The sequence below is a fragment of the Nelumbo nucifera genome, chromosome 2 (genome assembly GCF_055504915.1).
Source record: "Nelumbo nucifera cultivar China Antique chromosome 2, China Antique-T2T, whole genome shotgun sequence".
Classification (NCBI taxonomy): domain Eukaryota; kingdom Viridiplantae; phylum Streptophyta; class Magnoliopsida; order Proteales; family Nelumbonaceae; genus Nelumbo; species Nelumbo nucifera.
The window spans coordinates 64845967-64990145 of NC_142650.1; the positions used below are offsets into that span (position 1 = coordinate 64845967).

The window sequence follows — 144179 nt, forward strand, 5'->3', positions numbered from 1 at the left end:
CAATTTTTACTCTTGTGCATTCTTTCCAATAATAAAAATTCTAGAATGGACAAAAATGTGTAAAAATGGGTATAACTAGAAAAGCTTTTGCATTTGGTTGCATGGAGAAAAAAAATAAATGATAATTTAAAGGAAGCAATTATCACCTATTTAAAACTAAATAAAAGGAAATCAGTTTACTCAATTGAGAAGGCAGTTGTGCAAATGAATAAAAGAGCTTGGAACTTTCAAATAGAAATAAAATTTAAAAATTGCAAAATAAAAAATGAAATTAATAACACGAAGTACAATTTGTCTAACAACTTCATCAAATTGATAATAATATATCCAATAAAGATAATATACTAAGAAAGTCGTAAAATATATATAAAAAAAAAGCATCATAAAATCATGCCCCACATTGCTAATTTTCATTCTTCAAAGAATCTCTATGCTAGCAGTCTCCTAGGTCTCAAAAACCGTCAATATGGATTTTTACGAGTTCAGCTTCCGTCAGGGCAAAAGAGCAGCCTTTACAGCTTTACATTGAGAATATCTCATACTTATATGTTTTATTTCATGGAAAGATATTCCCAATGCAAGGTTACAAATGGTGGTTGGAACAGTGTGGGCATGGGCTTGCCATGAGGGAAGCCGATCTCAATTTTTACTGCCTAATGGCCAACATGGCCAATAGCCAATGTCCTTCGCCAACAAATACAATTTATACAAAAATACAAAAACTTTTGAATGTGAAAACTCTGCACTTGGTGGTTGAGCTAGGGTCATCTTTTTTATTTTATTTTGGGTAGCTCTTTGCAATCTATGCATTCCAAAGATGTAAAGAATTAATTAATATTATTTTGAATATAAAGAATTAACATAAAAATATATGCATATCATATGCAAAATATAATTGTATATTTTGAATATGTGTATATAATTAATATTATAATTAGTAGGATATTCTATCGGTGGGGGCAGGTTCAGGGCAGGGCACCCCTCTCAAATCCCCAAATTTTTCTTGTCCCAAGGAAGTCAGCTAAAAATATGTCAAATTTTAGAGTTATTTTAGAAATATGGTTATGAGAATTTAGAAGTATTTTTGAAATGGGATTTTAGGAATTTGGGGGAAGTTTAAAGGTATTTTAAAAATTAATATTAAACATAGGGATATTTTAATAATTTACCATCAAATTTAAAATAGGTTTGGGAAATTATATGCAAACATCATCCCTTCAACCCTTCCCTGTCCTTATTTGTGATTGGGAAAACCCAATTAAAGTTTTGTGGGGCCTCGATTTCATGGAAAAATTGCCATCCTTACCTAATTGTACCTCTACTTATATTAATTTATGATTTCTTCCAAAGAAATAAGTTACTTTTAATCCCTTTTATTAGCACATTAAACATCAGGTTTTCATGGGCCCCGCTAGCTAATAAACGAAACCTAACTTGCCTTCCCATCTCAAATAGAAGAGTAATAAGTACAAGCATGGTTTTTAAACCGTCATTGATCCAGACAATTAGACCGTTCAGCCTAGGAATTGTTTAGACAATCAGTTTCGTTTTACCCCAAATCTGGTCTCTGGTAAAAAATCGTTGAATCGATCAATAACCCATTGACCTGGGTGATCAAACCATCGATCCGTTCAATGGTTTTTGGCCGTTTTTTTTTATTTTTTTTTTAAAACAAACCATCCATTCGGACCAATCGATCAAACCATCGACCTAAAAACCAGTGACCAGAACGATTGGGTTCCAGGCCGTTTTTTAAAACATTGAGTAAAAGACTTTCAATACCTCGCATGGGTCATCGTTGTGGGTCCGATTTCTATAGTAAAATGGATAAAAATCTAATTTAATCTCCTAAATCAAATAAAAACTCAACCCATATTTATCACTTAAATAATGGGTCCCGCACAAAATTGACAGGAGTAGACAAGTAGAAGTAGTTGCGCCTAATGGTACGGGGTGGTCAACTAGTCATTATCTAGCTTAGTTAAATTAAAAGGGAAAATATGTGATAGGGAAAATATATGATAGGGAAAGAGTTTTGACCCAGTGAGTCAATCGGGTCAACCGCCATGGTTATGGAGCGATAACACTTTATTATTGGTAACGTGGTCTGTGCATTATTTTTGTCGCTGGAAGTAGCCTCAAACCGGTCCCTGTTAAGCTTTAGTTTTATTGTTCTAATTGATTGATCGTTGCACTCGTACAAGTTAGAGTTAGACTATACTACGACAAAATTTGCCTTTCTCAGACCTCTTTATTGCTACCTAAGATATAGATGCTTTTGCACCGGCATTTGTATCAGGACTTAGACTTGGTAACGTTTACTACACGGTTTTGTTTTGGAACGCAGAGCTTCCTGGCATTTGCCCTTTGTTTAAGAACGAAAAGGACCCTTTCTAACTGATGTACTCGTTCTATCAGTAATACATAAAATAGGGGTGCAACTTGGGTGGTTCGGATTAGGCTTTTCCGCTTTTGTCAATATTTGAATGGATTCAATCATGGTTTTTAAAATTGGACTGTACCAGAAAACCGGGAATCAGTCAGGTGATCGGTTCTATTTTATTCCAGAATTATTATTTCGTTAAAAACCGTTGATTTGATCAGCAAATCATTGACTCAGGCGGGAATCAGTCTGGTGAACTGTCCAACGGTTTTGACCTTTTTTATTTTTTTATTTATTTTTTATTTTTTATTTTTATCAGAACAGGCCATCTGTTTGGTTCAACCTAGAAACTGGACCCCTAACTGATTCGTTGTCCAGTTCAGTTTTAAAAACCTTGAACCCAACTGCACAACTTGAGCCTGAAACAGTGTAAAATGATAATTCAAGACGCTGAGCCCAAGGTCAAGCTCAACCTGTCCAATTCAGGCCCAACCTGCACTAAAATTTAATACTCAGATTGGGTCCCAGGCCAGGCCAAGCCAGGCTTAGGTGATTAATCAGCTTGGGTTGGACCAAGGCTGGGCTAAGTTACTGTGGACTAGGCCTAGGCCCAATCCAATAAATAAGAAAGCCCAAAATTTCAAATGGGTTTATCCAAGGTTAGATTGGAGCAACCCAAGTTGCACCCATATTTTTGAATTTGGTCCCTCTCTAATTGTAAGTTGGACCAAGGCTGGGCTAAGTTCAAGTTGGGCTAGGTTACTTTGGACTAGGCCTAAGCCCAATCCAAAAAATAAGAAAGCCCAAAATTGCAAATGGATTTATCCAGGGTTAGATTGGAGCAACCCAAGTTGCACCCATATTTTTGAATTTGGTCCCTCTAATTGTAAAGACACAAAATGCAATTTGAATTATTACATTTCTGTTCATTCAATTTCCTCTCATTAAGTACATTTGATGTCACAATTAAGTAATAATAATAATTAAAAAAGAATTCTAAAAACATTTGATCACATCTCTACTATCGTATATTCATAAAGTGAGGTGTGCCCAAGGTTCAAAATATTGATACACCAGATACACCCCTGCTGGCATATCAATAGTTTTTTTTTAATTTTCTTTCAAATCCAATTCAAAGGGGCCAGTTTAAGGTCCATCCTCCCCCTGAACCGGTCAAAACCCCGATACACCTCTGTAGGGGCATATCAGGAAGCTCTCAATACGATACGTATCAGCTGAAATGGGTTGATACGTATCTATACTTTGAACCTTGGGTGTGCCTTCAATTTTATTCATAAAAAACTAACCAAATAAGTACCATTACCCAACTTAAACCAAAACCAATCCATTTAAATCTACCCAATGAATGATTCATCCCATTCCCAACCCGCTAATAAAGGATGGGTTTGGATGGATTCTAATGGGTTGAGTGCATGTTGGATAAAGATTACGAGTTTACGACCCCTATCTCTAATAATCCAAAGCCATGGACCTCATTACGAGCTTTGTTAATTATTCATTTAGGTATTTTTGCTTAGTGGCCAACAGCTCTCCTTTAGGCTTGGGTCCAAGTCCACCTTGACAGCCATGGTGACTAGCTTATCGTTGAAAAGCTATCATACTTGAACTGGCAACCTCATCTCCTCAGTCCTTCAGGCTCAGTTTCAAAAGAGTATAAATACAAATATTTAGAATGCAAATCCTTTATATTTTATATGTATTTGTAGTGAACATATTTCTATCTTTATTCTTTCCAAACTGAACCTTCGGAATTTTGAAATGCTATCGTACATGGATGGGCTGGGTTGAGGTAATGAGCTAAGCATGTATAAAATCTTCAACTAAGGAATCCAAACCCAAGTTGCACCCCTACCCCCTGCAACAATAGCTATATTTTTTAACTGACTCTTTTAGGGATGAATCGGTTGCTACTACTCCTTTCCTGAATTGTTTCCATTGACTAAATTCATCAACTTCTTTCTGATACTAATCATTTACATTGTCAAACACCCTAATTGAACATTTCTTATGTACTTGTGATGCCCTAACATTTAGTGGGCAGTGAGCTTCATGATCCCACAATTGAAACAGATAACACTAAATGGCACAAAAAGGTTCAAAATTTCGATAGGATATGTTCCGTACTGGGCATATCATATTGTTGGCTTAATGATATGTCCCTACAGGGGTTGTATCGGGGTGTGACCTGGTTCAGGGAGTAGACCAGCCTTAGACCAACCCCTCTGAACCAGTTTCAAAGGAAAAAAAAAAAAAAAAAAAGATGAATGAGTTTTGATACAGGTCAGTATACCCCTACCGATGTATCAGCTTGTATCGATATTTTAAACCTTAAGCACATATTTTACCAAATGAACTAAATTTTTGGAGTGGTTGTCTGGACGTAAAGGCACTGGGATCTTAAAACTCGGTTATGTGGTGAAATTTCATTTGTGCCACTGTAAATGTATGGAGTGCAAAATAAGTTGAATGTAAATTTTGATTTATTTGTCTGTGGGAAATGAAATCGGTAGTAAAATGAAGTAGCCCCCACTTTATATGAAAGAAAATGGAGATATGCCAAGAGTTATTTGATTGGGATCCTGGTAAGAAGCAAGATGATGTGGTGATTGTGGTCACCACTTTATATTTGACGTCTTATTTGAGCAGGCCCAACCCAAGCATAGGCCGATCCAATTTGCAATTTTACGTACATGGGATGGGCTTGGATTTGTCATCCTTGGGCTGGGCCTGGGTGCAAAAGTTTGGACTTGATATAATCCCAATCCGAGCCTAAGCTGATTATACACATCTATAAATGCATATATAGGTACATATTTGCATGTAAACATACATATATGTTTGTAAATTTGCATATATATATTTATAAATACATACATTTTTTTCAAATTTTTGTGTTGTGTTGACTGACGAACTGGAACTAGGCCCGAGCCCGAGCCCGAGCCCGAGCCCGAGCCCAACTTGAATGCATCAAATTTCAATGTTGGCCAGGCCAGGTTGGATATATTAGGCTTGACGGGGGCTCAATCCGGATACAAACAAAGAGAAAATTTGTAAGAGTGCATATTACATCTACAAACAAACAGATGCAAAACTGAACTGGATATAAAATTTGTATTCGGTCCAATTTGCACTGCAAGCAAACAGAACCTAACTGTGCTTTCATGTGAAGCAGAAGCAAGAGCAAGGGCCTCTGTTTCTATTAAATTCATGATACCTGATAATAAATACTAACATAGCATCAACTAATGAAAATTAATCAAGTCTTCAAACCCTCAAGATCTGCAATTTATTCAAAAAAGCAACTGCTATCCAATCTGAGTCCAACGATGACCACCTTACCTGAACGATCTCAGCTATTGTTCCATACCACATAACAGGTTCTATATCATCACCGGACTCTGGTCGAACCCCATTCAGCGGCACTTCCCATATCAAGGCTCTTGAATCGTCCCCTACTGAGCACAGTTGCCGTCCGACGTGCGGCGACCAAGCGATTGCATTCACACTCCCCCTGTGCCTCCTGAGTTCCACTATTGGGTAGGTCGGAAATCGAATATCCATGATCACCACCTTATTACTATCCATCCCAACCGTCGCAATGAACTTTGGGTCAGCCTTGTTCCACTCCACACGCAACAATGGAGTCTCCGGGCTGCTATTCTCGTAGATAATGGTGGAATGCTCCTTGTCTCTCATGTCGAACACCCTGACCGAGCCGTCCCCAGAGACTGAAGAAAAAACTCCGGGCCCTCCCCAAGAAACATCATAGACCTCCTTATCATGTGCCACCAACTGAGATTCGACAGCCTCTTTCTCTAGGTCCCAGATTGTGCAGGTGGTGTCGATGCTACAGGCTGCTACTCGACGTGGGTCGAACTCCGCCCAGTCAAATGAGGTGACAGGTGAGTTGAATCCGCTGCTCTTGTTCCCATTGAGAAGAGCCCTGAGCTCAATCCGATCGTCATGAATCTCCCACAGCCGTAGATAGTCGCCGGACGTTGCAATTATATCAGGGTTCAGTGTATCCTCGGAGGGGAAGAACATAAGCTTCGTTGGCGAGTAAGGGTGGTCGAAGACAAGGCGACTGTCATTAGAGAAATCGGCCGTGTCTTGGTTGAACTGCACCAGCTCCACCTTGTTACTGTATTCTTCCAGGAAGCTTCCAATGGCGAGGCGGTGTTTCTTATCGCGACGAACTGACCAACTTACTGCACAAACCGGCCATTGCGCGTCGTAAGTGTATACACCAGGTTTCTTCTCCATCGAGTTCAGTGAACTCTGGTGAGGCCTGATGCTAGAGACCGCTCTTCAACCTTCCGCCAGGCCGGCCAGACATGTAAGGAAGACAAAGAACCCATCAAAATGGACAGAATATTACACACAGGACTTAATTCAAACACTCAGCAGTCAGCAAAATGCTGCAATAATTACACTTACCCTCCTAATTAGGTATCAACATTTCTAGCTAATAGTCTTCTCTGGTTAACAAAGTTGTCTCAGTTGAATATTCTTTCCCAATGCTTGCCACGTCAGCTACATATACGTGGGTCCTACGTGTTTTACTGACGTGGCATGTTATGATAGGCCGGATTTTGAATTGATTCCGACATTAATTGTAGCTGATCTACTTTAGGGTCAACTAAAATTTGTCACCATATCCTTTGGCATACACATCGGCCAACTTGCCTACCTAGTAAATCTTGGAATTGCAGAAGACCCCACGTGATGTATTTTTCACCTAAGGGCTTCATCACACCCACCAGTCTCCAAGATTAGTAACAGTTGCTCGCGAGTTCGGCTTCGGTCCGGGCTACTTCAGTCAGGGCACCGTCCACGCATCCTCCAATTGTGTAAACGTTTGAAGCATGCCGGGAAGTTGTTTGAAACGTTTGATGCCGTTAAGCCTTCAAAACCCACGCTATCTGAAATTCCACTTTGCTTAAAATCTCTGTTCGTCGCCGGAGAAATGAGAACTCCGGCAATTGATCCTTCTATACATCGCCTGAATGTCCGTATCTCCGTTCTTCGCAATCACGTCTTTCACGAACCTTGCTTTAACCGCTCTTGAAAATGGAGAACAGCAGTTGAAGGTAGAAGAGAATTTCTCTGGTTTTAGTCTCGTTAAAGAACATGCCTCCTTTCAAGATCCAGCCATTAGATGGCCATTTGCTTGAAGAGTCTGTTGTGAAATCGCGGTTAAGCCTGTCGTGAAATCGCGTCTCAAGAGGCTCTTCGAGCGGCAAGAGAAAACACGGTCACAAAATCCGAGTCGGCTCTATTCGCCGGATTCTATACTTCTATTTCAAAAACACGGTCACAAATAAATTCCAGATACATACAGGGTGCGGAGAACCATCAACCTAGCGGGAAGAATAACGAAAGAGGATGTTGAGGAAGCTCTTCGCCGGCGCCAGTGGCACCATGGACCAATGGCATATGATATCAAATCGTCGCTTCTCCTCCATTTGCTCCACCGTCGACTCTATCGTGCTCCGCTCGCTGAAAGAGCACAACCTCGAAATCTCTAAAATGACTCCACCACCAGTAACTCCATCAAACAAACTCTCCCTTCTCTGTATTTCTCAGAAATAGTCGAGCTAAATTTGTGTTGAGCTTCTATTTATCTCCCCTAATTTTGTCTAGGGTTTAAGCACTTCTCCTAAATCTGTCCACGTTTTGTGTTTCACAGAAGGTGAACCCACCGGCTCCTTTCACAATCCTGAAAGGCGCACTCGATTCAAACGGTCCTGTGCTCCGACGAACTTATGGCGATGAAGAGATAAGTATATCAGTTATGCGGTTAGCCAACATTGTTCCTGGTGGTGGAGATGAAGATGAGGACGGCATTAATCGGTTATTCCTTCATGTTGATGCATCGAAGCCCGACCGAGAGGATTCCATTCATTTCTTGTGTGGGCTTTATCCAGATGCATTGGGAATTCACCGTGTTTCTATTGCGTCCTAAGCTCCAGTCTTCTCAATTTCTGGTTGTTCCTAAGAAATATAGTGGTCCGATTTTCCAGTAAGTCTTCTTCTTATTCTTAACTTGTTTCTCTTTATTTTTCTGTTTATCATTTTTTTGTTCACTTAAGTACAGGAGAGGGAGAAGAGAACCGTTGGGTGGATGGAAGCAGAGAGAGGAAGAGAACCTGCCACTCGAGAGAGAGGAGGGGACTCGAAAGGTGGGTTTTGAAAGCTAACGGCGTCAAACGTTTCAAACAACCTCGCACATGCTTCAAACGTTTACACGATCAGAGGACACGCGTCCTCCAATCACGCGAACGGTTTTAGGAATAATCAAAGCCCCACTGACACCGATATTTCTACAGATTTCAATGGTTTTAGGAATAAAGAGAAGAAGATCTTCAGTTTATGACCATCAGTTCATCACAAAGTTTCATAAAATATCAATATTTGGAACAACTTCATTACCTGTAATTTTCTCGATCGCAAATGTGTCTTTTTCCCCGTAGGTTTCCCGGTCACTCACGGGACCTGCTACAAACAATCCCTGTGACCGGCAGCAAGAACATATATAACTGTTTACATGAAACCAGAAGTGAACGTCAGTACTCAGTTGATACCTTGCTGGTTCATATCTGGTTATAATGACCGTACATATCAATGTTTTAAAAACCGATTCACAAAAGTAATGCTTTGGCCACCGGTTTTGGGTAAGTGGTTTGAACGGATAACCCGTATTAGTTTAAAATCATTAAAAAAAACGTCAAATGGATCGACAATGAAGGTTTAAAGTATCGATAAGATACTAGTTCCGGCGTATTGTATCGGTACTTAAAAATGATTGATGCACATTTTTTTTTAGTTTTTTTTTAAGTTTGATTTTTTGGGAAGTTTATAAGATGCTTTTCATTATGAAAAAAAAAATAGGGGCTCGAAACACCTGAAAACAGCGGTTCGTACTGTATCTTATCTTTTTTAAAAGATATGATATGATACGCCCTGTATCAGACATAACGTATCGATACTTTAAACCTTGTCGATAATTTCATTGCCCGAGTCAGTGGGTCACTGATCAAGTCAAAAGTTTTGGTCAAGGAATAAGTTAAGAGTGAAACAGAACCAATTGCTTAAACGGTTCTTAGGCAACTGTCCCAATCAACGTGATTCGAAAACACTGGTACAGATCCTTGAGCATGTTTATTTCTCCAAGAGAATTATTACACATAATGGTAAAGCATAACCTAGAACCTATATCGTAGAAGTTTGGTTCCAAATTTGGAACCAAAACCTATTCTATCAAGATTAGTTTAACGTTGATTCGGGCCTTGTTGGTTTTTCAGTTTTTTTTTTTTTGTGGAACATGTTCTTTCTTTAATCCTTACCGATCTTGTAGAAGTTGGTTTCAGGCTTTTGGAACCAGAACCTATTTTATCGAAATCAGTTTTAATGTTGATTCTGGCCTTGTTGGTTTCAGGGTTTTCTTGCGGAACCTGTTCTTTCTTTAATCCTTTCTCCCAAAAAAATGGAACATGTTTTTTAAAATCTTAATTTTCATCAATAATAATATAGTTGAAAATTTATCATTATAATTTAAATTTTGTGATAACTTTTGCATTAGTTATTATACATATTCAAATATTAAATTGAAAAAACATTGATCAAATCACTCAAGTGATTAAGGAGGTGTTCAACTAACATGGTTGGTTTTGTTTTTGAACACCCCCTAAATGGTCAAGTAAGACCATGGAACATGAGTCTTGGGTTCACATCTTTACATCCTCAAAGTATTTTGGGATTTATTTTTAGACAAATTTGGTTCCAAGACTTATTCCACTAACATCAACTAAGGAATTGGTTCAAGTAGCGTAAACTCCTAGAATCTATAACTGGGTTGGTTCTAAGAATTTGAAACCAGACTATCTAATAACAGATTGGGTAGGGTCAGTTCTAAGCATTTACAACCAGACTCTACCCAGTAATAGGCTGGATATATAGGGTCAGTTCAATGCGGATACAAGGTTGGTTCCATTTGATTCCAAGTAGAGCCTAACCATTTACTCACCCCTAATTATACATCTAATTGGATGCAAACTCATTTGTGGAACACATTAATTTTATACATTTTTAATTGTATAGAGAAAATATACATTTCTTGCGTAGGGAATTACTCAATTACCCCAAACTGAGTTCAATTTCCTTCCTTCCATGAAGTCCCTCCTGTGTCCTGGTGCATTTAGATTCATGGAAGGAGTGAAAGTGAACTCCTACAAACCCAAGAATCCCCAAACCCAGATAAAACCGAGATTCATCCCAAGTCTCAACTAGCAACCAGCAGGAGAGAGCTAGCAGCTGGCACACCTCCATTAGAGTGTAAAAAGAGTTCTAAAATGGAGAAAGAGGAAGTAGCAGAAAAAAACGATCGATAAGAAGATATGCTCATTCATCAATTCTTTCTATATATGTTAAACAAAACAGCAACCAAATTAGTCCAGCCAAAGTGGGAGAGAGTATAAGTTATTGGTTGAATGCACTGGTTTGTGCAAATGCTGAAAACACAACTAAACAATAAAGAAGATCTGACTTACATTGTGCTCAAATGTAGCCTTCAAAACCTAACAAAGTTCAGAAATCTTCATTTCCATCTTAAATCCAGAGAGAGAGGGGGGGGGGGGGTTTATGTTGTGATGAATGGGTTAGAGAAATTTGAACGAGCTATATATAACACAAGAACAGTCGTAACTTATGAAGTAGTGGAGAGTCTGGAAACTGGGGAGGGGAAGCTGCAGCGAATGGTCAATATTCGCAAGAATGACAAGATGGGGTGTTGGTTCAACAGACGGTCGGACTCATGCATCTACTTCCCAGAACTCTGTGACGCGTAAGAAGTAAAACTTGGGATTCTTTCCTTCCGACGGTGGATAACAAGGCCACGTACGCCACAACATGGATTGGGTGGGCGCCTTTGATTCTGCCTTAGTAGTTGGTAGTGAACTCATTACTCATCTCATCAAGGTCGAGATTCCATCCGCGCTTCAGAAATGTTATTCTCTACCTTTCCAAAATAAAAGAAGGAGCTCGCATTGTTTCTCTCAATAAAATGCTTACACACCAGAGATTGCAATAAATTCTAAGGCATTGACATCACATAGTCGCAGGGCAACAACGCTAAAAAAAAAGATTTCCGAAAAGATATGTTACCGAAAGAGCTTTGACTCAAAGCGTTCCTATGAATTCTGATCAATTTGGTCCTCCGATATCTTATCTTTCCGATATCATAATTGAACCATTTTTTTTAGGAAGAACTCTAAAATCTGGAAACATCTCTTGTCATGGAGGTAGATGTTTCCAATGCACGGCTGTAATTGTTATTGGGACGACGGTTGTTGGAACCCTGATGGAATTTCCAAAAGCCACCCATAGTCAAGAGACGATGAAGGTATGTCACTTTACTAAAAAAACTTGTATATACCCACTCGGTATTTTGTTTATATATATATATATATATATATATATATTAGATTTGCATTGCAAACAAACATGTTCAGTTCAATGTTTGCGTTCTTAGCAAACGCAACCTTAACTACTATCCAAAAATAAACAAACTTACCGCAGAGGTCCTTAATAAAAAGGCAGAGTGGCAACACTGGCTCTATCTCCTCATTGACAAAGAAGAAAATTTAACCCATCTGTCACCGGAGTAGAGAACCAAATTCTGTCACTTTGGATCCCACATAACACTACCGCTCTGTATTGACAACTGCAATATCGTGTGGGTAGGAATGTGGCCCAAGTGGGAACAGCTTGTGGGTATCAGATCCGAGCCCAAATTCTGTTAGTGAGGAGACAGAGCCAGTGAATTGAAACGGATTATTTTGTTGGTTATGGATGGTGTAAGTACCTAGAGATCCGGACTGGTCTTAATAATTCCCATATCTGCCACACACCATCAATTTAATCCAATCCCTTCGAGCCTGAATTAGTTGCACTCGATGGTTGTGTTAGGATATGTGTAATAATAGGGTTCAATTATGACATCCGAAGACATGATATTAGAAAAACTTGTAACCAATCAACCCGTGTTATAAAAGTGGTAATTTACAGGATTTTGATTGGTTAAAGTTGTTTCATTATTCTGCCTTTTCGGTAGTATAAGTTTTTCTTTGGCCGTGTTTGAAAACGATACAAATATGTAGAGTGTAAAAAGATTTATATAAATTGTAAAATAGGGTTAGTTTTGCACTGGCAAATTTATCTTCTTATCAAATAGACTTTTAGTTGTAATGGATGCAAACATGGATTCCAGTAAAGTATATATTTTTTTTTATCAAAAGTCCACTTGAATGCAAATTTACTTCTTTTTTATTAATGTATTTTTAGATCATATTATCAATGTAAATATGCATCAGTCTGTCATTTGTCAATGCATAAATGTAATGTTGCCAAACACATTCCAAAGTGAATCAGAGTACAAATTTACCCTGAACTGTGATTTACACTCCATTTGCATTGTTTTCAAGCACAGCCTTTAATAATAACTAATGAGGACCCCTACGTTGCAGTGGCAAAAAATAAATAGTTTTCAAATAAATAATTTTATTTAGGGGGTTGCAAGATTGAAAGTCATTAAAAAAAGAAAAATAATTTGTTAAAGAAAAATAAACTATCTTTTTGAATAAAAGAAAAATAAATTATTTTCATTAAAATAAAAAAATATTGCTTAAAAACTAAAAGCCACATAGCCTCTATCTCTCTATGCTAACACCAGGCACTAGGCCCTATAGGGTCCCACATAAGCCCCTCTATTCCCCCTAATTATGACACAAGCCCCGAACAACCCTCTCTCTCTCTTTCTCTTGGCATCAGGACCCACATAACCTCTCTCTCTATTTTGATTCATGTGTTGTCCAATAAAAACGAAGATGGGCATAGTTGAACACAGCAGCTGTTCATAGCAAGTTGTGGAACTAATGGTAATGCTCCACTCTAGTCAAAAAATATATCGAACCCACATCATTTAAGATAGAACTAGCTGAATGCAATAGCTGTTAGCAAGCTGTGACCAATGATAATGCCCCACACCAATGATAAAATACATGGGGCCATATTTTATCATTGGTGTGGGGCATTATCATTGGTCCCATAACCTGATACATAGACAAAGAGTTAAGCTAATCCGGATTCCAATCATTCAACCCCTTATTGTGGGTCCCATGTACTTTATCACTGGTAGGGGTGGCCACAAGTCAAGCTCTTCACGAGCTACTTGAGCTCGGCTCAGCTTGGTTTCAACCGAGCTCGAGTTCGAGTTCAAGCCCAAATTACAGGCTTGATTAATAAACAAGCAAGCTCGAGCCAAATGGAGCTCGGCTCGTGAGGCTCGCGAACCAGTTCGAATATATATAATTATAGAAAATAATATATATATATATATATATAAAATATTATAATTCTTATTTTTTTAAATATCAAATAAAAAATATTTTTTATATATAATTTTTAATTTTTATAAAGTTTTTTTCTCAAATCAAGCTCGAGCTTGAGCTTACGAGGCGAGCCAAGCTCGAGCCTCATACTATTCAGCTCGAATCCACCCCTAATCACTAGCATGAGGCATTATCATTGATTACACAACCTACTACATCACCAAAGCTTTCACCTAACCAAAATTCACAAAAATGAGCCTTTGGCATTAGTCTAAATAATGGAGATCGCCAAATGAAAGAACAAATAGAAAAAAAAAATAACATTAATTTTCTTAAAATATAGAAAAAATAGCATTAATAGCTTCAATAATATTCTTAAAAATAATCATTTCCTCCTCTTTAGCTTACCTTAGAATCCCATTTATATAAATAGAAAGTGATAAAATTCTATATGGAAAAAAAGTAAAAATCATAAAAAATTAAATTAAATTTTAAGGAAGGTTGTTAGTATAATATTAAAAGTACAAAAAATAATGAAAAAGTATAAGCATAAAAATAATAAAATTGTTAAATTAATTATGTTAAAGAATATTAAAAATATAAATTAATTGATTGATCTAAGTTCACTTTGAATATAATATTATAAAATATAAAATATAAATTAATTACATTAAATTTATAAATTAATTAACTGACTAATATTATTTGAATAAGTTGTCATCATATAACTTGATAGAGGGAAGTCTCTCTCCTCTCAAACACACCAAGTCCCCCACTCCACTCTCTCTCTCTCTCTCTCTCTAGTTAATTAATTACACACCAAGTCCCCTACACAAACCCCTCTCTCCCCTTCTCCCTCCATTGTGTCTAATCTAGGAAACTTCTTTGTTTGAAGAACAAAATAAATCCATTAGAAAAATTAAGGATCATTTTCTAAAAACACCCATTGTAGTTTCATGGATTTACTAAAACCTATCCTATAGTTTTTGTCTTACTAAAACACCCCCTATAGTTTGTAACCAATTTACTTAATCGACTTTCCATTAAATGGAAACGAAGAATGACAATTTTGACCTTAACATCCATTCAAACAATTTTAATCTATAAAATAAACAAAAATGGAAATGTCATTCTTGTCCCTAGCAAAACATGGGAAACAACTCTATTTGATAAAATTTGTTGTCTGTTTGAAGAAGGAAGACAAACCATTGTTGATAAAAAAACCCTGGATGCCATTGTTCTCTCTTCTTTATTCTACTAAACTCAAACATTTTTTGATAGATTTGAAATTCAAACCTTATTTTTTCTAAGAACCTGGTATAAAGTTTTAGGGTACTTTTAATTTGGAATAAAAAACATGAATTCTTAATAGAAGGTCACTTAAGTAAATTGGTTGCAAACTATAGGGGTGTTTTATTAAAAGGGAAAATTCCACTTTAGTACCCTAAACTTTGGGGGTAGTGTCAAGTTAGTACCTGAACTTTCAAACGTGTCACTTCAGTACCTAAACTTTCAAAAAGTGTCAAGTTGGTCCCTATCATTAACCGACCGTTTGTTATCTGTTGAAAATGTGAAAACTACCCTTCAAAAGAAGACACTGTTCATTGTCTTCTACCTTGAGACTGAACCGATTGTTTTCAAAAAAAAAAAAGAGAAAAAAACATGAAATATGATAGAGAGAAACAATAGCTAAAAGCAAAGAAATAACTAGACAAGAATGTGTTTCAAATCTAAAGGTAGAAGACAATGACTTCATTAGTCCAGAATTTCAAACACCTCAACCAGTTCAGTCTCAAGGTAGAAGACAACAAACAATGCCTTCTTTTGAAGGGTAGCTTTGACATTTTTAGTAGATAACTAACGGTCAGTTAACGGTAGGGACCAACTTGACACTTTTTGAAAGTTTAGGTACTACAGTGACATGTTCGGAAGTTTGGGTACTAACTTGACACTATCCCCAAAGTTTAGGGTATTAAAGTGGAATTTTCCCTTATTAAAACATAAAGTATAGGTTGGGTTTTAGTAAATTTGTGAAACTGCAAGAGCTGTTTTAGTAAATGACCCAAAAATTAAAACATTAACTCAAAAATCCAGGCAATCGATAGTGAAATCTAGTGAGCAAAAGAAGTGCGAACACTTTGGCAGGGTCTAGCTAGACAAGGGGTGAATAGACATTCTATTTTTTGGGCTGTCTTGTAATTTTTGTTCTTTTGATGCTTAATGGTTGTTCTTGGGAGCTAAGATTGTTTAGCCCCCTTGCCCTGTAATTTTCTCATGTTTTTAATATTAATTCAATCCACAGTTATTGATCAAAAAAAATCTAGTGAGCAAAATACTCCATTGTTTGATGCTCTAGCAAGTGCATCAAAGCAAACCAGTGACATCAATTACACTTGAGATACCTCTTTTCCTTTGGGAAATGAATAGATAGGAAAAAAATCTGCACGTTTGCAAAATTGAACAACTACCCAATGGAGTGGAGAAGAGTGTAACCTGCATTAATGGTTGCTTATCTCAAGTGAAATTTAAAATTTTAAAAAAATATATATAACAAAAAAATCAATGGAAGAGAAAACAACTAAATCATATCACACTATACATATACTACAATTGGAATGAAAAAATAGAAAAATAAATTCCATATAAATAAATGAAATTAAAATATAAAATATGTGCACAACTTGGGGGCTTGCCTAGATGAAACATAACTAGAAGACTTAATTAATTATATTGATTAATTGAAAAATATATTAAAAAAATTTATGATCTTTAAATAATGTTAAAAGTTCATGGAGAGAATGGTTGAAGATAAATGAAAATTTGAAAATAAAGATAAATGAAAAATTAAAAATAATGTTACAATGGGAATGGTTGAATTCTTGGGGGAGGGGATAGAGAGAAATAAATGAAAAGTAAAGAAAGTAATAACAATTTTGTGGCAATATTGTAATTACATAAGAAATCAAAGTTATACACAACAAAAAAATGAGATTAATCATTACTCTTTGATGGCACTCTTGTAATTAATAAAAACTCAATGTGATAAATAATAAAAGTTAAAGTTATGCTTAGATTCCATTTAGTGAGCATAGAGAGCTTCCATTTCTAATATATATATATATATAGAAAGATAGATAGATAGATAGATAGATAGATAGATAGATAGATAGATAGATAGATAGATAGATAGATAGATAGATAGATAGATAAGGGTGTCAACAATATTAAAAAATCTGATCTTGAATTCGAGATTCGACATAATCGAACCAAATTCAGTTAATTCGAATATTTAATAGATCGAATTCAGATATCTTATTCATACCAAATAGTTAATTGGATTCGAATTCAGATATGACCTGATTCGATTTAATAAATATCTGAATTTGAACGATTATTTAATTCTTATATATAATATATAAAATATGTAAATATTGTATATAATTTATAGTATGATAATTAAATTATATAGATAATTTATATATTTATATACTTTATATAAATAAAATATATTTTATATATCTATTAATTACCTAAAATAATTAATTAATTAAATTCGAAGTAAATCAAATATTCGAATATTTAATCGAACTTAAATTCGAATATTAATTTTCAATATCCATTGGATACCCAATCGAATTTGGATATTATTACAATTATTCCTTAAATAGCTCCTAACACAACAATCAAGTGCAACTAATTTGGGGTCCACCACAGAAGTAGATTAAATTGATGATGCAACAAAAAGGTGATTAGGACCAGATTGTACAACTAGGCTCTTATGACTTCCACTAAGGCGTACACTGACCAATGAAAATTCACCCAAATTCATGTGTGTGGGTAGCGTTCTGGTGGATTAAAGTTCTTAGGTTATCATACCCATTCATTCTCGCATTTAAGAGTTGAAGTAAAGTGGACATACATGCCTTCTTCCTCTTGGTTAGTGCACACCAAGGTGCAAGTGGTAGTACGGGTGGAGGCGAGGTTTTAAAAGACTAACAACATAATGACCTCGAAAGGTGAAGCATAAGCTTCGAGGTATAAGCCTCAACAATTAAGAAAAACATTAATTAAAGTTTATAAATGATAAAAATAATATATAAATATACTAAGTTAGAATGATGGAAGATACAAATATCCATAAAATAAATATTTGTAAACAATAAGTTTTAAATTTTAAGCATTAAATAAAATAATAATTAATCAACTAACAATTATAAATATTTTACATTTCATGTTTTAAAACGCAAGGTTGAAAAATTATTCAAATGACCAATTTAAAAAAAAATGAAACACATGAAGTATCATCCATATAATGGATATTAGATTTATTGTCATCCAATAGTTTGGAAGAAAAGAAACAACTTAATTAATTTGATCTATGCAAAAATCAATAAAAATAGAATAAATCTGTTGGGAAAAGAAATGGGAAAATAACAAACTTGGAATATTAGATTTAGAATAATAAGAAATCCCACTTGATTTATCCAAGATAAACTAAGAACTTGATTGACTCTTTTTTGCATTGAGATCTCCTAAATACTAAGGCTGTATTTAGTTTGAAAGAAAAAAGTAGGGAAAATAAGGGAAAGGTAGTACTAGGTTTCCCTTTCAAACTTGACGTAGTATAAGACAAGCTAATAGAACTTGGTTTGCCTTATTGATTTTTCATTTTCACTCTTTTTATTTGCATTAAATCACTAAATAGTCATTGATACTTGAGGCTTACATCTTTTTACACCTCAAGCTATGTTGCATGCCTTAGGCTTGAGGTTTACACCTCATTTGACAAAGGCTTAAGTCTCACACCAAAGATGTGAGGCCTAAGCCTTGGAGCAAAATCAATATACCTCGCTTCAAGGTATAAACCTCATGCCTCAATGCTTAAGTCTTTTAAAACAACAGATGCGAGTCAAGAACCCAATTTGAAGATTTTACACTGCAATGGGCCCAGGCTTCTAGGTTGGCCAAGTTGTACCCCTAGCTGTAAGAGATTTAGATTGGGGATAAGACATGTTACAAGTGGTGACGTATTTCAACCTTTCCAAGACATTGAGTTTTTTTTTTTTTTTTTGAATTGTCTTGAGGGAAGTGATCATTAATCATGTCCAACATAATTTAGGATGTCCATTTCATTTCAAGTATAGAATAAGGTCATGAGTTGGGTAACTATTGTCACCCACATGTTTGGTTTTGCTTTTGAAAACAAAAAACAGCTACCACATCAGCAAAAGCAATATAATTTTTGCTAATGTGGCAATTGTTTTTATTTTCAAAAACAAAACCAATGTTGTTGCCAAACACCCCCTTAGCGTAGTATCATTGTCATCATCATCCAAGCCTTATTCCAATTAGATAGTGATGATGCACGATCTAATCATTCCCTGTTGGAAGGCAACTTGAACGTCGATCTCCTATGTAGCCGGGTTGAACTACAAGAGAATAGTATCAGAGGTCCCGGGGACTTTACCCGGTGTGGGCACTCTAATGCTTAAGTTAGTGAAGAGTACTTTGTAGAGAGCTAGAATGTTGTATATATATGCTAGTACAGAGCTAAATTGCACGTACCTTGTGAGGCTAGAGATGATGCCCTTATATAAGCAAGCTACAGTAGGCCTCATGGAATGTGTCCGAGATCACCGGCCTGCATGACTCGAAGTCCATTCCACACCCCAAGATGGACTTCGTGTGAGGTGATAAGCCTTATCTAGCAAGTCCTTCCAATCCAGGTGAGATAAGGATAAGGTCCGTTGTTGTGCAGCGTGATCCCAGAGAGATCGAAGATAGCTGGCTAGCTTCTAGAAGAGGGCTATGTGGCACCTCAGCAAGTTGGGACACTACAAGCTGCTCAGACCTCGGTCTTGGCTGAGGTGCCCGAACTAACTTGGCCTGTTGAGGTGTCCGAAAATGCTAAGTTGTCATCTAATCAACAGGTCGTTCCACATGTCCACATGCTAATGGGTCAGGCCAAATTACCCCTCATCAAATAGGATTGACTACATGAATCCTATTTTGCCATTTCATTCTCTTTAATATCATAACTATTTGGAAATTGTGAAAACTTAAACCATTTTTTACTACTTTAACCCATTTTAACTTAGTGAAGTTTCCTGGATGTTATGGTAGGATAGACTCTTTTTGAGTAACTAAAAATGTGCACGTGTTTTGCACGTGGAAAGTCTAGATAATGATAATGATAAAAATAATGTATCCAAAATTTTCTATAAACTTTATGCTTTTTTTATTTTTTTTGTTTTTTATTATTAATTGGATGCAAAATGCAATATCTAAATCTAATTATATAAACACTCCATCCAAATATGCGATAATTGGATCAAGTTATGAAGTTTCAAGTATCATTGATAGGCCTACTTTCTTGGCTAGACTCTTTAATTTACAATTTAAATCTCGCAATTAAATAGAGACTAAGTTAAAAAATGAGTATTTTAGTCAAAAGAAAGTTTCACAATCTTATTCATATTTTTAATAGTAGTGTAAATATAGAATTATAAATGTGTTCAATTTTTCTATATTTTTTTTGCATTTTTGTATGTAAAAATAATTATGATATCACACTTATTTTTTGTTAAATATGATAAATATATGATATTATACATGTGCTTGAACTTTTTTTTATAAAATTTATGTATTTTTTTATTTTTGTTTTTTATATTATATTAAATTTTTATTTATTTATGATATTAAATGTTAACACATTTGACCCAAAAAGTTGAACTAATGATCTTTGCCAAACAGTAAAATAATTTTATTTTTAGTCAATTCTAAATTATGTATTTCATTTTTATTATCAATAAAAATAATTATTGTTTATTGCAATTATTTTTTATTTGATTAATAAAAATATCATAAATGTGTCTACTTTTTTTAATTTTTTGTAATTTTCTATATTTTATTTTTATTTTAAAACTTTTATTACATAATTATGACCTCATAGATTGATTAATTGTATTTGAATGGTTGAATTGCTTAGCCACCACTTGGATGAAAAATGGTTTTGTTTTTTACTTAATTTTAAAATATATGGGTTTATATTGTTAAAATTATTGACATGAATCTAATTAGTAGCATTTATTAGTGAAAAATAACTTAAATATAGGATTTAATAAGAGAAAATGGGAGTTAATACCTTAAGTATAAGACTTAATGAGGGAATTAAACGAGGTGGAAAGTAATAATTGAAGTTATATTTTCAACCCTTATAATTAATTAAAGATGGATTAAATACACAAATATGAGCATTTTAATAGCAATTAAAACCGACTTAATAAAATGGCTTTTATACCCCCTTCTCAAACAAGAAAAAAAGAAGAAGACAATTTTAGTCCAAAAAATCTTTTTGCACTTTTATATATAGTATGGGAAAATCTATGATGCGAAAAATATATGATATGGCAAGAGTTTTGACCAATCAAAATCCACCAATGAATTTTGATAAATAACACCTTATTCGCTACCACATTTATGATTCTAGTTTATTGGTCAGTTGTTTTCCCATATCATATCTTTTCTATATCATAGTCGAACCCATATAGTATAGATTATTGGCAATGTCAGTGAGTCTGGTCAAGTGGTAAATCCACATTGATCTAAAAGTACTATTGGGTTAGGTTGAGCGAGCATTGCTTGGATTTCACGTATGGATCATTCTGGGTTGATGACCATTGACATTATGGCTTCTGTTAACTTCACTTGGACCTCTTTTTGGAGATTTAAATATATGCCTCCTCAGGTACACCTCTTTGTTTAGCATTGTATTCATCGTAGATGGCATTTGATAACACTTTTCAGACGTCTAAAGTCTGAAATATTTGCTTTTTCAGATGCAATGCTTATTTGGTGTTGCATATGAAATATGATCTGAAAAATATTTTCATATCTGAAATTTTAAGACTCAGGCAGCACGTTTTAGATGTGGCCTAAAGTAAAAAATACCCCTATCCCATTCGATCTCTCTCTCTCTCTATCGTCTTCCCGCCACCACTACTACAACTCTTAGTAGTGGTGGTTCTCTCTCTCTCCCTCTCTCTCTCTCTCTCCCCTGTCTTCCCCCCACTACCACTACAACTTGCAATGGTGGCGGTTCTCTCTCAAGATGGTGAGTATTAATAATAATTATTATTATAAAATTAATTTTACTAATTATTAATTATTTTAATATTTTTATTAAACATTAATAAAAATATTAATTAATAATTATTTTTATTAACTAAACTTTTTAATTATTTCATTAATTTTTAAAAAATTTTAGATTTTATTTGTGTAAATTATTAAGTATTAATTATTTTAATAATTTTATAGTCATTAATTTTTTTTAATTTTAATCATTTCATTTATTAATTAATAATTAATAATTTATTATTTTTATTTGTTTAGTTCCAATATTATTTTGAAGTTGAAAATTATTTTTTATGAGATAATGCAAATTGAATTCAACATTTCCAAATAATATGTTATAGGGGTAAAATAGTAAAATCAATGAACTTCAAATGATAAAGGGTTGATCCAATACAAACAAATTTATAGATTTAAAGCTTTTAATAAAAAGTAAAAAAGCACCTATGCTTCTTTTTCAGATTTGAGACAAATACTATCTTTTTAACTTTTCGGATTTTAGATTTATCAAACGCCACCGTAGTTTTCCAGTCAAAGAAACTTTGGTTCGGAGACATATAAACATAGACGCTTAGTGTAGTATGTGTTGGAAAGGTCTTGAGACCCTAGAACATTTATTATTCTAGTGAGGTCTCAAAGCATGATTGGGTAGCTTCACCTTTAGTTTACACCTAGACTGGTTGATTACTGATTGGCTCTATTTATTGGGCTATATTAGATGACCCATGTTTCAAAGATGATGTTCCTATCTTTGCTCGATGTGCCATTACTATGTGGATGCTTTGGATGTAACCGAATCTGGTACAATGTGACCCAATTAAGAGTCTAATATTGAATACCTGGCTCATGAGTTGAGCAAAAAGAACCGATAGACGATCGATATTGGTTCATTTCCTAGCTGTAGTGTGGATTCCACATATCTAACTGATGTGGCTTATCTTTGATTGGCCCAATATCGTATATTCTTCAAGCAGCCTAATAGATTGAGAATGACCATGTATGGAAATTCTTTTCCTAGTGCCTGAGTTTTGTTTGGAATAAAGGAGCGAAAAAGGATTTGCGGTGTTTGGGACTTGGGAGTGTTTATCATAAGTGCTTTTTCATTGAAAAAGCCTAAAAAGTGCTTTTCTAATCTGTTTAGAAAAATGTCAAAAATTTTGGTATATTGCTTATCAAGCCCATTTTAAGCTCCGAATGGTCTTTTCAATTAGGGATGCAGGCGGGATTAGTTCAGATTCAAATCAAGATATTTCAATTCCGACAGAAAATCCATATGATCCGAATTCAATTTTGAAGTTGTTGAATTTTTTTGATTCCTGATGAAAATTCAATTTATATCATTTTTATCAGATATCTGATAGGATTTGATTCATTCAATATATGTAATATCTTTTTTGGATCATATAAGGGGTGATTCGAATTGATCCGATTCCAAAATTGATGTTGTGTGATCTGGCTGCTCCCTCATGTTAGGCAATTCGGATGCTAATTCAAGTGGTTCCCTGTCTGGGCCGAACTATGCTAGGCCGAGCTGGAGATGTCCGAACTGATATATTTTGCAAGAAGGAAGATTAGAGTGCTTGGGTTGTCTTTACCCGAGGAGGGCACTCCAATGCTTAAGTCAAAGAGTGTTTGAGAGTTCTTTAAGAAATTAGGAGAGCTTGAGAGTGTATATTCGTGCATACCTTTGCAAGTAGAAATAAGCACCTTATATAGGTGTCAAAGGTTTGAGACTCCTTACAACAGGTCTCATCTTCTTGTGGAGCCATTTTCCCATACTCAACTGAGTTATTACGTTGGTTACGTGATCTGCGTGGGCGTTACAGCTCGCCCGAATAACTCTGGCGTGGGTAGGTCAGCCTAACGGTCAAGCGTTATTACTCTGGAGATCTTGGTCTTGATATTAGATCTATGTAATAGGTCAGCGAGCATGCTTTGTAGGTAATCACTTATACCCTACTTAGCTCGTCCAATCTCCAAAGGAGGTCGCTCCTTAAGCGGAGGTCCTTTAGGTCGGGCAGGCCAAGGTACTTTAGGTCGGCCATAGGCAAGGTGCTACTAGCCGACCTACTAGGGTTGATCTGCTTACTCAATGTTGAGGTGTCACTCAGATGCCATGTGTCTCCGAAGGTAGGTCGCCAGGTTGACGGAGGTAGGTCACCATGTCTCCAATACATCTCCGAGGTAGGTTGTCAGGATTCCAGTAGGTCTCCAAAGGTAGGTCGCCAGGTCAGTGAAGGTAGGTCATCAGGTCTCTAGTAGGTCTTCAAAGGTAGGTTGCTAGGTTGGTGAAGGTAGGTCTCCAGGTCTCCACTAGGTCTCTAGAGGTAGGTCTTCGAGTCTCTAGTAGGTCTCCAAGTCTCTAACAAGTCTCTAGAGGTAGGTTTCCATCATTTTGGCTAAGGTAAGTCATCGCCTACATGGTGTCAGGGTGTCATCCAACTGTTTTTGAGATGCCACGTGTCATGATGTCAGTAGAGGGCCAAATCTGCCCTCATCAATTGCCCCCACTCCCGAGCTAAGGTCAACTCAGCGAAGGGAGTAGCTTGTTGTAGGTCTTTTGGCCCAGAGCGACTAGTTTGATGAGCTCATAAGTATCAGTTCAGGTCGCCAAAGCGATTATAATTTTAGCTGTCAAAATGATGCCAAGCTGGATAGATGGGGGGCCAATCTGCATAGGTCGACCTACCTGTTATAAAGACATTTTGAGGTCGGCTTAAGGGGGTTTGATGTTGAAAGTGGTTTGGCTTCCCCTTGTGATACATGTGTCACTGTTGGCATTTGAATAGAAAGTTGGTGCCACGGCTGCACTGTGTTAGTCCCTGGAGGTGCTAGTCATCTACTCCTACGATAAGCCATAGGGAGATCAACCTGCGGGGGCAGCTCTACTAACTTTAGGTTGCCAAATCGTATAGGAACCTTGAAAGGCTCGACCCGCAAGGGCGACTGTGTTAGTTGGTCGCTGACTCTTGCGGGAGCTGCAAAGGGCTAGACTTGTAGGGGAGACCTCGTGAATAGGGTTGACGAGGCTTGTCCGGACTGGCTCATTCAGGTCACCAAAGTAAGTCTTCGTCTGGTCATCGAAATTTTAACAATCTAGTTTGCTCTTAGCACCTCAGCCTACAAACAGACACCTTGTCACCTTGGTAGGGCTGACCTGCGAGGGCGGCTCCACAACCTATTGGCCATCAACTCCCACGTAGGGCATGGGAGGGCTCGACATGCGGGGCGGCCTCACAGTTTGTTGACTATCAACTCCCACGGGAACCATGGAGGGCTCGACTTGCAGGGGTGGCCTCACATTCTGTTGGCCATCAACTCTCGTAGAGAGCATGTAGGGCTCGACCTATGGGGGTGGCCTCGTAGTTAGGGAGATTCTGTCTAGGCAAAACTACAAGAAATTGTCTAGGCTAATCATTTTGATTCTGCCCCCTAGGGGGTTCCTTCGATCCAGGTGTTGTTGTTGTTTGCTTAAGGATGCCATTACTTGAGGCTTAGAGAATGGGTGAGAACATAGCTTTTGCGTTGGTTCCCGACAGACGGCGCCAATTGATGTCGCGCGATGTAGCTGCTCCCTCATGTCAGGCAACTCGAATGTTGATTCAAGTGGTTCCTTGTCTGGGCAAGTTGTGCTAGGCCAAGCTAGAGATGTTCGAGCTGATATATTTTGCAAGAAGGAAGATTAGAGTGCCTAGGTTGTCTTTACCCAGGGAGGGAACTCCGATGCTTAAGTCAGAGAGTGTTTGAGAGTTCTTTAAGAAATTGGGAGAGCTTAAGAGTGTATATTCGCGCTTACCTTCACAGGTAGAAATAAGCACCTTATATAGGTGTCAAAGGTTTGAGACTCCTTACAACAGGTCTCATCTTCTCGCAGAGCCGTTTCCACATAGTTAGCTGAGTTATTACGTCAGTTACATGATTTGCGCAGGCATTACGGCTCGCTCGAATAACTCTGGCATAGGTAGGTTGGCCTAACAGTCGAGCATTATTACTCTAAAGAGCTTGGTCTTGATAACAAATCTATGTAATAGGCTGGCGAGCACGCCTTGTAGGTCGTCACTTATACCCTACTTAGCTCGACCGATCTCCAAAGGAGGTCGATCTTCAAGTGGATGCCCTTTAGGTCAACCAGGCCGAGGTACTTTAAATCGACCATAGGCGAGGTGCTACTAGCCAACCTGCTGGGGTGATTTGCTTACTCAATGTTGATGTGTCACTTGGATGCCATGTGTCTCCAAAGGTAGGTCGCTAGGTTGATGGAGGTAGGTTGCCATGTCTCCAGTAGGTCTTCGGAGGTAGGTCGTTAGGTCTCTAGTAGGTTTTCGAAGCTAGGTTTCTAGGTCGGCGAAGGTAGGTCTCCAGGTCTCCAGTAGGTCTTTGGAGGTCGGTCTCTGGAGATAGGTCTCCAAGTCTCTAGTAGGTCTCTAGAGGTAGGTCTCCATCATTTTGACTAAGGCAAGTCATCGCCTACATGGTGCCAGGAGTCATCCATCTGTTTTTGAAATGCCACGTGTCATGATGTCAGTGGAGAGTCAAATATGCCCTCATAAAAAATGAATCCTATTTTTGTGATATGATTTAATTTGAAAATCCAATAAGGAATATCAAAATATGGTATAATTGGATCGGATTGTGATTCGGTCTGTTTGCAACCCTAGGGGTGTAAATGAATTAAGTTTGAATTGAATCAAGCAAATATCCGAATTCGAATCTGATTAAAAAATTCAGTATCCAACGGATATTGAAAATTAATATTTGAATTCAAATTCAATTAAACATTTGAATATTCAATTTTATTCGAATTCAATCAATTAATTATTTTAGGTAATTAATAAATATATAAATAAATATTTTATTTATATAAATATATAAATTATTTATATAATTTAATTATTATATATAAATTATACAAAACATTTTAATATTTTATATGTTATATATAAAAATTAAATAGCTGGTTGGATTCAATTATTTATCGAATAGAACTAGGTCATATTGAATTCGAATTCAATTCAATTATCTCAAATTTCAAATTTGAAATTCGATTTTCGAATACGGACAGCCCTACCCCCGCCTACCCTATATTTCAAAAAGCCCTGAATGTCAAGTCAAACACTCAAATGTGCTTTTCTAAAAATAAACACTTATTCAAAAAGTGATTTTTAAAAAGTCCGTTTAGAAACAAAAGGCACTTCCAAACACAACCTTCAAAGTTGCAACGGAATTTGCTGTCGGGGTCAAGTTGATTCCAATCTGACGTGTTAAAAGTAATCACTGATTCAATGGACTCTCCACTGAATTAAAATCCACACTTCAAATGAGGGGACTCGTGGTCGTGGAGCTCAATCGCCGAGGATCACAAGGTAAGTCCATTCGCTTCACCATAGATCTCAGCAGTAGCTGATCTTCTGGGAGTTAGACTGGGACGTGGACTTTCTGGTGGGCGCCTGGACGGTGACAGAGCGGGTTTTCATTTTTGAGCAACGCTCCCCTTCCTCTCTCCCTTCTCTGTCTTTCGACTGAGGTCTGAAAGGTTTAGTATGTGATTTGATCCGTCGAAGACGGAAATATAGAAAAAACAGAGTCCCGAAGCTCTGCAACAATGGCGATTCTCTATGCAGTGGTGGCGCGAGGGACCGTCGTTCTTGCTGAATTCAGTGCCGTCTCCGGAAACACTGGTGCCGTTGCACGAAGGATCTTGGAGAAGTTACCCTCAGAACACGATTCCAGGCTTTGTTTCTCGCAGGATCGGTACATATTTCACATACTGAGGTCCGATGGTCTCACCTTTCTCTGCATGGCGAACGACACCTTCGGAAGTGGGTATTCACTTTCTTACATTAAAAAGTTTGTGTTTTTGTTACTAATTTTTGATTACTTGATAATCTTCTTTATTTAATTGTGTATTATTGACGACGAATTCCATATGCGGATGAGTTGTTGGGCATAGTTCATGAGTAATCCATTCTAAATTGTAAAATCGGATTGATTATATTATCGGGGATTTAGGATTTTAATGCATAGTTCCATTGTTTTGAGCCCGTTATCTCTTCAGTTGATTTAATTCTTAGAACTGCTTTTTCTTTCGATAAAGAAACTTAATTTTAGGGTACTGGTTAAAATTTTGAAATATTTGGACTGGAGATTATCTTCTTTTTCTTCTGTTATACTTGGTTATACGGGTGGTACGGAAGGTCGTGGCCCGTGGGAGGTGTCTACTTTGAGGTTGGCCAATTTGGTATCTCATAATCCCTTGTTTGTTTGGTTGGCTCTTTCGTTAATGAATGTTTTCTCAAAATTTTATTCTTTTGGGGTCTTGCCATTTTGTGATTAATAAAGTTTTGTACTCCGTTTCTTTTTGGTGTGTATTTTGGATAAGTTTGTGCCCCAAGTTTTTCGAATCAGTAACTGATCAAAGTTTTATTAATCTTGGAGATGAGACAGAAGGTATAAAACAAGCCTAGCCCAAGTACCTCTCTCTATGGGCATAAGCAAAAGATTTATGATTCGTGCTCATGCCCAAAAAGTTAACTTTGGGTGGTAGCTTCCCAATGCAACAAAAAGACAAGCTTTATGATCATAGTTGTCAAGGCGCCTAGGCGACAAGGCACTCTTGAAGGCTTGTCTCGCCTAATTGCCAAGCAGTTTTCTATAGCGTGTTATAAAAAGCTTTTATATTCTTAACTTTTTAGGTTATTATTATAAAATAGACATTTTTAAACTAAAATATTTATTTGTGTGTTTTATATACTAATTTCTTTTTATTATTTTCTTATTTGTTAGGGTTTAATCCATACAAACATTGCTGAATGCTGTATTGAACCCTCATAGACTTCAAAATCTGAACCAATAAGAAAGGAAGAACATAAAATGTTGTCCAATCAACACATTTTCTTCTTTTTCTTTACTAATCTGTATTTTTTGAATTTTCTTTTCTTTCTTCTTTTTCTTCTCATGAATATGTTGATTTTCTATACTTCAACATGAAGTTTATACTTTTCTTATGAAAATTATGGATATTTATTAAGGAAATATGATTATGGAACCTAGGGAACTACCCTAGGATACATGTTTTTACTTTAAAAAAATCCATCGCCTAGGCGACTAGGCAACAAGGTGCCCCCCTGTTGCCTAGCCTCGCCTTGGCTCCTTGAAAACTATGTTTATGATTCAATTCATATCTGCACACTCCACTCCATTCTAAGGTATCACTCAAAGGCTGGCTGATATTGAATCTATCTGAGCAAGATGCAGACTTTCAAATGCTAGGTCTCAAGCGTCTTTTTGACCTACATCTTCATATTTATAAGAACCTCTAGATTGTACCTTTTCTGATGTTTTATGTCCTCTATATTCTCTGTGGAAATGGCATATGTGCAGTTCATCATGAGTTTATTTTTGTAATGGAAATTTCAAGGTTACAGTATTTTTTTGAGGGAAACCAAGATAAGAATCATAATGAATAAAATTCTGTTAATTTCAAGCTAAATAGAGTAGAAAAGACACTAAACAAATAGGGTGGACATGAAAGAAATAGAAAAACATCAGAGCAAAATAGCCCTTCTTGTTGCTAAAGCTATGCAGTCGACCTCCATACTTGTTGAAGGAGATTCCAAGAACGTGATTGGCCACCAATTCAGGCAATAGCCCTTGGAAACTTGGTCGTTTTCTTCTTGAAATAGCGAGCTCACCTCCTTCACTCCTTTCTAGGTTGCTGTTTCAGATGGATCCCTAGAGAGCTTAGTCAAAGATCTGAGTTTTTAGATAAATCAGGTTCTGAGATGACTTTTCTGTATAGTGCTGATAGTTTTCCAGATGTGTGAAAGAGCTTTTTGTTTTTTGTTGTAAAGACCTGTGCTTCTTTTACATCCTCTCATCTCATGTATATCTTTTTTTTTCTACCCTTCTCAACAGAAAAATAAGAGTAAAATAAATAATGAAAATACTGAAACATTGGGAGAGGATCAGTTTCGTAAAATTGAGTGGATATTGAGAAGTTGGGGTGGAGTGCTACAGCACTTTGTTGGGGTTAGACCATTAGAGAGGATCGGCTTAGGAATCATTGGGACAAGTTATTCTTTGGCCCCCTGTAATGTTTTGAATCTTTGTTTTCTGATGTATGGAGATAACATACTTATATGCATATGCTCCTGTGAAGATGGCGATGATACTTTGCCTTAAGTGGCTGTACATTTTGTGAGAGTTTTTCTCATCCTTCTTATATGAATACGTATGAACTCTTACTTACAAAAGAACTGAAATATAAAATAGGAAGAAAAAATAAACTTGTTTTTATTATTGGTTACTGAAACTTTATTGCTTAAAAACAGAACTGTACAAGGGTAATGTACAAGAAGTACATAAGTTTATATACAAAATTTGGCAGCAACCCGTTCCTGGTGGGTTAGAAAATAAACTTGATTTCTTCTTGTACTGGCATTCAGTTTTATAAAATTTAAACCACAATACTGTAAATATACCAAAAGTTGATAAAAAAATACTGTAAATTGATCAAAAGTTTCAGTCAAAATTTGTATTTGCAGCCACATCTCTTTTGGTGAAGGTTTAACCTTCAAAGTTGGTAATGGAGACAGAATCAGATTCTGGAAGGACTCTTGGTGCCAGGAGAATCCACCGAGTCCTTTCCTCTTTTGTTTCAATGTGCTGCAAATCAAGATGCCTTGGTTGCTGATTTGTACTCCATTTCGGAGAACGGTGTAACTTGGGCTCCTCAGTTTAGAAGGAATTTGTATGACTGGGAAATGGAAGAGGTATTGGGACTGCTGGCTACATTACAAGATCAATTTATTGACATCAGTTTGGAGGATGAATGGAACTGGAAGTGGAGTAAAGATGGGTGCTTTTCGGTTAAGTCTATGGCTCTCAAGGTCAACAGTTCAGGTGCTGTGAATTTTCCAGATAAGCAGGTTTGGAATCCAATTAGCCCTTCTAAAGTCAATTTCCTAATATGGGTTCCTCAACAAATGTCTTTCTAAAGTCAATCTTGTAAGAAGAGGAGTTCAGTTGACAGACATCTCTTGTGGTCTGTGTGGTCAGCAGCCTGAAACTACAGAACATCTGTGTTTACACTGCCCTGTAACTGCCCAGGTGTGGCTTCACTTCCTTAGTGCTGTGGGTGTTATGCTGAATTCTGTCAAAGATATCTTATGCTGCTGGAAGATCAGGGGTTTGAAGAAAAAAGGAAAACTGGTGTGGAAGGCCATCCCCACATCTATGCTTTGGGCTATTTGTTATGAAAGAAATAGCAGAATTTTCTGCAACAAAAAGAAAATTCCTGATGAGAATGTGCAGGGTGCTGTCAGCAAGCTGGTGTCTTGGGTTGCTGTTAATCCAGCATTCAATCATGTAAATTTAGTCCAGGAACTCAGGACTCAGTCCCTTTGGCGGCTGTAACTTTTGTTATTTTTAGCCATTCCCATAGTGGACTGACTTCTTCTGTAACTTTTCTTCAATATTCAATAAAATTACCTTACCTTTCAAAAAAAAAAAAAACTTCGCCATCTATACTATTAGATAAGGCTAATTTTGTTCAGGTTGCAAGGTTTCTATTTTGCTTGTTAGAATTGAGTGGTGTAGGCTTCAATTTTGATTCTTAATCAATAAAGGTGATACTTTTAAATAGACCAACATTCTGCCCATAAAAAAATATAGACGAACATGGCCTCTCGTATGATTGACAACCTACTTGGAAGCTTGTATGTATCCTTGAAGCTTCAAGAAAAGTTTTACCATGTCCTCTAATTTCTAGACTTATAAGTTTCTATGAAACTTGGGAAACCACACCACTTGTTTGCAATGTTTTAAAAGGCATGGATCTACAGACATTATTTGAGAGAGTCTAGGTCTTTGAAATCTAGAGGGAACACGTTGTTTCACTGGATCTGATGTTCAGCAAATGAGATGTTTGATTCCTTGGCCAAACTACTTCTAGTGTAGTTTTTGAGTGTAAAGGGAGCTGGTCTGGCCATTCAGAGTGAATGAACTTCACTTTTTAATTAATTTCTAAAATCTACTCCATTATGGAATTGAATCAAGCAGTGAATCTGGGCACTTGTGGAATTGCTATCTCCTCACTGTCCCCCATAAAAAAGTCCATTTTCATTCTTATCCATATGTTCTTGTATATGTTTCTTTCATGCTGAACTGAGATAGGCTGTTTGTTTTATGTCAGCCATGCTCCCTCTGTTCTCTATAATGTGTTTTTATTTCTTCCTGTGCTATTTAATTTGTTATAACTTTTTTAATTTATTTTCATTTAGTCATTGTTACTCTACACGTACTGGGACCAACTTAGGACAAAATTATTTCTTTCATTTCTTTTTTCAATATTCCTCATGGATTTACACCTCTTACATTTCTGATGTTCTTTGTTATTTATTTATTTATTTCTTGTGACTTTATTTTACCTTTCATGTTTTAATTCAGGAAGAATTCCGTTTTCCTACTTGGAGGATATCCGCATGAGGTTCATGAAAAATTATGGCAGGGTGGCTCAGATTGCACCTGCTTATGCAATGAATGATGAATTTTCAAGGGTCTTACATCAACAGATGGAATTCTTCTCCAGTAATCCCAGTGCAGATACTCTTAACCGTGTGAGAGGAGAAGTTGGTGAGGCAAGTATCTTTTGTTGCTGGATTATCATTTTCTCATTTTTTTTTTTTAATTTTATGACCTAAATTTTGTTGTATCACCTAACATGATAAAAATTCGAAAATTTTATGAAGAATACTATTTGTTATTATATAAAAAGTCATCATGGTTCTTTTCCATAATACTCTAGTGGTTAATTATTGAATCAATGTTTTAAAACATGGATGTGAGTCATGAGGTGTAAACCAGAACAGAAGAGTTGTAAGCCTCTTGAACACATATCCTTTAATTAGTAAATAATTAAAGTTATAAAATAGAAAATATAGAAACCTTCCAAAAAATCGAATTCAGAGGATATTAGAAAAAATTATATTTGCAATTTCTAATAATAAAACACCATAATGTAATGCTTCTTCTTGCTTAGATGCAAACGGAAACCCCTAAGAGAAAGAAATCTCCTGTTTTCTTTTTCTAAAATGAGGCAGTATTTGTTGTTTTGAGGGTTTCCTCCTTTATTTCATATTAATATTTAAAGGGGTGCAAGATAAGATGGTACTTCCCCTTCAGTTTATAATGTTCTATCATAAAATGTTGACTTAAAAGATAACTGTAAGACCACTGTCCTATCAAGTTAGGTTTAGAAACCTTTCCAAGAGGCCCCACCCCTTTCAGATTTGAAAACATGTGGCTCACACACCCAGATTTTGTACGGAAAGTGGAAGGTTGGTTGAGGGAGGATTTAAGGGGGTGAAGTGGAAAGGAGTGGGATTTCATAAGAAACTAAAAAGATTGAGAGAGAAAATTAAGGAATGAAACAAGGATCATTTCGGGAGAATTGAGGAACAAAAGGTCATTTTGATGTCCAAGATAGAGGAGTTAGATGAGAAGGAAGCCCAAGGAATCTTGGTAGAGGAGGAAAGAGAATTGAGGTTTAGGATTAAGAAAGATTTGGAAGAAGTTTTATTAAGGGAAGAAATTAGTTGGAGACAAAAGTCAAGGTGCAACTGGTTGAAAGAAGGTGATGGTAACACAAAATTCTTTCATACTTTGGCAAATGGGAGGAGGAAAAATTTTGTGGCTAGATTGGAGGTAGATGGTTAAGAGATAACAAATCAAGATGAAATTGCCAGGATATTCGTGGACCACTTCAAAGCAATATTTAGGAGGCCCTTGGATGATAGATTACGGTTGTAACATTATCCTTCCCCTCTTTTTTTTTGGGCCAAGTAAACATAGAAGGATCAAACAACAAATTAGCCTCCACTGGTAAGGACCACTTGTACCCAAACAAAGTAAAAAAACAATTTCATATATTTGCAACAAAAGAACAGGAAATCAATAAATGAGGGCAACTCTCATTATCAGATCTGCACAAGACACATCAGTTAGGAGAGAGACATAAATTGGGTTTCCTCTTCTGTAGCATTTCCAAGGTATTAATTTTTCCCTGAATTACTTCCCAACAAAAAACTCTTATTTTAGGGGGAATGGGTTTGCACCAGAACTCTTTCAAGGGGAACAAAGGAGAGGGGGAATAATTACAAAGAGACTTGAAGGAGGCACATGAAAACAGACCATTAGGTTGAGGGGCCCAAATACGCTTGTCTGAGTTATTAGGATCAAGGCATACATTTTGAACTAATTGAAGCAACTCCGTACAAGCTCTAAACTCGTCATCCCTTAAACCCTCTACGAAAGCCGAAGTCCCAGTTATGGTCCACTGGGAGAATCGGGGGAGCAATAAATTTTGCAATGCATTCATTTTTGTACAAGGAAGCTGAGTATAAAGATGGGAAGAGATCCTTCAACGGGTAAGACCCGATCCATATATCCTCCTAGAATTTAATAGTATCCCCTAAACAAGCGTCATAGCAGACAAACTAGAGGAAAATGGGCAGAATATGATGAATTGCCTTCCATGAAGATGCTAACATAGCCCTGTTAGAGACACCTGCAGCCCAGCCATTCCCCAACCTTCCATGTATGCTGGCTATTACTTTATGCCAGAGTCTCCTGTTCCCGTAGCCACCTCCATAACCATTTTCCTAGCAATGCCAAGTTCTTTTTATCCACATTCCTAATTCCCAATCCTCTTGCTTCTTAACTTCTATACACAGTCTCCTAATTAACCAAGTGATCTTTTTTACCTTTTCCTGATTCTCACAAAAAGTCACTCGTTATTTTCTCTATCTTATTTATCTCCTTTTTAGGATCCTAAAGACCGACAAGTAGTAGATTAGCAGGTTAGCAAGTGTGGACTTAATCAAAGTAACCCTACCCCCAATAGAGATGTAGTTTCTTTTCCAAGTTAGTTTCTTGGCGCCTCTCAAAGATTGGAACCCAAAATGTAGTCTCTCTAGGCTTTGCACCTAGGTGAAGTCCTAAGTAAGTCAGAGGCCAACTTGAGATGGAGCATTCTAGGACATTTGCAACAACTGTAAGATCTCCTTCCTCCATGTTAATTCCCCCAATATGGCTCTTCTCAAGATTAATTTTAAGGTTAGAGACAAGTTCAAAATTCCTCACCAAGTCCTTTAGATTTCTCGCCAAAAGTTAATCTCCCCCTTCACAGAAGATTATAATATCATCTGCAAATTGTAAGTGAGTAACCGGTACCCTATCCCTACCAACCTTCCAACCATTAAATCTATTCTCCCTTTTAGCCTTATAGATCATTCTACTCGAAACATCCGCAACTAGGGTGAAGAGAAAGGGTGATAGGAGGTCTCCCTGCCTCAAACCTCTACAAGCTGGAAAGAAGTCTCTCACAATCCCATTGACCAGAGTCGAATAATGACAAGTCTTAATGCATCCAAAGATCCAATTACACCATCTCTCCCCGAAACTACAAAATTCCATTACCTCAATTAAAAACGCCCAATCTACCAGATCATAAGCTTTCTCAAGGTCCAACTTACATACAAAGCCTTTTTTCCTAGATCTTTTCATTTCTTCCACACATTCATTGCCAATGAGGATTTGATCAGCTATTTTTCTCCCTTTTACAAAAGCCCCTTGTTGGCTGATTAAGGCAAGAAGAATTGTTTTTAACTTTGTGGAGAGGACCTTAGCAATAATCTTATACAACCTGGTCACTAAGCTGATCGGTCTGGAATCCTTTGGGTGGCAAGCATCAGGCTTTTTTGGGACTAGAGCTAAAAAGGTCACATTTATTCCTGGGCTAATGAAACCCTTCTCTGCAAATTCAATGAACAACTCAACTAGATCTTGTTTCACAATTTCCCAGCAATCTTGATTGAAGGCCATAGTGAAACCGTCTGGCCTAGGGGCTTTAGATCTATTCATTGAAAATACTGTCTTTTTTTATCTCTTCTTCTTCAAAATTTCTTTCCAATCAACAAGCTTCTTCATCTTCTAGGCAAGTCCAATCAAGATATTGAGACTAGACCACTTTTAAACAAATTAATTGAGAGATATTTGCATTCAAGTGCTGGAATGTTCTAGAACAAAATGTCAGAACATTCCAGAGTAAGGATTAAAGGCATGTGTATTAATTAGGAGTTAGAACATTCCAGAATAATTAAGGGTACAATGGGAAAAGATTAAAATAAGAAAGTTCTGGAAAATGGGTGAACCAATTGGCTATAAATAGGGGCCCCACACCCAGATTTAGAGGCTTTTTAACCCTATTCTCACCCGATACCTGGTTTTTCTCCCTCCTCTCATCTTTCCCGTTTGTTTTTTGTTTTCCTTCTCCTGCAACCACCAACCTTGCCACCACAGCCATTCTCTTCTAGACTTCTGGAGTTAGACCATCTATGCCAAATCCATCCTCTAACAATAACATTCTAAGTGAAATGTGCATACTGTATAAACTGCATCTGAACTTAAAACTCACAATCAATTGAACAAAATCAGTAAAGAGTAAAAATAAAACCAATCCTAATAGATAGGTCCTCTGTCTCCATAAAGGCCCCTTGAGGCAAGCCCAAACAAGTCCATACAAGGGGCTGCCTTTGACCTAAACTTTTGCCCCATATATATAACGGCAGTGGTTTTGGGATTTTAGTTTCTGTTCATTCTATTTGATGATTAAGTATCGAATATTAGTTGTATTGTTACTTCTTTTGTAGAAAATTTACCATTTGAGATCCTTTTTTGTAAGAATTGTTATTTTTTTTGAAAAAGGTAAGGTATAGATTTAATAAAAAAGCTAAAAAGTGCAAACAAGATGTATACAGGGCCATCAGATTCAATTACAAACTCCCAGCAATCCAAAACACCTCCAAAGAAAGGCCGAAGCCCGAACCTTCCCAAACCCAAGGCTTGGGCCCAAGCATAACAAAGCCTTCAAAAAAGAACAAGACAAACAGCACTAAGACACAAGCAAGACACCAAAAACAGCTAACTAAATTCCATAAGAAACTAAGCTAAATGTAGCAGTTAAACTGCTACATTTTTACCTCGGTCCCCTCTACCCCAGCCATGGATAGCGCACATCTGCTGTTAGGCTGAACCATCACTTCCCTCTAAAAATCAGCCAATTTCTTTGATCTTCTACAACCTGGAAGATAGTCCAGGCTTATCAGAAGAAAAGTCTGACTCATCACAACTCTTTGAAGCTTGACTAGTAATTGCCAGTTACCACCTTACAGTCCTTTTTCACCCTTGCCCAAGATTCCCTGTCCAGGATTTCCTTGGATCTGAGGACTCTTGAGCTTCTCTGTTTTCAAAAGATACTCCCACATATTTCCAAAAACTGATACATGAATAAATACAAATGAAGCTTTAGTGAACAGTTTCAAGGAGATTTTAGGATGCAAAGTGTAGAAGTTTCCAGTCTCTTATTTGGGAATTCCCCTTGGTGGAAATTCAATAGTAGAGAAGTTTGAAACAAGGCTGGCTACTTGGAAGAAAAAACATCTTTCTAAAGGAGGAAATCTGACTTTAATTAAGGCTTCTCTTGCTAGTCTACCAGTTTACTATCTCTTGATGTTTTGAATCCACCAGCTAAAGTCGAAAACAGAATTGAGAAACTCCAACCTGATTTTTTTTGTGGGAAGGGAGTTGAGAGAAAAAAAGCATTTAGTTAGTTGGCATCAAGTGTGCAAGCCTAAGGAAGTTGGGGTCTTGGCTTAGGGCATGCTAAGGAAAGAAACTTGTCTCTACTTATCAAAAGAAAAAAGGGAACTTGGCTTTTTGCCCCCCCCCTTAGTTTTCTCTTATAGTCTTACCTGGGCAAGTAAGTTTACCCGATCAAAATTTGCCCAAGTAAGGTCGGCGCTAGTGTTCTTGTGCGCTTTCACTTACTCAGGTAAAGAGAGAGGTGGGAGGGGATTAGCAATTTAGTATTATTTGTGGCTTATCCACCCTCCAGGAGGGTATCAGTTACTCGGGTAACCGATGCTCTTCGGAAAATTCGCTTACTGTGTGACCCAGTATAGCAGCATAAGAACACGGGGATTGGGGTCAATTACCTAATTGACCAACTTACCCCCTGTTAGATACCAGCAAACAAACGGGGCCTTCTTGGAAAGTGGTTGTGGAGATACCCTTGTCAAGCTGATGCTTTTTGGATTCCTGTCATTAGCAGCAATTGAACCGGGTGAAGGCTACAAATCCATGTAAAGGTATCTCTTCTACCCATAACTCCTTTGTCATTAACAGCAATTTAACCTCTCTCTTTCCCAAGAAGCTACTGTTGCCTTGTGCATCCAAGTTTCCTCTCTTTGAATTAACTGGAACTTCGACTTTAGAAGACTCTTAAGAAAGCTGAGATAGCTGAAAATGCAGACCTTCTTCACTCTTTAAAAGAGGTCTACATCTTCCCAGAAATTCCTGACCAACATATTTGGAAGCTCCACCCTGCTCCTGCTGGCAGGTTCTCAACCAACTCCTTTTTCAATGCTCGGGTGCTTGGAGATCCTACTACAAGCTTCCTGTACAAGAAGATTTAGTGTTCCTTTATTACGCCAGCATTTCTTTGTGTGGGAGGCCTTTTTGAAGAAAATAAACATGTATAACTTGCTTCAGAAGAACAAAGGCAGACTGTGTATCTCACCTCATGTTTGCATCCTTTGTCTTGGTTATGGTGAGACTGCTGAACAACTTCTCCATTGCCCAGTAACGAAGGTTGGGGTTTGCTTACTTTAACCTTATTGGGTACAGTTGGGTGATTCCTGAATATATTGAAGATTTCCTTTGGCAGTGGCATGGCAACCCCCTCCATCAAAGATTTTTATTAAAAATAAAGAAAAATGAGATCTTCCTTCCTCTTCTTCCTCTTCCTCTTTCTTGTCCCCCCCCCCTCTGAACTACACCTCACGCCTCCGCATTTTAAAACATTGGATGGAAGTGTCCTAGGCAATCCTGGAGCTGCAGCAATTGATGGTGTCTTTAGGAAGAGGGATGGAATCATTTGGCGGGTTTTCAGCTGTCCAATTAGGCTTTCTAATTCAACAAAAGCAGAGATCTTGGCTGCACTTGCAGGCAAGGGATTTGTCTTCTTTTACCATTGTAGGTGATTCTGCTAATACTGTTAAGTGGTTAGGGGAGAAGGATGGTGGCCCCTGGAGGTTGTCTCATTACCTATAAGGGGGCCCTCATCTGGGCTCGACATTGAAGCCTTGAACTCATCACAACCCAAACCTGGAATATCCAATGAACCTCCTATCTTCTTTGCCCACTTCTCCTCAAGATTCGACACCAAATTTGAACATGAAATTTGGTTAGGCACCTCAATGTCTCTGTTCAAAACCAGAGTCATCCGTCACCAATGGTAGCCCTTCCCCCGATGAAGCCATCAGAGCAATCAGCAGAGTTGCCGGTCGCTGTACTCCCCTCTGAGTAGGAGGTTCTCAATCATCCTTGGCTACTGAGATACCTGGGCTCCCATCGTTTCTCATCTTTCTTCTTCAGTTTCTGCAGTGGTTCTGCCTGTCCTAGAGTGGGAAGCCTTGCCTTTTCAGACCCCCTGCCATCTCAGAGGCAGCCCTCTCTGCTTGCCCAGTGACATTGGGCGTGGGTGCTGTTGCACAAGCCACCTGAGTGGGCCTCTCCTCCCCAGATTGATGTTGGTAAGAAGCTTGTTGCACTTGAGAGTTCCTTGAGGAGGCATCATGATCTTCAACAGCAATCTACAAAACAAACCTGGTTCCATTATCAATCAGCTCACATACAAGATTCATTTTAATTCCAAGAGTTGTTGGCTGGATCCACTCCTATAAAACCCCCCCTAAAGGCTTCAGGTATTTGAAAGATCTCTGTTTTTGTTACAAACAGCAATAAAAGGTAATTCAGAAGCTGATAAACTATTACAAAGGTGTAAAACACATAAGAATTTATGAAAAAATATGAAAAAGCAAAAAAATTTTAAAATTTTAAAAAAGGTGCACACCTGGGCTAAGGTGTAAGGCACACCAGGTATGCATTCCTTTTGGGTTCAGGTCAGTCATTAATTTTTAGATACTTTAATTCGACATCATTTGTTTTATTAGTTCTTTTGTTTGTTCCCTAGATATCAACTCTTAGGCTGTGTTTGGTTGCAGTGCAAATTTATTTGCTACAAATGCATGGGAGTGCAAATGAAAAAAATGTAAATTCTCATTTAATTTTGTTTTGGGTTTTACTTTATTCTGCTCCATGTCTTTATTTTGTTTGATTGCAGTACAAATGTAAATTAACTAAATTTGAAACAAAAATAGGTCAGAATTTACACTCAAATCATTTGCACTGCATAGTTTTGCAGCAGTGCAAATTTAGTTACATTGCAACCAAACGCAGCCTTAACTTCTTTAACTTGGAATTCCTAATCCCTAAAACGCTAGGCTTGTCTTTAACCAAATCGCTGATTTTTATGTCCCCAAGTCCTAAATTTCCAAGTTTTTATGATGTCTTGTCTTGTCCCCAAGACCAAACGCTAGGCTTGTCTTGCTGAAGGAACCTTGTGTTCTTATGATGTCTTACATCAGGGTTTGTATCTTTGCCTCCCAATAATTAATATAATGGTAAGTGACTTTTGGGATCATATTTTATAGCTCCATGGCTTCAGATGTGGGATGAGATTCCTTGTGTATTTTGGGTGCCATATAGGATGTTAGGTACAGTATGGCTGTGTATTGTACTTTTTCTGTATTAGTGTTGCCTTGATATTTCCTTGTGTTTTTTTTCACACTGATGACAACTAAATATTGATATTCAGATACGCAGTATCATGGTGGAAAATATTGAGAAGATACTCGAAAGAGGTGACAAGATTGAACTTCTCGTTGACAAGACTGCAACAATGCAAGACAGTTCTTTTCACTTCAAAAAGCAATCTAGGCGTCTTCACCGGGCTCTTTGGATGAAAAATGCCAAGCTCTTGTGAGTACCCATAAATCTTGCTGTGTTAATTAATATGCTCAAGATGGGTAAGTGTAGGATTCGTGAGGCATTCCCAATGCATTGTTAACAAGGAGAGGCATGAGGCTTTACTCTGGAACCTGGTTATGGGCCAGGAGGCTTTGGGCTCAACTTTACACTGTCTCAGGCTCGGGCTTTGGGTTGGACCCATTATAATTTGGCAAAAGCCAAGCCTGATCTCGGCCCATGAACAGATCATGGACCATAAAAGAGTCTGACCTGCTTAATCAGCAAGGTCATGGATGTGTATGACTGAACCATCTTTTTCTAACTAGTTGAAGAGCTGGAGGGGTTTATTTGATGGTTTGAATTGTTGGATTAGCCTCTTTTTTGGGTTATAGCCAAATCAAGATGCTGTGCACTAATTGAATGATCTAGGCATCCTAATTGACCTGAGTCACCTGACCCAATAAGTTCATGGATGATGGAACTGAAGTATGGAAATTTCATGCTTCCCTCAAAATTATCAACTCCCATATATATACGACTTCCAATTAGCTATCCTTGACCATCCACACCCTTTAAGACCTTAATTACTGGCCTATGATGGATCGTCAACAAAGTGTATTAAACATCATACTAATCTAAATCATATGGAATAAATGGCTTCTAGTCACAGCAACAGTACTTGTGCTTTTGCAGTTCCAAGCAGGAATTAAATTTACTTTTTTTCCCATCAATTGCAGGGCCATGTTGACATGCTTGATAGTTGTGTTGCTGTACATTATCATAGCTGCTTGTTGTGGAGGCATCACTCTTCCTTCATGCCGGTCTTGATGCAATCTTGTTGCTCTGTGAAGTTCTCTGAGCTCTGCAATAGCCACATTTCAGAATGTTACCACCACTGTATGTTCAAAAGGATGCTTCACCTGCCTGAGGAGTTGGATTTTCTTTGTTTGCGAATTGTGACATCTGTTGTGTCTGCGGAGGCCCCACAAATGATCCTTCTGATCATATTTTTTTCCGATAAGCAATGGTCCTTCCGATCATCTCTATGCAGAAACTCTGAACAATATCTTGGGCGAGTATTGATTACTTTCTTGTGGGTGATCCGTATTCTGCAAATGCCGGGATTTTCTGTATATTATTTTATTATTTTATTGTTATGTTTGATTGACAATTTACAACTTAACATGCGTCCTTCATATGTTTCCACTTCCCAGTTCTAGTAAAGTAGTAATTAAGCTTCCAAGTTGTTTGTTAATAAGAGTGGTGTTTAAGAAATAAAAAAAAAGAGTGGTGTTTATTGTCTCGTGTTTCTGAACAGTGCATTTAGGAGCATTCATTCACATCAATGAAAACCTGAGAAATCACCCAGAATGCCGGTCTCACATTCTCACTTGACCCACTGAACGTTAACAGCATGATGAATCCCTTTGGTTGTACACTAGAACTGGGAAAAATAAAATTCTGAACCAGAAAGCCCCAACTACTTGCCTCCTCTTTTCTCAGTACAATGCCTGCAGCAAATAGTTCTTTTGCAGTAAGAAAAGTGGGATAATAAAAAATCTAATATAAACTTCACCGTCACTTCACTTCTCGATCGTCCAATCACCCTATTTATTTATCACCTGTCTCACAGGATCTAGGATTCCATGTTTCATCTCTGTAGGACAACTTCTAAGGCCTGCCCATGGTTTCTACAATCACGACAATGACAAAATCATCATGTAGGTTGATGAACACAACGCTCCCAAAGTATGTTGAAGGGGTCGTTTTGATATTGAAACCCATTCAGTCTTACCCAAGTCAATTATTGCGGCAACCCAGAAATGGCGCGGGTCCTGCAATGTTGCCTGAGAAAAAAATTTGTCGTTGGTGATATGGTTAATGCCTACAGGGGGAGCCACACCGCCCCACTATACCAGCGTCAAGCTAATTGATATACCACGACGAATGAAGAGTAATGGTTGGCTGTTGGCATTGCTGATGTAATTAATTAAATGCCTACAGGGTGCCACACCGCCCCACTAAATTAATAAATTTTTAATTTTCATTTTAATCTGGTCAGTGCATATACCCACCAAACACATGGGCGTTGTGGCTTTCACATGCAAATCCGTTCGAACACTATTCGAACAGCCTTTACAGCCTTCCATCGGGAACATCTTCGTACTTCTATACTTATAGTTGTTCGAACGGGCATTGCAGTGACTGAATCCCATTTCGCATTACTCATGAGTTCGGATGGGCGCGCACCCACAGCCCATCCCCTCATGTGGGAAACATCTTTTGCGCAACCGACGGCGATTGGCCACATGAACATCTTTCACAGTGAAGCCATTTTCTTGGTGTGATGCTTTGACGTTCCGTCCACGCACCTTCAACGTCCACTCCATGACTCCAACTTCAACTATCTATAGGAATTTTAAATAGTTTTCAACCGGCTACTCTCCCCAACCTTCTTCCCCATTTCATATCAACCTCTCATGGCTACCCTTCTCACGCCCATTCCCAGGTTTTCAAGTCCTACCAGCTTCAATTCCTCCACCTCCCCACCTTTCTTTCCCAGAATCCCCAGCCTTTCAAGAACACTTAAGCAGAGAATCCACAGCAGTAGGCTTGATAGCTTCCTAGACCTGAAACCTGAATCAAAACCAGAGTTCCTGGACATTGATTTACCCCGGCACCACCCCTCTGAACGCTCCCAGTACGATGTGGTCATCATCGGCGCTGGCCCGGCCGGCCTCCGTCTTGCAGAGCGAGTTTCTGACCATGGGGTCCAAGTTTGTTGCATTGATCCTTCACCCCTCTCCATGTGGCCTAATAACTACGGTGTCTGGGTTGATGAGTTTGAGAGCATGGGCCTTGAGGATACTCTAGATAAGACTTGGCCTATGACTACTGTCTACGTCGATGATCGGAAAACCCAGTATCTAGACCGCCCTTATGGCCGGGTCAGCAGGAAGAGATTGAAGACGAGGTTGATTGAGGGGTGTGTCTCACATGGAGTCAAGTTCCATGAGGCTAAAGCGTTGGAGCTGGAGCACCAGGAGTTCGTGTCTATGGTGTCATGTGACGATGGTTGTGAGGTGAAGGGGAGCTTGATAGTCGATGCCAGTGGCTTTACAAGCAACTTCATTGAATACGATAAGCCCAGGAACCATGGATATCAGATTGCTCATGGGATCTTGGCCGAGGTGCAGGATCATCCTTTTGATCTAAATAAAATGGTTCTAATGGACTGGAGAGATTCCCACATGGGCAGCGAGCCTTACATGCGAGCTAGGAATGACAAGGTTCCGACTTTTCTGTATGCAATGCCCTTTAGCTCTAACTTAATATTCCTTGAAGAGACCTCACTGGTTAGCCGGCCGGTGTTGCCTTACATGGAGGTGAAGAGGAGGATGGTGGCCAGGCTACGGCACTTGGGTATCAGAGTGAAAAGAGTCTTTGAGGACGAGAAGTGCCTGATTCCAATGGGTGGTCCTCTCCCTCGTATCCCTCAGAGAGTGATGGCCATTGGTGGGACGGCTGGTTTAGTCCACCCTTCTACAGGGTACATGGTGGCTCGAACTATGGCTCTGGCTCCTGTATTGGCTGAAGCAATTGTCGAGTGCCTAGGATCCACCAGGATGATCAGAGGGAAACAGCTGTATCAGAGGGTGTGGAATGGATTGTGGCCAACTGAGAGAAGGTGCATCAGGGAATTCTATTCTTTTGGGATGGAGACTCTTTTGAAACTTGACTTGAATGGGACAAGGAGGTTCTTTGATGCTTTCTTTGATTTGGATCCTTATTATTGGCAAGGATTCCTCTCCTCCAGGCTGTCTCTTGGAGAGCTGGCTTTGCTTTCTCTCTCTTTGTTTGGACATGCTTCAAATCTCTCTAGATTAGATATTGTCACAAAGTGCCCGCTGCCTTTAGGTAGGATGGTGGCTAATCTAGCTCTTGAAACCATTTGATGAAGGTCTATTTACATTCTTAGAATTCATATATTTTGAGAATTCTGTTTGAGAAGATTCTAGTGTTTATTGTCATGTTATGAAAACCCATCAGTGCCTTGGCTGGTTGGTTCGAACAATAAACTAATTCTCTGTATGATTGAAATACAAATATCCAGAATTCCATGTCGATCATACCCTGATATGGTAAATGAAATTATCTTTATTATTTTATTTTTACAGAATCTAACAAAAATATTCAATTAACATGCTCATATTTCTCAGATTTAATGCTCAGTTGCATTTTGAAGAGGGACAGATTGAGGATGGTGGTGGCGACACTTGAGGTTGATAAGAAGGGCAGGGTCCATGGTGGTGGAAATGTTGAAGGTCTACAACTAGGTATAGGTGGTCACTGGTTTATACATTAGTAGAGTACTTATTAGACTTATTAGAGGTCCATAAACTGGTTGATGGGAGAGTTGAGGGCAATAGATAAGTGTTAGAGAGGTAGGAGAGACCTAGGTTTTGGCAGTGGAGATGTTGGAAAGTTTATACAAATTGGTGGAAAGGGGAGAAAGAAAAGGATGAAAAAAATCTAACCCAAAATTTTTAAATTGGTTTATTGGGTAGCCCAGGTTTCCAAAATTCCAAGTTTCTCTGTTTGTTTACCATGCATGTGCATTTCGCATAGATCATGGAGAAGGAAAGCTGGTATCTTAGAGCCTGGTTTATTGCAGTGCAGTTTCATTTGCACTGGTGCGAAAGTATGTAAGTGCAAATTCTGGTTTATTTTTGCTTCATCTGTTACCTTATTTTGTTTGATTGCAGTGCAAATTCTGCAAACAATTAGAACCTAAGGAGTAAGGACCAAATCCACTTTCATAACAAAGTTGAAGTTGATCCAACATTCTGTCATTGCTCTTTCACATGATTTCTAGGTAATAAAAAAAGATTACCCATATATATTTTTATACCCAAAGTTTGCCCTTGGCCAGTGTTGGTATGGTGCTGACCTTGCTAAGCAGTTAGCTGCCTCGCTGCATATTGTCCTTGCAAACTGTGGAAGCCTCATAATTTCCTTCTCTAGGACACTTAGAATGTATAACCACATCTTGCCATTTTCTGTTCCATATGCACCATGGTTGGTGATTTTCTTCCAATAGGTAACCATATCTTATTGAAAGAACTTGGTACTTGGAAATCAGCCAAAGGTCTACATTTGGAATGGTGCAGGTATTCATAATTGTTCTATCCTTTACACATATTAGATGAAGAAAACCTTTTCCTCGGTGTCTGAAGATTCTCTGATGAGCATCTTATGTGGTAAATTTTAGATCCAAATCCACATATGAGTCATCTGGCTTGGGCTAATGTTGTCATCAGAGCAGATTCACCAAGTATGTTGAGTGAGGCTTTCAGCACAGGGTATGAAGGAAGCACTTCTATGTTAAAGTGATTATTGACTTTTGAAAGGTCGAGTATACAGTTTATTTTCGTTTATTTTGCTCGGTACTTTTCAGGAAGCTGGTCTATGTTATTAGGGCTGAGAGGTGTACATGGAAATTCTCAGATTTCCATAATTCTCTCCATGATAGAAGCTTAGTTTGGTCATTCACAGGTAAAGAGGATGTAACTTTTTAACCATAATGTTATATTCTATTTTGGTATTATCTTGTATTGAATTGTCAATTAAATTTCTTGGCAAGGCTTTTACTTGATGCAAAGCCACATCTGAAGATATCCTCTAACTGTTTACTGCTTATTTGGCTCTCAATTGACCTCAATAGAAAACTCTCTCTTTACTGCTTCAGAAAAGAATTTATTTTTAGTAAATTTAATAGCTTTACATATCATTGAAGTATATGAAAATCTTTCCATTTTTTTTTCTATTCCATAAAATCACCACCTGGTTCCTTGACCTTCCAACTACAAAATTCCTTGCCAAAAATCCAATGCACTTCATCCTGATTAATCATATTTCATTGCTTGAAAGCAGTTCTGTCATCATTACATTTAGCATTTTTTTTGATAATTATCATTACATTTAGCTATTCTCATGGAAGCCTGTGTACTCTTATGAGGTGTGCATAACCTATTGAAATAGTGAAGATTGCTTTGGTGGGCATGGATGTGTCAGTGAACAGAAGTGTCTCTAGCTCTTCCACCTCATCCCCCTCCCCCAATTCAACTCAACCAAGCAATAGTCCCTTCTAATCAGCTACACAAATCCTGCCCTGCCATTGTTCTTTCAAGAGCCATATTTTCTGTCAAATTGCAAGTCTTAAAATGATTTTTTACCACTTCAGGCCCCATTTACTTTGATCTTCCCCTTGCTTTTTTTAGCATAGAAGATGCACTTCAACCACTCTGCTCTAATTCTACAGGCAGCATTCTCTTTAATTTCTTCCTCATTATGGATGGTCAATCCAAGAGCCATATTTTCTGTCAAATTGCAAGTCTTAAAATGATTTTTTACCACTTCAGGCCACATTTACTTTGATCTTCCCCTTGCTTTTTTTAGCATAGAAGATGCACTTCAACCACTCTGCTCTAATTCTACAGGCAGCATTCTCTTTAATTTCTTCCTCATTATGGATGGTCAATCCAAGGTACAAAAACTGGTTAGTTTGGGGTATCGCCTGATCATCAACCTTAATTACACCACTACCACTATTAATATTTTTAGTTACTAAAATTGCAATACATGCATTTTTAAGTCCTATCTTGAAACCTTTTGATTCTAAAGCATCTGTCAATTGTTCTAGTTTTGCATTTAGCCTATCTTTATTCTTATCAACAGAGATTATATTATGAACAACAACATACACCATGGGAGTATGGGACCTCTCTTCTAAATATCTAGTCAGCTCATCCATAATTAAAGTAAAAATTTAGAAAAAGAAAAAGAACTGTATAAGAATGTGAGCTTGCACTAGTTGCTCATTCTGTTGCTTGTTTATTCTCAAGCTTTTCTCATTTAGGGGTGGTCATGGGTTGGGCCAGGATTAGCACCTATATGTCAAGGGCTATACCACCTAGGAAACACTAGGGTATGGCATACCTGTATGGTAGAGTTTGAAGCAGCTAGCACCTTCATGTTAGTGACATAAATCACATAATGTTATCAGTCTGGTAAAAAGTGAATTAACAAATAAATAGACATTATTTATTAGCTAATGATGGACCTGTTGATTTTCCAGCCAATATGTTAAAAATTCAAACTGTCTCAATTTACCTTGTGTTTGAATTTTCATGTATCTGAATGCCGGAGCTACCCTCCTCTTAAAGATACTTCACTGGAAGCAAGTCAAGTGCGGGAAGCACTTGCTGAGCATGGATGGAGATTGTGGGCCTAAGATTGAAAATACTAGGCTTACAGCAAGATGCACACCTCAATTGATTGGTGCTCAGATTTGCAGCCTTTTAGCAACTAGTGTGTATGCTACCAACTCTTACCAACCAAGAAAGACATTGAAGACTTATTTCTTTCCTCAACATACAGTTGGGAGTATTTCCTATTTTTGCTGACACTAAACTGAATCATTATTTGTTTTTTCTGTTGCTAAATGTCTCTAGGGGCTTGAGATGTTTGATAGTTTTAGAATAAAATGGCAACAATATCTGTTTGGTTTGTATGGCTTTGAGATACATGTTCCTAATAAGTAGAATCATATCACATGTTTTCTCTTGAAACCACTCTATCTCTCTCTCTAGTCCCACAGTTTCTGAACATCTTTATCATCTTACCTGTTTCACAAGGAACATGGGTTGAAGTAATGAGAAACGATTTAATTGCTATGTATATGGCACCAAATAGAACTGAATGGAAAAATAGGATTCTTGTAGCCGATCCCATATAATCGGTACAAAGATGATGATAAGATCAAGTGATCATTAATAGCTTCTATGAATTAATACATTAAAATCAACATAAACCAATTTTGATTTAATTCCTATGCAAATTCCACACTAACCCATTTATAGTGGGTGCAATTTGGGCGGCTTGGGTTGAGCATTTTTTTATTTTTTATTTTAATTTGAATGGGCCCGGCTTGAGAGCCCGAGCAAATTCTTCAATTCTGTACCTAACTTCACCCCTAATTCATTATTGATTTTAGGTTTATTTTATATACTTAAGATTTGGATTTTTACACATGAATAAAACTACAAATAAATTAATCATAAATTATGCCATTGACTTAGGTTAGGTTGCATTTGGATAAGCTGTAGGGTCTATGCTGTCAAAGCCCAAATGCATAAAACCCTTATTTTGGTGCTCGTTTAGGAGGGCTTTTACTTAGCAGCTTCTGGATTTGCAAGGTGGACCATACGTAGAAAATCTTGACCTTATGTTTGGTGAAAAACCTGCATAAAAAGTCTAGACATTGAGACCGGATCTGTTCTTCACACCTTCTGCCTCACAGGCACCTCACAGGCACATCCACCATGTATTGAGAACATCTCCCGTGAAGGCACATCTTATCATGCATTGGGAACATTTCCCATACTATTATTCACAAGAGATGTTCTCAATGCATGGTGGATGTGCCTGTGAGGCACCTATTTGTGAGGAGCAGATCCTGGCTCTTAGACATTATGTTTGGTGAAAAACCAAGAAAGTCAGAATGTGCTATGACTGGTTTAAATTGACTTTCAATTTTTTTGGGACAGGGTCAGAATTTTTAGATTTAAAGTACAGTTGGGGTGGGTGCCAGCTCAGAATTGATGCCAATTCATAGACTGTTTTTGACATTTTGAAAATAGCTATGCAGTGGAATTCAGAAATCTGCATTGGGCCTGTAGGTATTTTTCCACTTTTTTTTTTTTTGAGAAAAAAAGAAATTCATTCATCTCAGATTAATCTCAAAAAGTACAATGGTAGACAAAAATTCTGGACAGACCGACCAGATTTTATGTGCAACCATCATGTTCGCTTGTCCGTGAAAAACTGAGAATGGATGTAAGCGATTGAGGAGACCTCCAATAGGAGATAGAGGAGTCCTCCAATAGGAGGTCAATAATTTGCTTTGCATCGCCTACAAAGTAATTCAGGCTCCATTTGAAAGAAGTACAAATGTAAATATGTAGAGTGCAAAATCTTGTATTTTATATGATTTTTTATATATTTGTATTATATATATTTGCATTTGTATTCTTTCCAAACTGAGGTTCAAATTCAATGGCAAAAAGAATGCCATGAAGAAAAGCTACAGCTTTCTATTTGTAGAGGGTTACTTATAACCTCTATGGTCTCTTATCTCCAGCCTTGTTAGATCCAACCGAACCGCTCCATCGATATTCATCTTCAGCCATCTGGATGCTGGTTTAGTTCAAGGTAATGGATGAGGCATAGGATTAAGATCAGAAGTTCAGTTGTTTGTAGAATGGCGAATGAAGTAACTAAACTACCCGGGGCCTGAGATTGTTTGATAATAACTTTTTGGTTGAAATTCCTTTTGATAAAAAATGGATTCATTACATTTACAGTGCTTCCAGATTACCCACGTCATTGTAGCGCCAAACATGAAGAACGGCTCACCATGGTTTTGTTCCAACTCCCATTAACTGTAACCATTCAACAGAACTTTGGTGACAGAAATTCTGTTTTTAGGCCCAGGACCGATCCAAACCAGACAGGTTGCACCACCGTGCAGTAGAGAAGGATATGTTCTAGTAGCTTCTGGAACATGGTTTAGTACAAATGCTCAAAACACTTTTTTGACTTTTTTTTTTTTATTCCTGCAGCCCAAAGCCCTAATTTTAGGCTTTGCTCTTTGGGGATTTAATTTAAGTCTTTAGATTGTTACATTTTTTTTAAAGAAACTCTCACAAAATGCCGATCACTTTTTGGCTCATTTTTGTTTCCTACAGGAAGTTCAAGGGCAAAAGCCTATTCAAACAAGCCTTTATTTAGATGGGAAAGACTGATTCTTGGCTTCATCAGCAGAACCTGCTTGAGAGCAACCTGGCTTGAAATACTCAAACATTTCACTGGGTTTACGGCAGAGAAAGAATATTAAAAAGAAAGAAGAATCTCGCCTTCACCTTGGGGGAGTTATTGGTTTGGGAAATGGGTTCCTCCTTATCATCCTCTAAAGCTCATCTGCATATGAATCCAATATCTAATGTGCTTCTGGGCACCTGAAAGGAGAAAAATAATCAAACCCACTTACCAACCAATGTACTTTCTCCAAAATAATTACAGCGAGGGCAGAGGATGCTGAGAATATACAAAAATCAATAAAAGCTATAACATAAGAAATTCCAGTGGCCATGAGTATGTTAATCTAATCCTTTTAGGTAATATGGAATTTTAGTTATGATAATGGTCTTTGTCAATTGGTTTAGGAAGGGGGAGGTATTTGTTTAGTTAGTTGATTAAGATAACCATCATTAATTTTCAACTCCAACAAATCCATGTATTATACACTTCAGCTTGATCTAAGAAAGAATTTCCTTTCAATAAGAAATTTGATCAACTTTTGCACTCAAAACAAACAGGAATGGGTGCAATTTTTCCCACAAAGTGGAGTAAGTTGACAAGTGACAACAACTCCCCTGCTTCCCAAGCTGTACAAACACCTAATGCCTTTCTGTACTAAATATATAAATTAATAAGAAAGATAACTAAATACATTAACCAACTCTCTCTGTCTCTCTTATCTTTTATATAAATTTCATCACCCATCAGGGGCATTTCATTCAGTTTCTCTCAACTTGTTTATCTTCCATCCCCTCTGCTTCTACCTCTGCCACTACCTCTCCATCCTCTAAAAATCATAAACAAACATGAAAAACAGCGATTCGACCGCGATCAACATTGCCGAGCCAGGCAATGAGGCTAAGGGTGAATCCACCACAGTAGACGCCAAAGGAAAAGCCGCAGCCGGTGCTCCGGTGACTGCCACCACAACAGCCACTAAGACGGCCAGGGAAGGATGGAAGAAGGGGCTTGCCATTTTTGACTTCATTCTAAGGCTCTTAGCTATTGGAGCCACTCTTGGAGCCAGCATTGCCATGGGAACAACAGATCAGATTCTCCCCATTTTCACTCAAGCCTTCCAGTTTGAAGCTAGCTACAGCGATCTCCCAGCTCTCCTGTATGTGCATCTCTTCTATTTAAGGCATAATTTGGTGTCACTTCTAACAGATTTAAGTTCCTTTCAAAATTCTTCTTCTTTAAAAAAAAAAAGTTTTTTTTTCAATTTTTTTTTCTTAACCAAAACATTACCAACTTGGATATGGATTGCCAAATCTGGTTCAGAATAAAACCACCCAGGTCTGATTTTAAATTTTCTCTCAGGGGATTGACCCTAATGCTGAGAAAAAGCAAGGTTAGAAAGAAGGGTCTTTTTGCTTTCCAACATTGGGACCATAATGGGTTAATCCAAGTAGAGATGTCGATGGTAGTTTGGTTCCAGACAGGGTGGATCAGTTTTGAACCGATTATTAATCGGCTCTATAAATTAGACCCAAAATCAAACCAATTATTAATCAGGATAATCAGGTTTGATTATACTCGACGTCTATGATTACCTATTATAATACAATTCGGAACTTCATTTTTTATAATCTTTAATAAAAATTAAAATAAATAACAAACTGTTTATATGTTGATAAAACAAGTGTCATTAACCAAAATTATCTTATATACTGTCTTTTAAATTTAACTTTTCAGATATAAAATATAACAAAAATTACAAGAAAACCAAGAGACCTTTGTATATTATTAACCATATAATCGGATTGGGTCTTGATCAAATTATGTATCACAGAATCAGAATTGATATAATCGGGTAAATCTGACCCATTGACTTCTCTAAATAAAAAAAGACTCGGGCTGCATTTGGCATTCTTTATTTTAAGGACTTACCTCCTTTCCGCTATAACACTGCAAATAACCAAAACATGTTTGCATATTTACAGGTTTTTTGTGATTGCAAACGCCATAGCTGCTGGTTTCCTTGTTCTCTCCCTTCCCTTTTCTATAGTAGGCATAGTTCGCCCACACGCAGAAGGACCAAAGCTACTTCTACTCATCTTGGACACAGTAAGCTATAGTATAAACTACTAATAATTTGCATTTCTCGAGCAACGGTTGTCGTCTTCTTAACTTAGAATCCTATTTTGTTCATGTTTTGAGGTTATGGTCTCTCTCACGGCCGCCGGAGCTTCCTCAGCCGCTGCAATTGTCTACTTGGCCCATACTGGAAACTCCAACGCAAATTGGGTAGCCATCTGCCAGCAATTCGATAGTTTCTGTCAGCAGAGCAGTGGAGCTTTGGTGGGCTCTTTTGTCGCAACTCTCATCTTCATGATGTTGGTTGTCATGGCTGCCTTGGCCCTCCGAAAGCATTGAGCAGATGCAAAATTTGGTCTACTCAAACTATTGCCTGTACTGTTGTGCCTTTCGTATATGTATTCCATAGTCAGTTCCAATAACTGAATGCAAATCCGGCCTCTTTCTTTTCATATTCAGACCTCATCTTGTCATTAAATCGGTGATGACTAAGATTAGCGGTGTCTAGGGTATTCGAAAATTTGATCTCGAATTTGAGATTCAATAATCAAATCAAATTCAAATAATTCGAATATCATAATTAATCAAATTCGGATATCCTATTTATACTGTTCAAGGATAAAAATCGAATTCAGATATGACCTTATTCGATTTAATAAATATCCGAATTTGACCGATTATTTTATTCTTATATATAATATATAAAATATTTATATAATATATATATATATATAATATTTAACTTATACAAATAATTTTTATATATAAATAAAATATTTATTTTATATATTTATTAATTATCTAAAATAATTAAACAATTAAAATTAAAATCAAAATTGAATTCAAATTTGATATTTGGATTCGAACTCGGATATTGCCTGATTCAATTTAAATTCGATCATTTACACCCTGATAGAGCCCCTCATCATTGCTTAGATATCCAGTGGTTTTTATTTATTATTTTTAGGGGAAATCTCACTGAAACCCATCCTATAAATTTTTATTTCACTGTACACTCAACAATTTAAAACTTCCAACACCCCCACTTATCACAGCATGCCTCCCTTATATTGGCATCAATTCCTCCTAATCGTCATTATTCCCAACTATAATAATGGAAAATTTATGATGTGGGGGTAAATGAAAATCCCCTTTTTTATGCATAAAGGCAAACAATAACTTCAGATTATGAAAAGTATACACGTCTTTGTCCACCCAAACGGGCTTATCGTATTGTCTATTAATATAACAAAACCCTTTTCAGCTTCCTCCACTATGCCACTGCTAACAAAAGAACCCGCCCCTGCATATGTAAACTGAGCATCATTACAACATACAAAACCAAAGGAACTCTTATCAGAATAGACAACTCCATCACAAAACGACATAAAAATTGGAAACAAGTAGTAATAGTGGACGATGGATGCTCATTTAGCGAATGCGAAGATTGACTGACCATGAGAATGTAAATTGGACTAAGTAGCAACTGACAACATGATTCTGGAAATAATATAATCAATAGAGAACAGCTTATTTTCATAAATTTTCTTGTTCTGAACAGACCAAATAAAATATGCTCCTACTGCAAACCATTTCATAAGCTCAAGAACCTCTGATTTGGAACCATAACACATCAAAAACAGAATAAGATTGTAAAATCAATCATCAGATGATGAAGGCAACCTAATAGAACATGGTAAACCAAACCATACATGTTTCACAAGAGGACATTCACTAAATAAATGACCAATTGATTTACTATCCTGATCACAGAGCTGACATTTAAGAAGATCAGAGTCGGCTAAATTCCAAACTTTTGTTTTAATGAACACAAAGCCATTTAACTGTTTCCAGAGAAACAACCTGAAACGAGGTGCAACATTAACAGATTTGACCCAGGTGAGAAAAGTTTTACGAATGGGAGATGAAGAGAAATTATGGCGAGAAGATAGATGGTGATAGGCCCTCTTGAGTGGAAAAATTCCTGTCCTGGTGAATCCAAATCCATTTAACAGTAGATTCAGCGTGAACAATTGGGATGTGTTGAGTAATACTCAGTAAGTCAGTAGTAGGACAAAATTAGATGCAGAGTAAAACCATCCCAAGTAAATCATCAAGGAAAGTTGAGCATAGAGAATAGGAGCATATAATACATGAAAACCAATTTCAGTTCTTAACCAGTATTTTTTAAATATTTAGCCTTCCAAATCCCAGCCCACTTGTCGTGTTCATTTAAAGGTCTCCAAACAAGCTTTTGAAGAAGAGCCTTATTAACTGATTTGCTAAAGCCTAATCCTCCTTTAAATGGAAAAAAAAAATAGAGATTATCCCAAGAACACCACCAATGCTTCGCTTCTGTTGATTAGTCACAGTAAACCACCAAAATTTTCTTTAACTTTATCAAATGCATCTAAAGTCAGCTGGAAGAGGATGACTGACATAAAATGAATAGGTGTGGATTAGAGAACTGACCCCCAAACTGCAATAGGCAAGAAGTAGATTTCCATCTACTCAATTTTTGCTGAAGATTGTCCGGTAAGAGCAAATTGCATAGGCACCCGTAATTCCATCTACTCAATTTCCATCTACTCAATTTTTACCAATGTCCTGTACATTGGTAAAAATACTAACATCACTAGAATACAAGGCCTGCAGCAAAACTAGGATATCATCCGTAATTCCTACTTTGCCTTCCATCAGCCACCGCTTTGGGTGGAAAACTGGGGCAGGCGCCCAAGTGGCAAGATGTGATCCTTCATAAGCTCATACTCTTCTCCACTTATCTGGGCACCATCCAGCACCTGCCATGCCAAACCAACAAAACCATGAATACCACAACGAGATGGAAAAAGAAGAATTGACTTGAATAAATAATACAACATTATTTTACCAAAAAATGCATTAATAATAAATCTCTCCCTAGGTAAAACAAAAATAACTCAGGCTCTATTTACAGTGCAAATTCAAACCAGATGCAAAGCTTACATCTATAATTTGCTTCCCTACCTGATGAAAAATTTGCACTTTGTCTCATTTGTACTGCAAAATTTGCTTTCCAATAACTTTTTGAGAATAGGTAACTTGTATTAAAAAAAAAAACGGAAGCATGTATACAAGGGATGTAGAAAGGCCTTGAAATGAAGGCCCAAGCAATTAATTAGTTGATCCATCTGTTGTATGATTGAGCTCTGTTAAGACACAAATAAGGGGAACAGAGGGACAAGTGTACAAGAAAAGGCAACATCAGCCTTTAAGTAATGTAACTGACAGCCAACCACTCGAACAAACTAAATAACAAACTGGACAAGTGGAGAGGCTGATATAACAGAATTGTAACGGAAGTATTATAAATAAGGGAAGGAAGCCAGAAGAGGAGGTATTGATTTTGGGAATTCAGTTTCTCTCTCTCTCTCTCTCTCTCTCTCTCTCTATCTCTCGTTCAGGAGGCAGGCTTCCTCGAAAAGCCCTGAGTTAGGCAGTTACCTAACAAGCTCACAAGGGATCCATCTAAAATAGCAGTTCAGTAAAGAAGATAGTTCATGAATCTCTGACAAAAAGTGGGCAACCCTCCAAGGCCCTTCTTCCTGGCCTTTGGCCCACTTGATGGTGTTTCTGAATCACCTTCCCAATTAAGGAGCTAATGTGTAAATCAGTTGGCAGTCCTTAGGCCCTCAAGAAGGGAGTGGGTCTCTGCTTCAAGAGCATTCAAAAGCATCTACAGCTGTTACAGAGCCACTAATAAACCCAAATGTTTTGATTGAAGTTCTGGATGATGCCATCGATCCCTGCTGCTGAAGGGTTAGAAAGAAATCTTCTAAAACTGCCATCAAACTGCAGGAAGAAATCACAGTCCTGCCTGGGGGAGGATAACTTCAGCAGTGGGAGAGCTGGGGATGTGAGCAGAATCTCTGCTAATTTCTTTGTAAATCACCTCTGTTAAAGCCTGTAAACAGTTTAGTTGCCAGCATAGGTCAAGCTCCGTCCACTTAATACTTTCTAAGGGGGAAGATTTTTCTTCAAATAATCTTCTACTTCTTTCTTCCCAAATTCCCCACATCACAATGTGGATGACAGCTTTCCAAAATAATTTTCCTCTTTTTCCCAGTCTACTGTTGTGCCATTGACCAATGAATTTGCAGATTGAATTTAGACGGGTCCAACTATAGCTGACCTCATGAGTGGAGTCCAGAAAAATTGCCAAAGGTTTCATGCAAACCGGCAATTGATAAGGAAGTGGCCTATTGATTTCCCATCCATATAGCATAAGACAGAAACATAAGGAGAGATGCATCACTTTCCCTAAAGCTTCTTCTGCAAGCTGCTTCTCAAACAAAAAAGGCATTCCTTGGGGGGTGTGGGGTGGGGGGAAAAAGATAGCCAAAATCCTTTTGTCCAGGAAAGAAGGGTCAGCTATTAGTTTATGGAAGAGTTGGTGCAGAATTGGCCAGTTGGAGTGAGGAACCAAACTAGCTTATCTTGTGAGAAAGGAGATAGGAAGGCATTTGAAATAGAGGATAAAAGTAAAGACACATCTGAGATATCTGTATCTCTAAAGGCTCTATGGAAATTGAATTTGAAAGAGAAGGTTTGATTATCCCTAAAAATGGTTGAGGAAACAAGAGCTTGTTTATCTCAGACAAGCAATAATAAGGGAAGGATTCTGATAGGGTCATATTACTCCACCAGAGTTGGTCCAAAATCTAATTTGATTGCCGTTGCCCTGTCTAAATCTAGTGAAAGAAATGAAAGTGCTCTGGGTTTGAAGGATACCTTTCCAAAGTTTTGCAAGAGAATGGCTCGGTAAAGGCTGAGTGCTACCCCTTTCAATACTGATGTAAGATATGCACCACCTTCCTCCTATCTTTATTCTCTCTCAATATAAGGTAAGGACCATATCATTTTACTCCTCCCAAATAAACAGATTTCTTTATACTTCATTTTTCCACATATTTTACTTCCAATTTTACTCTGCCCAAACATACCAAACAAAGTAAAACCTCAAACTAAAGCAATTAAAAACTCCACTGCAGGATAGCAGTGTAAATTGCCTCATATTCTAGGCTATACCGCTATAGTAATTCAAAGGTCTTCATTCAAAAACAAAAGGAAAAAGAAGAAGAAAGAAGCAACTTGGTGCAATTCTTAGATTGCCCGATTTGCAGTCCATATTCTATCTACATATAAAAACATAACAACAATCAGTAAACAAAAGAATGATTCAAATCATGTAATGAATTACTTCTACACTAGAGTTTATTGTTTCTGATCATTATATGTGACCACTGATTAATGGGGAGCAACTGATTCACTTTGGCTTCAGGTTTTACTTCACTTCATTTGCACTGAAAAGTGAAAACAAACAAAAAAAAAATTAAAACCTAAAGCAAATGTAAACCCAACAATTTGCACACAACTCATTTGCAGTCACATGATTTTGCACCAGTGCAAATGAAACTGCATTGCAAACAAACAATAGAGTACAATGGGATTTATATTTGCAGAGTGACATTAAAAATTGCAAGCTATTGGCATGTAGATTGCTGACTGATCAACTCTTGGATTAGATGTGAATAAAGAGATACAACTGCTTGAAAGAGGCTATCGTGATAATAGAATTCTCAAAAGTCAAATTGAATTATCATAAATATCATAGTCCATTTCTTCTGAACTATGACCTACTCTAGAAGAAACCTATTGATGTGGTCAACCTTTACTTTGAAATGTGGAGCACCATGTCTCTCCATTACCATTGTAATTTATTGAGGATGCACCTCATATTCATAAGAGCAATCAGCAATGTATATAAGACATACACCTAAACATTTGAACCATGACTTGTACAAAAATCAATATACAAAACATTAGAACCATGACTTCTATAGATGTGAAATCAAAATTGTTCAACACAAACAAGAGATATACAATCAACCAAACATGTTGAATTCCAGCAACCCGAATAAAATTCAGCATCCACCTAGTTGGGTTTCAAGATTTCAGCAAAGGTATCTACTCCACAGAATTACCATCATGATGCAAATCTTGATGAACATCGAAAACATAAAGATGTAAAGCTATATAATATACCAATCCTGTGCATCTCACCTTCTGTAGTAGCATCCTCCTACTTGTCACTAGTGGATTAAGCGCAGGCATTCTACAGACTGATAGAGCATCAACAAATAAAAAGACAATTACATGCCACTGTTTCATTCTTAACGATGGTAATGCTTCCACAAATGTCATTGTATCAAGTAAGCAGCCCTGCATAAAAGAATTAAAAAAAATCAATAAATGATTATCAATCAAATCCATGACTATCATCTAGTTATCTGAATGTTGATAAAAATGATCAAGCATAATGCCCTCTTACCAGATACAGTTATGGTTTTACATATGTTATGTGCATAATTATTATGGTTAGAGTTGAGAATTATGTCTTTGAAATATGCATGGCAAAATTTCACTTACAAGAGAACACTTGAAATATTGGGACAGCTAAGGAAAAGAAACAACAGAACGATGCACACATAATGCAATTGATTGCAATTTCTATCTTTTTTTTTTATCAGCAACAGAACCATTTCATTAAGAAGAAAATAAGTAAAGCAGTACAAGAGTGGGGAGAGGTAAACTCTCTTAAGTCTCCCCTATTACAAGATAGCCCAGAACATATGAACACTTCCCACCCCTTGTTTGGCAAGTGCATCCGCAAAGGAATTAGCACTTCTTTTGACCCATTTCAGTCTCACTTCCATACCCTGAGTCAACCATTTGAACTTTCTTCTTTCATTAATGTACTGCCACAGTGCCACATGCCATCATCCTCTTTTTCTAGCCAACCTATAGCCAGTTTTGAGTCCCCTTCAATGATCAACCTACTAATATTTAATTCCTTAGCCCTTTTTGCACCCTCCAACACAGCCATAGTTTCAACTCGGAGAGAGTCTCCTTCTCCTATTGGGCCTGAAAACATAGCATTGACGGTACCTTCCTCACTCCTGAATACTCCTCCAATCCCTGAAGGCCCAGGGTTACCTTCACTACTACCATCAAAGTTCAGTTTAGTGAAACCTGCATCTGGTGGAGTCCGCACAGGATGGGATGCAGTTCTAATAGGAGCTGAGGCTGCGACTTCCTTCCAGATATTCAGCAAAGCTGTTGTAGGAATATCATCAAATATAGCCAAAGATGTCACCCACTGAATCACCCTATCAGTGATAACTTCAACAATTGCCCCTCTACTCCTCTCTTTTTCAGCAAAGCTCCATTGGTTCCTTTCCTCCCAAAGTATCCAATAAACCACAGCTCTTTGTGCATCTCCACAACAATCTACCCCTTTTCCTTGCCCAGCTACCAGCAGAAGAGTCAAAGAGGCTTTGCACATTTGGTGGAGGAGTCCACCTGCGACCAACAAAGAAAGAAACCAATCCCAAATAGAAGAAATAAAAGGGCAAGAGATTAATAAGTGGTAGCAAGACTCATCATCAACTTTATAGAGCATGCACTGGTTAGAAGATAAGCACCAAAAAGGCTTCTTTCTTTGAAGTAAGTCACAAGTGTTGATTCTACCAAAGAATACTTCTACCAAAAAGGCTTCTATCCTGATCCATTTGAGATTGCTGTGAACAAGAATTCAACAGTAGCTGATTGTACGGAGAGGCAAAATGGGTGTTGTGTATGGAACCTTCAGTTCTGGAGGAACCTCAATGACTCGGAGGTGATTTCCTTGATCAGTTTGTTACAGATTTTGTATGACTCAAGGACGACGGGTTTTGGGGAAGACAAAAGAAAGTGGCTTTTTGAGAAATTGGGCAAAGTTTCTGTTAAATCCTTTTTAACAAGGGAGGAGACCTCAATCTTCCTAAGTGATAGGACTTGGATCAGAAATTTACCATCCAAACTGGCATTCTATTTTTGGTCAGCGGTGCTGGATAAGACTCTGACTAAGGATAATTTACTCAGAAGAGGTATAGAGGTGGTGTGAAAGAAATAGTAGAATCTTTGAAGGGAGACAGTACAAAAGAAGAGGTTTAGAAAAAGATTTTGGGAATGGTGTTTTCTGGGTTGGCAAATCACTCTTTATTCAAAAACAGACACACAAATTTTTCTTTTGTGATCAAGATTTTCTTTTCTGTAAGGAATTTATAGGTTTTTGTTGGCTTTGGGCTGGTTGTAATTGGCCCTATTAACCCTCTATCTTCTATAAGATTAAGCCTCAAAACTTATGTATAATTTATAGTTTGGTTAATGCTGGATTAAAATTTATATACTGTACAAATGCAAAACCAAAGAATTTAAATGTCCCTACTAGCAAGTTGCACATCAAAGAAAATAAACTTAGGTCTAACTAAGGTCCAAAGCTTAGAAGCATACCATTCCTTGCTCCAAAGTAGATATCGGTGTTGGTAAATTGACATCTGCAACAAGCCCAGGCAATGCACGAGAAAGACAACTAGCAAGAGTTTCCTTGATCTCATAAGACCGCCCATCACGAAAGACAACTTTGCAGGGGTACTCCTTCCCATTTACCAGCTGAAACTCTAAATGGGAATTTTCATCCCTTCCATATATATAAGCCAGGGTAGATGATGTTATCCATCCAAACAGAGCCATCCATATTGTTCCAAATGGTGATAACTATAAAACGTGAGATTTTTGTAAATTCTTGAGCCTACTAGAGATTGGAGGAACAATAGAACTGCATTTCATTAAGAAATATTTATAGTCATGTAATCCCAAGAGGAAGCAGAAACTTACACTCATACTAAAGCCGTCTGGTGGTTCAGACAAGATATCCTCAAAATAAAAAAATTGAGGATCTAAATCAACACGCCTTCTTGGCCACCTGAAAGGAATCCTCTCAGATTCAAGCACGTCTACCTCCCCCTGAGTATCTCCTTCATCAGCATCAGGAGGATGTGGCATGATAACTATTCCAGCATCAGAAACTGTAAATCAAAATGCATAAAAAGAGAGTGAGAGAACGAGAGAGAGAGATAGAGAGCAAAAACAACTTCAATAATGAGGCTAAACCATGGAATATAACAATAAAATTATAAAAATACTAAAACTACTAACAAATTATAATAGCAGGCATGAAATACCAGCATCAAACACATCAGATTCACCAGAAGCAACAGCTTCTGCTGCCTGGCTCAATGCAATAGCACAGGCTTCTGCAGATGCAAAACATAAAGTACAATCTTCATCCTCCACATTTGAACCATCTGATCTAACAGCAGTTTCTTGTGTTTCTGCTATCTTTACAAGATTGTCATTGCCCACTTTACCGCTTTCTCTCTCATCAGCCCATGTAACATTGCGAGTTAACTTCTTTGCACCTGGAGGCTTAATGGATGATTTCAATGCGGTTTCACCAGATTGAATTGTTTTTCCAACATCTAACTTTATTTTTGTTTCTTGACCACTTGTATCAGATACATTTTGGCCAGACAAAGTCTTTCCCGGGATACCATGATCTTTTAGGACATTACCACTAATTTCCCCTTCTGATTCTTTAACAGTTATCCCAGAACCACTCTTCTCTGGAGCAGGAGATGGGTTGAGAATGCTTAGCCACTCTTCTGGGACACAACTGCTTTCACCCGATTTTGATTTTCCAAGATTTTGTTCATACCCATTAGAAGCAGCAGGTGCTTTTGGAATTTTAAATTGATCCCCTATGATGATAGTACTCTTGAAATCCATCTCTTTCGCCACCTTGTCTTTTCCTTTCTTTGATTTGGCAATTTTTTGTTTAGACCCTGCAATAAGCAATGAGACATCACAGTTAAAAAGTGCATGCTAGAGGTAGGCCTCTAATATTCAACAGTTGAAATTGAAGGAAGTGCGTGCTAAAGGTAAAGCACCCACAAACAATAGGTTAATGCTATTCAGCATGAATAAAGGAAAAGGAAGAACCAGTAACAAATAGGATAAGGATAAGGGTAACAAGCATAAACTGCCTCTAACATTCAACAGTTGAAATTGAAGAAAACTGAAGGAACCGAAGAAGAAGTTCAATAACGAAGAGACGACAAAGAAGGTAATCACATTAGCACAGGTAAACACATTTATGAACTTTTGAGATGTTTTAGTGTTTACCTTCCTCGAGATGTTTAGAACCACAGTTCTTCGGAACATAGCCTTCGATTGCATTGGAAGGACCAATCCAATCTTCCAACGAGACATTCCCAGTCACGTTCACGTCCTCTTTCTCCTGAATCTTCAACTTCGAGAATCCTAAATTCCCCTCCTCACCCAAAATCTCCTTATCTTTCGAACTCAAATCCTCAAACAACCTCAAAACCTCGTTAATCTTGCTAGAATCGGAAACCGAGCATCTCTCAGTCGCCAAGCTTCCCGCGAAAGCCCTGCTGTTGACGAGGCAACCGGACGAGCAATACATATAAGTTTCTTGCAGATCGTAGACCTTGTGCTCTTTGACGGAAATGCGGTAGCGACCCTTTCGGGGTCTCTCCAAGGATAGAGGGTTTTTGCAGAGAGGATAACCGCAGACTTTGGTGATATGTCGCTCGGTGACGACGTCCTCGTAATCACTCCGAGACATGAGAGAGCCCGCGGCGAAAAGCTGGTCTTCATTGCAGATGCCTTCAAGGAGGGACAATTGAAGCTTGTGAACAGCATCTTTTACAGAAAGGGGTTGATGTTCCACCATTGGAGACAATCTGATACAATTTCTATTGAATTAAGGCAATAAAACCTATGTTTTAATTTTAAATTATTAAATTTCAAGAAAAGTAGAGTAGGAAATATGAATTAAACCCTAGATTATGAGACTAAAAGAAGCTCTCCTTCGGTATCGGCTGCTCGGTTGAAGTTCTGGACTTCAACTACGAGGGAACGGGGAAGAGACGAAAGAAAGAGGCATTTATATCCTTTTTATTTTGGTTTCCTAAATCACCCCTACCTCGTAGAAAATATTACATTTCAGTCCGACCGTGGCCATTATAAATGTTCTTTTTCTTCTTTCTGCACACTTGGAAACAGGGGTTTCTCTTTGGAAGGTCTGGTCTGAAAAGACGTTCTATGGCTTGATCTTTTTTCTTGGATGATGCTGATAAATAAGTCTTTCTCAACCGTGTATTGGAAATATCTTCCGTATTTGTAGGGTGTTTTATAAATCCATTACAAATGGACCAGTCCCATTTAATGTTTAGACCGTTCATTCAACTTGGTTTTAATACAAACCTGATCCACTGACACCGGACCAAATATTGGTTCAATCGGACCCAATCTAATATAAATCTATTACGAATGACCAGTTCCAATCCAATCCAATAAAAATTTTAGACCATTAAGTTTAGACTGGTCCAGTTCATTGTCTTTTTGTTCTATCCAATCCGTCCAAATTGATCTTGATTTGAACAGATTCAACTCAAAATCAGTCCATTGACACCCTTATGTATTTATATATTGCCTTTGGAGATATGTTGCTGTGAGATTGGTGTGAAACACGTTCTGTGAGGAGAAAATCGGGTTTTGGATTGATCACTCTATTTAGGCTACCTCTCTGGTTAAGAGTGATTCTAGAAACATTATTGGTGGGACTGGTCCTTTGGAGGCTTAATCACTTCCTCTATGAAATCTATGAGCTGCCTGCATCTTTAACCTGTAAGTCCAAATGGATCCCAAGGGACTCAAATCAAAGAGAAGATGCTTTAGCCAAATAAGTGCAAATTCTCATATGCATCCTTCCCCCTCTTTTTGAATGAAAGTTACCTTTTTCTCAAAAGAATTGTAAATGGTTTGCATTTCTTAAGACATAAACAAATATGTTTAATTGATGTTCATATTATTCTGTCAAGAGCAATTAAGTAATTTTAAATGATCCAATAGATTAAGGTTAACAAAATAAAAGGCATTAAGAAAGGGGTAATGAAAAGGAGGAAATTAAGTGAAAAAAGTAATTATAGTTGACAGATTATAAAGTCATAGTGTTTAAGCTATGTCAGCACAATTTACTAGGGCCTTGCACTTCACTTACTGTGAAGAAGATATGGGTCAGTTTTATTTTCATTTTTTTTTTTTTTGGTTATCCATTTCTTTCTTTGTCTCTCACTATCCATACTTGACAATAGGTAGAGAAGAGCAATTTGAGGCAAACCAGGCATTTTTTTTTCTTTGTTTCCTGTTTCCTTTGATGGGCAACTTTCTCCATTATCATTGACTTGGCAAGGTACAAAACTACCCTAGTCCAAGGTGGATTCCATGTCCATGTGAGGACATGTGACTTGCTAGAGGTATCAATTAGTCTATGTAGCTAGCATAGCTTTTAAATGAACTTAATTAGGAACATTTTGACAAAATGTTAAACAAGTGGTTATTTATTTGTTATAATTTCCAAAACTTGTGATTGAATCCCTTCCCAGGAATGTCTTATTATTGTTGTTTGAATTTTATGATTTATCTGATTTATGAAACATACAAATCAATCTGACAGGGATATAGTTATCTACTTTGTCATTCTTTTTTAATTTCTTGAAGAGGCTTTCCTTTTAAAATCTTAACTAGAACTAGACCTGTTTGGATTAGTTAGAAGACATATAAGGATCTTCTTGTTGGGTTTCTCTTCTATTATGTTTGTGTAGGTTAAAGAGTCATTATGTCTACTTTGAAGTCAAAATTGATTATTAGCTTATGCTTATGCCTTATAGTGCACAAGTAGTAAGGTAGTGTCTCAAAGTCAATTGACATCTATCTATCTGAGTCTTAACATATAATGGTTTGTTTCTTGTTATTATTATTTACATATCCATTTTCCCATCCACTTTGAGAAGTTAACTTGTAAAGGAACACCAAGTAGGGTGATGGAAAGAGTATGGTTTATGTAACTGTATTTCTGATATAGAATTAGAATTGACCCAAACATTCATAGGGTAGGGTATTATGTTACCTGTATGACCACATGGTCCATAGATGAAAAATAACAACTAAGGCATGAAGATGACACCACTAGAAGATGTAGAGAATAAACCTATGACAGGCCGGGCTAAGTCGGGTTTGGGATGGGCTTTGCCTTTACATTAATAGAATATGCTCAAGTTCAAGCCCGAGCTCGGCCTGACTATCGGGCCTAGGTCTTGAGCCCAAACCCAGCCCTCATATAAAGACCGAAGCCCGAGCCCAACCAGAAATTTAGAAAAAAAATATTGTTTTCTTTTTTATTCAATTAAAAACTACTTTATTTATATTAAAAGACCTCTGAACCTAAAAAATAATGAAAGATCTCACTATTACTTTAAAAGAAAAGAGAAGAATAATAAAGAAAAATATTTTATATTTCTATAAAATAATATATTTTTATTATATAATACATTATCAAGTCAAGCTCAGACTCGAGTTAGGCTTTTTTGAGAAGCTCGAGCTCAGCCCAAAAAAAGGTCGAGCATGATATTTTAGGCCCGAGCCCACAGGTCTGAAATCCTGTCCTAGCCCGACTTAGATCGGGTCGGGCTGGGCCGGCCTGTTGGGCTATCCGACCCATGAACAGGTCTAGTGGAGCAAACGAGTCCAGATCTGCTGACCACAACACATTGCTGGCCACATTCACCCAGCTATACATTGAGAATATCGGTGATATAAAATACAAGAGATGTTCCCAATGTGCAGCTAGGCGAACATGGTCAACAATGTGTTGTGGTTAACAGATTAGCCCAATCAGTGGGGGCCATTCTGACCTATAATGTCTACTAGTTGGTTGCAATTGATTTCCTAGGTTGTAATTGGGTCTATCTACGTGAAAAATTCCTAGTTGATTGGGAGAAATTAAATCCCCTCCCCATTGGCAAGTTATGGCCAGGAGGATAATATGAGACTACTAGTTCTTTGTTGGTGGTTGGTCAGGGTTGTTTAATTATAGTTCATTTTTGAGTTACAAAGTAGGAGTTTTAATTTGTGTTGAAGCTACAGTAGCACTAGTTAATTTTCAATCACATTTTCCTACTTAAATAATTCATAGTTAAATTTGTCTCTAGCCCATATCCATTTGAACTTCACTTAATTATCTTCTGATACATTTAATCTTTACATTACACCAAGTGAACTTGCAAGTGTGTAATCATGCATATTCTTTTTACCTCTAGGTTCTTATTAGAGAACCTACATTGTGTTCCTTTATTGTATGCATTGGCCTTTACCGACCTAATTATCTTTGCCACTCTTTCACAAAGTGGCTTCTCTCAAAGTCTAACATGTAATCTCACACTTAGCCTGAGACTTTACTAATGCACCAACCAATGGCACCTTCCACCTTGTCTTCAACTAATATCTCTCTAACCAAATGCTGCAGTTCTTTCGTGATTTCTTCTTCTTACTTCTTATTCTATCCCTCTTCCACCTTACAATCTCCTTCCCCCACTATATCACTATAACTGTGGGATTTATCCAATGTCTAACCCTGTGAAATTGATTACAACTCTGCCCTTGCATATTCTCCATGTCCTATGAACTCAGAGTAAATATTAAATAGCGAGGATGCCGCCAAGACCATTCCCTCAACTATACTCTTGAATCACTAGGATTTGCCTATATTGTATCCATCAAAAGTTAACTTAATAAATCCAGGCTCAGGGGACTACTTGAAATCACATAATTATTGGTCAAGGAAGAGCTAATTGCAACATTTTGCTAGTATCTGATGGAAAGTTTAGCAAGAAAGAACCATGGAAATCATCTTTTTAATAAGACAAATGATAGAAAAGTTCAAATAGAAGAAGAGGGATCTTCACCAAGGCACCCTTGGATTGCAGCCTAAATGTTGTACAAATACAATCTTATTGATCCAAAAGTCAAAGAACAAACAAATTTTAGGAGATATAAACAAGATGAAGGCAAAATTCAATCCAATTCTCCAAAAACCTTATCAACTGAGTCAGAGCACAACCATATAAATGTGGGAAGATTTTGGAATTTTTTTTTGACTAAAATAGTCTTTTTTTTTTCAATTTGGTCCCTCTTATTATGAGGGAAAAACATGTAATTTGACTATTACTATTAAGTTCATTTTATCTCTCTCATTAAATCTTATATTTGAGGTATTACCTCTCATTCTCTCTCATTCACCTATGTTAAGGTATTTTGTCTTTAATCAATAAATTCCACCAATTAAATATATACACAATAAGTTTAGTAGCTAGTATGAAAACCTATGTTGTTTAAATACCCCAAAAATAAATATTTTTTTTTTCTATCGGGGTGGCAAATAACTATTTGGGTCAAATGGGTCAAACACAATTAGATACCAAAAGTTAAAAAATAGTTAAAATACAAAAAATAAAGAAGTGCTCTAAAAAACTTTTTGAAGCATATCAAATATGATATAGTTGTTGTGTACTAAACAAAAATAAGTATGATAAACATGAAGTATTTTTTATCGTTAATGGAAATAGAATACAAAATATGAAAGCAACATAGGGATGAAACTATTTGCTTCTTTGGGTGATAGGTTAGCGGTTCAACCATTAAGGTAATGTTTGGTTATGTTGTCATTTCATCTATTTCATTTATTGTGGAAATGGGCATAACACGGCATGGCAACGTATAGACGTCTGTAGTTGACATATATTTGGTTCTCTTATGTTGCTAACATTTTTAGCATAAACATATTTGGTAGCTAATGTTTCAAGTAAAGTTAGCATTTTGTAAGTACATTACGATCCATTTACATTTATTCAGAGTGATCATGCATATCTAACGATCTTAATAACATAGAATGCAAAGTCCAAGTTAGTATTCATTTCACACTCGGAAGTCGTTCGAAAGGGAAAAAATAGAACAAGCAACCTCATTACCTGCCACCTTTATATATGCAAAAAGTTTGTTATATTCTTTTATAGGAAAACCAAAAAGGAAATTTGTAGTTTGCCCCGATTTATAAATTTTTATTAGTTTTTTTTTTTTGTTTTATTTACCAAAATCTCAACCTATGATATGTAGGAAAATGGGGTCACTGTAATTTTGGAGGATAAGCTCTGAGGTGCGTCTGAAGACAATGTCTTTAGAATGTTATTTGCCCCCACTCAATTTTACTGAGTTTTTTGTTGGGTTACAGGCAAATCCATTCGCAGGATACAACAGAGCCTTGGGCGAGAATCTGCAACCAGCAAAATTGAAGAATCTCCGAAGAAACCTTCTGTGAAACTGTAGCAGACCGGATTGAGAGAGAAAGAGAAAGTGGATTTCGAAAATGTGTGATTTTGAAGTCTGATTCGTGCTCCTTAAATAGTTTATGAAGAGGTATGAAGAAAATGTAGGTGCTGGTTTAGAGAATGCACCTTGAACAGTCACGATTTCAAACATTGTGACTATTTAAAAAGTAATTAACAGTTAATGACTATTAACTTTGAATTGTGCCTCTTGATCACACCCGATCAAATCGTGACCGTTGATCTCATCAACGGTGATCAACGGTCAACATTGCACAAAAACCAAAGTTGTCCTTCACAAGCCACGTGGGTGCGCGCAATGTGCGAGCAAATTGTGCCTCTAAAGCACCTCATTGCGCCACACACATGCGTGTGCGCATGTTGCACGGTATCAAACCCCTATACTCTCCTCTACTATTTCTAAGGAGTGTAAATCAACTCTTATTCAAATACTGAAAACAAAGCTTATAATTTTCTAATGTGGGACAAGTTCAAAACTGAATTTTGTAAAAGAAAAGCTAATTTTTCAATCAAGTGTGCAGGTGCAATTTCTAATATAATTGACCAATCAAACCCATTGGATTTAATCTCTTGTGAGATTTAAATCCAACATGATATAATTCCCCTTGTACTTTGATAAATCCCCCACCTCTCATTGTTACTAACTGTACAAATCAATAAAAATTTATAATGTGAGGGAATCAATGAAAATCCAAAACCAAAAACAAGAGGAGAAGGTATCCAAACTGCATATATGTTTGAAGGCAACCATTGACAACCAGACAAGAAGAGGAGAATGAAAGCACCTTGTACAAAGAAACTATAATAGATTAATTATTTTTTCCAAAAAATATAATAACAGGTGGAGAAGATGATCATTGTCAATAACCATACTAGTGACTACAGGAAAGAAGATAGAAAGAACAAATAGAATAATGATAGAGGATTGACACTGCAATCATGATCACGACCATTCACACTCTCCCTTTTTCTAGGCCAAAAGCATGTTTGTTATCAATTACATTGGCTCTTGTCCGGTTCCACCAATCCATACGAGATTCATTTGGGATAGGTGTGAGGGCTGTATCCCCCATGGTTATCCTTATTTGTCTTGATTCTTGAATGAAGGAACAGGTGCTTTTTATGGATATTTTTTTGAGAAGAAAATTGTAGATTTAGAAAAATTCGGTTTCTGTCCTGAGGCTCAGCATACATATCTTCATTATTTCTTTAATTCTCAATGCATTATCAATGTTTGCCTTAGCAAAGATTATACAATCATCTACAAATTGCAGTATTGGGATTGTTGGCCCACCTCTCGAAGTTTTAAATCTTAGGATCTCTTTATTTTGTTGGTCCTGTTTATTTATGAGCCTACAAAGGGTTTCACTGGTGCACAAGACAAAAATGTATGGAGACAGTGGATCTCCTTGTCTAGTGGGAGAGCCATTAATTAATATCTGAGAAGACACTATACTTGTGCATTGCATAACCCAATTAGTCTACTCCTCATGGAATCCCATTTTCCTTAACGTTTTCTCAATGGAGCTCCACTCCAGACTATCATAAGCTTTTTCCATGTCTATTTTACATGCCATTAGATCTTATTTGCTCTTCTTTCTTTTCGTTGTATCCATTATTTCATGGGCCACCGGAATGCTGTCAATTATTTATCTCATCTCCCTGGCACAAAGCACTCTAAAATGGTGCTATTATTCCTCCTAGCAGGGGTTTTGGTTTATTTACTAGAATTTTTGCTGTTGCACAAACATATTGGTCTAAATCATTTAGTGGAATCCAAATTGTTAATTTTTGGGATTAATGCAAAATAGGTTTAAACCCTTGGTCATTCTCTGTGAGTGGAAAAAAAAAAAAGTTTACAGTGTCTTCCATTGACTTCCAAATGATTGACTTGCAGCATTTAGTCCATCAGGTCCAGGTGCTTTCGTGTCTCCCATAGATTTTACCACAATCCATATTTCTTTTGAAGTCACATCTTTAATAAGGGAGTCATTTTGTCTCTCTATAATTACCTCCTCTGGTTTTGCTAATACATTCTCTGCATTTGTCAATTCTCCTCCCTTAAATTCCCTCCACCTAATTTCCATTATTATCTTCTACTTTGTATATACGGTTCCTGATTTTTCTAATGAGGGTAGAAGTATGAAAATATTTAGTGTTTTGGTCCTGTAGTCTCATCTAGTTTATCTTAGATTTTTGAGCCCAAAACATTTTCTCTATTCAATTGTTTTTGGAGAGCTACCTCATTATTTACAATATCCCTTCTTTCAAGATTATCTATTAGTTTTTCTTGGACAATTTTCAATTGGTTCATTATGTTTTACTTTTTCTCAATGATATTCCCAAATTTTAGTTTATTCCATTTCCTGATTTCACCAATTGCATGTGCGATTTCTCTTTGTCCCTTTGAACCCATATTTCTCTGCGTTCACAAATTGGAAATAATTTGTCCCAGTTCAGAATTGTTTCCCCACATTATTTCAAATTTGAAGGGCTTGCCACCGAGGTCTACTTTTTGGCCTATGTGGAAAAGCATAAGAGTGTGATCCGAGCTCAAGAAGGGAAAGTTTTCAGTGAAAGCATAAGGGTAGCTGGTCATCCATTCCTCATTTACTAATGTTTTTTTTTTTTTCTAAATTTTCAAAAATAGAATTATTATTCCATGTGTATTTGGATCCTCTCATTTCTAGGTCCATTAAGTTGTAATCCTCTATGAGATTATTGAAGCTCCTTAGGTGCATGATTCAAGTTTATAGGCCATCCCCCACATTTATCCATTGGAGATCTCATAGGTCATAGCATTAAAATCTCTAATTACCATTCCTGGTAGATCATTTGAGTTTGCAATTTCTCTTAATATATCTCATGTGGGTCCTTGGTCTTTCCTATTTGGGGGTGCATATACAAAAAGAAAAGTCCATAGATAACATCAACATTACATTACATATATTATTCTAGCAAACTGACTTAATTACATCAGAAGGTTGAACTCTAGTTTCAAACATTTCTATAATAGCTGGGTGATTATTGTGTACTAGTTCTCCTACTTCTTGGTCTTTGGAGGGTGGGTCTTCCTGCCCCCCTAACATTCCATGCAAGTAGTAGCTCCATTAATATTTTTTCCTTCAGTCAAGTAGTCTAGACACATTTCCTCTATCATGCAGGCAATTTCCTTCCCTTTGTAACATTCATCAATGGTTGGGGCACGTGGCGCTGAGGTCACAAGGGAATCAATTTTGTTTTGTTCATCATTCTGGATGATGAACCACCCGGTGTTCATCTATATATAGTGTCTGTTATTTCTCCTCCTTCCTCATCGAAATCTTCATCATCATCCTCAATATCTTCAATTTCATCATCTCCCTCATTACCCTCAGCCATGTTCTCACTTTATCCTCACTGTTAGCCTTGCCTATGCCCATTAATTCTTCTAAGTTGGAGAACGATGAAGACTCAACTCACATCAGACTTTGGGAGTGATTTTATAAACTAATTACTGGTATGTATATATAGTTATAATTATTATTTACACGCAGTATAATTCTATAGAGTTTATAATTGTTAAATTATATTTATACATTAACAAATATGCACATGCTTTGTATGTGAAAATTTTAGATGATGATGATAACATTAACAATGTCTTTCCAATTCTTATTTATCACACTTTTTTTATTTAACATGATGAATATATAATATTAGAGTTGTGTTCATTTTTTTACAAAAAAAAATGTATTTTTTCATAAATTTTTGTGTTTTTACTTTTTGTAAATTTTTATTATTTAATTATGACAATAAGGGTTGGCATAATTGACTTGAAAGGTTGAACTATTAACCAACTATCGAATAGGAAAACGATTTTATTTTTGGATCAATTTTAAATTTTGTATTTCATTTCCATCATCAATAAAAATAATTCTTATATATCATACTTATATTTTTAATATGATCAATATAAAATATTAGAAATATGCCTAATCGTTTTCTACAAAGTTTTGTACTTTTCATAATTTTTTTTTGTATTTTATCTTTTTTTCTTACATTTTATTATTTGATTATGGCATTGAGAAATAACACATTCGATAAACTCATTCTATTTGGTTTGAATAAAAAGGTAGGAAAACATATACTGTATAAACTAATTACTTTTTGAAAGCCTTTTTTTTGAAAGCATATAAACTAATTACTAGTAAGTAATTTTTCTAAACGCTTTTTATTTTTGGGAAATTATCTAAAACTCACCATGAGTTTTCAGCATTTCTATTAAACTCACCACAACTTTTCAAAATGTCTAAAACTCACCATATTAGTAAGTTTTTATTTTCCAAAACTTACCTTCTTTTAGTTCACCGTTAATGCTTCTTAACAGAGGTTTCTACATCAGCATAAATAACAATTTTCATGACCAAATTACCCTTGGATGGCGAGTTAGAGGAAAAGGGTATTTTTCATGTTTTTTTTTTTGCATTTTTAGTGTGTTGTTATAATTTCCAATGCTTTTTATAATTTATGTTTTTTTACATTTTTCTATTTTCTACAATCTATAAACTTTCCTATATTTTTTGCTATTTGCAATTTCTGTGTTTTTCTATAATATTTGGTGGTTTTTTACAATTTTTATTTTCTGATTTTGTTTTTTCAATTTCTATAGTTTCTATAATTTGAAAATAATTTTTTTTTATTTTGTTTACAAATTCTATAATTTTTTATATTTTTTGAAATTTCTGTATTTTTATGTATTTTATATTTGAAAATATTATTTTGAATTTTTTCCTTTTTTCATGTCTAATTATTAAAATATACGTATATATTTTATATTTTTCTATGAAGGTCAAAATGGTAATATATTAACACCTGATAGTTTGTTTAAATCAAATTAGTGACATGGTGAATTTTAGACATTTTGAAAAGTTATGATGAATTTTAGACATTTTGAAAAATTGTGATGATTTTAAGAGAAATGGTGAAAACTCGCGATGAGTTTTAGACAATTTTCCTTTACTTTTTTCGTTTTAACCATAATAAGTTGGATGCGGATGTAGTTAAATCCGATCCGAATCCAATCCGGTTATAGCCCTACGTACTGGACTTTTACCCTGCAAGAATTTCGATGTTGTCACACTGACTATTCATGCCTTGCTCGACCAGAGAGGCAGAGACAGAGAGACTGCAAAAAAGAGCTTCAGTGGCTTACCCACATGGCCGCGTTTAGAGGAATTCCACGACTCATCAAGCAACTCTCTCGATTAAACCCTAACAATATTTCTCCTTCTCTCCTTCCTCCACCTTACCTTATCTCTCACAGAGGAATCACTTCCAAGCTTTTCGTTGGGGGTAAAACTCTCTCTCTCTCTCTCTTGCTGCTTTGTTTAATTACCTATGGTTGGATTTTTCTTCTATTTCATTTCTACATTCTTTCCTTTCCTCGATTATTTTGTCGTTTGTGAAACAAGAACTTAGTAGTCTCTGTAAAATCGCTGTTTCAGAAACAGAAAAATACTTAGTGACAAGTAATTGATCATAGTAGAAAGAAATGATGATTAGAGACAACTAACAAAGAAAAATTCTTTAAATGGAACCAAAAGATTAAATTTTAGATTTTGGGAAAGGGTATTGATTTTTAGAAAGTTAAACAAGAAAAAAGAAGGGTAATTAGGGAATAAAACTGTGGTAAAGGGTGACATGGGCGAGTATACTTGGGCTAAATTTCTTTTCTTTTTCTTCTTCTCTTACAGAAATTTCTGGTGCAAAATAAGAAATTTTATTTGGTTTGATCATGTTCTCTACTGAAAGACCTGAGAGTATAGGAACTTCACGTCTCACTTGAATAGTATAATGATAGAACATACCAATTTACATTGTCAATTTAGTGGGTTTTCTACTTTTCTTGAAGGTGTTATTCAACTCTTAGCTAACATCTCAACAAGTTCTTTTCTTGAAATTCAGCCTTGAAACTAATGGTAGTGACCCGGATCGAAGATTGAGTTTTCAATCTAATATATATATATATATAATTTTTTTTTTTTTGGGGGGGGGGTTACAAGAGGGAAGATCACTACAGACTACACTTCACAGGGCTTAGCACAGTGACCTTGAAAGCAATGCAATCCAGGACTAGCCAATCCTGCTTGTCAAGTGAGTTTTACTGCAATAAACTCTACTTCTAAGATGGTTGGCCCCTTGATTTCCTTCTTGGTAGACTTTCACCTCTATCTGCCCCCTTCTTACAATGCTTCACATATCTGTAATGGTAAACTGAATGTGCTATGGAATGGTATTCTTTTCCTACTAGCTGTCTATGACTAATTCCAAATCACCTTCTAACCATATTTGATCCGCCTGATCAATATTCTTGTCCAGTAATGACACTTCCCTTGTAACCAAAGCCTCAGCCAAATCTATGTTGGTTCTACCTAGGAGTTTTATCTTCAAATCAATAATTCTTCCATGCTCATTCCTTACAATACACCCCATGGCATCCCTTCCATGATTCCCAAATCCCTAACAAATGGATCAAAGTATACTTGATTGTTGGTGGTGTTGGGAGAGTCCATCAAACCACTACAGTATTTCTTCTCTTATGCAATTATTGCCTGTGATCAATCTTTATGAGTTTTAAGAATCCTGCCAACATTCTCTGGGTGTGATCCACTGTTTTGGCTAGTTTTGGGACGTGATTCATAAAAATGAAGTTATTCCTTCGGTTGCAACCTTCCACAAGAGAAAGGCAGCTTTTCCCATACCCAATGTCCTTTCTGATGGCTAGTAGTCTATTCCACCAATACACAATATAACCATTCCTCTTGGTTATAGAGATGGTGTTGGTTTGTTAACATCCAGATTTTCCTCACAAAGAGGTGATGATTGAAAGTTTCATAGACACTTTCTGGGTCTTCACTGAAATTTTACAACTAGACAGAATGATTGTTTTTTATCTAGTAAATATGAACTTGACAAAAAATGTCCATCACTATGATGGCTTGTGCTATGATATATTACTCGTCTTAAATTCTACTTCTACTAAGAATTCCTTAATTTTCATCAGAAGTTATGAAAACCAGGATGGCTCATCTTAATCATTGTCATCATTATAATCTTCCTTATCCCACCTTGGTAGGTTTAGTAGGAAAAATCTTATTCCTCCATTCCTTTCCATCTAGGACTGCTACTACTTTTCCTTTGTCACCAGCTAAAAATAGGTTCTTCTTTATAGTTGTCAAAGAAAAAAAAAAGGTTCTCTTTTGCCCTGCCTTTGTTCATTTTGAACCTTCAACTTGTACCATATAGCTCCATTTCCTATGCATTCAATGATCTTTGTTTCATATGGTTAGGTATGCCAATGGGCTGGGTTCAATCATAGTTTTAAAAGGTGGTGAGGCATACACCTCAATGCAAGACAGAGCTAAACCACATTGCTTTTGCTGCCTTATAATCATTACAAGAGGCTTACACCTCAATTTTGATGATCATATGCCCCATCTAGAAATCATCAAATTGACAAAAATAAAATAAAAACTAAGCATATATTAATGTGTGATCTTATCAAATATATATCAATGTGTGATACCTTCCAAAATTTTCATAGAAATAGAACAGTATATTTACACTAAAAAAACTCTCATAATATCTCTTAATAAAAAAGTATCACTTTGTTCTCCTATCACTTACTAAATATAATAATCCTAATGTGCCACATATGATAATATTGCATCCATTCATTTGCTTACCTATGAGATTTGATAGTGGAACCTGCCAATCTAAAAACAAAAAGTGATAGTTATGATTTTTTTAAATAAAAAATAAATATAAATAAAACAACAATTATTAATACAATAAGAAAATTGAACAAAAATTTCAGACTCTTTTTGTTCACCCTCACTTAAAAGCTATTTAGTTCCAACAAAGAAGTTGTATATAATGAAAAATTTACAAATTATTTCATATTGAAAAGTGAGGGTGACTAGGGTGGGCCTTGGCGCAATGGTTGGGTTTCTTCATTGTGACCTGGGTGATTAGGGTTCAAATCTTGGAAATAGCCTCTCTGTATGTGCAGGGGTAAAGCTGCGTACATCTGTCCCTCCCCAAACCCTGCATTGGGAGCCTTGTGCACTGGGCTGCTTTTTATTTGATATTGAAAAAGAGACTAGAATATATGTAAACTAAATAAAATTATTTGTTTAGGTAGAAAAGGTTACAATGCAAATAAAATTTCAAAAACATATGATTCATATTAAAAAAATACATATCTAATAAATAAGTAAATATATAAATTGGTTATGAAAAAAAATAAGTTGTATTCCTTAGATGCATAAAAATTACAAATAAATAAGTAAAAGATATTGATATATGAATGAATTAAGTGCAAATATTAATTTAAGTAGAGAAGGTTATAAACATAAAACAAAATATAAAATAAAAAGCATGGGATTCATATTAGAATGAATATACAAATTGGTTATAAAAGGAAAAAATTGTATGTGAACATGCATACACAATTACAATACATAATTAAATTGTATTTTACATATAATTTGAGGCTTATGCATTGCCATTGCCTTTAGCCTTTTAAAACCTTGGGTAGTAAACATGCCTTGACCTTACCATATTGGATTGAGTTTGGGTCAGCCTCAATTGGGTTTTGGGCTTGGTTCTGGTCAAGGCAGACCTTCCTTGCTGATGACCCATTAGCTGAGATGCTCACTTGGCATCCCTTTGAATATGGAGGTGTGGGATCAAACCCACATAACTGCTGGTTCATTGTGGTAAGGTCAGTGGACCTCACGTGCACCCTGCTCTGTCCCCATCCCTTAATCCCCTGTAATATGTAATAATGTGATACCAAAATAAAAAAAGGCAGACCTGCCCCAAACCCAATCTGCTGGCATCATAAGGCATAGTTTTTTTTTTTTATATATATTTTTGATAAATAAGCAAGATTTCATTAATAGAAAGAATAATTCAGTTACAAGCTTCCCATGGAAAGGTGTGAACTGTGTCCTCTCCTAACAACAAGAAGAATTCAAAAGATAGAAAACAGATTCAAACTACAGTTGGGCCCAATACAACCGTTCCCTGTTTGTCCCTTGCTTTGCAAGACAATCAGCCATGGCATTTGCTGATCTCCCCACTCATTGTAAGGCATAGCTTTTCTGTATTGTTATAGTTGTGATGTTGCTTATCTAGATACTTTGGTGTTGTGTTATGTAAATTTCTCTCTTATTAGAAGACCTTTTCTTGTAATGTAAACAACTTGTGGAGCATGTGATATTGCATTACCAACATCAATAGGGCAGCTCAATGCATGAGGCTCCCACCAGTGTAGGGTCTGGTGAGGGACAGATGTATGCAACCTTACCCCTGCACATACAGAGAGGCTGTTTCCAAGATTTGAACCCTGGCCACCTAAGTCGCAATGGAGCAATCCAACCATTGTGCCAAGGCCCACCCTTGCATGTCCAACATCAATAATTTCCTAACATGTAACTACTGCAAAAAAGATTTGTGGAGCATATGATAAGGGTAACTGATTTTTAGTAGGTTCATATTATTTTAAACCCTATGCCTATAGTGTGAGTACTTTGACCAATTTATTTTCCGTATTTTCATCAGCTACTGAATGATAGCAAGGTTCAATGGGTAACCTTTCTTTTTCCTGCCTATCATGTTGGCATGGGTGTCTATAGGTTCCAATAACACCATGTTGTCATGAGAAATTGAGCATTAGCCTTCTTGGTTGATCTTCTTTTCCTTTTGGATGATGATTCTGCAGGAGCAGTTATTGCCAACAAAATGGTATGAGAAATAGTGTGTTCATCATTCATTAGCCTAAAAACTTGAAAAGCTAAATTCTTTGAGTGCCTCAAACTTCGGGCAATGACCAAAAAAGATGGCAAAAGAGTCTTGGTAAAAGATGAGGAAATTAAGGAAAGACGAAAAAACTACTTTGAAAATTATTAAATGAACAACATGTAGAGAGTTTTAATGGGGGAGAGATTAATAACTCTAATAGTGTTAAAAATAGCATGTACCTTCGTAAAATTAGAATTACTCAATTAAAGAAGGTGCGGACTAAGATGAAGAACAGGAAGGTGTTAGGATCTGATGGGATTCCAATAGAAGTGTAGAAAGGTATGGGAGAAGTAGGTTTATTATGATTGGCTAAACTGTTTAATAAGATAATAAAGCAAAAGACAACTGATTAAAGGTTGGTCAATTAGGAGAGTTTTTTTTTTTATCAATAGGAGAGATAGAATTTTGGTAACTCATCTGCAATTTGCAGATGATATTTTAGTCTTCTGTGATGGGGATTATAGAGATGGAGTGGAAAACTTGAAGTTGGTAGTGAATCATTTTGAGAGGGTCTCCAATCCAATTTGAAGATTATGGACCTAAAGATTATTGGCTGGCATCAATTTTGAGGAAGGTGTTTTGAGGGATATGGCAGACTCTTTGGGATGTGAGAAAGGGGATTGGCTGCCTAAATACTTAGGGCTACCTCTAGGTGGCACACCCTAGATCACTTAGCTTTTAGAACCCAGTGGTGGAAAGGTTTGAGAAGAGATTAGCTGGGTGAAGGAATTATATTTCTTTGGGACCGAGAATAACTTTGACCAAATCCACCTTAGCTAACCTTCCCATCTATTATATGTTAGTTTTTAGGATGCCTCAAGTTGTGAGAAAAACTGAAAAGGTTATGAGAGACTTTCTGTGGGAACCAAGGAAGGAAAGAAAGATCACTTACTTAGATGGGAGAAGGTATTGAAGGTAGAAGGGGGGCTGGGGATTGGGAATATTAGAATGAAAAATTTGGCCTTATTGAGTAAATGGCTGTGGAGATTCCCAAAGGAAAGTGAGAGACTTTGGCACAATGTGGTAGCAAGTATCCATGGGCTGTCAAACAATGGATGGGATGCTGGTTGTCTTCATAGAGCTACTCTGGCTACTCCTTAGAAAGCCATCCATGATATTCTTCTTGTTTTCTTCGGCCACATCAGCTATGACTTGGCCTCAGGTCAAAAAATTAAGTTCTAGGAAGATATTTGGATTTGGGAATCCCCTTTGATGGAGATGTTTCCTTCCCTTTATGCTCTTTCCAATCTCAAAGGTAGACCAGTGTTTGAGTTTATTTGTCTCCTTTCTTCTCTTTCTGGATTGAATCGGAATTTGGGCTTCACTAGGAATCTTAGGGAATCCGAAATTCCCTTTGTGTCTGCTTTGCTCACCTTGCTGAACTTTGTGGTTTTAGGGGATGGTGGCTTGGATAATAGGGTGTGGACCCTTAATCCAGCTGGGCTCTTCATTTGTAAGTCTTTGTTTACCTCTCTTATAGCTTCCTCATCTTCCCCTTCTCCTTCTTTCCCAGTTAAGGAAATATGGTGTACTTCCATTCCTCCTAGAGTCGGTGCTTTCTCTTAGGAAGTGTTTCATGGCTGCATTAACACTTGTGATAAGCTCTAAAGGAAGAGGCCAAACTGGTACTTGTCCCCCAACTGGTGCTGCTTATGTAAGTTAAATGGTGAGACTGCATTTCATCTTTTAATCTCTTGTCTCGTTTTTGGCTTTATTTGGAAATGGTTTGCTTTGCTTTTTGGTTGTAGTTGGCCCCGTCCTGATAGCTTGGAAGGGTTGTTTAGCCCTTTTGGTTGCAGTTGTACAAAAAGGAGGGGCATGTTGATGTGGAGTTGTACTAGGGCAGCAGTGGTATGGACAGTTTAGGAAGAAAGAAACTCAAGAACTTTGGGGAACAAGGTGAGGAGTAAGGAAGCATTGATAGAGGTCATAACCCTAAAAGTGAAACATTGGGTCAAGACCTTGAATCTTTTCTTAGATTTTAAGGTTGATGATTTTTTTTCAGGTCTTGGGGGGTTATAGGCTTATAGCTGACTCTCTTCTAGAAGACAGATGGTAATAGTGGACTTCTCACCTCCATCTAGTGGCTGGTTGAAGCTGAACTTTGATGGGAGTTGTGTGGGCAATCTAGGCCCCTTTGAAATTGGAGGGTAATCAGGGATGAGGAAGGAAATATACGTGCTTTCTTCTCAGGCCCAATTGAGCAAGGTGATGTAGCCACAACAGCAGCTGTTTTTGGACTTGAGAAATCCAAAGAATTGGGTCTTGAAACCTTAATTATTGAAGGTGACTCCAAAATAGTTGTGGACTGGCTAAAGAAGGGGGAAGGAGTGTCTTGGCACCTAAGGAATGATCTCAGGTGGTTCAAATGGCTTTCTAAGGACATGTTCATTCAAGTTAACTGTGTTAGAAGATCTGCTAAATGTTTGGGGGATGGTCTACCTATGCAAGGGGTTCAAAGACAGACTATGTTTTGGGCTCAGTTGTAATACTTTGGGGGGTTTCGACACTTTGTGTCTACTTGTTTCTTTCACAATTTCTTGGTGTTTTGCTTTCTTATATTTTTAATAAAATTAATTTCTGAGTTGCTGATCAATAAAAAAAGCAAAAAGACAAAAGAAGATGCTTGATGATGGAGGAGCACTATTATGGTGCCTATATTTTAGAACAAAGGCAACACACAAAGTTATAATAATTATAATGGGATTAAACTCATGAAGAACACTATTAAGCTTTGGGAGAGAATGGAGCAAAGGTTACAATATGAAGCAAGTATACCAGAGAACCATCAATTTGGGTTTCTGCTAGGAAAATCAATTATGGAAGCTATCTTTCTTTTGAGGTGATTGATAGAAGTTTAGAGAGAAGAGGAAAGATCTTCATATGCTGTTTTATTGATCTAGAAATGCATATGATAAAAGCCCTAGAGAGTGAATATGGTAGATCTTGGAAAAGAAATGACTGTTAAATAGCTACGTGGACCTAATTAAGGATGTGTATGAAGGTGTAACAACCAATGTTAGAACACCTGTGGGAGAGAAGAGGAAAGATCTTCATATGCTGTTTATTGATCTACAAAAGCATATGATAAAAGCCCTAGAGTGAATATGGTAGATCTTGGAAAAGAAATGACTGCTAAATAGCTACGTGGACCTAATTAAGGATGCGTATGAAGGCGTAACAACCAATGTTAGAACACATGTGGGAGAGATCAAATTTTATAGTTACAATGGGTCTTTACCAAGGTTACTAAGCTCTTATTTATTTGCACTGATCAAAGATTAATTGACTAATATATTCAGGAGCAGGTTTCATGGTGCTTGTTTGTTGATGACATTGTTTTGATTGATGATACTAATGAAGGATTAAAGTTTTTTTGTGAAAAAGTAAGGTAATTGTATTAATGAGTATAACTGTAAACATAACAGCTATCGGTCCACAAAATGCTCCATCTACAGCCAGTAACTATACAGAAAAGCCAACAAAAAACTGGTCTCTCCGGAATAAATACAAGAGACACCCAACTAAATCAAGTAAACAAAAAACCCAGATCAAAATATTGATGATGAGGGATATGCTTAAAAGAGTCCTTGGTTGACAGCCAGGAATGTATAGTAGCCATTGCCCGAACCACCAACTCATCTAAGGAGCACCTTTGACCTTCAAAAATCTAAAATCCTATTTTTTCTTTCTTTTCACAAGGCCCAACACACCACATGAGGGATCATACACCACAGCACCTTACCCCTGTTGCTTAAGCCCGTCAACTTCCAAGAGAAAAGCAAGTCAGCTAGAGATTTGGGAAAGCACCACTTGACATTTAACAGGGAGCAGAAATGGCTGAACGGCAAATGAGCAGCCTTACAATGAATAAATAAGTGATCCACAGATTCATCTTCCTCACTGCACATCACACATCTTATGGATAAATATACCTTATAAACAAGAGGTTTTAAAATAAATAGAGAGTAAAAGAGAAAATATGCAATGCAATTTGTTTATTGGAAACGTCAACTTTCATTCAGTGAATCATAAAAGAAATACAAATCACACACTCCAAAGAGTTGAGTGCTGATCCCACAAAATATGACACTATTACAATATAGCCCAAAACAGTTCCTCCCTGGTTTTCCTTGTTTTTCTAGCACATGAGCCAAGCCATTAGCTGTTCTTCTAACCCATTTGAATTCTATATGCTATGTAAATTTAATAATAATAGTAGTGCTTATTAGGGTACACTTAGAATTGGAGACCAAGAGATAACTGAATGTGACCTTGTCAGGTACTTCATTTTGATAATTCATAACAAGGGAGAGATTGAGGATGTCACTCATAGAATTAGAGCAGGATGGTTAAAATGGAGAGTTGCATCCAAAGTCTCGTGATAGAAAATACCACTTAGATTAAAGAGAATGTGTATTCTGAGATGGATGAGTGGAAAAACTAAGAATGAATAGGGTAAGAAATGAATTCATTTCAAAGGAACCTAAGAGTAGCTCTAGTAGGTGATAAAATGAGAGAAAGTAGACATAGATGGTTTGGTAACTGTATTGGCAAATGGTTTCAACATTACATGCAGCTTTACTTTCTCTTGCAATTTGATCTGGTAGTTGCTCTGAATGTTTGTTTATGACCATTTTGCAGGGCTATCGTTCTACACGACAGAAAAGGCCTTGTCAGAAGCATTTTCACAATTTGGTCAAGTGATAGAAGGTGGTCCTTGTGTTCTTTTATGGTTTTAAGTCTTCAATTAATATTTTTAAACCATTCTGTTTTAACACACTCTCACTTTCCCAGCTAAAATAATCATGGACAGAGTATCCGATAGATCTAAGGGATTTGGATTTGTGACCTTTGCATCGGAAGATGAAGCACAGAAAGCCCTAACAGAAATGAATGGAAAGGTAACCTTTCCCTGTTTGGCACACCCCTTTTCATCTATCCCTGTGGTTTACAGAACTCAGGAATCATTGTGCGGGATTTACTGCAGGTACTCAATGGTCGGATCATATTTGTGGACAATGCAAAACCCAGATCCCGTTTTGATGATGGGATGCCAATAGCAAGAGGACCCCCTGAACCAACACCTGACACTTGAATTTCCTTGTTTCTTTTTTGTTTCTCATATAGTTGATTATTTGTTATATTGGAAACGAGTCACTTGTGTAAAAGACAAAGATAATGGCCATTGACTGAATACTGGAACATAATCTTAAGCCATTTATTTTTTTCATTTAGATTGAAAATTTTTGTTTTTTTTTTTTTGCACAAGAGATGGACTCCAGAGAACTCAACTAATTGAGACCTCAACCTTGTGATGTCCATCTAACCTACAAACTACAAAGTGCCAACAATGATTGTAATTGTGCTCAAAGTCATAAAAAACATTTTAACACTATAGGCCAGGAGCATGATTCTGAGTGTGCTGAACCACAATAAATTTCTTCAACATTGAAGACGACTAAAGGTGAATGGAAAGAATTTTATTCCTCCCTAAAAGAATGCAAATTATAGTTTAATTTTGTTCTGGGTTTTACCTTATTCTGCTTCAGGTCTTATTCTACTTCATTTGTATCACAATCAAACAAAATACCTAAAATTTGAAACAAAACCAAAATCAGAAATTACATTCAAATAATTTGTATTATCATAATTTTGCATCGGTACAAATAAATTTGCACTGCAACAAATACATCTTGTTCTGAAAAAGAAAATATGCAAGCATCTCTCGTTCTAATTGGAGATAAATAGCAAAAAGGAAAAGATTGCCAAGACGGCCAGAATGTAACCCAAGGCATTTCAGGACACATTGAAAAGGACGAAATCCAAGGGATATAGGCTCACCTCTTTTTTCTTTACCCTCAAAAGAAAGTATGATTTGTATACATGACTCAAATAAATAATATTTTATTATCTATATTAAATATTGTGATTTTTAACATTACTTTTCATAGAACTATATAAGCATAAATTAAATAGTAAAGCTATTTTCACAATCGAAATTTAAAATAATTTTACTAGATAATAAAATATTATCTAATAAGTTATGCTTAAGTGTAAACAATGGATCATAAGTTATTGTAAATTGGGAAAATACAAATACTAGAGTGTCCTAATGGACATTTTGGTAAGTCCCTTTTGGTTCGCAGGAATAGGGGTCTGGAATTGGGATTGGAATGTGCTATTTTGATTCCAACTGTTTGGTTGAGTGAAATCGGAATCCTATTTTCATTCCTAATAGAATGGCATTCCCTCTCATTTGAGGGAATCACCACTCCCTGCCCCTCCCTTGGGAATGAAATCCCATTTCTGCTAGTCCAATTCCCATTCTCATTCCTGTATGAACCAAATAGATTATGGGAACAAATAATTCTGATTCCGATTCTGATTCCAAACGTTTTTTTATCCCGAATTCGATTACAATTCCAGATGCGAACCAAACAGACTCTTAGAGAATCAATGCAGTGGGCATTTTGGTAAAATGCAAAATGGGTTGCATGATTTGGAGAATTTCAACCGTATCAGTTAAATAGGAAGGAGGAAGAATTCAATGGATTCCAATTGTTTCACTTGTATCATAGTAATTCTGGCTAAGTTTGTAAGGAGTACAAATACAAATATGTATGGTGCAAATACATATAAAATATAAGGTTTTATACTCTACAAATTTGTATTTGTACTCCTTCCAAACTGAACCTCTGAAAAAAGATTAAACAAGAGAAAATTTTCATTAGTGCCAAGTTTAGAAAACTACATCAAACCAATCCACAAGATCATAAGCTTTCCCATGCCAGATTTGCATACCAAACCCTTTTGTTATGACCTTTTCAAATCCTCTACATATTCATGTCTAATTTACACCCCTAGTAACAAACTAACAATAATGAGTATAGTCTGTAATGATCGATCATGGATTTGTAACAGTCTATTGATAATATCGGTTTGAATTAGTCATGGGTTTACAATAATTGCATAGTGATTAAGTATGGTTTTGTAAGGGTCAAAGTATTGGTTTGCAATAATTGAGTATGGGTTGGTTATGGTTTGTAACATTTGAATATGGATTTGCAAACATTTGTAAAGTTGGTAAGGTCTCTGGCGGGTTGTAGCCGAGGCTGACTGAAAGAGACACTAATCTAATCCTACATGTCTGACTATCTGATCTTTCTCAAGTCTTTATCAGATTGCCATACTTTTATTGGTAAGGTCTCTGGCGGGTTGTAGCCGAGGCTGACTGAAAGAGACACTAATCTAATCCTACATGTCTGACTATCTGATCTTTCTCAAGTCTTTATCAGATTGCCATACTTTTATCTATTTATTTCTTCACAAAAATAAATTATCTATTTATTATTTGAAACTGGCTATTAGGGGTGTAAATTGAGTAGGATTGGGTTGGGAATTTGTTAAATTTTCAATGGGCCTCAACAATTCGAGTACGACATAATTAAAATTCAATCCAGCCCTATTCCAGCTATCTTCTGGCCATGAGGCACTACCTCTAAAATAGAGATAGAGGCCCAGGTTTTTTTTTTTTTGCTGACACAATTCTTTTTGTGTTGGGATGATAATTTTCCCCATCCCCACTGAGTACCCAACATCACCAACCCCTCTTCAAGTTGAGTCTTAAAACCATGGATTTGAATTAATTGATAGTCTTATTTAGTGGGGGCATGTTCTAAACATGGCCAAGAAAAAGCTTGCCATCAATGTGGTTGTGTAGGAGCTACAGCTTGATAAAGTCTGATGGAGAAGAATGGGGATACCTTGGAGTAGAAGAAGAACGTTGAAAAAATTTTGGCTCTCTAGGTTCCACAGCCTCTGCCATCAACAGTGCTCTCCCTGTCTGATATATTGGTGTATATAAACTTCATATAATAGTAACAATGTTGAAGGCATGACTGCATGAACTGACATGTCACATGGTATCGAAAGAGTTTTGACCAATCGAAACCCACTTATGAATTTTGATAAATACCATCTGATTAATTAACATATTTATGATACTGGTTGATTGGTCATAATTTTTTTTGGATATTGGTCCAACCCATCTAACATCAATACTATTATAAGAAATCTGTATGAACTAACATGTCAAATTTAGACAGCTAAATTTTTTAGCATGGAGAAAGCCCTACAGACAGTAGAGGCTGTCGAATGTAGACGGCAAAAGTTAATTAAATCGAAGAAAGCTCAACACTGGAGCACCGGTCAATGTTGTACATACTTTCTCTGATCTTATCATCTTCATCTTTGAATGGTTTCTGCAGATTGGGAATGTTTTTCAAGGGTTTTAGTGTAGAGAACCCTCTTGTAGTGGAAGGGAACTCCTCTTGTGAGAGTCAAATTAAAGGTGAAATTATCAAGTGGAATTGCATTCAAACTTCAAAGAGTGGGATTTAATGTGGATAATTGATCTTCATAACTTCTGGCCTCCATCTGCCTATTCCAATTTTGACAAATTCCCAACTCAAACCTTCCCAAGTAACACACTTGCATTAAATGCAGCTACCAATTTAAGAACTCCATGAAACAAATGGCTGGGGATTAAAAGCTGAATGTTAATCTCAGCCACAGATTGGATATCATTTATTAATTGAACAGGACATCAAAAAGTATTCTCACATCAACATGGAGATAATAAGTTGCAGTACGTTCGTTCATACGGGATTGTGCTGGATCATTCCAGTCCTGTTGGGCCGGGGTCTGAATATCAACCTGTGTCCCCCGGTGGAATGCGAGGCTCTGGCATTCAAGGAGGTTTGAGATTAGCCAGAGATGTTGGTTTTACAAGCATTTGTCTCTGTTGGATATGACAGATAAAAACGTTTTATGATTGGGAGAAACCTCAATTTGATGTGTCTCCTGGTAACCATTTTCCTATAAAAACTTTTTATGATCGTTTTGAGTTGAAAGTCTCAATCAAAAAAAAAAAAAAAAATCCCATTGGAACTCATAGATACCACCTAGGTCACCGATCAGATCAACAATAGGTTGAATTAAAACACTGATTTATATGCAATTATCATGCGATGGATCTTTTCTAGATGCTATTACATCCTAACCCAAAGCTACTTTTACACAAATACAACACAATCCAATAAGAATAGGGATATTGAACCCAATTTGGACCGATCCACAAATATTACCTATGCACAACCAGGCTATATATGTATAAGTAGGTCTACTCATGGGCCAGGTAACTTGATGGGTTTGCCCATGGGCTTGGGTTTGGGCTTTTTAAAAAATCTTAGTCCGATAATATTATAAATTAATAATATATATATATATATATATATATATATATATATATATATATATATAGTAACAGGTAATTAGTAGGTATTAGGTAATAACTTGTATTGCTATTTTAGTAATTTTCTAAGGTATCGACCTTTCAATCATCCCAGGATTAAAATTTTGTAATGTATTGAGGCGTATCAGCCGATACGTATTGTATCAGTGATCCTTCGATATGCCCTTACTGTGAGTGTTTCGGAGTCTGACTTGCTTTAGGGGGTAGACTTAAACCAATTTTCTTGAACTAGTTTGAAAAAACTAAAAATATAAAAAATAAAAGGCAGCCAAAGATATAGGTCAATACACTTGATGGGACGTATCGGCCTGTATTGATATTTAAAACCTTGCAATTGTCTAACCCTAATTTTTTCCATTTTCCCTTCTCATTTCTCATCTTTTGTGTTTTATTTCAATACTTTGTGTGTTTTGTCTTTTGTATTATGTGATTTTTTTTGTTTGAACTTAGTAAGTATAATTGTATTTTAGGCAACAATATTTTTGTTGTAAAAAATGTATGGATAAGAATAAGTAAAAAAAAAAGGAATTAGAAGATAGAACTAAGATACGTACATCATGCTTCAATCTTTATATTAGGGCTAGGCTCGGGCCTAAACATTATTTGTGAAAAAGGGGTATAGCCCGACCTAAACCTTGCTTGTGAGAGATGTATATGATTCAATGCTAAGCCCAACCCAAAATTCAATTAAGGCCAACTGAGACCCTAACCCGTTGGGGTTGGGAAATGTGGGTTTATCACTTAACTTGATCCACTAAGACCCATAAATAGGCTAAGTTATTTATAGCAGAGACTCGAAATCAAATTCAACTATCACGAGGGTTTGTGTAGGAGTCTGAATCTACTCCAAATAGAGCACTTTTCACACTAACCTCACAGCATGTCTCGATTGCACATTGAAAACATCTTCTGTACTTGTATGTTATTATTCATAAGAGATGTTTTCAATACACAGTGGGATGTGGAATACAAAGTACAAAAAAAAAAATAATAATAATAAATAAAGGATAAATTACACTAACCCCAGGTACTATGGGGTCTGTGACAAAATGCTCCCTTGTACTTGTTTTTTTTTTTTTTTTTGTGACAGATGGCCAAGTTTTTCATGTGAGGGAGATTGAGAAATTTGTTGCTGAGCTTGACAGTCGGGTGAAAACACTGGAGAACAAGTCTGAGCAAATGATAATTGCCTGCGATGCATGTGCCTTCTAAAGCTCATGCTTGTGTTTGGTTTCATTCTCTTGTTTATGTTTAGGAAGTAGGGAACCGTTCACATCTGTGCCACACAAGGGGGTGCCCCACAATGTCCCACAACGCATCTCCGCATGTATTGGGAACACCTCCCGATAATAATACCAGATCCGATGATGTCATCATTGGGAGATGTTCCCAATACAAGGCGGGGATACACTGTGGGACATTGTGGGGCACTCCATCGTGGGGTGCAGATCTGAACTCTCCTGGCAGGAATGAGGATGTAGGGAACCATCACGACACTCTTTTGGTTAAGGTAGGATGTTGGATTTTCAAAACCAGACCAGACCAGATGGTTGGACTAAAAAAATCGGGAATCGGTCATGGTTCCATTTTCTTTCAAAACCGTTTTCCCCCCCAAAACTGTTGATTTTGGTCAGTAAACGGCTGAACTGGCCAGTTAACCGTTTGAACATTTTAACCATTTTCCAATTTTTTATTTTTTTTAAATTTTTAATTGTTTTATCAGAACAGACCAACCATCCGAATCGAATGATCGGACAGTTTGAACTGGTAACCAGACCCCTGACCAGTTCAGTCACTGGTTCGCTTTTAAAAACCATGTATTTGAATGTGTACAAGTTAATTTATCCTATGTTGTGGCTGTTAGGACATAGGAGTTTTCAGTTATATTAGTTTTCTGTCATGTTTAATGGTTTGGAAAGCCCTCAAGCTAACTCCATTCATTCAACCAAATAACAGTTACACCTCCATCATATGATTTGATATGATATGATCCAGGAGCTGAGAAGTGGTCCCACCAAATCAATGGTTGAGTGCATAGCAAAGTGATGTCATGTTAGGGGGAGCCAGAATTACCTCTAGAAATCATGTTGCCACTCCCAAGGTTCAAAATATTGATACGTTTGATATGTCGTAGAGGCGTATTGGGCAATATCGATACTGTTTTTTACATATATATATATATATATATATATTTTTTTTTTTTTGAAACTGATTCAGGGGGGCCGGTTTAAGACTCCACCCCCTGAATCGGTCAGAACCCCGATACATTCACTGTAGAGGTGTATCGGAAAGGTCCTAGAATAATATATATTGACTGATACGGGCCAATACGTGTCAATACTTTAAACCTTAGCCACCCTTCCACATGTGTGTAGTTCATATAGTCTCCTTTTGGCTTTTGGCTTTTAGCTGTAGATAAAACGAAAGAGAATGTATTCCTGAAAATTGCTATTTTACAGTGTTTGGTTGCATCTAAAATGGCCATGGATAACAAAACTTTTCTAACAAGTGAATAGGTGTAGAAACTAGCTAGGACCATGGTGCGGTGGTCCTATTGTTTTCCATGTTAAATCAAACATCAGGGAAGTTGATAAAATAATTCGTTTTGCCATTGAATATAATTTTGAAGGAAACCATTTGTTTTCCTCTGTATTACATGTGGCCAAATGCAGCCTAAGTTGAATATGAAAGTGGTTATAAGGGTTCTGTTATAATCATTAGTTCAACTGTTCTTTTCATTGCTAGCTGAAGAGATCCTGTCAGAGGGTCCTTCAATCTCTACAACCAATTCTTGACTTCATATCTAGTCATCAATTGGGTCACGTTTCACTTCATAGTTAGGTGTATCTACAGCCGTGGCTTGTTAAATAACACAAATCTTGTAATTAATTGTATTATCCATTGGTAAGGGTGTCAATGGACTGGTTTTGGATTTGATTCTTGTACAGTCCAAAATCAATATGGACAGACGAACAAGATATATTGGATTGAATCAATCTGGTCCAGAATATTTATTAGATTGGATTAGACATGGTTCATTCGCAATAAATTTATATTGGATTGGATTGGATTGAGCTAATATTTGATTCATTGATATAAAATAAGAATATATGTATTAATGAATCGGGTTTAGGTTGAAACCAATCTAAATCAAAATGAATTTGGACAGATTGAACGGTCTAGACATTGAATTGGACCGGTCTAAATTAATCCAAAATATTCATTGAATTGGATTAAATTTAGTCCATTTATAATGGACTCACATTAGACTGGACCGGATTAGACCAGATCCAGTCCAATTGACACCCCTATCCCTTAGGTTCTATTTGCAAATTTTTCCTTTTGTATTAGTAAGACAAACCATTAAGGCTTAGTGCTGGTTAAAGTATCAAAGCAAACCATGCATTCGATGATACCCCTTCTTTATATCAAAGTATCATTTGAGCCAGTGCTGGTAAAAGTATCAAATTTCATTAATAATAAGAACCTGATGACATCATTTCAATTTTCACAAGAATGTAAAAACAATTCATGCATTCGAATATACTCTAATAATAATAATAATCTGATGACATCACTTATTTTGTTCATAAAAAAAAAAAAAAAATCACACCATTCGTTACTAGCTCCTCATCATCTTATATACCCTATGTACTACTATCCTTAACAAAAATGAACATAAAAAAGCCCCCCCCCCCACCCTGTCTTTGCAAAAATCCACATTTGTTTATAAACCCTATGTAAAAAGTCCCCTCATTATGCCCTTTCAATATAAACCAAAAAAGTAAGTTCACCATTAAGACATGTACAGAAATTAACAATTCCATAATGAGTCAATTTACAAAGTTAATATTAGAATCTCATTGACAACGACCATTATTGATGTCAATGTCCTCTACTCATTCTATTTTATCTCCAAAGCAAGCCCCCTGCACAATTGGAACAAGAAAAACCAAAAGTTAGCAACTTCATGATGACCCATGTCAAGGTTATTTCATGGTTAAGTCAAAGTATCAAATTTTACTAATTTCTTCATCAAAGTATCAAACTGAAAGTCAGATCTCTCTGTCTCTCTCTCCACAAGAAAAATCATTTTTAGCAGTAGTCAAAATTGCTAAAAGCCCTAAAAACTGCCACTAAAACTTTTATCGGTAGTCGACAAACTACCGATAAACCAGGTGTTGCTAATGGTTCTAGCGGCTGCCGTATAAAACTGTCGCTACAAAAGAATTTTAGCAGTTGTTGCGATTGCCACTAAAGGGTAAGAGTCGTAAGACAAACTGCCACTATAAGTTTACAGTGGCAGCCAAGAGTTTTTCTAGTGATAGCACCGAGTGCCGCTAAATCTCTATTTTTTCTTTTTCACACCTATCAAAACCACCTTGAATTTGTTACAAATAACCTGTAATTTAATTGTAATTGGCTATAAATCTAAATTACTAAATAAACTTGTAATTTTATTCATCCAAATTAAATTTAAATACAAAATAACTTGTTTCTTTTCTTGACAACCTTTGGAATTTTAGTCTTACAAGAAAAAAAAGAGAAAATTTCTTCTGATTAGTCCACATGCACAATACACTGTAGTCTTCGAACTCTCTTCCTCTTCATATCTTCTCATGTACATAGTAGTAAGTAGACAATGACTCGTATATCCACTATCTTCTTGATTGTCTTGATGAATGACTTAGTAAAGTTGTTCTCGCGGACTTATTGTATTCTTCAAGTTGCTCTCTCATGTCTTCTATTTCTTTATGTATTTTCTATTGATAGAAATAGTAACCAGTTTCATATCTCCTCCAACTACATCAACACTATCTACCCATAGCAAAGTAGAATTACACCATTACTTGGTTTCTTCCAATAGTTTAAACTTCAACTAGAATGTGTTCTGCACAATAGAATGACATTGAATCAATATGAAAATCATGAAGAAAGTTTGCATAATATGGAACATAAAATAGATCAACCATACTAAATTGCATTTGATTATAAGTTGGTCATACCCAACAAAGTTCCATCTGGACTCCATGTTACACGATCAATAGATATTGATGAATCTTCTACAATGGAAGCCTACAAAAGATTATAAGTTACATGATTACTTTCCTTATCAACCCATCTTAAACACCACTAGTTTCCTCAATTTGTATGACATTAGTAAAAGCGAAAACCAAATGTGGCATATCTTGAATGGCTTTGAGACCAACCTCTCTCATAAAGCAATTTACCATAGTGTAATTTCACCATTATCAAAACCAACTACATAAAAGATAGTCCAAGTTAAGAAAGAGAACAGGATTGTGTGGTGATTATATCATAAAGTAAAAATTCCTCCATTGATTTAGAACGGACACAGAAACAACAGGTTAGTAAAATACCAAGAAGTAATGTATGATGAGAAGGATGGAATTCCATGCTTGTGACATTTGATCCTTAGTGAATGGTACAAGCTACCGCTTGTAGAAGGTCATCCAGTGACCATGAAGCTTGTTGAATTGGAGCTGGTTATGTGACTTGAATACATAAAGAAAAGAGAAGTAATTAACAACCACCTAGTCTATCAATCCATGAGAACGACCAAGACAAGGTAGCTTTCATTTGCACAACATAAAATTGCAGCATATGTGCATAGTATCTAAGAATTGAACATGTAAAATTTGGTTTTGTTAAATTAGCTCATCAACAAGTTGTGCCCACAGATGTTTCATTAATTGTTCATGACCCTACTTTGATAATCAACCATACTTAAAGCATTAGGTGTTCTTGGATGTTTGAAGATTGAAACTATTAAGAGGCAAAAAATAAAATAAAAAAGCTATGAAATTAGTTAAAGATCACAAAAAGAAACATTAAAATTAAAACATATTAATGTGAAAAAACATGAGCCTGTACACATATAAAAATACAATAATGCCAAAAGGATTATCTTGTGAATAATATTGGTCATAATAGGAAATGACTAATTATACTGTTAAACAATTTTGTATGCCCTTAGCTTCAATCAGAATGATGTACTTTATGAGTTTATTGTAAATGAATAAAGATACATATTTGATTCATGTTCCCTTGGTATGTTTCTGTGTAATACCCTTAAACTGGACACTTAATGAGACTCGTGTTAGTTTAGAATGTTCACAGCCAATGGGTCGGTCTGGGGAGACCTATTCTGACAAGGCTGACACTGTGGTGCCACCAAGTCGGTTGGGGTAGCCTGTCTCAGCTGCCAGGGTGAGACCCTAGGCACATACAGTGTAGGATTAATTGAATCTTTGAACTGGACCAGATTTCCAGTATTGCCCTGGACCTTGGAGATTGATGGGCAAAACTGGAAAGTTACACCCGACCCCTAGACTCGATTATGATACTGCACTAGGTGTCGGATTGGGCTATCTTTGATGTACCAATCAATGAGATCCTTAGCGGGGGTCAAAACCTGGGTATGTTGGGACAGTCCGAGAATTCATCTGAGTGGGTGATCATAGTGACAGGATTAGCCCCTTTGTCAGACAAAGGTAATGATCGGGGATGCACTCTCACTGATGGAAACCAAGACTGCCGGCAGCCGATTTCAACCGTTGAGATTTGTTTTGCAAAATATATTTTATATAAGATATAAAAGTATATATATATGGTTTCTAAAATGTTTGCAAGAAGGTTTTAATTCCCGGGATCCATATGAGTGGAGAGTGCAACACTGTTCCTTGCAGCCGAGGGAGAGGTCCTCTCTTGTCGGGTAGTGTATGATCATTATGGGCTGAGAGGTTAAGTGTAAGACCATTGAGGATAATACCTGATGGGCTAATCTTGCATCTGCCCACAGTCCCTGGGTGTTACAAGGTGGCTTGGCCCAGGGACCTCTTAGGGTAAGTGTTGGGCCCGTAGAGCCCATTTGATGGGTTTCAGGGGGTGCACTGTCTTTAATAGTGTATTCGGCCAGGCCTTGTAACAAAGGCTGGGCCGAACCCATGTGGCTGATGTGTAGATCAATGCTTGGGTCCCACGCCATACAAGGAAGCCCAACTGGGCAGCAGTTAAGAGGGTTAAGTGAGCACATAAGCTTAATGGGCCTAAAGCCCATTTCGAACTGGGCTGTTTATTTAGTTAATAAAAGGGCGAAATCTGAAGTGGATCAGCTAATAGGATTGGGCTTAGACCCTATCCACTTAGAGAGTCCAAGATCTAAATAAGATTTAGATCTGGAAACCTCCTAATCAGATTAGGAGATGGCTGATCTGATCTCCAGATAAGATAAGGATTATCCCTTATCACTTAAAGGGACTTCTAACCCAAATGTGATTTGGATTAGCAACTCCTAATCGGATTAGGAGCTAATCCCTTTAAGATTATAAAAGAAGAAGGGGGCGGCAGCCTAAAAAACACACAGATCATCAGGTTTTCTTTAGTACTGAAATCAAGAAGAGAGAATTTTGCTCCTTGCAAATACTCTCTTGCCGCCTCCCTATTCTTGCCGCCTTGTTTGCTAGTTCGATCTCCACTAGTGGGAGAAGTCAAGATTGGATCTTGACATCAGTCCTTTGAGAAATGATTGAAAGGAAGCTGTGCTCACGTACCATCTTGCTGATTCTTGCGAAGGACAGAGTTCTTGGAGAAGAACACTGCTGATTCTGCTCCACTTGCACTGCGCCATCTTCAATGGGAGCAGTCTTTAGATCCTTCCTTGGGCGTGAACACCTTCGTTAGGAGATATTACTTCTCCGTATCAGGTATAATCCATCCCACTCCTTTTTGGTTCAGATCTGATTCAGTTTATGGTTCAGAATTGATCATTGAAAATATGATTTTCTAAATGGGGAATACGATTCCCAGTTGATGGGAGAGAAAAATTTTTGAAATTCGCCCCTTATTCCGCAATCTTTTGGGCGTCCATAGGATGGATCTCTCATCCCTTCATATACAACATGGAAATCTTAAAAATTTGATCATAATCATCAGTGCCACTTTTTTATTCTAATGTATATGATAGTTGTCGATTTTGCATAAGACTGGAGGATTGGCCAAATAAGGTTAATTACATTTGGAACAAAGTCACGGTGCTTTAGGAGTACATTAAAAAACACTCTGCCTTTAAACCAGTGATTTAAAAGGTGGTTGGGTTGGGGGCTAATAAGAACCCTCTTTTTGCTAATGGTGTTCACTCATTCTTTTTAATTTTACCTTAACTCTTAAAAAAGGGAATGAAAGATGCTTAACATCATAATCATATTTTTTTCCTAACCCTAACCCGACCTTCAACTGACCCTTTATTTTCAGGTTGACTTTGGGCTAACTTGCTCCAAGTTGCACTCCTACCATAATCCATTCATTTACCAATTGAACATATTGGGTTTGATCAAATGAGATCCCAATATAACTAGACCAATGTGACAAACCTATTCGTATACATTAATATGGGTAACAGGCTTGGTGTTCTTTTAGTAGATAAAATCTCATTTAAAATTGAGTAATGTCCCCATACTGGTTGGTTAACTAACCTTTGAATAACGTGTCTCGAGCATTATGGATCTATTACATCATGTAGGGTCTTCTGTTTAAAACCAAAACCAATAATATTGCATCAAATCTATAGTTTTCAGGGTAAAATATTTAATTATGATTTTGAACAACCTATACAGCTAGAATTCTGCTTTAGAAGTGTATAACTAACCTGTTCAACAAATTTCAAATTTACTAGATGTCTCAAAATAGCCCATTTGACTATATTTGCTTTAATTAAAAGACCATAAAAAGATTTTGAAACCTGATCCCTAATCCTATTTATTGAAGAATGAGGGAGGCTTATCTTTGTCACACAAATCCAGTGCTGTCAGAATAAGTTGAGCTAGTAAACAGGTGACCAAGTTGGCCTTTCGGGTCTGACAACATTTCACATATATGTTTGTCTCTATCTAGTTGATTCAGATTCTTATCAGGTTGGATTAAGGTAAACCTGGTAACAAATCCAATTATTATCTAGTCAACTAAAATTGGGTTAATTTGTCCTATTGGAAGGCTTAACAGAATCTTAGGAAAAACACATGACAATATCAGGTCCAAGGAGAGATTATTCATATTCATTCACATAAGAGAATATAATCATGGTCCAAACAAAATCAAGGCCCTTTTAAAGGGGCTTAGATAAAAAATCTCTCTTGTAGTGGTCTCACCACTATCCTTCTAAGTTGTCATCCTTTATACTAGTGGACAACTTTGGTCTTTGTATAGTTTGGGCTTGTTTGGCTTTCTTAAGTCCTCTTTATTCTTTGCACTAAAAAAACGGTTTACTTCAAAAACCAACCAGGACATGTACCTCTATTATGGTGCAAAGCCACTAAGAAATTTTGAGATTCTTGTTTCAATAATCAATAATGCCACAAGGATCCCATGTTTTATCTTTAATAATTTACCATCTTTAAAACAAGCAACCAGATTTCCTCCCATGCATAGCAAAGTTTTTCTTTTGATAAAGAAACATGTTGTAACAGTACACATAGTTAATCTTGCCCATCGGGCATTCAAGCTTAAAACAAATTCCTATTAAAATATTATTTATTTATATTATGATATTACATATAATATGAAATTGGATAGAATATTAAAAGAGACAGTTAAAAGAAAATATTTGTAAGATGTTAGGATAGTACAAACCTAATGTAATGAAAGAGGGCTAATTCATTAACTAAAGTAAAGAAATGTATCCAATACCCTAAAACTATATTTGGTTTGATAGAAAATATGGGAAAAAAATAGAAAATTGAGGGAAAGTTGTTATGAAATTCCATATAATTAAGGGAAAAAAGAAAATCAAGCCACGCGCACCTCAATAGCATCCTTGATTGGTTGGTCAATTCCTACATAGAGAAATACAGTGCCATTTTGTGTTGAACTAATTTTGCTTAAAGGTGGCAAGACGATATAGCAAGAAAGAGAGTACAATGATAAGGAACTTGATACATTGAAAATACATGTAAATTATATTTAGAGAAAAAAATAAGATACAGATTGTAAAATGCATACACAATTTTTACAAAATCATATTTAGAGAAAAGATACACAAGCAACCATGTAAATTGCATTTGCAGAATGCATAAATATAATTATGAAAATAAGGATGATACAATTCACTATGAGCAAGAGGATAAGGCTTCTCTTGCATCTTCTTGACTCTAATTTATATACTTTATCTTTTTACCAAACATAAGAAGACATTCATGATGATGACTTGAAATTCCCATTACTTAAAAAATGTCTTGATGAAAAGTCACTTGAAAATCTCTCCATGCCTCAAATGATGTTAAGTCAAATCTTGATCCATATTTTCAGATAGTAATAAGAATGTTAACAAAAATTCAAGATAGAGCAGTTTTAATTATGGATTTTGTGGTAACATGTTTGTTTTATTTTGGATATGTTGAATATTTTGTTCTATTAGAATTCTTGATTTTTCTGTATGGGTATTTACTAGTGGCATCTAGACTTCCAACCCTTACTGAAAATGTGCATACTATTGTTGTGACCAAAATGGGAAGCCGAAGAGCAGTTGAATTAGGTGCATATATTTTGATATTCTTGTCTCTTGTGGGTAATCACATCTCTGTTTTGGATTTAACCTTCTATGGTGTAGGGCAATATAATAAACTAATAAGACAAATATTTCCAGGCCCCTTAGGAGTGCACTTTTCATCCAAAATCAATAAGTTCAGATCATCTGTCAAATGTGCAAAATTTTCTTGATACCGTAACAAATATTTGCTTTATCACTATTCATATATACAATTTGTTTTGATACATCATCACAATAAATAGATAAGCCAAAACTGATAGTTAATAATAAAAAAATTGGATTGAAAATATTGAATGATAAGCCTATCATGAACAGAATTCTTAAGATCTTTCAATACAAGCCCAAGTGTTGAAAATTTTAAAGATCATCACGTTGAGCCTAATGGACTAAAATTTGTTAGATAAGAGAGGGTCGGTAAAGCAGAAATGGAAGCAATCGACAAATCCATGGAAGAAGAAACATAGATTCTTCATATTCTTGAACCAATGTCAATTTTGTAAGTTCTATGTGTTTTGGATTTTAGTAATTTAATGCTCATTTAAATTTATTTTCTTATTCATTAGTCTTAGGAATAAGATTAGTTATCTTAAAGGAATAAGATTAGGGAAAGTGGTGACTTGAGAATTAAGATAAGGGGAAACCCAGCAAATGCTTTAGGTGGACATGCTGAAAAGTAGGACTCAAAACCGAAAAAGAATGATTGAAAGGATTTATTACTAAAACTTAAAAGCTTAGGTTAGATGAAAAATGAACATAGAAAACATGAGGGAAAAGAATACAATAAGTAATAGGAGAAAAAAGCATAAGTAAGCTAAACACAGGTTCAAACTGGATACCAAGAAAACTTCACTTACCTATTTAGAAGAAACCAGGTGTCAATAGAGGGGAAGGGACACTAGAAGTAGGTAAATAGACCTGGGTTGGATCGAAACTAAGACAGAAACGAGAATCAAGCCATGAGCTACTTTCTGCTTCCACAAGCGTCAATCAGAATAGGATGTGGAGTGTGCAATGACCCATGGAACCAGTAGTCAGCAGTCACATTTCAATAGTGGTTGTGAGTGCAAATCATAGTTATATCAAACACCTTGATATAACTAAGAAAGTAGACAGATCAAGAATTGGACGTCCAAAGCAAAAAAAAAAAAAAAAAGATTTAGAATGTCCTGGAGATGCCAAATCAACACTAATTATTGTATTTTGAGATCCCAACACCCTAGTAATGTTGCGCAAACGTACTAAATTGAAATTTTGAAATCAATGGATTAAATGTACCAATGGATTTCAAGTACCATTGTTTTAACAATTTTTTTTGAGCTTAGGTCATTTACTACCATTAGTATCATTTTCCCTATTTTCTTATTTGTCTAACGATCAACTGCCACAATCGCTATAACCGCCGCCGAACTTGCCGGTCTGCCACCCACGACCTGCCCGAGCTCAGAGGCAAAGAAGAAGTAAGTTCGGGCGAAGTTAAGGCTCCCATCCTTTCAATTCAGTCCCCCCTATCTCCTGAGCTCCTGGCAGTCCCAATGCCTAAAGATTTCAAGCTTCCCCTTCTTGACAAGTACGACGGGTCATTCGACCTAAATGATCACGTAGATGCCTTTCAATCGCAGATGCACCTGGCAAGAGCCAGCGAGTCATGCATGTGCGTGGCCTTCTCCACCACTTTTAGAGGAGCAACCCGTACATGGTACCGGAACTTGGCACCTGGATCGATAAGAAGTTGGGTGCACTTTGCGCAAGCCTTCACGTCCCACTTCGTCACCAGTAAACGGTGTCCGCGTACTAAAGAAAGTCTCCTTAGCCTAGTGCAGAGAGAGGGAAAGTCCATCCTAAGTTATATCAAGCGGTTCAACGACGCATGCATACAAATACCGCGCCTAGACCCCGCCATGCGCCTCGCAACAGCCAAGAAAGGCGTGACGCATAAAGAGTTCAAATGGCACATGGTTGTCAACCAACCGGCGACCATAACTGAATTTCTTAAGCTCGCGGACAGGTTTATAGCTACGACGGAAGAGATCAACCAAAAGGGCGAGGGCGCACCCGAGAAGAGGAAAAGGGAAGGAGAGCCTCCCAGCCAAGGGGACAGCCGAAAGAAAAAAGAGGCAGCTCGGGGAGCGAAGCCGGGCCAGTCGTTCCGAGCTCCAGTAGAGGACCGAACTGACTACACCCCACTGAATGCGAAGCGGGCCGAAATCCTGATGGCGATTAAGAATGCCCCGTATGTGAAGTTGCCACCCCGCTTGAGGGGGAATCCCAATGAAAGAAATAAGAATCTATACTGCAGTTTTCACAGAGATCACGGTCATAGTACCGAAAATTGTAAAAACCTCCGCGATGAAATTGAGGAGCTCGTCTGTCACAGATATTTAAGAAATTTTGTACATAATAATAATAATAGTAAAACAGGTCGGCAAGGGGAGCACGGTAAGGATGCTCCCGAGTCCAGTAACAGGCCGACCGAACAGTCACAGAAGCAGCCTCCGGAAGAGAGGCCGGTTCGGGGCACCATCCACGTGATAGTGGGAGGTTCAATCGTCGCGGGTTGTACTTCAGCAGTAGCTCGGACGTTAGTTCGTGAAGCCGCCCGGGAAGAACAGAATCCTCCAAAGCGGCCGAAGACAGAAGAGCCAATTTTCTTCACAGAAGATGATGCGCGAGAGGTCCATTACCCCCACGATGACGCACTTGTGATAAAGTTGAGGATCAACGACTTCGAGGTCAGACGCGTACTTGTTAACTTGGGCAGCTCGACAGATATCCTCTTCAAAGCTGCGTTCGACCAGCTTTAGTTGCAAAAAAGTGACTTAAAGCCTGCGGATACTCCTTTGGTGGGCTTCAGTGGAGAAGAAGTCCGGCCCCTTGGGAAAATAACAGTATCTGTGGAAATCAACACATGGCCCTGCGTAGTCAGACTCAACCACAACTTTTTGGTGGTCGCGACCCCCTCCCCGTACATTGCCATAATAGGTCGGCCGATCACCCATGTCCTACGGGTGGTGGTCTCCACCTATCATTTGGCCATGAAGTTCCCTACAAACTTCGGTGTGGGGGTAGCGCGGGGCGACCAGCTCGAGTCCCGCAAGTGCTATGTCGCCGCCCTGAAGGGAAAGACCAAGGTGGCCGACGACCTCGAACTGGAGCGGCCTGCAAAACAAAGCGAAGAGCGAGCCGCACCCACGGAAGAAATAGTCGCAGTCCCGACCTCAGTAGCAGACCCAGCTCATACGCTTCAAATCGGTGCTTCCGTCCAGGAACCTCTGCGATCCGAACTGGTAAATTTCTTACTTACAAAATTTAGATATTTTTGCATGGTCCGTGGCAGAGATGCCCGGTATAGACCCCGACCTTATAACTCACAAGTTGAATACCGATCCAGTAGTTAGGCCCGTTAGACAGAAGAAACGCAACCTAGCCCCGGAGCGGTGGAAAGCGGTCAATGAGGAGGTCAAGAAGTTCCTCGCAGCTGACTTCATAAGAGAAGTCCACTACCCTAGCTGGGTAGCCAACCCCATCCTGGTAAAGAAGGCAACGACAAGTGGCGCATGTGCATCGACTACATCGACCTAAACCGGGCTTGCCCAAAAGACTGCTTCCTGCTCCCTAGAATTGACCGCTTGATGGACGCGACCTCGGGGCACGAGTTACTAAGTTTCTTGGATGCCTATTCGGGCTATAACCAAATCAAAGTGGACCCAACGGACGAAGAAAAGACTACCTTCATCACGGAGTTCGGTCTATACTGTTACAAGGTTATGCCCTTCGAGTTGAAAAACGTAGGGGCAACCTTTCAAAAACTTGTAAATAAGTTGTTTGCGTCATTAATTGGCAAAAAAGTAGAATGCTATGTAGACGACATGGACGTCAAAACTCAGTTTTCGCATGAACTAATACAAGACTTTCATTCTGTTTTTGAAATCTTACGTAAGTTTAGTATGAGATTGAACCCAAACAAGTGTATTCGGTGTGAACTCGGGCAAGTTCCTAGGATACATCGTTAACCGGCGTGGCATTGAAGCCAACCCGGATAAGGTTAAGGCTATCTTAGATATGAGACCACCCCGAAAGATGAAGGAGGTTCAGAGGTTGAATGGCCGCATAGCCACCCTGAGTCGCTTCATGTCCAAATCGGTAGACCGGTGTCTGTCGTTCTTTAAGGCAATCAAGAGCAAAGGGTTCGAATGGACCAGGACTGTCAGCTCGCGTTCGACGAGCTCAAGAAATACCTCGCTAGTGTGTCAATCTTAACCCGACCCGAGGAGGGTGATGTTTTAGAACTGTACCTCTCGGCAAGCGACGAAGTGGTCAGTTCGGTACTAATAAAAGAGGTGGATCGGGTTCAACGACCCATCTATTATGTTAGTAAAGTATTGCAGGGAGTAGAGACGAGATACCTAGGGATAGAAAAGCTAGCATACGCACTGGTAATTGCAGCTCGGAAGCTCTGCCCGTACTTCCAGGCTCACACTGTTATCATTCTCACTGACAAACCTCTGAGGCAAGTCTTACTTAAGACAGAGGTCTCTGGTCGGTTGACAAAGTGGGCCATTGAGCTCAGCGAGTACGACCTCCAGTACAAGCCGCGAACTGCCATCAAGGCCCAAGCCTTAGCAGATTTCATCGCCAACTGCACATTTAGCTCCGAAGCCCCAGGCCGATTGAGCACGAGGCTCCCAGCTCGGGTGAGCCCGAAGCTCCCAGGCCAGTCGAGCTCGAGCTCCGTGAGGTAGCAGCCAGTGTGGCATCTCTCCTAGTTTGGCTAAGCGTGAGCTGGGACGAGGAGCCCTGGATCCTTCACGTAGATGGCTCCTCGAACCAATAGGGCAACGGAGCCGGAATAGTTCTTCACGGCCCAAGTGGCACGAAGCTGGAGTACGCGCTACACTTTGAGTTCGTGGCATCTAACAATGAAGCGGAGTACGAGGCGTTGATAGCTGGACTTGCTCTAGCCAGAGAAGTAAAAGCCAAGCGCATCGTTATCTGCAGCGACTCCCAGCTCGTTGTCAACTAGGTCACCGGCGAGTACGAAGCTCGCGAGCCAACCATGATCGCCTACTTAGCCAAAGTCAGAGAGGCCCTGCTCAACTTCCAGTCACACTTTATTAGGCAAATCCCAAGGTCGGAGAATGCTGAGGCCGACGCCCTGTCTAGATTAGCCAGCGTCAGCGACATCACCGTGAGAACTGTGTACATAGAGGACTTGCCTCGGCCTAGCATTCTCGGAGGGGGGGGGCAGAGGAAGTCGCTCCCGTCGTTCAAACAGAGCCGAGCTGGATTGACCCGCTCGTGAGCTTCCTGCTACACAGGACCCTCCCTACAGACCGCAATGCAGCCCGAAGGGTGCAGCGCTAGGCAGCCAAATACGTCATGATAGACGAACGGTTGTACCGGAGATCCTACATGCTCCCCTACCTGCGTTGCTTGCGACCTACCGAAGCCGAGCTCGTACTCCGTGACACTCATGAGGGGTTGTGCGGCGGGCACTTGGGGGCAGGGCCCTCGCCCAGAAAGCACTTCGATAGGGGTATTATTGGCCAACAATGAAGGCAGATGCTATTGAGCTTGTTAAAAAATGTGACAAATGCCAGAGACATGCCAATATTCACCACCAACCCGCCGCCGACCTCAAGTATCTCACCAGCCCGTGCCCCTTTGCACAGTGGGGCATCGATCTACTCAGGCCATTCCTGCTAGCAACGGGCGGGAGGAAGTTCTTAGTAGTAGCAGTGAACTACTTCACCAAGTGGGTGGAAGCCGAACCCCTTGTAACGATCATAGCCCGGAATGTCCAAAACTTCTTTTGGAAGAACATCGTGTGTTGCTTCGGATTACCTCGGGTATTGATTTCTGACAACGGCAAGCAGTTCGAGGACATCAAATTCCAAGACTAGTGCCAAGACATGGGAATCCGACAGAATTTTACTTCAGTCGCACACCCTCAAGCAAATGGTCAGGCAGAAGTCACGAACATAACCATCCTCCGCAGACTAAAGGCACGACTGGACCGAGCTAAAGGATTGTGGGCAGATGAGCTACCTAGCGTCCTATGGGCCTATTGGACCACGGAGAAGACCGCCACGGGAGAAACACCCTTCAACGTTACCTACGGCACCGAAGCAGTTATCCTCGCAGAGATCGAAGTCCCTACGTTGCGACTAGAAGCATACAGTGATCAGACGAATGAAAATGAGCTCCGTACCAACCTCGATCTACTCGACGAAGTAAGGGACATCGCGTACATCAGGACTGCAGCCTACCAGCAAAGAGTAGCTCGGTACTATAACGCCAGGGTCAAGAAGTGGAACCTCCGCGTTGGCGACCTAGTTCTTCATAAGGTTATGGTACCTGAGCCCGGCGCTGGCAAGCTTGCGTCTAACTGGGAAGGACCTTATTGAGTGAAACGAGTACTCGAGGAAGGAACGTACAAGCTCGAAACCCTTGAAGGGAAACAAGTACCTCGGGCATGGAATATTGTCAACTTAAGACAATACAATCTATAAGAACCGAGTAGGCCACGAGCCACTCCCCGAGCCTAAGGGCCAAGATGCCGAGTTAACATGACCTCGGCGCAATAGGACCCAGTCGCCTTTATGGCATGGGCGAACTCCAGGAGTGGACTATGAGTCACTCCCAGAGCCTAAGGGCCAAAATGCTGAGCTAACACGACCTCGGCGCAATAAGACCTAGTCGTCTCAATGACATGGGTGAACCTTAAGTGACCGAGCTGACCAACACCTCGGCACCAGGAAAGACAGCCATTTCGATGATGATGATGATAAAGGTAAAGTACGAGAAGCGTAAGCAGGCCGGGCTTAAACCGCGCCAAGCATAGCTCGTTCTAGTACGATGGTCGAACTAAAGCGATTATCGAGGAGTCCTACTTCGGGTATGTAGCTCTAATAGCTCGGGTATTGAGATCGCCTTAGCAAAGATAAAGAATGCACACCATACGTAGGAGAAAAAGAAGAACTTTCATTACCACTTCAAAAAAAAAAAGAAAAGAGAGAGAGAAATGATGACAATGCAATAACCGAGCTAAACAGCTTGGTAAAGTTTTGACCATCATAGGGCACAACCGCCCAACCAAAGACCTTTGAAAGACCGGGTTTATGGCACCCGGAAGCCACTAGAAGTCCAGAGAAACACCGCCTCAGGGATCCGCCTCCTCGTCCTCATCCTCTGGGGAGTCAAACTCCTCTTCCTCCTCGTCCTTCATAGTGATGCCGTCGAGGTTGAGCACGGAGAACTTTTTCCGAACCAGCCACCGGCAGAGCTTAAACCCAGAGCGGTACGAACTCGAACCATATTCCACCTGGAGGTCGTGGTATTCCTAGGAGTCTCTAAAATCCCAGACTGCTTTCTCTCGTTTAGCCTCCACCATCTGATCAAAGTTTCGTGTCCGATCTAGAAGAGTGGACTCCAAGTCCCGCACCTGTTGCCTGAGGAGCTCCCTCTCCGCCGCCACCCTCGATGACTCCTCCCTGTAACGCGCGCTCTCTTCAGAAAGCCGGGCAATTTGAGCCTCCTGGTCGTGGACGAGCAGCTCTTGAGACTCGCTCCCCTTGCGAGTGTGATGGAGCTCGCCCTGGATCCGGTCAAGCTCGCCTTGGAGCTTCTTATTAGTAGCCCGCTGGTTGAGGGCGTCGCCGTGGTGGATGCGCGTCTGGAGAGCCATGGCATGGATGGCGAAATTCACCTGCCAATAGGAGAGGAGATCAGAAGACAGTGAAAGGAAGCAAAATAAGAGAAGAAAGAGGAAAGGAATCACTTACCACCATGCAGTGGACGGAGGTGAATGCGGCGAGGTCCCCGGGCTCCTTATTCCCCCAGTGAGCGACCTCGTCGTTATTAATCACCTTCCGGCTCCTCCGGCGAGCCACGAGGTAGTCGTTCACCCCTTCCCAATTCCTCACTGGGAACGGAGGGTAAGGGCGTGGCTGGAGGGGGTTACAAGGAGCTGCCCCTTGCTGAGGAAGCTCGTCTCCCTCGAAACCAACCCCGCTAGTTCCCTCGGATGGAGGTGCCGGAATCTCAGGCGGAGGGGAGGATATAACCGGCTCGGTAGACCCGAACTCAGTACCTCCCGAGGGGGGTGTCCGGTCGGGGCGCGTCCTCTTCGCTTGGCACCTCTGGTTGCTCGAGAGAAGGCGGTGCAAATCAATACTAGACATGATGGCTGCCAAGAAGACATCAGTGTTAGTTCAGTAAGAATGAAATATATATACATGTGAACACAATGTCGTGACAAAAACCATGCGACCTAAAAGGACAACCTACCTGGGCTCAGGCCGGCCTGCATGAGCTTCTCCTCGGTTAAGTAGTCCGAATAGAGGAAGCCTACCGATGCCCAAGACAGCATCGTTTTCCGAGTTTTGGGATCCAGCTCGGCCCTGGGGTCCTAGATGGTGCCCCTCCAAGAAGTTGGGAAGGGCCACCCCTCGGGGTTACATACCACAAAGTAATCCCGCTTCCAGGCGGGAATCTTATTCGGTAGCTCGTACAAGAGCTTATAGCCACGACGGGGAGAGAGGTAGTGAAAGTGCCTCTCCGGTGGAACCCCAAGAGTAGCATTTTTTATATAAAGAATAGAGGCAAAAATGTCAAGGTTCAAGGGAAGACAATACTCATGACACAAAGATATAGTTCCAACCATGTTCCGAATGGCGTTGGGATGAAGCTGATCGATGGTGACGTTAAAATGATTTAGCATCTCCACTATCAAGGGGTGCAGGGGGAGACGCAGGCCAACCTCGAGCTGTTCCTGGAAGATAACTATGTCATTGGGACCATGATCCCAAGGGAAGTCGCCGGTAGGGAGGCTGTAGGCTAGGTCCCCAGGGAGGCGAAAGTAGCAGATTAGAGACCTGAGTCTCTCCACTGTCATGGAGGAAGGGCCAAAAGTGTCAGGCTCCCTCCCTCGAGAAGTTGATGCTACATCACTGGAGGCCTCCCGAGCCTCTGGGACTTGCTCCCGGGCTCCCCCCGAGCTCGAGGGAGCATCGTCGTCCTAGTTATCGCCCCGGTGGTAGGTGTGGTATGGGTACCCAGACATGGTTAACAACGCTTGGGGCTCACCAGAAGAGATAAAACGAAGTGAACTGAGGAGCGCGGGTAGACTAGATGGATGCGTGACCTCAGAATCCGAAGACAACAAGATGGCGTGGGAGAAAATAAGGCCCAGAGGACCCTCCTATTTATAGTCTCCATCCCTTCAAATCAACGGCCCAGATCAAAGCATATCCAATGGCTCGCAGGCGCACTGACCGCACGCCTTCTGAAAACTAAAGGTGATTGGCGGCACGTCTTTCATGATTAAGGTAATGACGGTCGCACGACGTTTGGAGTTAAGAGCCACTTCAGTACGTTTTCGGAATCCGAAAAGTCAGGGAAGTCAGAAAATCTCTTAATTCCCGCGAATGCATTTAATGTGAGTAGTCAATCAAGTTTGAATTTCGGTCAAATCAGTCCATCACGCTTCATGAACTCCTCGCGCTAAGGCAATGCTCTCAGCTCAAGGAGTGGGAGGCAATTGATGGAGGATGATTTAACCCAACCTATGAAATGGTGACACGTGGACACTGACTCAACACGGGCAACAACTCAGCATTATAGCCCAGTGCGACCAAGTGACGGGCCCATAAAGCAGCTCGCTATATTGTAGCTCACCAGGGGAGGGGCTCGCCATAACGCGAGCTCCAGGTTCCCTGAGCTACCTTTGAAGAGATACTCCGAAGCAACTTTAGCTCACAAGCTAGGGGAATTAGCTCGCCTGAGCTCCCAAGCAGACAAGTCATCCCAAGGACCAATTCCATTAAGGATAATCATGGAGTGTTCCGAGCTCACTACAAAGTAGCTCGGAAATGAGCCGCATGAGCGCTCCTCAGGAAGCTTCTATCTGACAGGCCGTACCAATCAGACTGCGTCACATCCCTCACCAACGGCGCAGTCCCTGTCCTTTCGACAATCTGCATCCACATCTCTCAGCAGACGGAGGCATGCCTGACCACTTTGGAGACGTGTCGCTCACCCAGGCGAGAAGTACATCACAACGGCCCCTTGCGCAGCCCTGGCAGGTAACGGCTGTGGCAGGAGCCCAGTGGTGGTTATGCCCGACCTGACATGAACACTCCAATAAAAATCCCTTAGGGCAGAAGAGAAACTTCTTCTTGAGACTTCTAATCTCTCGAGTATAGTGAGAACGCACTATCTGTACTCTTAGCCTTCGTCTTCTCTTTGCTTCTCCTGCAGAGTACTAACTTAAGCATCGGAGTATTCTCGCCAGGCAAACCCCCTGGGGATTCTTCTTCTTTTTTATCTCAGGTACCTTCCAGGAGCTACGTGAGTGCCAGCTAGGAGTGACCGGATCGCGATACATCAATATCAAACTGAAAATCAAATCTCTCTCTCCCTCTCTCTCTCTCTCTCTCTCTAAACATACGGGTGTTAATTGTTTAACAGGTTCAAACAAAGCTGGTATGACCAATGTCAAGGTTATTTCATGGTTAAGTTAAAGTGCCAAACTTCACTAATTTATTAGTCAAAGTATCAAACTAAAAGTTAGATCCCTCTCTCTCTCTATCTCTCTCTCTCTTTCTTTCTCTCACTAAAAGCCTTGGGGTGGGTTGAGTTGCTAAGAGATTCTAATGTTTACTTCAAGATTACTAAGAGTTTCTAATTTTTACTATATGGTTGAGTGTTTTCAATGGAGTGTATTCAATGGGTGGGTGGGTGTTTTCACTTCAAACAAATTGTATCTAGGTCTAAACAAAATACCTATGGTGGTGAGGTGACCATTCCCCTCCCCCTAGCATCTATCTTTATCTATACTTGATTTGCCTACATGAACATATCGAAAAATGGGTTGTTACAAGGTATCAAGCAAACAAATAAAATGTGTTATATGGTATTATACACAATACTTGATGTGGGGTATTGGGTGGCCCAGATGATGCCATTGAAGTACTGTCCCCACTCATCCAAAAATCATTGGTGCTTGACTGACTTCTCTATTGTAGAGGTGAGGGTGCTAATAATGCCCCAACAATTGCCACATCCCTCCTCACACACATTCCCCTTCCATACTATTGACATCCACCACTGCCCATACCTCTTCCTCTTGAATGGGCTCTAACTTGCTATGGTCCACCTTGATATTTCCCACTTCTGGAGAAATTTTGACTAGCCTATGCAAAAGAGTGAATAACTAATTAGTTTGGGCAAGGAAATTATCAAACCATAACAATAAAATTTTTTATTCACCTGTGAGGGAGGATAATATTGTTGAGAGTACATGACCACCTTTGCCCATGATATTACCTAAAGAATATATTGAATGGGCTTGTTCTAAAGAAGCTTGTGAAGGAACTTCTTGTGCTTGGCCCAAACCCAAATCAATACCTCTACCATATGGCACATGGTGAGATGGCCTAGATGCCATTTGATAACTGATTGCTAGCAAGTTGTTGCTAGAGTGCCCTGGTCCACCTGCATATAAACAACATCAACTAGTAGTTGACTATCATTCAAGCATATTGGCCTAAAAGGATTAGACTGCCACATGTAAGGTTATTTGTAGTTCATACTTTGAACTAACTTTAATTGTATCAGTTTACCTTTGAAATGGATTACCTATTGTGTATTAACATTTTTTTTTATGAGTACCTCTACCCTGGCCCTTGCATGTACCAGATGTGACTTCATCGGGACCCTTCATCCTAGCCTTCTTTGGCCTATTAGGTTGCTTTCTAAAAGGTGGTGGTTTGATAGGAATACCTTCTATTCTTGGCCATTGGGATTCATCGGGCATTGGTAGCACATAATGACTATATACCTTTAGGCATCTCTCATTGGTGTACAATGGATCAACATAGTCATATATGTTGCCTTGTTGTGATTAAATGCACAAGATTGTATGACAATATGGTCTCTAAAATGCAGAGACAAGCCCATAATCACTCAACTTCAAAATTCTCATTATCAGCATAAACAGAGAAGCAATTCCTAACTTGTCCCTAGGCAATATTCAACTTCTTTTGGACATTAGGACATACTGGCCCCCTATCCCTTCTAAGCTTTTCTTGTCGTTTTTGAATCAATTTCATCATGTGCCTCCGAATGGTATCCACTAGAGTGATTATGGGCTTGTCTCTGCATTCTAGAATCTACTTGTTGAATGACTGAAAAATTATTTTAGATATCATCACTTCTAGCCCTAGGACCAAATGAAGATCTGGACCATATGTTAGAAGGCACAACCTTTAACCACTAATATGCATCATTGTTTAGGCTTTTCAACTATATGCCATTGCAGCTCTCCAAAAGTAGTCTCTTGGGTCCTTCCATTTGAAACAGTCATTGAAGTTGGCATACATATGCCTAATATAGAACCTGTGATCAGCCCCTAGCATTAATATCTAAAAACATTCCACCAGCCCCTACATGAAAATGAGAATTAAGTTAATAGTTTCATAGCATGTAATAAATACAAATCACTACAAATAGCCATATATAAGATTCCATTTACCTTTTACCTATCAGATATGTAAGTCCAACCACACTCCTCTAGACTTCCAATGGAATAATTTAATAACCTCAAGAACTAGATCCATGCATCATTCACCTTAGCCTCTACAACTGCAAAAGCAAATTGTTACCATGTAGATCAACAACATGTAAAATCTATCTTGAATGGGGTTCCTTCAAATGAAACCCATCCAACCTTATTATTGGGTGACATCCATCTTTGAAACCACTCCTCATAGTAGCTAAACGAACAAAAAGTCTCTAAAACTCTCCTGTACAACTTTGTCCTATACAATCCTTACAAAACTTGATCTTCATCACACTACTGGGATTCGTTTGTAAGATGGATTCACAACAGTCCATCAACCTACCATATTGTTCAACATGCACACCTTCAATATCATTAATTGCCTTCCTCTTGGCACGATAATCCCTTGACCTAGATGTTAGACAGTTTTGTATGCCCTTAGCTTCAATCAGTCTTGATGTACTTTTGATATTTAATGTAACTAAATAAAGTACATGTTTGATTCATGTTGTGTGGTATGCTTTTGTGTAAGACCCTAAAACTGGATACTTAATGAGACTTGTGTTAGTTTTAAATGTTTACAGCCGTTGGTTAAGTCTGGGGAGATTTATCCTGTCAAGGCTGACACTAGTGTGCTGCCAACTGTTGGGGTGGTGATGGCTATGAGTATAACCCTAGCAAGTGCACTAGTTATCAAGTAGTATAAAAATATCGTTCCCACGGGGATTTAACAAAATAAGTATTAGAACTATAGTCTTCCCTAATTATTTGGACAATCGAAATTCAGATTTAAGAGAAATGACTACTGAAAATAGAACAAGAAAATAAAAGCAATGGCAATCACTAACCGAATATGCAATAGGTGAAATTGCTAGGGCTTTTGGTCCACCTAACCATTCCAATGAATATTAATGGATGAGATTATCCAAGACAATTAGTCATTCCCATAAGCTGAAGTCTTTCCAATTTTATTTAATATTCTCTCTCGAGATATACTAAACTACCTTCATCAGGTAACCCCTCGATCTCTCGACTAGAGTTCTCAAGATGGAAGTGCATTAAGGCCAAGAAAAAACTATTATATTCAGATGAATCATGTGTATATACCCCTATATACCATTCAATTCACACCATGAATTATGTGGTTAGCTATATGAATTCCTCTCTCGATTCATTCATATACGTCTGATCAATTAAGAGATGGTCACTCCTAATAGCATTAAGCAAGATAATTCAAAACTGTATAGAAATCACAATCTTGGATAAATCATAAAGATAAAAATATATTCATTATCATGGTTAGGCTTTCCACAGCCCTAGCTAAAAACAAATCAGTTCATGATAAAGGAATTAAAGCAAACAAGAGGAAAGAAAGAACTCATGAATTCGCCCATGGTGTTGAGATCTCATCTTCTTCTTGCTGCCACCTTTTTCTTCAAGTTTCTTGATTTCTTGATCTCCTCCCCCAAGTTTTTTGATTTATTGATCTTTTCTTGATAGATAACGCAATTCAATTCGTCATCCCCCTCAGATTACGCCCAACCTTTGATATAGTATACAACTACTTGGAGACCTCTCAAGAATGGATAATCCAGGTTTTATTCAAACTCATCCTATCCTATCTTATCTTTATCTTTTATCTCGTGATCTCAATCTTTCTTAACTCTCTAGAATTACATTTAAAATTTGAATCTAAGAGGACTCTTTGGATTCTTGAATTCGAGTGGGCTGCTTTAATAACTCGGACCACCACAAGGCTTCTCTACGAAATGGGCTTAAGCTATGAACTGGGCCTTACTACGAAATTGTTCCGACTTCGGGCCCGGATTTGACTTCGATGTAGGCCGAATCTGTGAAAACCCAAAACATGAAAGTTGTAAATTTCTCTCTTATCTTTCCAATGAATCTTGAATCAGCCCAATCAGAGCCTGGATATGAAAGTTAGGCCTAGTTTACTGAACATTTCCGAAACTGTGAAAAATCATCCGATTAGCCTTGTTTTCCTTCTTGCGACTTTTTTCCTTGCCCTGCACCGAAATACAAGAAATATGAGTCCAATTAAGTACTAATTCAGTATAAAAGATTGAATATTTGGGGATAAAAATATGATAAATTTTATTCTCATCAGGTGGCTTGTCTCAGCCGCCAGGGTGAGACCCAAGGCACACGCAGTGTAGGATTACTTGAACCCTTGAACCGGACCATTCCGCAACCTTTTTGGCGTCCATACGATGGATCCTACCATTCTTTCAGTGGTATCAGAGCCACAAGTTCAAATTTTGAACCAAGAAATCAGATCTAAACCTGCGCAATTCGGTAGAAGCCGTTCTATTTGCGTAGTGTGCAGTTTTGTTTCAAGAAATTGTTTCTTGTAGGGGTGATTGATCTGAAATTAATTTTCGTTAAATCTGAAATTTAATTTAGAATTGTTCTTATTTTGTTTCTGATTTAATGGATTGTTTGTACATGGAGTTCGAATATCAATTTTGGCGCAGAATGTCTGCGCACATGTTTTTTGCAGTTTCTATTCATTATGGTCTGTAAAATAATTTTTTTTCTAGACTGAATGTATAGGATTCAATCAAGAATGTAATTATTTAATAGAAATATGATTTCTATTTTTTTTTTTATTTTCTTGATTGAGAAGAAGGTGGCGCTGGAGATTCGCAGATGGAGAGTTCGCTATCTGTGTTTTTGCAGTTTGGGAAACTGCAACCCTAATTACTAACCTCTGTTTTGCAGGTTGTGCAAACAGTCCATGTCTTTTTTTGATTGTCAAAACTTAAAATTTTAATTTCAGATCTTTCATTGAATTGTTTCTTGAACTAAAAATTGTTTTTGGACCATTTTCGGACCAGATTGGACCAAAGTTGTTTGGACCAAATCTAGGGTTCGAAAGGGACTGTATTCGGTCCTGTTATTTCCCCGTTTCAAGTCTGAAATCAATTTTTAATTGGAAGAACCAATTCAGCCCAACCTGTAAAGCCTAGTTTTAAGAGCTTAAAACTGCAGAAGCCCATTTTGTGTAAAAGCTATATGGGCTGAACTGCTAACTCGATTCAGCCCATATACCTAGATGATGTTACTTGTTAATGTTGTGTTTTTCAAATGGGCTGATTAATGGGCTTTACAGTGAGTAATTGATTGGATCAATTCTTCCATATCATGTAATGTGTGGATGTTTGATGTGTTGTGACCATGGGCCATAAGCACTTGGCCCATGATGATTCGTTAGTGGCTCTTGCGCACACCATGGCTGAATGCACATCATTGCCATGGTGCCCCCTAAGGTCATTGGATGACCCCTTCCTTTCGTGGTGGACCCCACAACCCTGAAAAGGGACGCATGCGGAAACCCTAACCGATTTGGGCCACCATAAATCTGACTTTATGAAAGTCAGTGGGAGCCACTCTAGTTTGACCTAAATCAACTAGGGCGTAATTTTTTGTTCCCTCTAGCAAATATGAGTGCATGTGATAGGGAGATCCATATGATGGACTCTCTAAAGGCCTTCCATCATTAGCACAATGATGGGTCCTTCAGTAATGAGGAAATGCACCATAAAATTGGGCTATCCATTTGCTGTTGGGTCTGTCAGAGTTTTCATAAGATGATAGGGGCATCATAGATCGATGTGAGAGGGGCTTCACCAAAAAATGGGAACTCTCTCACGGTACCTTGGCGTAACCTGAACATGATGGGTGAGCACTCACTGGACAAAAAGGTTTACCTGAAAACGGCTCTGAACCTTGTCTGACAGAGGCCAAAGGGAAACTCATACGATGAGTGGATGTGATCCGTCATAGAAAGGGGGTGGGGTTATGCAGCTGAAACAGTTGGCTCCATACACCCTATGTGATTTCCCACATTTCCAGAGACATTTTGCCGTTTCCGTCACTAAGATAGGAGGGAAATCTCAGAGATGAACAAATGGAAATGGAACATAGATTAAAAACCGTATCTATGTAGGTAACATGAATCAAACTAAGGTTGTGGACTAACGTTTTGCTGTTTTATCAGAAAATGGAAAACGGACAATTTGCTAAGTTGCTTGATGACAACAAGCTTAAGGGACCAAACTATGTCGATTAGTACAGAAACCTTATGCTAGTCCTGACTTCAGAAAAACTAGATAAGGTGACAAAGAATCTTACACCGGATCGTCTAGGAGACAGGGATAAAGGGGATACAATATACAAAGAACCCACTATCATGGTGAGCAATAAAGTGTTTGCTTGGAATCTTTGGGTGCATGTAGGTATTCACCCCTGCTCCATAAAATTGCGGCAATCACAAGGTAGAACCAATGAAGAAAATGTCATGCCATCAGGACATGTGTTGTTAAAGACCAATTGAGTAATCTAGCACTAATGAACATGGAAAAAACGAGATTTTCAAACAATTACACATTACATACATAACTAAAACACGATAAACAAATTGCTAAACAATTTTATACTAAAATAAAACTCAATCTATGAATCAAGAAAAAGAGAACAATCAAATACAAACAAAAAGTTGAAACACCATATTCAAAGCAACTAAGTGACAAGAATAAACAAAACAACATAGCCTAGAAGCTGATAAAATGATCAGTATAAATTTTAGGGTCCACTAATAAACCAAAACCTTAGGCTATGTTCGGCTTGAAGGAAAATGCAGGTAAAGGAAGGGAAAGGTGGGGAAACCTTTACAAAAATTGTATAGGTTTCCCCGTCTTTTACTTATTTGCCCTACCTTTTCTTTCAAACCAAACATAGCCTTAGGAGTTATTGATTCATTCCTAAACATTCAATAAATAAGTGTAAAATGCATATCCTTGTCCTATATTCTAGAAAAAAATAAGTGTAATATACATTTACCTTCTTCTTCTCAGGCGACAACGACGTACTTGTGTTCTTCTCCAGTCATAGCGAAAAAAACCCCTTCCCCCACGATGATTGCAAGTGAGAATTTCCTCTCCGTTCTCCACGATGACTGTAACTGAGCTCCAACGTTCTTCTCCAGCCACTGAACGGTGGCATTTAACCAATAAATCCGGCGGACCATAGTTCTCGGCGAGAATTGTGGGCTTTTTTCTCAAGGTTTTGTCGGAAGTATGAATAGTTTACTTACATTTCGTTATTGGGGTGAGAAGGCCATTTTGGTCGTTTTGAATAATTGCCCAAGTGACCAATGACTTAACGGAAGGGTATTTACGTAAAATACTTCTCCGTCAACTAGGCTAATGGATAGGGGTAGGGGTCTATGTCACAAAAAAAAGTACAGAGGGTATCTGCCATAGACCCTATAATACAGGGGGTCCATGTAATTTACCAAAAAAATACATAAATAGGTCAGAGGTACTTGGGCGTCAAAATGTTTTTCAAACAAAAAAAAGAAGAGCAGGTGCATTTTTTATAGCATAGGGGTCTGATTGTAACTTACCCAAAGAAGAAGCAAAAGTTTTGAAGTCACGTTTTCCACGAGTAAATCACTGTCATTGTTTCATTCTTTGGATATTTCTGTGAATCACAACGGTTACTGACGGTCGTTATCCTTATTTCTTCCAGCGGTTTTAAGAATTGACGAAGGCCCTTCCGGATATTGCCGTGATGGATCGGATTCGAATCTCAATTATTAAACCTTTATTTTATTTTATTTTTTTAAGGTAATGGCCAATTTCATTAAGAATGCTTACAATCTCAAATTCAACCCATAAGGGTACAATCGGCAATAAAAGCCAAAAAATGAGAAGATCTGATAAAAATACAAATCCTTAGCTCCAGGAGAGAAATCTTGTAAGAACTCTGCAATGTTTGGTACCGAAACAGTTATTGGAAGCAATAATTTTGTCTAAAAGTCCAATCCAGCCAGCCAAACTCTTAATTTCTATTATTCATTTCTACTTATTCTCATTTTAAGTCACTTTGATGCAATTAGGCGCCACAAAAATGATTTCGATACCAAACACTATCCATGCTGTTGAAGAAACTGGATTCAATCAGTGCAAGGTCCATTTCCAATGTGAGGCAGTAAAGGCTGTTCAAACCGTGTTCGAATGGGTCTTGCACTGATTGAAGTCAATCTCACTACTTAACACTTCCAAAAAATGAGTTAAATTTTAGATTTTAACTAAAAAATACTTCCGGTGAATAACATATCCTTAAAACTTTTTGTTAAAGCTATTGTTTATATAGTTAGTAATAATAAGTAGAGGCAGAATTAAAAACAGTAAAGTCGGCCCTTGGCCCCCCAAAACTTAAACTTAGATGTTAAAGATCACTCTTTAATGCTCTCTTTCAACGCCCAAAATTAGAAAAAAAAAAAATCAAGGATATTAATGTTTAGGTGGAGATGTTTGAAATTTTGAATTATTGTAGATTTTTAGGGAAATTCAGAATCACAACATATTAAATATTTACAAAAAATAAAAATTTTTACAAAATATCTGGGAATATAATATTAAATAGAACCCATTAACTTTACTAATCAACATTTATACCAAAAATGGTTTTTAATTTTAGAAAAACTATAGAAACAAAAATATTAATAATGTAATAATTATATTAGCAATTAAAAATTTGCAATATATATCTTATAAATTTTAACAAAATAGATATATTTTAAATTGAAATTATATATTTTTATAAATCATTAATTGATATTTTTATAAATTGTATGATATTTATACATCCCAACATATTAATTGTATTATATTTTTTCATATATACTTTTTCTATGTATTTATACATTATTTGTGATTATTTGATTTTAAATTTAGTTTTATTAATATATTTATGGAGTTTATGTGTATTTTTTTAGCATATCCAATTGTTTCCATACTTTTCATCTGTATCTATCCATACTTTTCATCTGTATCTATATCCAAATTGTAAAGCCCTATTTGCTTTTCTGTAAGTTACTTACCTAGGTAAGTTTTTCCTGGGAAACACTTATTTGAGTATGTGCATTTGCCCATGTTCTTTAATGTCTCATGTAAATAAACTAATGACCATTTTAGCCATAAAAACTCATTTTTAAAAGGGGCATTTTCTTCTCATTCAAGTGTTGACAACTTCCCCTTAAATGGAAAAATTATTTATCTACCTAAAAGGGTAAGTGATACCCAGAAAAATAAACTTTCCCTTATTCCTACATAAATCTTAAAAAAAAACTAGATTTTTCTCATCTCAAAATCCAATAAAAAAAAAGTAGATGCCTCACCGATCTAATTGAGCCACGTCTCCACTATTAAATAAAAGGCAAATCATAAATTTCACATTATTTGGCTGTTTTGATATATATGAGACGTTAGCATGATATAGGTAAAAGAGTGAGTGAATCGAGTTCAGCTTGAGTCCCCCTTCTTTACAAAGCATTGAAGATGAGATACAAGCGGTTTCACCGTGGCCAGACCTTGAGCCATTTCTTCTCCCAATCTCCCTTTTGTCTCATTCTCTGTATGGCTTCTTCTCCCAATCTCCCTCTCTGTCTCGTTCTTTGCAATGGCCAGGCCTTGAGCTATTTCTTCTCCCAATCTCCCTATGTGTCTCATTTTCCTCCATAGCCAAACCTTGAGCCATTTCTTCTCCTAATCTCTCTATTTCTCTCATTCTCCACCATGGTTTCCTCTCTCAATCTCCCTCTTTGTCTCGTTTTCCACCATAGACAGACTTTGAGTTTATTTCAGGGGTGTTCTACGGTGTGGATGAGAAATTGGTGGGTGTGAATTAACCCACACCCTACCCTATGATAGGGACCAATCCATACCATACTACAGTCCGTAGTTGTTCTGAACTGTGAAGAAGTTGTGTGGATTGGACTAGTCTATACTCACAATGGCGTTCTGTAGGTATGGTTTGGACTAATCTACACCACGCTTTTTGATTCCATGTATCTCATATGCATTTTATGAATGATCTATGTAGTTAATCATAAATATTTAATTTTTGCATTTTATATGATATATAAATATATTGAAAAATGCATCAATGAATTAATAGTAACCAATAAATATTAATTTTTTATAAAAACAATTGTAAAATAATTAAAAATTTAAAAATTAAGTAAAATAATTAATATTTTATTGAGAAAAATATTAAAATGTGAAACAGACAATAAGATTTCAACCTTTTAGGAAGAATGTGATGCAGGGGATAAAAAATATACTATGAACTGGCCCTAACCACGAGTTTTTGCTATGGATGAAAAGTTGGGGTGTGGACAAAACCAGTCCACGATATAGCACGGACCGATCCTTTGTGTATCGTTCGCTGTGGATGAGAAATTGGACCGCCTTTTTCTCCCAAGATGTGATGCATCATGCATCATATCAATTCAAAACTTTGCCACGTTGGATTCACATCATGTTAACGGATACAAAAACGAGAAAATGATGCATTCAACTTTTTCTCATATCACATCTTCCGAGGCATGGTTGTTTTCTCTCTAATTTCTGAAGTAACGAAACCAAACAACATGCTGTTTTCTAAAGCAATGTATTTTTATGTGGTGCAGATATGACATCGTTTTCTAGGGCAACAGCGTCGATGCCAAACACCAATCAAGTCAATTAAGGTTAAAGAGAAAAAATAAGGAAAGTTTAGATGGATATTTCAATTAATTTAAAGCAATCAGTAGTCTGACTTAGATGCTTAAAAAGTTTGGATTAACCACGTGGACTCATTTGACCATTAGTCTGTATTTGGCTTGAAGGAGAGGTTTCAAAATAAATGATTACTCGCAGTCATTGATTCGAAATTTCGAATCAAACACGACCTTAATGATTACTCGCAGTCATTGATTCGAAATTTCGAACAGACGGTTTCAAAATAAATACAGAGGCATTATTCTCTTTATTCATTACTGAATTTCACTTTACAAATTTGTATAGTTATGACATTTTTCTTTGGCATGTAACTGTAATAACTAACTTTCTAACTATAATACAGAAAAAAAAAGGATTCACCGGAAAAAGAAAAGCATCCAAGGGAAGGCGAAGATGAAGATGCAAAAAGTCATACACATGGAATCCGATCGCGCTTCTATTCTCAGCTTACTCTCTTTCCTCTCTTTCTTCCTTCTCAAATACTCCTCGTACCTCTCTCTGCTTTCCTCTTTTCTTCCCTTCTTCCTCTTCCCGCCGTCCATCGCCCTCTGTAACATTACCAGACTCTCCTTTCCAGTCAAACTCGTCCCATCCATGTCTGCAACTTGCAAGCTCACTTCCTTCACTTGCATCTCCGCTTCTTCGCATCCCCCGAAGGTTACCACTATCCCGCACAGGACGAATTCCCTCGCCCCACCCGGATCTCCGGCCAGGATCATCGCGAACTTCGCCTGTATCCCCTTCGACAGCCAGTGCCGCTGCACCGAGACCGGCCTCCAGCTCGACAGGTTTGCCGCTCGCCGTCCGGTCGGGTCGATCATGATCCAGCTCAGCTTCAAATTTTCCGCAAGGTCTTGACACACGTCGTCGCCCAATCTTATTGCAGTTGGAACCATGTCTTTTGGGTCGACGAGGTCGACCCGGAAGGGGGAGCACTGAAACCAGCTGCCCAGCGTCTCGGTCTCGTGGACCTTCGAGAACAGAAGGGTGCCCCGGTAATGAATATCCACCGCCGAGATTATCTCGGGAGGCAAGAGAGGAGGAGTGTGATTCGGCGATGGAGGTGGGTCATGCTGAGAGACGAGCAGGGGGAAGGAATCAGAGAAGAAAGAGCGGGAGCCGTCCGGGAAGCTGGAAACGATGTTGCAGACTCGTGGGTTATCGGTGGAAGGCCATGCGGAGTGGCATATGTCTCTCCAGAGACTTTCTTCATTGGACAGATCATACAACTGAGAGGACACGCAGCTGACGGAAGCCAGCGACGGGCCGTCGAGGCGGGTGAAGATGTGTGCCTGTAGGACGTCGAAGTGGATCGCGGCGATTGTGGTGATGGCTCCGCCTTCATCCTCACCGACGGAGGTTGTCGTTTCCGGTGATGAGGTAGGAGCAGAACAAGACATTCTGATTTCTGAATTTGTTTGGTTAGAGGTCTTTTGTCACTTATGTGGCGGGATCCGGATAAAGTATATAAAGGGGCATTACAAAGATTTAATTTCACAGAACGGCACTATTTTTAATTTACTACAAAAAGAGTCAGTATTTTGGCTGTTTCAAATTGTCAATTGTCATTTCTCATTTGTCAAAAGCCAAAGGGGTCAATCTGCATTTTTCTGATTTTTATGGAGGATAAATGAAAATTCAAGTCAGCCACTCCCACTCGGCTTTGACCTTTCTATTGCGAGACTGCCAGACTGGGGCGGCACTCGGCTGGCACGTGGATTTAATGCACTATTTTAAAAGTGTGTGGGTCCTAGAAAAAAGTATGATTCGTCAACGAGCTTCGCAACTCTTCGAAGCTTCACCCGTTCACCGTACATATGCACTTACACGAGTTGTGAGTTATGAGTTATGACTACGAGTCTACGACTGCACACGATTTGTTTGTATTCGGATTCAAATCGGATCTTAGTCTTGATTTATATCGGATTCGAATAAAATTCAAATTGCAATCGCACATTGATTAGTATAAGTTAAGTTAAAAATGATTAAAATATTATATTTTGTCAGTGAATTTAACTGAAAATGACTGATGTTTAGGACTGTCAATAGATCCGACGGACCCGATGGCCTTAAACCAATGGGGCCGGTTCGGAACAATTCAGTTACAAACTGATTCAGACCCGACTCGAGTCATATTATATATATAATATGGTAAATTTCTTAAATTACTTTTATGGTTTAGTTAATTGATTAAGTGTACTTTTTTTGTTTGAAAATTGTCTAATATTATTCTTATTGTTTCTAACAATTGATTAATACTTTCCTTATTGTTAATATTTTATCAAAAACCATTCGAATGTGTATCACACTGTTATAACTTCCAAAAATATCTAATTTACGTTTATTATAAACTTTCAATACCGGTACCAACACTGGCATCGGCTCCAATGGAATATCTCATTGTCCCCTTTCGCACAAGCATTGGCATCTCTAGCACCAACATCTATTACTTGCGGTTAGAAATGGACAGTCATCATCTCCGGAGGTTTGAAACAAGCATCCACATAACGGTTGATTCGCTGGTTTGGAACTCCGGCACCGGCACCTTCTGGGTTTGAAAAGAATTCAGAGTGCTTTCTCTTCCTGGAAAAACAAAGACTGAACCCTCTTCTTCTTTCTTCTCTTTCTCTCTTCTTCTTCCTCTCCTTCCCCTGACCATCGATGATTTCTCACCATTTTCCGCCATCACCACTGTATCACAAGTTTTCAAACACACTGCTCAGTCCTAGCAAAACCCACTGCCCAGTCCTGTTCATTTTCTCAAACCGCGCCCAATGACGAAGCAGCTATCGGCTAAGTCACTCCTCCAACTAGTTGTGACTAGGAGTGTAAACGAATTGAATTTAAATCGGATCAAGCAATATCCAAATTCGATTCAATATCCGATGAATATTAATATCTAAATTCGATTCAATATCCGATGGATATTGAAAATTAATATCCGAATTCAAATCCGATTAAATATTCAAATATCTGATTTGATTCGAATTCAATTAAATAATTATTTTAGATAATTAATAAATATATAAAATAATTATTTTATTGATATAAAATATATAAATATATAAATTATTTATATAACTTAATTATTATATATAAATTATAAAATATTTTACACCCAATTCAACAATTTAATTATAAACTCATGCCACTTAACACTATTGCCAAGCTCCTAGCTTTGAACCCAATAGCTTTTTTCTTAATATGGCCTCTACAATTATGGTGAATCTCCAAGCGACGGCAATGTCTCAAACCCTGTTCACTGTTTTCTAGCCATAATGTCTTCTATCTTTGATGCCTTCTTAGCTGGAATTGCATCCACCATACGCTTGGGACATGCATATGATTTCTTTTCATCAATTCTTTGGTAGCTCTAGACGACAAAGCAGCTATCGGCTAAGGAGCGGGCGCCACTACCAGAACTAGCAGTCGGAAGGTTTTTTGAGCTCTTTGTACCCTTCTCTGTTTTCACTGCTCCATCTCTCTCTAGACGACGAAGCAACTATCGACTAAGGAAAGGTGCGGTGGGTGCCACTACCGAAACTAGCAATCACAAGGTTTTTTGAGCTCTTGCAATTTCCGACGAGGTGGTGTTTCTGTTTCCGACGAAGTGGTGTTCCATGAGTTCTGATGCAGCTGCTGGGGGATCTGATGAAAGGATTGCTTCTAAATGTGGATAAGGGCAGGAAATCTTTCTGCTTGACTTCAGTTTCGACTAGTCCACGACAGGTGGCCAACTGTGATTCATCATCCAACGGGAAGGTTCCTAAGAATGTCCATTGTAGAGAGACAGAGCGCTCTGAATTCCATCTTTAGACTGTCTTTGTTTTTCCATCTACTATTCTAGATTTTGAGTTAATCTTGTAAACATTTAGTAGGTTTGAAGGTCTTATTTTGAAAAGTTGAAGAAGTATAAAGAGTAAAATAGTCTTTTTGTCTTTCTATTAACGGATGCTAATAGTAAAGGGAGTATTAGTCAATTATCAGAAACATTAAGGATAGCATTAGTCAATTATCAAACAGTAAGGGTACACTTAGTCAATTAGTTAATTCATAAGGGTAATTTAAGAAATTTACCTTATTATTACATACATCGTAAACTTGATCCATTGACAACCCTATGTTATATGCATGAACAAAATGAATTGAAAATTATTTATATACAACTTGGATATAAAGTAATTTAGTAAAAATACAACATTTTTAATGGGTGAAAACACAACTTCAAATCTTTAAACCACTTTTATTATTTTGTATAATAGAAATTTTAAGTATACATGAGCATCTATCTATATATATAAAGCAAGACAGTTCATGTCAACATGCCTCTCCTTTCTCCATTTCCCACCCTACATTCTCCTTCTCTCTCTCCTCTTCCCTTCCCACCACTCCCATTAAGTGATGTCACCATTCCCAATCCAACTACCTAAAAATATTCCTAAAACCTCTTTCCTAAGGTAGTTTCTTTAACACATTATTAGCCTATCATCTTACCCCACTTCCCAATCAATTCCTTAAATCTCTCCCCCAATCTATATCCACTCTCTCATTTTAAATATCCATATTAATTAATAAATAGTTAAATATGGTTAATATTTAATCCAATCCATATTCAATGAGTATTAAATAATGTTATTATCGAAAGTTAATAAATACAGTTAGTAAATTAGTAAAAATTAAATATACTTATTAGTACAATTAGTAAATTACTAAAAATTAGTAAATATTGTTATTAATTAACTCACCATGACTTTTTAAAGTATTTTGGGTAAATATTGTTATGTTCATGTTAATTAATAACATTTTGTAGAAATTGAAAACTCTTTAACTAATTTCTATAAAATTGAGAATTATATTTAACAATTATCAAAAAGAATAAAATTTAGTTATTGCTATCATTATAGTTAATAACTGAATGCAGGTGTGGGGATAAAATATTATAATGTTGTAAAATGAAATTATTAATTAATTTATATCGGAAAATAAAATATAAAATATTGTAATTTTGTTAGTAAACTAACTAATAAAAATAAATATTTAATAACAATTTAAAATAATTTTCAATATATCTAAATAATTACACAAATGCAATAAATTTTCCAAAAAAAATTATAAAACCACATTTTCATAAAATAACATTTTGGAAATTAAAAGATGTAAAATTTTTGAAAGTTTATTTAAAATTATTAATTATTGGAATATTTTGGAAATTTTAGGAAAATTTGTTACATTTGATAGATTTTGGAAAACTATTGAAAAATTATGTAATTTTCATAATAAATTATTGAAAATTATTAATGATAAATGAGTATAGGAAAAGGAAATTATTGATTAGTTTGTATTGGAAAATATAAGATAAATAAGTGTAATTCTGTAAGTAAACCATTTAAAAAGAAAATAATTGATTTAATAACAATTTAAAAATAAATTTGAAAAAAAATCAAAATTACACAAATGTATTAAATTTTCTAAATTTTTACAAAATTACATTTTTGAAAATTAAAAACAATTTGTGTACTTTTAGAAATTTAACATATGCTTAACACTTAGTATATTATTTTGATCATTTTTGTCATCAAATTAGATATTGGGCTGACAAGGAGTGGGTGTCTTGCTTTGAACCCGCCCAACACCAGGGACGGGGTGAGGAAAATTATAAGATTCCCCATCCTTGATGAGGAGTGGGTGCCTTGCCTTGAACCTACTTGACACTGGGTAAGGGGTGGGAATAGGGTAAAGTGTCTTGACTATGGGGCGGGGACAGGGATGGGGTGCCCCCAAACCTGCCCTATTGCCATTCTTATATAATTGTTAATTATTAGTGAAATTAATAAAAATGTTAGCTTCTATAATTATTTTTATTTATTTAAAAGTCAATCAAAATTTCATTTAAAAATAACGGAAATAATAACAGTTATTAAAATTACTACAAATGATTAATAAAGTTAAATTTATTAAAAAATTGTTTATATTAAATTAACAATAGTTATTTTCTATAAATGAATATTAAATTAAAATAAAATTATTAAAATTTTAAATATTAACAATAACTTTGAATATTTTTAATTAATTAATAACAAATTTTGATTATTAATTTATATCCCCGCTAATATATATATATATATATATATATATATATATATATATATATATATATATATATATATATATCGAATTAGGACATTTCCACATTTTGATTAATTCCGATCAAGTTTAATGGGATTTAAGCCAAGTTCAAATTCGGACAATCGGTTATAGTTCCGGCCCTATAGAATATAGTACAAAATTGGACTGACCTTTTCATGGACGTTGTCTTTGAGGCTGAAATGTGATCCGATTTGACATATTACATTATATAAATTAAATAGATTTCAACTTTGACCTTTTTTTTTTTTTTGTTAAACAGATTTCAACTTGATAACAATTAAAAAGAAAACTCCTCTTTATATTATGCATTTTTAGGCAAATAGTACGGTGACGAAAAAGTTTTGGGAGAACGATTATTAAGTCCAGAGTAAGAATTTTTAGGCCCAAGGTATAATTGGGGTAGGTGTTATCTCGGAATTAATCCTAATTTACGAGTAGACATTGGTGTATAGAATCGGGGTATTTGATATTTTGAATGTTTATAGGTCTGTAGTGGAATTCAGAAATTTGCATTGGGCTTGTTCGTACTTTTCCGAAAAATTTTTTGTTTTACCTTAAGTGCTTGTTTGTTTATTGGTAAGATATTTATTGGGCAACTGTATTTTAGATAATATTTCTTTGGATAGATTGCCGAAACCTCCCCTGAAATTAATAATTGTAGTTACCTCCCTTGAACTTTCTGAACTAGTTGCAAGTAGATCCTCTTTGCTAGAATCCTTTAATAAGAGGCACAAAAATGTCCAAAATACTTATGTAGTTATTTTTGACCAAAATGTTTATTCTTCAATTTTTTTCTCCATACCAATCACTATCTAGGCCTCTCCGATCTCTTTTCCAAAATTGATTTATTTTTCAAAATTCTCCTTCATAATAATCACTTAAAGGTAAATACCAATCTTTAAACTCCTTTTCTATCATTCATAAAGTTTGTATTGCTTTTTCTATAGAAATCAACCTGTCAATATCACTAATAAAAGTATGAGTATTTTGGACATTTTTGTGTTTCTTATTAGAAGACTTTAACAGAGTGAATCTACTTACAGCTGTCTGAATTGATGACTCTTTTTATCCATAGTAACGTAACAATAGGAGTATGAATTGACCAACCTCATGATATCTCTCATGAGGTTTTCCCTTTACTATAAATTAAATGATTACACCAACTATCATGAGGTTTTCCCTTTACTATAAATTAAATGATTACACCACATTGGAACCCCTTTTTTATCCATCATAAGTATTGAATTTTGTTTGATTTGATTAATTAAGCAAGCATTGAGGATATATGTCGTTTGGTGTGTTAGAGATAAATAAACTGCACTCAGTCTTAGAATTCTAAATTTCATTGCAGACCTAATTACAACAACTCAAAATTTTAAACACCTAAAGCAAAGATTTGTGGGAATAATCAGAACAGTAAAAACTCCGTTGCACAAAGTCACTGAAACACAAATAAGAAGGATACAAAGTATCTATAATCTACATGAAACAAATAAAAGATAGCTCTCTGGGAAGGATTCAAACTCTCCACGTGAATATGTCATATCAATGATTAATGTATAAAAATGTCAACATAACCCATCAGACGATGACCCTAAAAACCAAAGATTTTTAATCAAGAAAATATGTCCGGGCATTTTGGAAATTTTAAATCTTCATCTATAAGCAGTATCAATACCAAAAAGAATTAGTGATAACGGATAATTATTTGAGATTTGAGAATCAGTGAAGATTTTTTGGGATTCTAAATATACAAACTCAATATGTCCGACCGTGTAAATTTTGTGGGAGACCGAGTCAGCCCCCTCCAAAACTGTCCCCCACAACGTCTCACATCACATTCCCATCATGTATTGACACGGCCGGAATATACTATGAGATGTGTGCCAATTTTCTTCATAAAATTGAGACTCTACCCCACCCCGAACCTTTTCTATTGTTATCTACCCATCTTATCCTTTCCGTTTTCATTGCATTATGCGGAAGATTTCATTGCATTGAAAAAACGGTGATTTGAAACATGGTTTGGTAAGGGAGATTGGAAAATGAGTAATTAATGAGTTGAGGGAAAAGATGAAGAAATTTGACAGTGAGAGTGGCAATTTGAGGAGAAAATATTGAATTAAGAGGATAAGGACTAATTAATGAGGGTCTTAGAAGTTGGGAAGAAAGTAGAGGACACCAATTGATTTGTTAGTTTATCGCTTTCTCGGCATTAATTAAAAACGTTGGTTCTAAATCGAATCTAAGGTTGTGTTTGTTACTATCATCATTTCTAGTTTCAATGTTTTAGGTTGGTCAATATAGTTTGATCTGATATTTTGGCTCGGTTTATTTTCTGTGTGAATTTCATTTGTCCTAATGTAAAATATGGATGTGCAAGTAGGCTGAGTGTAAATTCTAGTCTACTTCTGCTTTATATTTGATTTTATCTTATTTGTTTGTGAGAATTAAAATGGAATAAAGTAGAAATAAGAAAAGGGTTATTTGTTTTAGAGCGACGTAAGAAATAATATAAGAGGGGGGTGGTGCAAAATTTGCACTGTTAGCGAGTGCATGAGACAAAATTTGATCAAGGGATTTTTGATTCGGAGCTTGAATCAAGTCGACTCTTAGGCTGTTTGGATTGATAGAAAATAATAAAGAAAGAAGGATTTTCACAAAAATTTATTGAGACTTGAGAAAATTTCCTCAACATTCAGTTTCTCTCCTATTTTTTGTCAAACTAAAAAGAATCTGACTTGGTCTAGGCCGGATTAATGCAGGCTGCAGAGTGCCGTTTCTGCTTGTCTGCTTCTGAGGTGCATTGACCAAAAAGCCTTTGAAAACTTTCCGTTTCAGTTTGTCTGTTTCTGGATGCCATGCTTTCAGTGTATCACATGCTTTTTGCCTCCAACAGATACGTGCTCTGTTTTGTGGGGATCTTATCGATTTATCTATTTCTTTATTAATGTTTTCTGTGTTTTCTTAAGTCAGTTTCTTTATTAATGTTGAAGAGAAAGAGTTCATGGATGTATAAATCAATAGAATTGATCAAACAACAACTTAATTGATGTATATATTGTTTGTGAACTTAATTACTCAGATGCAGACTTTGCCCATTTCTTCACGCAACAGCTAACTAACTAATATTTGGACGATGCATCAATCGCTATATACATTGAAATAATTTATATAAAGAGGGTAATTGATTATTAATTTAATTATTGATTCAGGTCCAAATCAGTTTGAACCAGTCCTCAGTCCTGACCCAAATATTAATTGCGACAAAACTACAGAACCAGAACTGGCATAATCAGTTTGGTTCTGTCAGACTGATCTATTGACAGTCATGAAGCAAAAGTTAATAATGAAAAAAAAAAAAAATTTAGGTTATGTTTGGTTGAAGGAAAAAGCTTTCCCTTAAACCAAACATAGTCTTATCTTAACAAACAAGGAAAGAAAGAATGTCAAAGCTTTCAATTAGGAAGCTATTCAAGTTCCCAACTAGCTAGTTGGTAAAATGTCTTGGGGACGTTAGGTGAGTGGAACCGAATCTGTTTCCAGAGTTCTAACAACCAAATTGCTGGTCATTGACAATTTTCTAACCATTGACAAATTGCACATGAACCCCTCATTTCAGCATTCTATCTTCTTGTCCCCAATAGCACTTTGAATTACAAAGATAGGGAAGGAATTTGTATTAGATATATAAAATGAGAAGTCTTATATATGATCCAATGTAATGCCATGAAAAGGGAGAATCCCATCTCCATGAGTCCTGTCTCATTGATAAACTAATTTAGGTATGTTTATTGTATTTAAGATTTTTATGATAGGCTTTTAAGATAAATTTTTATCAGACACACATTGGGAAACATCTCCCATACATGTACCGCTAAATTCATGGAGAGATAGTTGGTTCCCAATGTGCAACTGGATGCTGCTCTCTCAGAATGTCTGTACAAAAGATTTTGTTTTTAGGAAATTCCCTCTCATGTAAAGTACCCAGATGGAAAATAATATGTAGCTTTTGCCTTTTGGTACATCAAGTTTTAAAGATTGCATCCTGGAATACTTTGGGCTATGGTACAATGACAATGCTTCACAAATTAAACTATATTTTTTTTTCTTGGGTTTTGATTGCTCAAAGCTTTTCTAGTATCAATCATGTCTTTCTGGCTTTATAGATTTTTCTTTTTTGAAATTTACCAAATCAGAAATGAAAACAAAAACATGTTCTTGAATTATGCTTTGTTTTATACAAACAATTCATGATTTTGAAACCATCAAACTAGTGGTTCTTAAAACAAACACAAAATTTGGAGTAAAGACATATATTGTATGATTTATGAAAGATGCTGACAGATAATGTATGATTTAAAACAAAAAACATCATTATTTCAAATTAGAAATTCAAGAAAGCATTTTTGGTTTCAGTTTTAGAAACAAAAAAACACATCCAACCAAGAACATGAATTCTATGTTTTTCTTTTAAGAACCAAGTTGTTTTCAAACTTGATTTGTTTTTGTAACTAACAATAAGGAAAACAGTTCACATTGAAGGACATCCCCTTAGATTAAAGGACTACTTGGATATTCTACTCTTTAGCTACAATTAAAATGGAATTGCAGTAACCCAATTATTTCTCATGAGACATGAGATTATTCAGGGCATCTTTATTTATTTATTTTTTCCGAAAACCATAATGCTAGTTCCATTAATAATCAATGTCAAAGTTACGGAATTTTACATAGATGATCCCCAACATAGATAAACAGTGAGCAGCATTTTTACAAAGAAGAGAATAATGCATAACAGATATGGAGTTGGAACTCCTTTTCACTCCTGCAATTTAAGATGATATATCTGATTTTCCAAGGTGCCTCAACTAAAGCATGGGATCTCCTCACACACTCAAAAAGCACTGGCTTCCAGCCATATATTGGGAACATCTCGCTATAAATTTAATATACATGTACATAAGATATTCCCAATGTGTAATTGGATGCAGTGTACACAGAGTTTTTGTTTGCAGGAGATTTGGGCTCTCAATTGTGTTCACCCAACAGAAGTTTATGATTTGTGATGTGTTTGTCCCCTTTCCAAGATAATACTAGTGATATTTTGATCCAATGCCAGTAGTAATATTTTCAACAAAGATTTTGCTTTGGCCTCATTTGCAGAACATGGGGAAAGGCTCTTTGGTTGGGCAACAATTATGTTAATTGCATTTTCATGGATTGATATATTTTCCTTAGCTTGGAGATTGATTTATTCAATTCTTCAACAAAGAAATCAAATTACATAGCATTTGGTTTTATGTGCATTATGATTTGAGAAAAAAAAAAGAAAACTCAATAAGCATTATTGCCCTCCTAGTTTACTTGAGTAAAGTTGATTTTGTTAATATTAAGAAAAACATTTTAAAATTAAATTTTCAAAAAAATCACCTTGGAAATCATTTTATTCATGTATCAGTTAGAATAAGATTCTAGATCATTGGGGGTTATTGAAATTCATGATAACAATTGCAGACTAAAAAAGATCACCACATTTTCTATAAAGTACAAATAACTAGCATTTAATATGGATTGATATTATCTTCAAGAACCTATTAAATAAACATAACCAACCATCAATAAAATGATTAAAAGATAATTATCTTTATCTTGTAATTGAAGCAACAACTAACACTAGAATCGTGATCTAAAGGAAAGGGATGATTTAGGGGGTGTTCCTCAATGTAAATTGATTTAGGGGGTGTTTATCTTTTTGTTTCAGAAAACAAAACCATTCACATTGGTGAACTCTTTTAAGTAAATTGATTTGATGTAGAGAATTGGGATTGCTGTAATGAAGGAAGTACACGAAAACAATTTTAGGTGGCTGGGACATGTATGGCATCTCGTTAAAATCCAAAGTAATAAAAATAGAAATTAAAAAAATAATTTAGAAGATCAAAAAGAGAGTAGAACACTACTGCTCAAATCAAAATAGATCCACAAAAATGGGATCCACATCAAGTCTGACTACAGATCTACTACCCACATAGTGTTCCAACATCCTTACCCACAGAACACCACCATTGTGTATTGGGAACATTTCCCCATGAATGTAGAGATCTGGAGTGGGACAAAAACAATTTTAGGTAAATTGATTTGATATAGAGAAATGGGATTGTTGTAATGGATGAGGTACACAAAAGCAATTTCAGGTGGCTAGGACATGTATGATATCTCATTAAAGTCCAAAATAATAAAAATTAAAATTAAAAAAAAAAATAATTGAGAAGATAAAAAATAGAGGAGAACGCCATTGAACAAATCAAAATAGATCCAAAGATAGGATCCATATCAAGTCTCACTCCAAATCTGCTATTCCCACATCCTTACTCATAGAACACCACCGTTGTGTATTGGGAACATCTTCCCATGAATGACAAGGAGATATTCCCAATGTATAGTTGTGATGTCCCATAGATAGGTACGTTGGGAACATCTTGTGGCAGTAGATCCAAGCCCATCAAGTCCATTTTAATATAGTCCAAACTAAATCCAACCTTTTACCTACAAAGTGCAAATGCATATAACTAGGTCAAATTCAAATATAAACTTATCTACTTTACTTAATTAATTTACTAAGAATGGCAATGGATATGGCACCTGTGAAAATTATCTTTCCTATCCCCAAACCCATTGAGGTACCCTTGATCCTAAATCCATATCAAACCCATTTAACTTTTCCTCCCAATTCCCAAACATGTTAAACCCGTCATGACCTATCTCACCATAATTGACTTCATAGTTAACCTTATTTGGCACACCACTTGTAACATTAATTGACTCTATTAATTATCTCTATCTCATAATTAACTCAATTAATTCCATTTAAATCTATTTAAAATCTGTCGTATGTAAGATTAATATGTTGTCATAAAGATTTAAATATAGGTTTTTTACTCAAAATATAAGTATTCTAACCACCGTGTATATTAAAGTACAAAAAACTTATTTGCAAATATGAATGCTGTTTTGGGTGACTAATTTATAAGAGAATGTAATTTTTCTCTAACATAGCATCATTATTTATTAAACCTAGTTTATTTTAAATTTTTTAACCATTTGCATGATCATTAATGAGTTATCTAGAATAGAACCCTATTCTAGATAATTCATATTTTTATAACACTTCTCATTTTTATGGTGAAATTACACTTCGAATAAAATCATAAGCTATTGAAATACATATTTCTTATGTATAGAGTTATTAGAGTGTAGGTTATATTTAATTCATATTTTTTAATACATATTTGAATTTCCATGATGCATCCATATGCATCTTAGTTTTTCCATTATATCCATGCAAATCCAATGTGCATTTAGAATCCAAATACTTTTCATTTTAAATTAAATCTTTAATATTTTTACATTTTCTGATACTTTAAACCTTGCACTCAATTTTAAATCACGCAAGTAAAATGTGATAGCCCTCTTAAGTAGGAATGGTGTTGTGGGCCAATGTTAAAGATGCCTATAATGGGAATACAAGGGCAAGGGCTTGAATCCACTCTCAACCCTTTTTACTATAGGGAAAATTTCTTAAACTACCCCTAAGATTAAAAAGTACCCCTATTGTTGGTGTATGCTAATGGAATGATTAAAAAGACTATTTTGCCCATCACTCAGAAAATTCAAACTCCTAGTTCAACGAAAGACATTGTCGGTGATCTTTAAGCTCTTTGGTTCCAATAAGTGTTGAGGATCGACCGGCCTTAAAATCTCATGGGTTTTTTTATTAAAGGTAGGGCACAGAGAGCTAAGGCCGAGAGAGGGTTGGTGATCAAAGGAAAACTTTTATGAAAAAACCTCCATTAATACTGGCTGATACCAGTTCTATTCTAAAGGAAACAAAGTTGAAACTAGAGCCAAGAAAAAATAAAATACAAGTCTTCACCGTCAACAGTGTTATTGCTTCTAGTGGTGGATCTACTCCATTGCTCTTACAAAAAGCCAAGAGTAAATCCAACAAATTCTGGAGGCTTATTTCGGCGGTGCTATTTCCTTCTTGCTTCTTGGGCTTTGTAGATCATCTTAGATAACTCATCATCATCTCCATCACTCTTACAGAATGCCTCAGATCTCTAACACAGGGCTTTACAGATGCCCATAATTTCCCTTCTCCTTTGTGTGTTTTAGATCAACCAAAATCGCCGTCACTGCTACAACTTCCAACAGCGAGGGTGATCTTCTTCTTCCTCTGCCCCTTCTCATGTCTATTTTTTAATCGACCAAAATCGTCGCTGCTGCTACAACTTCCAGCAGTAGTGGAGATCTTCTTCTTCCTCTGCCTCCTTCTCCTCTATCTGTTTTTGAATCAACCAAAATCAGTGCTATCACTACAACTTCTAGCAACAGCGGTGATTTTCTTCCTCCTCCGGCCCCCTTCACCTCTGTTTTTGGAACAACCAAAATCACTGCTGCCATTGCAACTTCTAGCAGTGGCGGTGATCTTCTTCTTCCTCCACCCCCTTCCTTTCTTCATTCTCCCTCTGCACCTCCCCTACAAGCTAGTAGAGAGTTGAAAGTATCGATAGAGGACAAAGAGAGAGAGAAAGAGATGGGTGAGAGTAGTGAGAGTGTTAAACAAACCTCAGTATCGACACTGCCTATGATGCTTGTGTCACTGCTGGTAATCTTCAAGCTCTTTGGTTTCTTGGAAGAAGGTGAAGTAGTGGTGAAGATAATGGTTGCTAGAGTTAGAATCCAAGTGGGGAAGCGGGGTACTCTAGAGAGGGTGGTGGCTTTGGAGCGATGTTTAACCGATGAGGTAGAAGCGGAACCCCCACAAGTTGCAAACTTGTAGAAATGGACTTAGACTTCCATAGGTTTGTTGTCTCACCCACCAAACTTCATTTTCCTATCTTACATTCAAATTTAAATGGGAAATAGGCAAGACTCCATAGGTGGTTCCATTTGATACACCACCAAAAATTGTAGTGGGTGGTGTACTGGTGGGATAAGAAAACTGAAGCAGGGGTGGCCATTGATGCATCGTAAAATAGGGAAGGGGAGAGAGAGAGAGAGAGAGAAGTAGAAGAAGAAGAAATCTTCACTAGAAAGGGTATTTTGGGTATAGTTTAAAATCAAATCAAACATGTGAAGTCATGTGCAAACGGTCTATGATGGAGACTTAACGGGAATGGAGTTGTGTTAGTTGTTGGAAACAATAGGGGTATAGTTAGTTAATTTCCTAAACCTTAGGGGTAGTTTAAGAAATTTGCCATTTACTATATATACACATGTTTTTGAGAAATGAGCACTCATATCATGAACTTGAATATCTTGGTCCTAACAAAATGATATTACACTATCCAAAAGAATTCTTTAACCATCATCTCTTAATTTTTGTATAAACAATGTTGTTGTAAAGGGTAAATATAAAGCATTAAGAATGCCTTTAGATTCTTTTGCAAATTCTGACAAAGTATATAAATGATTCTCGTTATATACTTCATTACATGTGAAATAAATACAAAACCAAATGACATTATCATTTTCATAGAAAAAGTAGCATCTCTATTCTAAGAATATATGGATCTTTTAGTAGTTATGTTTTTAAGAATTAAGAAAGTTGTATTAAACATCATTAAACTACAAATTGAATTAAAATGAAAGCTTTACCTAGTATCTCCAGGCCATTGCAAAGTACCAATTTGATTAATATCTCTTACAATTTTAAGATCATTAATTGCAATCAAACATGCAATTTTAACAATAAAAGCCAAATTTTGAATGAAAGTGTGAACTTCAGCTATTTTTCTAGATGCAACAATAAGAGGTAGTTATAATTGATAAGCTAAGTAGTGTATGTAATATGCATAAGGACAATCTTTAAGAAATAAAACTTATATGTCATTCCATTCTTCACAATATATTACTAGTTCTATTATACCTTTGACAGTTTGACCTCAAATATTTTGAATATTGAAGTTGTGATGAGATAAAATAGATGAAATATTTTTTTAAGAATTAATGCAGTTGTTTCTTTAATATGTATCAATTCTAAGAACCCCTCTCATATATATCCATCTCCGTCAACAAACCTTACAACAATGGCTATTTGCTCTCTTTTATATTCATTTTAAGTTTCACTAACAATTAAGCAAAATTTTGCATCTCTAATTATCTTGTGAATTGCATTTTACACATTTTTAGCAAAGATATGCAAAATTTCTTTTTGAATTGTTGATGAGGTATATTTAACATTTTGTAGGGGCATTTTTCAAGACAATTTCACTCATTTGTTCATTGTGTAATGCCAAAGTTTGATCAATTCAAGATAATTACCCTGATTTCTTGAATTTTGGCATTTATCATATCCTCTAAAAATACATGCCTAAAATGCTAGTTATGTAACGTCTATTGAAACTTCCAAGTATAATCAATTATTCAAAACTTATTCTGAATATTATTTCTCCATCACCTTTTCAAATGACATGAATGGTTTCCTAAGTTCTCATAACATCTAATAGCATAGTTATGGGTTGAAATAGGATCTTTACCCATATAATTTTAGAAATTATAATCTCTGTCACTATTAACTTTTTTAATTTCTAAGTCTTTTAATAGTGAATGTATCATATGCAACATTTCTAATTGATTTCTTTACAAAAATATATCATAAAAAACAAATGGCAACATTTTCTATAAGGGAATAATGGATACTTAGACCGAAGAAATTGATATGAACCAAACTTAATCTATGACATTTGAATTTCATTTTGTTGATTAACTGGATATGCTAAAATTTATGGACATAATCATGAACTAAACTTATTAGTAGGTGTTTGCTCATGAATTATGGGTCCACATTTTCTTGTTCATTTTTTATTCATTTTGAAAATGCAATTTATTAACATTTTTTTCCTCTTGAATAATGAATCAATAGTTTTTCTTGTAAGCATGTCTTGCATAAAAAAGTATAAATAAATTCATTACTATTTACTAAATTTATATAATTGAAATACTGACATATTATGTTATTGAATAAAAGGATATAATATCAAAACAATTAAACAAAGACTATAATTCTACAAAACAAATAAGTTATGAAAGTCTAAACTAATGGATGAAATTAATGAATTAGATAAAGAACAACTAAACAAAGGTATTTTATTTTAAATATATAAAAATCTGAATATAGAATTAATGAGTTAACATATTATAATGATAGAATGAAAATTTGTATAAATGGAAAGAGTATTATAGGTGAAGTGGTTCTATAATTTTTTAAGTGTTTTTCTATTGTTGATTACCTAGTTAAGAAAACATTTATTATTGGGTATTTGGGTATAAATAGTATTTTCTAATTTTTATTGTTTTTAAATTTTATTTGATATTGTCATATGATGTTTAGTAATTTAAGATTTTATATTTTATATATTTTTACTTTTTAAATTGGTTCTTCATTTTTCAAAAATGTTCATAAAAAAATAATTGAGTTTTTTTTTTCTTGTTAATAACAAAGGGTTGGCTATGCCAAGGCGGATGGGATGGGTAGGGGTGGCCAAGTTAGTTAGGCACTGACCGTTGGGCATGTGGTCTTTAGGCTAGGCATTAGGTGGGTGCCTATGCATTATTCATGTTGTGAAAGCTAGATAGGGTGTGAGTCATAGGTATCTTTTGGGAATTTTGTCAAACATATGTGGCACATTCTTTTTGAAGGGGCCTGTTCACTTTGAAAGTAATTTCTTATTCAGTTATTCCTATTAATTTATAAAATAATAAAAAAAAAATATCAAATCAATCTTGAATTTAAGGTTAAAAAACATTTTATCTTTAGGCTTTTTTTGTATGTACAATGCACTTATCTTGTATATTTATGGTCTTTTTGTATATTCAATTATTGTATATAGTATTTAACTTCAAGTCTTTAGGAATTAAAATAATAAAATCCTAAGATGTAAAAAATAATAAATAAATAAATAACCAAATTTATAATTAAATAATTCATTTATTGTATTCAATAATCAATAGTTCTAGTTTGTGATTTGGAAATCTAAAAACAAAAGTTAAATACTGAAATCCCAAATGGCTAAATCTAAAATGTACAATATAATTTTTTGGAACTCATTATTATATTGTTACTTGATGTTAGGAATTTAAACTTCATTGTTTAAACTTTAATATTTATAGTTTGGTGATTCTAGAACATTATAAAACAATAATGACATTGATGATGAGTTTCATGTAATCAGTTAATCTTGTTAAAAGAATTAATATATACGTAAATTTGTAAAATTATGATTAAAGTGAAAATAAGAGAGTGAATGGCTAATTATTGATGAATTATAGAATGGAAAAGACAATAAACACTTGATCTTTGGTTAGAAGCAATAAAATAATCTTTTTATTACAAGTGAATGATCACCACAATTATTAATTGACTCACTAAAACTTATTATTATCATTTTTCATTCAACATTTTTTAGTATAATAGATTTAAAACTATCATTATCATACTTTAAAGTTTAAACTTTTTATTAATTCAATACATAATGGGGCCGAGCTAGGTGGTGGAAGAGGAGATCCATAGTCTTATTTATCCATTTAAAATCCTTACAATTTTTATTTGTCTTACTTTTAATTTGTTCATATCTATTTATGTCATACTTTTAATTTGTTTAATATATTATTTTATAAATACGATATTTGGATTATTAATTCATAATCTTACATAAATAAAAAGATAATTTGTGTATGAAAAGATAACTTATTTATAAAAAACAAGTAAAATAATTCGTATATTTAATATTATATAAATAGAATATAGAAAGTGCATGGACATAAAAATAAACACTTCATGATGCAATTATCATTTACCAAATTTCTTTATTAGAGTATTTTAATATGATTTATAATCATTTTCTCTATTCTTGTGCATCACACAATTTTGTTACAATAGAGTGTATTTCTTAACATATAGCATTTTATTTTTTTTGAAAAACAATTTTCAACAAATGGGCACTTTTAATTTTCATAAAGCATTCTTTTTCAACATGTCTATTCACACTAAAAAAATGTAAAAATATTTAACTCCACCTAAAAAGTTACTAACTTTAATAAAAGCTTATAGGCTATGGTATATGGTTTTTATATTGATCTTTGTAATTCAATTTTGTAATTTAAATGAAAATCACTATGAAGACTTTTAAATTATAAATAAAATTTTATTTACTTATTTGAATTAAATATAATTATTAAGAAAATAATAAATCTCAAATAAAATAATATTATTATTAAAAACAAAAGAAATAAAACCAAGTTGAGTAGTTTCTTTATACTTAGTATAGGAGTAATTTTCTAATTTTATTACCAAATCATAAGGTTATTCAATTTGAAACAACCTAATGTAAGGTATCAAAAATTTTAAAAAATTAGCTTTAAAAAGAGACAATATTTTATGAAAAATAAATATGAGAGGTATATTCAACTGGATATTAGGAATATTCTCTATGAATTTAACATATAAATGCAAGAGATATTCTCGATATATAGTTGGATGTTATACTCTTAAGTGGTTATATGATTTTCACTTTCTTAGAAGAAAAATTATAAAGAAAAGAATATTCTCCTTTGGAAATTATAATGATGCAAAATTCAAATTTTTTATATAATATGTCATATATCAAATGTATTGTCTTATATCGATAAGCCCCTAATATTTTAAATATAAGGCTTTATGGATTTTGACCAAATTCCTGGGGTATTCAATTCTTAAACTAATTCTTTGATTAATTTTTGAAAAAATAACTTTATATATGGTCAAAACACTGATACGCACCATCTAATACATTAAATTATATTGATATTTTAAATATTCTAATGATGTTTAGGTAGGGCATAAATCACTTTGATATAGTCATCTTAGACATTAATCAATATTGAGCTAAATTAAGTTAAACGTATCATTGGGTTAAATGGTGACTGCATTGTTAATTACTATGAATTAATTTTAGTCAAAATGATAATTAATCATATTTAAGTTTTTTAATCCCCTATTTTTAGTCTAAATTGGCTAGAGACAAAATCGTGCACATTAAGATATGGAACATATTATGAATAAGTATGCTAGTATTCCATGCAAATAAGTTCAATGTTTAAAATTTTGCAACGTATCAGATCGTATCGGATGATACGTAGCATTTTGGAAGAGATCTGATACACAACATACACAAAAACATATAAAATTCGATAGTTTTATATTTTTTTGTTTGTATCAGATTGATATGAATCTACATTAACCTTAAATCACATGGCCTTTTCATTTTTTCTAAAAAGCTAGACATGTGACATTTTCTGAGAAGTTGCTATTAAAGCCATAATCCACTACCACCATTTTCAATCCATTCTTAAAAAAAATGCAGAAAATGCAAAAGTGGTTATCCACAACCACTTACACAAAACATATAAAATTCGATAGTTTTATATTTTTTTGCTTGTATCAGACTGATACGAGTCTACATTAACCTTAAGTCACATGGCCTTTTCATTTTTTTCTAAAAAGCTAGACATGTGACATTTTCTAAGAAGTTGCTATTAAAGCCCACAATCCACTACTACCATTTTCAATCCATTCTTAAAAAAATGCAAAAAAGCAAAAGTGGTTATCCACAACCACTAACATACACAAAACATATAAAATTCGATAATTTTATATTTTTTTGTTTATATCAGACTGATACGAGTCTATATTAACCTTAAGTCACATGGCCTTCTCATTTTTTCTAAAAAGCTACACATGTGACATTTTCTGAGAAGTTGCTATTAAAACCCACAATCCACTACCACCATTTTCAATCAGTTCTTAAAAAAATGTAGAAAATGCAAAAGTGGTTATCCACAACCACTTCTACCTACATTCTATCAATTTCAATTAATCATTAATCCTTTATATATCATAACAAAAGAAAAGTATCAATATTCTAATAATTATTGAAAAGTTATTTTTTGAAATAAATATTTCTTGAAATTTTAATAATTATTTAAAATATTAATAAATATAAATTTAACATTATTGATTCTATAATTTAAATTTAATAGATTCCCCATACTTAGTACTAAGTCATTCACTAATTAACCACTATATTAATCTTAAATGCTTATCTTAATAGCATGCATTTTATTCTTGAAGTAATTTTTCTTTTCTTAATAATTATTTCTCAGTAAACGTTAAAATTTGATTGTTAAAATTTTTATAATAATAAGATTAAAACAAATTATATTTATTTATTAAAAATTAAAAAATACATATTAACTTATGTACATAATAAATATTATATAAATTTATATATAATAAATATTAATTAATAAATGGTTTCAAAAAAATATTAACTAATAAATATTAGTATATATACATACATACATTTTAGTTCTATTATTTTTCAATGGTTACTAATTATGTCCTGATACTTTATATAAATCATTAAAATATAGTTTTTGCATTTATATAAATTAGTTATAATTATATAAAATTTATTTTTGTTATTGTTAGTATATTTTTTCTAAGGATTATTTTGAATTTTTTAGCACATTCGTGTATATTTTGATTTTGCATCTGTATCTATAAGTTTTCAAAGAGTATTTCAATATGTCTTTTAAAATTATTTTTCTGATACACACCTTAGGTTTTTAATACTTTGTGTGAGTCCCACGTGGACCCCATGTGTAAGGTACATTAGTGTATTTATTCATGATATCTTTCCTAGTTTGGTGTACATGATTGTCTCTAACTTATTTAGTCATATATTTTAATAAAAGTATTAATGATGAGTGGTTCTACGACTATAGTAAAAATGGTGATGTTACATTTAAATATACTTATAAAATTATTAGACATGATATCAATGCCTAATTAGGAAAAATCATAAAAAAATGGAAACACTCATGTAAAGCTCCATGTTATATAAAATATATATATTTTTTCTTTTCCTTTGATTGTTATTTATAAACAAACTATATTCTAAATATTATATATACTATATGTAAAAGTGTTGATGCAATGTGAAAGTATTTTTGGACTAAAATTACCACATATTTTATTACAAGCTTTAATGCCATCTTTAATGGCTACTAAAATGCCTATAGTTGTCTATTTATTCCATTTCTAATTATAAGAGTTAAAAATATTATTTGAATTATTACTTTACACTTCATTTAATCCCTCTTATTAAGTCCTATACTTAAAGGTATTAACTCTCATTTTCTCATATTAAATCTTATATTTAAATTATTTTTCACTAATAAATGTTACTAATTAGATCTACATCAATATTTTTAATAATATAAACCATATATTTTAAAATTGTCTAAAAAACAAATCCATTCTTATCCAAGTAGTAGCTAAGCAATTCATTCATTCAAATCAAATTGATCAAACTATAAAGTCACAGTTAGGTAATAAAACTTTTAAAATAGAAATAAATATAAAAATTATAAAAATGTAAAAAATAGACATATTTATGATATTTTTATTAATCAAATTAAAAAAATAAGTGTAATAAACAAGAATTATTTTTATTGACAATAAAAATGAAATACATAATTTAGAACTGATAAAAAATGAAGGTCCCGTTTGGCGCATCTTTTCACGCGGATTGTTGGCTTTTTAAAAGCCCGGTAATCCATGTTTTTGTCTTTTCCCATTTGGTTGGAAAAAAATCTAACCACCAAAAACCGCAACCTCGAAAAGGCATGGGAAGCCCATTTTGAGCTATTTAAGAGAAGCTCCAAATGGAGCTTTTTGCCTTTTTTTCAACTCATCTTCACACAAAATGATGTGCGAACAAACACACCTTAACCAAACGGTCTTCAAATTATTAAGATTTTAATGCAAAAGCTCACATCACCTTTTGACTGTTAGAACTTCCAGAAGATCTTTCAAAAAAGACTTGCCAAACAGTCCCGAAATTATTTAACCAAACAGATAGGCTTGTCAATAATACTTGAAACTTTACAATTCGATCCGATTATCACATATTTAGATGAGGTGTTAATGTAATCAAATTTGGATTTTGCAATTTGCATTCAATTAATAATAAAAATAAAAAATATAAAAAACAAAAAATAATAAAAAACATATTTATAACAATTTTTAGATACACTATTACTATCATTATCATCATTTAGAATTGTCACGTGCAAAACATGTACACACTTAGTAGTCTTATTAAACGAGGGATATATATTCTAGTTAAATTAAATCAGTTTATCATTTTTTTCATGTGTACTTTTATTTGAAGAATATGTACCATATTTCTCATTAATGAAAAATCGAGGTGATTTTATTGACAACGCTAATGAAAATTGGATGAAGAAATTAAATCTAAGTAGCATGAATGGGCTCAAAATTTTTGTTATATTAATTGGATTATTTAGGATAAGATGAGCTATGCCTTTCCTTGTAATATTTTTCTTCGATAATGGTTAATAAAATTTTAAGTATTTGACCCTCCACCTAAAGTAAAGTTTGGTGTAGAAAAATGAATTATTTAGAACACAAATAACAATCAAAGTTTCAATAATCACAGATAAGAAAATCCTATGGAAAATTCAAAACATTCTATTAAGATTAAAATACATTTAAATTCTAATATCAATTTTAGTCAGTTGCATAAAAATAGGTTTCCAAAAGATATTGACTAAATTCCCCCATCTCGTAATAACATTAGTGTCAACTACGAAAAATCCGATAATAATACTATTGAGTAATGGGTTATCATAGATGGTTACAAGTTAATCAACTTGGCTTGGAAGTTGGAATCTTGGGTTTCAAAAAATATGGTTAGGAAATCCTGAATAAGCAATTGGGAGGAACTCTTAAAATACGTTCTTGAACTCCTAAATTAGAATTGAGAAATCACTATATCCCATTATTATGGAAAATCAAACAAATGTGTTGATACTTACATTGTTTTAGATCTAAGATAAGTTATGTGAAGTCATTTTTATTGTATCCCCTTTGAGTTTTTTTTTTATTTTTGTTATCATTATTGAATGATGATATTGTTGGCATGACTTGGAGTTGTTTGTCTTAATTGAATCAAATGAAAAGAAAAAAAAAATCTCTAATGAGAATAAATTACAGATAATAACAGCCTTGTACTTAGGTGTAGTAATA

General features: G+C 36.5%; 5 protein-coding genes, 1 long non-coding RNA gene and 3 pseudogenes across 12 annotated transcripts; 5 read left to right on the top strand and 4 right to left on the bottom strand.

The window, feature by feature from the left end:
• Window positions 1-5244: 5244 nt before the first annotated feature.
• LOC104607629 (WD repeat-containing protein LWD1 pseudogene) lies at window positions 5245-11100 on the bottom strand (annotated as a pseudogene). Of its 4 annotated transcripts, XR_016083051.1 has the most exons (3): window positions 10954-11100; window positions 8837-8943; window positions 5245-6717 (listed from the first exon to the last, which is right to left on the bottom strand). The product of XR_016083051.1 is annotated as a WD repeat-containing protein LWD1 pseudogene, transcript variant X1 (transcript). The 4 variants fall into 4 exon arrangements; XR_016083054.1 differs by lacking the exon at window positions 8837-8943 and having other exon boundaries at window positions 10954-11053; XR_016083053.1 differs by lacking the exons at window positions 8837-8943; window positions 10954-11100 and adding an exon at window positions 7095-7233.
• LOC104607630 (uncharacterized) lies at window positions 7790-8430 on the top strand (annotated as a pseudogene). Its single transcript, XR_016083055.1, has 2 exons — window positions 7790-7948; window positions 8094-8430. The product of XR_016083055.1 is annotated as an uncharacterized LOC104607630 (transcript).
• A 16250-nt stretch (window positions 11101-27350) lies between the features above and the next one.
• Window positions 27351-42150, top strand: LOC104607628 (vesicle-associated membrane protein 714-like). Its single transcript, XM_010273293.3, has 4 exons — window positions 27351-27740; window positions 32368-32558; window positions 40697-40860; window positions 41586-42150. Exons 1-4 carry the CDS (start codon window positions 27524-27526, stop codon window positions 41674-41676), a joined length of 663 nt encoding a protein of 220 aa, XP_010271595.1. The 5' UTR covers window positions 27351-27523; the 3' UTR covers window positions 41677-42150.
• An 892-nt stretch (window positions 42151-43042) lies between these two features.
• Window positions 43043-44978, top strand: LOC104607627 (capsanthin/capsorubin synthase, chromoplastic-like). Its single transcript, XM_010273291.3, has one exon. The coding sequence runs from the start codon at window positions 43329-43331 to the stop codon at window positions 44802-44804; it is 1476 nt and encodes a 491-aa protein (XP_010271593.1). The 5' UTR covers window positions 43043-43328; the 3' UTR covers window positions 44805-44978.
• A 207-nt stretch (window positions 44979-45185) lies between these two features.
• LOC104607626 (casparian strip membrane protein 2-like) lies at window positions 45186-53264 on the top strand. Its single transcript, XM_010273290.3, has 3 exons — window positions 45186-51886; window positions 52713-52836; window positions 52930-53264. Exons 1-3 carry the CDS (start codon window positions 51576-51578, stop codon window positions 53143-53145), a joined length of 651 nt encoding a protein of 216 aa, XP_010271592.1. The 5' UTR covers window positions 45186-51575; the 3' UTR covers window positions 53146-53264.
• Window positions 53265-53829: 565 nt separating this feature from the next.
• LOC104607625 (RNA polymerase II subunit B1 CTD phosphatase RPAP2-like protein) lies at window positions 53830-63675 on the bottom strand. Its single transcript, XM_010273288.3, has 7 exons — window positions 62911-63675; window positions 61911-62570; window positions 61564-61754; window positions 61180-61443; window positions 58909-59067; window positions 55279-55607; window positions 53830-54109 (listed from the first exon to the last, which is right to left on the bottom strand). Exons 1-6 carry the CDS (start codon window positions 63482-63484, stop codon window positions 55503-55505), a joined length of 1953 nt encoding a protein of 650 aa, XP_010271590.1. The 5' UTR covers window positions 63485-63675; the 3' UTR covers window positions 53830-54109; window positions 55279-55502.
• A 10418-nt stretch (window positions 63676-74093) lies between these two features.
• Window positions 74094-84075, top strand: LOC104607624 (small RNA-binding protein 11, chloroplastic-like). The gene is made up of 4 exons (XM_010273287.2): window positions 74094-74327; window positions 83487-83555; window positions 83640-83746; window positions 83833-84075. The coding sequence occupies exons 1-4, from the start codon at window positions 74192-74194 to the stop codon at window positions 83938-83940; spliced, it is 420 nt and encodes a 139-aa protein (XP_010271589.1). The 5' UTR covers window positions 74094-74191; the 3' UTR covers window positions 83941-84075.
• An 8705-nt stretch (window positions 84076-92780) lies between these two features.
• LOC148802284 (uncharacterized) lies at window positions 92781-94124 on the bottom strand. 2 transcript variants are annotated; one of them, XR_016082988.1, is made up of 4 exons: window positions 93540-94124; window positions 93369-93420; window positions 93165-93234; window positions 92781-93049 (listed from the first exon to the last, which is right to left on the bottom strand). It is a non-coding gene; the product is annotated as an uncharacterized LOC148802284 (long non-coding RNA). The 2 variants fall into 2 exon arrangements; XR_016082987.1 differs by having other exon boundaries at window positions 93165-93420.
• Window positions 94125-120045: 25921 nt separating this feature from the next.
• LOC104607729 (putative F-box protein At2g36090 pseudogene) lies at window positions 120046-121333 on the bottom strand (annotated as a pseudogene).
• Between the last annotated feature and the right edge of the window lie 22846 nt (window positions 121334-144179).

Coding starts and splice junctions, on each gene's coding strand:
- LOC104607624 (XM_010273287.2), top strand. CDS start 74,192: ATGGCCGCGTTTAGAGGAATTCCACGACTCATCAAGCAACTCTCTCGA. Junction 74,328..83,486: donor TTCCAAGCTTTTCGTTGGGG/GTAAAACTCTCT, acceptor ACCATTTTGCAG/GGCTATCGTTCTACACGACA. Junction 83,556..83,639: donor ATTTGGTCAAGTGATAGAAG/GTGGTCCTTGTG, acceptor TCACTTTCCCAG/CTAAAATAATCATGGACAGA.
- LOC104607627 (XM_010273291.3), top strand. CDS start 43,329: ATGGCTACCCTTCTCACGCCCATTCCCAGGTTTTCAAGTCCTACCAGC.
- LOC104607626 (XM_010273290.3), top strand. CDS start 51,576: ATGAAAAACAGCGATTCGACCGCGATCAACATTGCCGAGCCAGGCAAT. Junction 51,887..52,712: donor AGCGATCTCCCAGCTCTCCT/GTATGTGCATCT, acceptor GCATATTTACAG/GTTTTTTGTGATTGCAAACG. Junction 52,837..52,929: donor TTCTACTCATCTTGGACACA/GTAAGCTATAGT, acceptor TCATGTTTTGAG/GTTATGGTCTCTCTCACGGC.
- LOC104607625 (XM_010273288.3), bottom strand. CDS start 63,484: ATGGTGGAACATCAACCCCTTTCTGTAAAAGATGCTGTTCACAAGCTT. Junction 61,444..61,563: donor CAGACGGCTTTAGTATGAGT/GTAAGTTTCTGC, acceptor CACGTTTTATAG/TTATCACCATTTGGAACAAT. Junction 59,068..61,179: donor CTACTTTGGAGCAAGGAATG/GTATGCTTCTAA, acceptor TCTTTTATGCAG/GGCTGCTTACTTGATACAAT.
- LOC104607628 (XM_010273293.3), top strand. CDS start 27,524: ATGGCGATTCTCTATGCAGTGGTGGCGCGAGGGACCGTCGTTCTTGCT. Junction 27,741..32,367: donor GGCGAACGACACCTTCGGAA/GTGGGTATTCAC, acceptor GTTTTAATTCAG/GAAGAATTCCGTTTTCCTAC. Junction 32,559..40,696: donor TGAGAGGAGAAGTTGGTGAG/GCAAGTATCTTT, acceptor ATTGATATTCAG/ATACGCAGTATCATGGTGGA.